We start from the raw sequence: 126,368 nt of genomic DNA on the forward strand, positions 1-126,368 counted from the left end.
CCAACTGTTGAATTATTATTATTATTATTATTATTTTAATATCTAGATTCTTTGATTTCAGCTTCTTAAATGTGAATATTTTCTAGATTATTTTTCGAAGTGCTTCCCTCCTCTCCGACAGTAAACTGAGCATCTCTTTGTGCTGTGGATAAAACAAGGCATTTGATTGAATATCTTATCAAGAAAATCGATTGATCAACTATGAAAATGGTCATTAGTTGCAGATCTGTTGCAGAACATCAGGTTGTGCACCAGGAAAAACTCACGTGTTGTTAATTTGTTCGGTAATAGTACCCGTAAAGCATGAATATGTTAAGGGAAAAGGCAGATAGTCAGGACATTAATCAATATCATCAATAAGGATACGGTCACTTTATTATGACTAGGATTTCCTGATAAACAGCACAATTCATTGTGTGGTGGAAATCTGACCTTTGACACGAGTGACCTTGTCCTTGACCTGAATGATTGGGCTTTGCCTGACCTTCCCGGAACAATTCCGGTATATAACTCATTTATATAACGGCATTTGATTGGTGCTTTGTATGTCACATGACATGGATTATTCGTCCCATTTGTGTTGCATTGTGTTTAGAGTGCAAATTTGGTTCCATACGTTTGGTACCATTGCACTCTGCAAACCCCGCCCACTACTGCAGGCAGCGTTTAGCAAAACGTGCAGTTTGTTTGGCTGTCTGACAATGATTTGGAGGAGCTAATTGACGTTGCTAATTCTCCAAACACACACACACACATGCACACATGCGTGCGCACACAAAGTCAGTGTAGTGATGCACCAAAATGTAAGTCCCTTTTCTGTTTATAAATGAATAAAATATCAAATGACAATGATCTATTTTAGCTGTTATATAAAACAAATAATGAATGTTTTTACGTTCTTTCAAGGAAACGAATATTTAATTCGGTGAAAGCTGGAACAAACCATTCAACTCGGCTTCACCTTGTTGAATGGTTTGTTCCAGCTTTCACATCATGAAATATTTGTACCATTGAACTCATAAACATTCATTATTTGTATAATGTGTGCTGTGTTTGGTCCAAATTGGATAGAAAATGAAATTCCTTGACCTTTGCCAAATTAAGCCCTTAAGGGCAACTCTGAGGACTCTCATCCATATGCCACATTTGGTGGAAATCAGCCAAAAAGAGAAGCCCAACAAGCAGACGGATATGACCTTGACTTTGATTGACCCTTCACAAAGTTGACCTCCTATGTGTTTCAACTTTGGTTTAAATTATAATGAAATTCAAAATTTTGACCTTTGACTACAAACACTTTGACCTTTAGTAATTGATAGTAATTGACCTTTTGGTAAATTTGACCTCACATGGGAAACTGAAGAACACACCTGCTCGAGGTTTGGAGGAAACCAGCCAAGGGACCTAGAGGAGTAGGTCGGGGTGCAAACAGATACACTTTACAGAAACGATCATATGATGTTTTTGGGGCAACTGTGCAGACGCGTGAAGCTCTGCTCCAAACTGAGACTATGTGGCAGTGCGGCGATCCCAAACAAGAAATGTTAAATACCACAGGCAGAACTCGATTACACCCCTCTGAACTTGGGTTTCGACGTATACAGTCTATGGTTTAGACGTGTGTAGATCCCAGTGAGTGGAGGAAGAGAGGAGACGGGGAGCGTCTGTGACCACAGCATCCTGAATACGTCTCCACTTGGGCCCAAAACAGCAGACACCTGGCAGCCGGAACTGTTTGAGTGTGGAGAGTGAGAGTGAGCGAGAAAACATATGTTCACCTGGTTCCTCCCGTCACACGACAGCAGTGGTTCAGTGGAGACAGCTGCCTGTCACAGCAAAAAAAAAAAAAAAAATACTGAAAGCATGGTGAAAAGTGAAACCACATATAAGATAAGGAGGATTTTATTTTTTATCAGCAGTATAAATGTGTTTAATTACAACCCCAAGACAGAAAAAAATGGGACAATAAACATTTCCAAGTCACTGAATATGTCTCGGACGTCATTTACATCAATCATCAGTGTTACCACAGTTACTTTGAAGAAGTAATCCGATTACTGATTAGTCCTTGAAAAAGTTCAGTTATTACTTTACTGATTACTGAGTTTTATAAGCACCTAAGTTAGATTACTAGTTATTTTATTAGTTACATTCAGCAGCTGCCAACAGCTTGTCGGCAGCTGCTGAATGTAACAAAAGTAACTAAAGTAACTGTGGCAAAACTGTCAATCATTAAATACACATAGTGTGGTACAGTGTGGTAAATCTGTGTCAAGTAGGCAATTCTCAAAAACAGAGTAACCCTGTGAAGGAGATGAGTGAGGGAAGCCACCAAAACACTCAGACAACTATTGGGGAGTTAAAAGTTATGGTCCTGGTGTTGTGTCCTGTATCCTATTTGTAGTTATTATTCCTCACACCCACCAGGAAGAAAGCAAATGAAATGAGACAACAGAATATCAAAGTAAAACAGGAAGTTAACGCAAAATGACAAAAGAGAGAAAATGCTACCTAAATAAACTGAACAGTGAAGAAAAAAAAAAATCAGTAATATGTCCAAAGGAATAATAACACCTAAAACTTGACACAGGACACAACACCAGGATTGCTGTCTGGGTGTTTTGGTGGCTAATGATTAATGTAAATGAAGTCCAAGACTTAGAAATGTTCATGTAGCCATCCCCTGACTTGTCTCAAGAAAACTAGCTGTAAAAGTGATGATTTAATCCTTATATTTAGAATAAATTGCTGCTGTACATTTTCTTTCTTTTTTTTTTTTTAAATATGTTGCAGGTGTGAAATGCAGGAATGATGTATACCACACAAAACATGACAAATCATGTGTTCATACAGTCATATGGTTTTTATTATAATTATTATTTTGCATTTTTCATACGGTATTAACCTTTTCTGATTTGGGGGTTGTAATTTGGTGCAGAGGTGGGTTTGGAGAACTTTTTAAAATTATTATAAACTCTTTCCCATTGTTTTCCATGTTATGTATGGATTGGTGAAACAGCGCCCCCACAGGCACAGGAGGTATGTGCTCGCTGAGCACACTTGCTGTTTTATTCACGAAACAAACTCTCGCTTTAACAAATTCACTTTTCATCTGTTGTATTCGTCATCATCTTGCGTTGTTGCGTGTTGATTTATTTATACACGAACCCGTCGGTGGGAATCACTGCAGCTGAAGCTATGAATGTGGAAACAAAGTGCACGGCGAGGAAAATCTCATCTGTTTTTAGCTCCAGTGAAAACGAAAATGGATGTCGCTGTGTGACCTTTCACCTTCAAACCTTGCAGGACTTAAAGTCTTACTTCTGTCTTTCTGCGCAGAGGAATCCACCCTGCTGGCTCGCTGCCGTGACTCATAACCACGTGGGTGCATGAGCGTGCGTGTGTAAGTATCAGAGCGTGTTTGTGTGTGTGAGAGTAGGGCTGTGAAATGCACCGCACTTTTTTTGTGCTGCTGAAGTGCACAAAACACGTGCCCACAGGATTAAGCTGACAAAAAGGCCAAAGACAGCCTCAGACACAGACTCACTCACATCAGAGACGTCATTTCAGACAAATGTCTTCATTTTACACAGAGAAGCAGAACAGAGCCGGGCGGTGGGGGGCAACAAAGGTCGCGGTGGCACGTGGTCAACTCTTTGACCCGATGCCCCTGGTGCACCTTGTTCCAGATGGCGTGAGTAAAGTGACCCGACGGGGGCGTTGGGGAAGTTGTTCTGCTGGAGAATTGGCAGAATCTGAACATTTTCATCGGATCCCATTTTTGTTTCAATTTCTGAAATGAACTGAACCGCTGTTCTTTTAAAGTCTTCAGTCAACAAACACCTGCCATCTGATCTTCAACATTTTTTCCTAAATTCTAAAATGTTCTCAATAAAATAAAAAAAAACTTAAGTTAAATAAAACTTTCTAACTTTATTAATATAGCCTAACAATATTGTTATCAGATGAAATATTCCTTTGCCAATCAGATAACTGATAAATCTGTAGAGCTCACGCCACATGGCTAAGCCAGTACCGCCACAAAAAAAGTCTGTGTGTGTGTGTGGGGGGGGGGGAGATCAAACTGTTTATTGCACGTGATATTTCACTCACCTCCATGACTAACACTTACCTTTAACCCTCGCGCTCATCTCCGGAATCCACAGTGTGAAGAGGACTTAAGTCTACAACTTCTCTGGATGGAATTCTGCTCCAACACAGGTTACTTCTCCAGCCAAGGCCGGGACCCATTTACAGCTGGTTGCACTGAAACGATGTAGACTAAGGGCTTGATTTAGTAACAGTCTAGATAACGAGTGCTAAATTGCGTAGACAATCTGAAATTTTGTGCATTGGGTTGGAGAAAGTTTTGTGGGTAATTTCTTAGGACTAAGAGCGCAACTGATAGCATGTGAGAACGTGACATCAACAGCAGTGTGTAAAGTAGGACTTTGTAAGTGCAAAATTAAATTAAGTCCATCACTTGCAGGTATGCACCTTGCACTTTGATACCTACGAACTCTGCCGCATAACTGAGCATGTTCACGCACTGGCAATAAAGAGCAACAACAAAAATCTCCAATTTCAGGCATTTAATTATTGTTCCATCCACAGTATTTAATTAACCAATGAATAATTATGCTGGAATGCGCAAACTTGTCTGTTGGCACTACGTCGATAGAACGCCACAATTATTCACCTTACACCTTCCCCAGATAGGCATTGTTGCCTATTAGCTGAGAGCATCTTCTTCTCCACTCATTCCGGCTCTTCTTCCGATTTGTTCAATTTATGATTCTGTATTGTGTAAGAATTTCTTGGATATTATTGATATCGTCTTTTCCTCAGTCTGCCTGGTGGACGTTTGTGGAAAACAGTTATTCACTAGTTTAAATTCCGTTGATTTAACAATAATGAAATATCTGAAATAGGAGATTCGCTTTTGCTTGTTTGTTTTAATAGCCAACACACTGTGCGTCCAGTGCACACAGACGTGATGTTCCACACAGACTCTGACATGTGCCTCTGTATGTTTCACTGACACATCAGTGACAGTAATGATCAGGTGTGTCACTAAAATGTATGCTGTGCTCAACGCAGAACTATGGTCCACCTGTTACATACGGCAAGCTTTATTCTTACAGAAACAAGTATTAAGTAAATCATTAACTCTTTAAATATGTCCAACATAATGAACTTTTTTGTAAAATTCTGTGTACGAGGAGCCAGCAGTTTCTGTGCTGCTGGAACAGCAGTGTGCCGAGCACAGTAAGTTAACACCAAGGTTTCAAAAGCACAAAATACAGATGCCAGTAGCATGCTCTAAATTCACTTGATAAGTTGGGTTGCATGTGCTCCACACTTTTATGCACTCAGGTGGACAAACCCGAATTGCCTATTCATAAAGGAAACATGAACAATGCACCCTGTTTTATATATTTGACAGCCGTAATCCTCAGCAAGGCCCAGCGACAGACTGCCGTCCTGTCCAAGGTGTGCCGTAGCTCTGGTCCTATCCGTGCTGGGATAGGCTCCAGTTCCCCCGTGAGCCTTGATTGGAGTAAGCGGGTATAGAAAATTATTGAATCCTCATCAAGCTCTCTTAGCTCTGTGCACATTTTTGTTTTTTGTTTTTTTGTATGTGCTATATTGTTTGTACATGTAAATCAAGCCCTACATATTTTGTCCGAGGACACGAACAGGCTGCATGAGCAGGATTCAAACTCAAGTCTACATCTTAGCACATCAGCTCCTTATCCACTGAGCTACCTGTCATGATGAGATGGGTCTTGACTCAGTTTTCCTTTCGAGCTGTTTGATAAAACATGAAAAGCGTTCATTATTTTTTTCCCCCTTTTCTGGGTTTAGTCGGTTCTTCACTTCCACTTTTTATTCTGTTAACAATTATAGACTTTCTTCTGTGTTTATCTGATTAGCAGGATGACAATGTCCAACTACTAAAGTTCCTCTTCAGAAAAAAAGGTTCCTCTCCAATGTCTCTGACCCCAGTGTTATGATTGGACACACCACCAACCAATATGGGCAAGGTGTATTACTTTATTTTGTATTTTTGTGATGTATTTACAGTTTGTTGACCAAGTGTTCAGTGCACGTGCCCCCAAAGCAGATAGTTCCCCATTCAGGACCACCTGTGCCCATTCTCCTTATCACAAGGAGTTGAGTCTTAAGGGACATCTGATGTATGACTTGTGCTGAATCAACGTGTGGCTCCACTGTGGTGATCCAATGTTAAAATGGAGAAACTGAAAGAGCTTCTTTATTTATCTTAATTCATTATTCCCTGGAAAATGTTAATTTACATGCAGGCATATAGGAGTAATTAACACAATTACAATCCGAATTCCAATGAAGTTGGGACGTTGTGTAAAATGTAAATAAAAACAGAATACGATTTGCAAATCCTCTTCAACCTATATTCAATTGAATACACCACAAAGACAAGATATCTAATGTTCAAACTGATAGACTTTTTTGTTTTTGTGCAAATATTTGCTCATTTTGAAATGGATGTCTGCAACACGTTTCAAAAAAGATGGGACAGTGGTATGTTTACCACTGTGTTACATCACCTTTCCTTCTAACAACACTCAAGCATTTTGGGAACTGAGGACACTAATTGTTGAAGCTTTGTAGGTGGAATTCTTTCCCATTCTTGCTTGATGTATGACTTCAGTTGTCCAACAGTCCGGGGTCTCTGTTGTTGTTTTTTTATTTTATGCTTCATAATGCACCACACATTTTCAATGGGCGACAGGTCTGGACTGCAGGCAGGCCACTCTAGTACCTGCACTCTTTTACTACGAAGCCACGCTGTTGTAACACATGCAGAATGTGGCTTGGCATTGTCTTACTGAAATAAGCAGGGACGTCCCTGAAAAAGACGTTGCTTGGATGGCAGCATGTGTTGCTCCAAAACCTGGATGTACCTTTCAGCATTGATGGTGCCATCACAGATGTGTAAGTTGCCTATGCCATGGGCACTAACACACCCCCATACCATCACAGATGCTGGCTTTTGAGCTTTGTGCTGGTAACAATCTGGATGGTCTTTTTTTTCCTCTTTTGTCCAGAGGACACAATGTCCATGATTTCCCAAAGCAATTTGAAATGTGGACTCATCAGACCACAGCACACTTTTCTACTTTGTGTCTGTCCATTTCAAATGAGCTCAGGCCCAGAGAAGGCGGCGGCGTTTCTGGATGTTGTTGATGTATGGCTTTCGCTTTGCATGATAGAGTTTTAACTTGCACTTGTAGATGTAGCGACAAACTGTGTTAACTGACAGTGGTTTTCTGAAGTATTCCTGAGCCCACGCAGTAAGATCCTTTACACAATAATGTCAGTTTTTAATGCAGTGCTGCCTGAGGGATCGAAGGTCACGGGCATCCAATGTTGGTTTTCGGCCTTGCCGCTTATGTGTCAAAAGTTCTCCAGATTCTCTGAATCTTCTGATTATATTATGGACTGTCGATGATGGAATCCCTAAATTCATTGCAATTGAACGTTGGGAAACATTGTTCTTAAACTTTTGGACTATTTTTTTCACGCAGTTGTTCACAAAGTGGTGATCCTCGCCTCATCTTTGCTTGTGAACAGCTGAGCCTTTTGGGGATGCTCCTTTTATATCCAATCATGACACACAATTAGTGTCCTCAGTTCCCAAACACTTATTGAGTGTTGTTAGAAGGAAAGGTGATGTAACACAGTGGTAAACATACCACTGTCCCAACTTTTTTGAAACATGTTGCAGGCATCCATTTCAAAATGAGCAAATATTTGCACAAAAACAATATAGTTTATCAGTTTGAACATTAAATATCTTGTCTTTGTGGTGTATTCAATTGAATATAGGTTGAAGAGGATTTGCAAATCATTATAATCTGATTCAAACGTCATTGGAATTGGGGTTGTATTTGGATGTAAGAGTGTTTGCTGGATCTCACATGATGCACTTGTGCAAGCACAGAAAAAAAAAATGTTTAAGAGAAGTTTGCAAAAATGTTCCTGAATGTGTCCCAGTGCGTAGTTTCCTTTCTGTGACACTAAAAATAATCCAGATGTAAAAATATAAGAAAGAAAAATCTGACTGAACAGCTCATTTTTTTGTTCACTTTGTAGTTGTTTTCTTTGAAAAAGAAAGTTTGATCACACATTCTTTTATTTATAAAGATGTAAAAGCTTTATTTACAATTGAAGCCCTGCACAAATAGTCATTATTACATCACTTTCAGTGTAAAATAAAGAAAAAAAGAAAATAAGAAAATTCTTCCTGCTACAATTGTACTGGGTCACTGAAGTAATTCGACAGACAAATCTGAAGTCATTCATTACACAAATTATTCTGTACAACATTTTCAGCAAAGCACACACACACTTGTGCATACACATACACACACACACACACACTCCAGAGCATCTCTGGTCCTCTCAAATTTGCAGTCATTTTTTTTTACCATTTCCAAAATATAAAAAAGTGAAAGTATAAATTTTCTTTTTCTATACACTTTTTTTGTTACACTCTAGAGTATTCGCAGTTTGTCCTGTGAGCACAAACACGCGTGTGCAGCGTGAAGTCGATAAAGCTGCTCCAACAGTGTCAAGTCAATACAACCCTGAATGTGACATAAGCGTCAAAAAGTTACTGTTTCTGTGCCGTTACGCCCACAAATCACAGAATCGACACTACACCAGGTTTCCATATCAGTTTCAAAAAGGCGCTAATTCGGCTTCCAGTTTCCTCCCCGCCGCACTCGCACCCCGGCTGTAATACAGTACTGTGAAATGAGGTCTTAGGTTTCAGATGGCACAATACCACAAATCACCTCGCAGTCAGAGACGCGCGCTGGATGCAGCGGCAGACCAGAAGCTAAACGGATAAATTTGGTATGATGCTTTATGTTTGCACTTCAAAGGAATCCAAATGAAAATGTTTATTTCATGCAGCTCCAAGAGATGGATTTCACGGTACCGTGTCAAAAACTCACGTGATCAAGGTGATATTTTCTGCAAGGAAAGTTTTATTTATTATTATTATTTAAAACAGTAACCAGGGGGGAACCATGTTGAGCTTCCTAAATGTGCCTCCATAACCTTTGTAAATGGCAGATTTGACCTGTATGCATGTACGACTGTTACCCTGTCACCAGAGGATTTCACTTTGCATTTGTTTGCTCTGTAAAGTTTAGTTTGTATACTGCTCCACCAGAATTCATCATCCCTGTGTTTATATTTTGCTGTGTGTGTGTGTGTGTTGTGGGGGTTGTGTATGTGTTGGGGTTGTGTATGTATGTGTCGGGGTTGTGTGTGTGTTGTGGGGGTTGTGTATGTGTCGGGTTGTGTGTGTGTTGTGGGGGTTGTGTATGTATGTGTCGGGGTTGTGTGTGTGTTGTGGGGGTTGTGTATGTGTTGGGGGGGTTGTGTATGTGTTGGGGTTGTGTATGTATGTGTCGGGGTTGTGTGTGTGTTGTGGGGGTTGTGTATGTGTTGGGGTTGTGTATGTATGTGTCGGGGTTGTGTGTGTGTTGTGGGGGTTGTGTATGTGTGGGGGTTGTGTATGTGTTGGGGTTGTGTATGTGTTGTGGGGGTTGTGTATGTGTTGTGGGGGTTGTGTATGTGTTGGGGTTGTGTATGTATGTGTCGGGGTTGTGTGTGTGTTGTGGGGGTTGTGTATGTGTTGGGGTTGTGTATGTATGTGTCGGGGTTGTGTGTGTGTTGTGGGGGTTGTGTATGTGTTGGGGTTGTGTATGTATGTGTCGGGGTTGTGTGTGTGTATGTGTCGGGGTTGTGTATGTGTTGGGGTTGTGTATGTATGTGTCGGGGTTGTGTGTGTGTTGTGGGGGTTGTGTATGTGTCGGGGTTGTGTATGTATGTGTCGGGGTTGCGTATGTATGTGTCGGGGTTGCGTGTGTTGTGGGGGTTGCGTGTGTTGTGGGGGTTGCGTGTATGTATGTGTCGGGGTTGCGTGTGTTGTGGGGGTTGCATGTGTTGTGGGGGTTGCATGTGTTGTGGGGGTTGCGTGTATGTATGTGTTGGGGTTGCGTGTGTGTTGTGGGGGTTGCGTGTGTGTTGTGGGGGTTGCGTGTGTGTTGTGGGGGTTGCGTGTATGTATGTGTTGGGGTTGCGTGTGTGTTGTGGGGGTTGCGTGTGTGTTGTGGGGGTTGCGTGTGTGTTGTGGGGGTTGCGTGTGTGTTGGGGTTGTGTTTGCATGCGCAAAGTGACATTTTTCAATGACCTCTGGAAAACATTGACATTAATCCATCAAACCAAATGAGGATGTGTGTGTGTTGTGGTGGTTTTGTCTGTGTGTTGTCTGTGATCAGATTCCGGTGACTCTTCATTCCCACATTGTTGATCTACTTTACATGAACTAAACCTGGGTGAAGCAGCCCCATTAGAAAGCACTCTGTACCTCTGCAGGATGGAGTGTTTTTGGTTTGTGTCCAGAAATGGTTCTCTGAGTGTTTAATGATCTGGCAGACGTGTGCAGACTTGGCAAAGACTGAATCACTCTGCTATTAAAGGGATAACGTGACCTTGTCAACAAACGGATGCCTGCCAGCAACAGTTGGCACACCGTGCAATATTTGTTACAGAGGATGAAAAATGGGCAGCTGGTATTGTTTTGTCAGGTACTGCAGCGCAAATCAAAATCTGTAAATCTGTGACATGAAATGAGACTAGAACACTGAAATGATTTACGCCTCGTGATTGAGTCTGTTGGCGGTTCAGCTCAGCACTCAATCGAACGTCATTTCATAAGAAGGAGACAATGATCCAAATAACAATAATTATACAATCAATTCTGCAGAGCTACAGACAACAGAGTCAGTTTGTTCCACTCCAAATAGTGTTAAATCAACTCCGTCACAGTATAAATGTGTGTTTTTACTCTGCACACTTTATTGTGTAGTTTCTTGTTTTTGATGGTAAAGTATAATTTGGTCCACTCGTGTAAATGCGCAGTTTTATTTGGTGAAAATGTAGGAATCCGTGCCCTGAGATAACCACAGGATGCCGATGCTACTCCATCTTTCTGGAGAATCCTTGGGTACCACTGGAATGTGCCACCCGGATGAGTGGTGCTACTTGCACTTTGAGGGAATGCCAGCTGTGACACTGTAGCTGTGAGTGCACTTCCCTGACCATGTGTCAGCTGTCTACTGGCATTGCCCCTCAGAACCGAGTGTGGTTCTTTGGGTCGGTGGATGTGGCAGCAGTGGATGCTTCCTGAACTGATGCAGTGAGCTGCAGTGGCAGATTCAAACCCGTGAACACTCTACGAGGCCTGCAGCCTGAATTACAGTACATAAGCATGAAGATTTGGAAGGCGAAGCAAGTTTACCGCTGCAGGTCTGGAACCCAGTAAAGAGATATTCGAGTGTTTTGAAAGAGTGGACAAATATGACTGAAGGTTGTGAAATAGCTGATCTTGCAGCTAAAATACCAACAGATTAATGAGAGGATAATCAACAGGAGTGACACAGTTAATGCAGCTGATATGAAGCACTGACAGTCAACAAGCTGCAAATTCAGTGGACTGCCTGATGTGATAGAAATGTAGCAGATCGACCTGATCCGATATGCACAGTGGTTCTGCCCGAGCTGGTGTGTGTGCAGCAGATCTGTGTGATCTGATGCACGTGAAGCAGATTTGTGCACACGATCGTTCTGTCTGTTATGGATCTGCATGATCTGATACTTGCGCAACAGATCTGTATGATCTGACACAAATATCTGATCCACCTCATCTGATGCATGTGCACCAGATCAGTTTGATCTAGTATATATATATATATATATAAAGAGCATCTGTCATCACTGAAACTGGCTCCAGTGGTTCCAGGAACACTCACTGGAGTTTTCAGCACTAGAGGAAGATTTAGGTTTCAGACAGCACTGGAAACAACTCACAATAGATCCAAACACTATAATCTGTCAGAGGAGATTCAGTTTCCAACTTTACACTTCAAAACTGCTTGTTGGTAACAATTACTCCTCCATATGCTGTGGAGTAAAAGTAAGTCCCTTCAGCTGCTCCCTTGTTTGCACTCGGTGTCACCACAGGAAATCCAAGGTGGATCTGCATGTTGAATTGGCACAGGTTTTACGCCGGATGCCCTTCCTGATGCAACTCCACATTACATGGAGAAATATGGCAGGGGTGGGATTTGGACCTGGAACCTTCTGCACTGAAACCAAGTGCATTAACCACTTGGCCACCACCCCAAAACATAATATTTTTTTTCTTTTTCAGGAATTTTCTTTTTTAGGGCTGGAAAAGCTGAAAAGATATGTAGAAATTAATGGAAAATTACATATATTTTTTTCACCACTGACTGCATGAGTGGAAGCTTGGTGCATTTGTTTAAAGAGTACCTTTGAAGGAAAAATAACAGCTTTCATGATTATACATTTGCATACTGATAACAGGCACTTCTGTAGCTAAAATATGACCTCAACATAAAACGGATATTTACACATTAACGTGGAAAAACAGTGTGAAGTTTCATTTGAACACAATTCTTTTCTTTTGAAACAGAATTTAAATTATTTTTTATCCTATGTAGAGTGCACACTATAGATACAGTCACAAATATTTCAGTGTGATTGATGCTTCTGTGATTGTTTAAAGGGGTCTTATTATGCATTTTTTCCCAGCAAGTCCAGATAGGTCACTAAGTGTCCTAAAAAAATAGATATTTAAAGATATTAAAGACTGTAGCAAAAATACCTCAGACGGGTATGCACTTAAAAAAAAACTCCTAGTTGTATTAAAGTATCTAGCCCTATGTTGAAAAATTAAGTTGGGAATGAATGAATATGAGTGAATGGGGCAACCTGAGGTTACAGTGCTAATAACCAATGAAGCAGTCATTGGTAGATTAATAGTTCACCTCATGAAATTTGGCTGACGAAATTTACCAGCAATTACAGCCAATTAAGAAGATTACAAATGTAATGGTATACCATAGTATGGAATTACCACGATTCTAAAAAAGTCGAAGAGTTGCCGTTTGGCAGTATGACCTCTTTTAGCAAACAGTGTCAAGCCACATAATTCAGTCAGAAAGCTTTGTGTCACTAAAACCTGTGAGTCATGTCTTAAGGGGTGTGAGTATTGCTCATTTAAAAACTGAAAGAAACAACTGCAGATTAGAAGAGGAAAGCCACTCATTCTGCAAAGTGTATTTTTGAAGAATGACTGATCATCACCCACAGGTGTTTGCTGAATTCAAGGAAATGTTATTTTGAAATTAACTACATCGAAAACTCAGTAGAGAGATTCTGTATTAGTGAAATAAATACAGTTGTATTATTAACAAGGCAGATGATATGGCTAGTTAAAGTTTTGCATTGTTACAAAGCACAGCAAGTGGATACTTGTCTGTGTCCTTGGACAAGACACTTCATATGAAATCATCCCAGTTCACCCATCTGTAAATGGGTACTGGTCTTGGCTTGGGAAATAACCCACATGTCCCATCCAAGGGTGGTCTTATTGTTGTGGAATTTTAAGTTATTTTACAGTTGTACTACAGCTGACTATATTGAAACCTATTTATTCCCTTTTCAGCAACATGTGAAAAACAAGATTACAAAAAGTTCATACAAAAAGTGAGTAGAGCACTCAGAGACATGATTGGTAACAAGATTTTCCTGAGGTTTTAAAAAGTGAACGTGTCAATTTTTTTTTAAGAAAAAACAAGCTTTCTGTGCCTGTGGCTTTAAATGGAAAGAATCTGCTGCTTCCCTTCTCTCATAATTTCTCTGCAGGAGTTTGTCACAAAACAAGTCAAATTCCAGTCTATTCCATAACATATGTCACGGAAGTGCGAAACGAGGCGTTTCATTGTTCAAGTTTGTTTACACCAGGAGAATTTCTACATCCATGGTCAAAAAAAACTGTAGGAATTTGGGAATGTTTATGATGAGCTTCCAACTGTAAGTAATCACAAAAGGCTGATAAAATGATTTTGCACAATATGACCCCTTTAAAGTGTATCCACAAACTATACTGTAAATCTGACTTAATGTAATGTGATGTTGTGAGACTTAATGCTGACATTTAAATGTGGAATATTAATCCCGAGTGGAAACCGAATTCATTGTGGAAATTTACAAAGTAGAATTGGATGAAGTCTCTAAATCTAAGTTAGCATGCAGTGAGAACTCACGGCAGGAAACCTGTTAAATGACATTTGTTGTAAAGTGGTTCTACAAATGTGGAGTCAAAATGCGAATATTTCTTCATTAGAAACCACGTTTGCTGCATGCTGATCATAAAAAATATGGAGTGTGAGACTTTTAAACTTAAACTGGAATCCTCGAGGGAAAAATAAAACTGGTTTCACGGGGCGGAAGCCAAAGCATTTAAAAATCCCGGGTCTCATAACCCAGAAATCTCATATAATATACATAAAAGAAAAACAGTGAAAAAGACAAATAAATGAAGGTGAAAATGTAAAGAAGGCACGATTGAATTTACAAAGTCGCCATCTTCCAGGGAGACACGTTCCGATGCCGTGAGTCCTCTTTGGTAGAATTAAAGGCTCAGAGTTCATGAAGGAAAAAAAACAGGTGCAAAAACAAATCTAGATATTTTAGACTTTAAAAAGGAGACTGTATTCATTATAATTATGTTATAAATCCAACAAATCCTTCTTGTTCAGGAAAATTCAGGAAGGAAGGTTGGGGGGAAATAAAGAGGTTTTCGTCCTTACATTTGAAAAGGAAGTTCAAGCTGTGATAGGTCCATCAGAGATATATTAATAAAGAGAAAATGCTACGTCTGCTGGGTTTTCTGAAGGCTACACCTGAGAGGGCTCCTGGTGGCTGTAGTACAGTCCGCGTACAATCAGAAGGAGCAGGAACCCCACGCAGAGCAGGACCACGGGCTCGTGGTGGATGGCCGGAAGTTGGTTGGGATGGATCATGGCATGTCTGTGTCTGCCCGCCAGCCTCTGTGGGAGCGAACGGAAAGAAGGGTTAAGAGTTTTCATTTTAGCCGCATGTGACATGTTTAGCCGCATGTTCTCCTTGAATTGCTGGCTGTCTGGGTGGTGTCCAAAAAGTGAGGTGGGCTTCATAGATAATTGGCAAAGCTTCTGGGGAAAACCTGGTCTTGTTAGGAGAGACGGCATCCATCCCACTTTGGATGGAGCAGCTCTCATTTCTAGAAATCTGGCCAATTTTCTTAAATCCTCCAAACCGTGACTATCCATGGTTGGGACCAGGAAGCAGAGTTGTAGTCTTACACACCTCTCTGCAGCTTCTCTCCCCCTGCCATCCCCTCATTACCCCATCCCCGTAGAGACGGTGCCTGCTCCCAGACCACCAATAACCAGCAAAAATCTATTTAAGCATAAAAATTCAAAAAGAAAAAATAATATAGCACCTTCAACTGCACCACAGACTAAAACAGTTAAATGTGGTCTATTAAACATTAGGTCTCTCTCTTCTAAGTCCCTGTTAGTAAATGATATAATAATTTATCAACATTGATTTATTCTGCCTAACAGAAACCTGGTTACAGCAGGATGAATATGTTAGTTTAAATGAGTCAACACCTCGAGTCACAGTAACTGCCAGAATGCACATAGCACGGGCCGAGGCGGAGGATTAGCAGCAATCTTCCATTCCAGCTTATTAATTAATCAAAAACCCAGACAGAGCTTTAATTCATTTGAAAGCTTGACTCTTAGTCTTGTCCATCCAAATTGGAAGTCCCAAAAAACAGTTTTATTTGTTATTATCTATCGTCCACCTGGTTGTTACTGTGAGTTTCTCTGTGAATTTTCAGACCTATTGTCTGACTTAGTGCTTAGCTCAGATAATTATAGTGGGCGATTTTAACATCCACACAGATGCTGAGAATGACAGCCTCAACACTGCACTTAATCTATTATTAGACTCAATTGGCTTTGCTCAAAATGTAAATGAGTCCACCCACCACTTTAATCATATCTTAGATATTGTTCTGACTTATGGTATGGAAATTGAAGACTTAACAGTATTCCCTGAAAACTCCCTTCTGTCTGATCATTTCTTAATAACATTTACATTTACTCTGATGGACTACCCAGCAGTGGGGAATAAGTTTCATTACACTAGAAGTCTTTCAGAAAGCACTGTAACTAGGTTTAAGGATATGATTCCTTCTTTATGTTCTCTAATGCCATATACCAACACAGTGCAGAGTAGCTAGCTAAACTCTGTAAGTGAGATAGAGTATCTCGTCAATAGTTTTACATCCTCATTGAAGACAACTTTGGATGCTGTAGCTCCTCTGAAAATGAGAGCTTTAAATCAGAAGTGCCTGACTCCGTGGTATAACTCACAAACTCGCAGCTTAAAGCAGATAACCCGTAAGTTGGAGAGGAAATGGCGTCTCACTAACTTAGAAGATCTTCACTTAGCCTGGAAAAAGAGTCTGTTGCTCTATAAAAAAGCCCTCCGTAAAGCTAGGACATCTTACTACTCATCACTAATTGAAGAAAATAAGAACAACCCCAGGTTTCTTTTCAGCACTGTAGCCAGGCTGACAAAGAGTCAGAGCTCTATTGAGCCAAGTATTCCTTTAACTAGTAATGACTTCATGACTTTCTTTGCTAATAAAATTTTAACTATTAGAGAAAAAATGACTCATAACCATCTCAAAGACGTATTGTTATCTTTGGCTGCTTTCACTGATGCCGGTATTTGGTTAGACTCTTTCTCTCTGATTGTTCTGTCTGAGTTATTTTCATTAGTTACTTCATCCAAACCATCAACATGTCTATTAGACCCCATTCCTACCAGGCTGCTCAAGGAAGCCCTACCATTATTTAATGTTTCGATCTTAAATATGATCAATCTATCTTTATTAGTTGGCTATGTACCACAGGCTTTTAAGGTGGCAGTAATTAAACCATTACTTAAAAAGCCATCACTTGACCCAGCTATCTTAGCTAATTATAGGCCAATCTCCAACCTTCCTTTTCTCTCAAAAATTCTTGAAAGGGTAGTTGTAAAACAGCTAACTGATCATTTGCCGATGAATGGTCTATTTGAAGAGTTTCAGTCAGGTTTTAGAATTCATCATAGTACAGAAACAGCATTAGTGAAGGTTACAAATGATCTTCTTATGGCCTCAGACAGTGGACTCATCTCTGTGCTTGTTCTGTTAGACCTCAGTGCTGCTTTTGATACTGTTGACCATAAAATTTTATTACAGAGATTAGAGCATGCCATAGGTATTAAAGACACTGCGCTGCAGTGGTTTGAATCGTATTTATCTAATAGATTACAATTTGTTCATGTAAATGGGGAATCTTCTTCACAGACTAAGGTTAATTATGGAGTTCCACAAGGTTCTGTGCTAGGACCAATTTTATTCACTTTATACATGCTTCCCTTAGGCAGTATTATTAGACGGCATTGCTTAAATTTTCATTGTTACGCAGATGATACCCAGCTTTATCTATCCATGAAGCCAGAGGACACACACCAATTAGCTAAACTGCAGGATTGTCTTACAGACATAAAGACATGGATGACCTCTAATTTCCTGCTTTTAAACTCAGATAAAACTGAAGTTATTGTACTTGGCCCCACAAATCTTAGAAACATGGTGTCTAACCAGATCCTTACTCTGGATGGCATTACCCTGACCTCTAGTAATACTGTGAGAAATCTTGGAGTCATTTTTGATCAGGATATGTCATTCAATGCGCATATTAAACAAATATGTAGGACTGCTTTTTGCATTTACGCAATATCTCTAAAATTAGAAAGGTCTTGTCTCAGAGTGATGCTGAAAAACTAATTCATGCATTTATTTCCTCTAGGCTGGACTATTGTAATTCATTATTATCAGGTTGTCCTAAAAGTTCCCTGAAAAGCCTTCAGTTAATTCAAAATGCTGCAGCTAGAGTACTAACGGGGACTAGAAGGAGAGAGCATATCTCACCCATATTGGCCTCTCTTCATTGGCTTCCTGTTAATTCTAGAATAGAATTTAAAATTCTTCTTCTTACTTATAAGGTTTTGAATAATCAGGTCCCATCTTATCTTAGGGACCTCATAGTACCATATCACCCATATCAATAGAGCGCTTCGCTCTCAGACTGCAGGCTTACTTGTAGTTCCTAGGGTTTGTAAGAGTAGAATGGGAGGCAGAGCCTTCAGCTTTCAGGCTCCTCTCCTCTGGAACCAGCTCCCAATTCAGATCAGGGAGACAGACACCCTCTCTACTTTTAAGATTAGGCTTAAAACTTTCCTTTTTGCTAAAGCTTATAGTTAGGGCTGGATCAGGTGACCCTGAACCATCCCTTAGTTATGCTGCTATAGACTTAGACTGCTGGGGGGTTCCCATGATGCACTGAGTGTTTCTTTCTCTTTTTGGTCTGTATGCACCACTCTGCATTTAATCATTAGTGATTGATCTCTGCTCCCCTCCACAGCATATCTTTTTCCTGGTTCTCTCCCTCAGCCCCAACCAGTCCCAGCAGAAGACTGCCCCTCCCTGAGCCTGGTTCTGCTGGAGGTTTCTTCCTGTTAAAAGGGAGTTTTTCCAAGTGCTTGCTCACAGGGGGTTGTTTTGACCGTTGGGGTTTTTACGTAATTATTGTATGGCCTTGCCTTACAATATAAAACGCCTTGGGGCAACTGTTTGTTGTGATTTGGTGCTATATAAATAAAATTGATTGATTTAAAATCGCATGCAGTGTCAAGGGGTTCGAGAGAAAAAAACGGCTGCGTGATGTAGAAAAACTCCGAAAACAGCAGGGTGTGAGTTAAAAGGAGTTGTTGTTTTGAGAGTGAAATAGGACAGAAATGAGGAAATTGGGGTTTTAAATACTTTAAATTCCTCCTTCGTTATAGGTGACAGCACATATTAATTCATCCCAGTAAAATCTCTTTCTGAGCTACCTCTGGGAATTGTACACTCTGGAAAACCTTCAGACTGACAGGTCGATGAGCAAAAACACCAACCATCCATATTCCACATACTGATGGGATGATCTGCATGAGTTTGAATTGACTGGGTTTGAATTGACAACCTTCTTGTGAGGCGACACCACCACGCTGCTCCAGTGAAACCCAGAGAGAATCATTTCAGGAGTTTCAAATTAAATATTTCAACAGGTATTTTTTTAAAGAATCAAGTCCTTTTTGATTTTCCAGAAAACTGACAAAAACTGTATTTGTGTTGAAATCCAACAGAGTTGTGTAGGATTGTTTTAAACCATAATCAGTTACTGAATACAAAATACAATACAATCTGAATAATTTTAGATTACTTACAATGCAATTGGAAAACTTCAATCAAATGGATCAAATCAAATCAAAAGGAAATTCAGACTAAAAATGGACACAACTACAAAAATTAATTTTCTAATCTGATAAATGATAAATTAAATATGTTAAATTTTGTATCCAGTAACTGATTACATTTCAAACTATTCTTACACAACTCTGAAATCTATTTAAAATGAAGTACCTTTATTTCTGTGTGTAGTTTTTTCTCTGTATTAAACTGCTTAAAACTGATACATAGATAATAATAATGATAATAATAATAACTACAGCACTGCGCTTGTAGAGCGCAAACCTCCGCCAACACTAGTTTCAAACAACTAGTTTCAACAATTGTTGTCAGTGGGACAAAACGGGTTAAGCTAAATTAGATGTGATCAAATGTCAGGAGGGTGTATTTAGTTCATGCACTTGAATCACAGTTTTTTGTGGTGTTGTCAGGTTTTTGTTTTTTTTTTACTTTTTCGGTTTCTGAATTCTTTTTCAGATCATTTTCACACACTGGTTATCTCTGCTGTGCACAATTTGTCATTTGAGGGGAAGTGATGATCTAGTGGTTAAAACGTGATCAGAGGCGCCTCAGTTCAAATCCCAGCCTGACCAAAAAATTCACTAAGGGCAAGGTCCTTAATCTCCTAGTTGCTCCCAGTGTGTAGTGGGCGCCTTGTATGGCAGTACCCTGACATCGGGGTGAATGTGAGGCATTATTTGTAAATAGTGCAGCAGATAACAGAATTTTTACAGAGGAATCCTTCAAATGGTGATACAAGCACCAAATTTGGCAAAAGTACACCTTAGATATTACTCTTTTGAAAAAACAAAAAACAAAACGACAGGCCACTTGAATTTTCAATAGGTGGCCACATAGGGGTCAATTGAAGAATTACATAGGGGTCAAAATATAAAAATGCTCCAGTCATATTGAAATTATACCACATTATTTGTCTGATTGTAAAGATTCCAAAAAGGTATAGTTTGGACTATCTATGACTGAATTCTATAGAGTTATGTGGTAAAAACAACAAGAATGGTGACAAAGGTCAGTTTCCATTTGTACAGGGGTCACAAGTTAAAGTTGCTCCAATTTTGTTCAAAGGTGATGCAAATTATTTGTTGAGTTAACTGGGTTTCAAAAAGGAATCGTTTGCACCATGTATCATGCTTAGTTATCACGTTACGGGGTAACATATGTCACATGTCATAGAATTCAATGCACGTCAACATTATTTGACCTTTACTTTAGAGACCAAGCATTCAACACAAAAATTGGAGCAACTTTAACTTTTGACCCCTGTACAAACTGAAATTGACCTTTGTCACCATTCTTAAGGTTTTTTACCCCATAACTCCATAACATTCAGTCATAGATAGTCCAAACTATACCTTTTTGGAATCTTTATGATCAGACAAATTATGTGGCATAGTTTTCAATATGATTGGTGCATTTTTATATTTTAACCCCTGTGTAATTCTTCAATTGACCCCTATGTGGCCACCCACTGAAAATTCAAGTGGCCCGTCGTTTTTTCAAAAGAGCAATGTCTAAGGAGAATTTGTGCTGGATTTGGTGCTTGTATCACCATGTGAAGTATTCCTTCAGTTATCTGCTGCACTAAAAGCGCTTTGGGCATCTGATGCAGATGGAAAAGTGCTATATAAATGCAGTCCATTTATTGCTTTTTGACACTTGGTTTCTGACTGATAACTGGAAGACAAACAGGCATAAAATTGGAACCTGCATCCAATTTTGGTGGTGTAGGTATATCCATAACAGAAAAATGAGAGTGACTGAGGCCCTTTTGGTTGAGATATAATGTCAAATGTACATCAAATGGGCTTTTCAATATAAAATTCAAAAGTCCACAAAACTCACAATCTGGATCAGATCCAGATTAAACTTTGTCAGGTAATAGTGAGTGCCAATCTGCACCTCACTTTCAAATATGAGAGTGATTGGGGGATGTTTGATTAAGATATAATGTAAAATATATGTTAAATGGGGTTTTCAATGTTAAATTTAAATGGTCACAAAATCTGGAATGTGGATCAGATCCGGATCAAACTCTGTCAGTCGATAAAGGATGCCATCCTACACAACACTCTCAAATATGAAAGAGATTTGATCTTTTTTGACAGAGGTATGAGTTTTTGAAAATTCATTCAATGTTAAAGGATGGGTATTTTTGCAAGATTTTTCCAGAGTTTGACCTTTGACCTTGAAAATTATGAAAAATTGTGGGCTCCAGGCTGCTCACAAACAAACAGACAAACATACAGGGGTGTAAATATTATTTAACTGGCAGAGGTAATAAACAATAATAATAATGATAAATAAAAAATAGACCATCTCTCAACAAACATTAACAAATAAACAAATGAACAAACAAACGTAATTAGCGACGCCACCAGAGGTGCACGCTCTTGTGCTTTCCGTGGTCACTGTGTAACTCTAGTAGAATGAATTCTAGCAGTATATCTTCAGAACACCAGCTCCAATTTGGACCAAACTTGGCAAGTTAGGACATTCTGGTTAGGATCAATCAAGGTCAGAGGTCACGGTCAAACTCACTGAACTGAAATGATGTCAGATATTTTAGTGTGAGTGATCTTAAACCTAAGTGATATTTTCTCGACATCTCTAAGGGACATTTTCTCGGCAGCATGATACTTTGAAATGTGGGTGTGGCCTCACTAACAGCTCACTTTTGATCAAGCTGCATTCAGAATATTGGCAGAAATCAATCAGCTCACATTTTGAGCACTGAGGAATCTAAAAGATGATTGACACTGCAGTTCCGCTCTCATTTCATCCGATCTCCCCGAGTGTGATATGCATCAAATGCTGGAGTCTAATATTATAGAGGCATCATAATTAAAATCAAAGACGTGCGCAGGAAGCTCTTAAGTATAGCTTCTGACATCCTGACGTACAGATCTGTTTCCTCTCTCCATCTCCAGGTGTGAATTCCATGTGTTGGTGTGTGTGTGTGCAAATGTACATTACAGCACAGTATACCTCGCAATTATGCTCGCATTAAATGCTTCATAACATTTACATCTAATGCCAATGTTCAGCATCAGGGCAGGAAGCGGCTCCAGTCTGCGGTCAGGTGGAGTTACAGTACGCCAAAGTGTTACTCCACAAGGTCACAGACCACCAACAGCAGAAAACAGAGCCTGAAGATCTGCAGACTCACATAAACACACGAGACGTGTTAGAAACAGCATCGCTGCAGGTCTGACAGCGTCAGATGGGCCACATTACGTCACCGTCTGCTGCAGACAGCGACCCTTAATAATCGTAATGATGACATATATTTGAAGATCAATAACCCAGTTATTTTGGATTTTCCGAAGTGGGTCCAAGATAAATCCATGATGAAAATAATTGTCCAGTGAAAGTGACATTTCAGTCTGAGCGACTTTGATCAGACGTGTGGGTGTTTTGTTTCCATCATATATACTTCAGCTGGTCTCTGAACGCTATTGACACCGGTAATTGATCTGGGACTACATATATTTAATAGATTGAATCCAATCCAATGAGTCAGGTTTTTTTTAGTAAACAAATGACTCATTAGATGAACTCAATTCAGTTATGAGCAGGATTTCCATCTAATAAATATATGTAGTCCCAACTCAAATTAAATGAAATTATCTTGCATGGATGTGCTTTATTTGAATTGGGGCTACATATATTTGTTAGATGGAAATCCTGCTCATAACTGAATTGAGTTCATCCAATGCATCAGTTTTTTTGTGTGCATATCTCTGAGTGTTTGTGTATTATTTATTTCTTTAATTTATTTCTTTCGTCTCTCCCCCGTAAACGTATTAGAGATAGGCATCTGCTTAAGGCAGAGAGTGACTTTTCTTTGTTGACGATCTTTGTGGAAGCTGCACGTGAGAATGTTCCGCCTTGTGCCAATAATGATGATGACCTCAAAATAAAAGTTTTGAAAATTAACCCCAAAATTTTCATAATACAGGATGCACATTATCGTGCCATGCGCAAGACATATCCGAAAGCTGAGGCCGATATGACAAACAGTCAGAGAGATATGCGAGCCACATACACACACGCGCACACACAGATGCATCTTGCTTTATAGTGCAGCAGATAACTGAAACAATTGTGCAAATGGTGATACAAGCACCAAAGCTGGCACAAATACTCCTTAGACATTACTCTTTTGAAAAAAACCAACTGGCCACTTGAATTTTTAATAGGCGGCCAGGTAGGGGTCAGTTGAAGAATTACACAGGGGTCAAAATTAAAAATGCTCAAATCATTTTGAAAACTACACCACATTATTTGTCTGATCGTAAAGATTCCAAAAAGGTATAGGTTTGACTATCTATGGCTGAATGATCAGGAGTTATGGGGTAAAAACAGCAAAAATGGTGAAAAAGGTCAGTTTCAGTTTGTACAGGGGTCAAAAGTTAAAGTTCCTTCAATTTTGGTAAAAAGTGATGCAAATTATTGGTTGAGCTAATAGGATTAATAAATGGAATAGTTTTGATTGTGTTGAATGTTTGGTCTCCAAAGTAAAGGTCAAACAAGGTCAACATCCATTGGATTCTATGACATGTGACATATGTTACCCCGTAACATGATAACTAAGCATGATACATGGTCCAAACTATTCCTTTTTAAAACCCTGTTAACTCAACCAATAATTTGCATAATTTTTTACCACAATTGGAGCAACTTTAAGTTTTGACCCCTGTACAAACTGAAACTGACCTTTGTCACCATTTTTGCTGTTTTTACCCCATAACTCCTGATCATTCAGTCATAAATAGTCCAAACTATACCTTTTTGGACTCTTTACGATCAGACAAATAATGTGGTGTAGTTTTCAAAATGACTTGAGCATTTTTAATTTTGACCCCTGTGTAATTCTTCAATTGACCCCTACCTGGCCGCCTATTGAAAATTCAAGTGGCCAATCGTTTTTTTCAAAAGAATAATGTCTAAGGAGTATTTGTGCCACCTTTGGTGCTTGTATCACCGTTTGCATGATTTTGCTCTAAATATATAGCTGCTGCACTATTATAGATAGATCAACGTTTGAGCAGCATGTATCTGTTCTCCCTCTTCACTCAGGTCCTTTGGCTCATTCCCACGAAGCTGCATATGTGGATGACTGTTAAACTGCACTCAAAGGGTTTGTTTTCAGAAAGGTCAATGTGATCAAAGGTCAAATTAGATTATTTTAATGCTCACCAAATTAAGCACAGATATGGAGGTGGGTTCTGGACACCATGGGGTCTACTATAGCAGGTGCAGGCTGTTGCACCCCCACGGCACATAGTGGCAGAGTAAAAGCTCAGCACAAACGGAGAGGAACATCCAAAAAGCTGCCATGCAGAAAACAAGGCCTATTTTTCTCAAAATCAGATGATGCTGCATTTTTAGTGCAGATGGGTCTTCATCACCAGTCCACACTGGGACGTCTTGTAACCGAGAGTGAAGCAGCTTCTCCAAATTCTAGACTTCTGGTACTCTGCAAGTAAAACCTGGCTCAGTCCCACTGGGTTTGGAGAAAGTGAAGCAGGTCAAGTACGTTGGCGTATAACTCAGCTGTAATCATCATCTTTTAAAAACGATCCATGCTTGCCAAGTAAGTCTGAATATTTCATTTTATATCCACAAAGTAAAAACTACTTGCTCCGACGTGGTCTGTATTAACTGCTTGGGGAATACAAATGAACCAAGATGTAAAATGTCATAAAGACTCGAGAAAACATCTGTGATTTAGGTGATTGCTCACATTTCACCACTGGGACGAGAGGTACAATTTAGACTCTAACCAGGAGCAGATGTACTCAGCTGACGAACAGCAAGCTGACAGTCTCCATACCCTCCCGCTTTTCTACCCAGTACCTCAGAATTGTGCAAAAGGAAATACACACTGCTCCTCTAATAGCTTCCTCATTTGAAATGTTACCTCAAATAACCCTTCCTTCCAACAGCTGGAGAAACCTGCTGCTAATTCATTTCATGCAGCTCTGCAGACTTCCAACAAGTCGTTCATCTGGCACAAACGTGCGCACACGGCAGCCTGCACGCAGCTGCAGAGTGAAGGCTTCACGCAGCATCTGCAAATCTACTGAACACCGTTATGATGATTCTGCAGGTTTGATCAAAATCACCACACACCTGGTTCACGTTACTGCATCCCAACAAGTTCACAAAGTATCCAGCATTCTAGTGCTCAAATACGTCTGATGACGTCTGTGCAGTGATTTAGTTTAACAACAAATAAATAAATACTCAAGGAATTGAAACTGCATCTTAGGGAAATAATAACTATTAACATCCTGTCTTTTTTCAGTGTTTACTGGCAGGATTTTTTTTGTTTACATAATTGCGCAAAACAACAGCATCAATAATTTTGTTTTTTTTATTACTACTGTTGTGTGTTTTCTTGTAAAACAAAAATAAATGAATAAAGAATAATGTTAGTGGTAGTAGTAGTAATCACAGTAGTAGTAATATTAGTAGAAGTAAAAGTAGAAGTGGGGTAGTAGCAGTAGTAGTAATAATAGTAGTAACAGTAGTAGTAGTAGTAGTAGTATTAGTAGTGATAGTACTAGTAAAAACAGTAGTAGTAGTAGTAGTAGTAGCATTAATAGCAGTAATAACAGTATTATTACTAGTAATATAAGTAGTAGTGGTAGTAGTAGTAGTTGTAATATTAGTAGTACTAGTACTATTGTTGTTATTATTATTATTAGTAGTAACATAGCTAGTAGTAGTTGTAGTAAGACTATTAGTAGTAGGAATAATATTAGTTGCAGTAATAGTAACACGGATTGTAGTAGTAGCAATAGTAGTAGTAATAATAGTAGTTGTACTAACTGTCGTAGTATATTAGTCATAGTAGTGGTAGTAGTAATATAAGTAGGAGTGGTAGTTGTAATAATAGTAGTAGTACTAATACTAGTAACATTATTATTATTAGTAGTAGTAGTAGCAGTAGTAACAGAGGTAGTAGTAGTTGTAGTAGTAGTAGGAGTAATAATAGTTGTAGTATTTGTAATACTGGTGGTAGTAGTAGTAGCTGCAATAGTGGTGATGGTGGTGGTGGTAGTATTCGTAGTAATATTAGTTGTAGTAATATTTCTTTTATCTTGGTGTAAAGCACTTGGAGCTCATTTATTGTTATAAATTCTTCTATAAAATCTACTTTTATCACTCATTTTAAAGTGTTTTAGCCTCTCGAGAGCATTAATGTTCAGTCTGATCTGCAGAAAACACAAAAACATGCTCAAGAAATACATAAGCAGAGGAAATACTGATGAAAAAAGCAGAACATTTCTCAAATGATGATGGTGATGATGATGATGGTGGTGATGATGGTGATGATGATGATGATGATGATGATTGTCAAGTTGGAAGGTCACCCATGATTTGCTGGCACTTTCTCGCTCTGGCTTTTCTGCATATCACACAGTTGTCAACAACTTTCTTAGCCAGTCTTCAGTCTCTTATAACCCAGGCTTTCTTCCTCATCCGTAGGAGTGTTCCTGCTACCTCCTCGTGGTTTGCTTTGTGAGCCTCCTGAGCTAGGAGTGTTGATATCCACGCTTCATATGGCAGGATCGGTACTGCGCTTCCATCTTTGTTGAAGAACTGTATTCTTCCTCCACATAGTAGCAGTCCTGATTCATTGTCTTTGTATACGGCCAGTCTGTTGAGGGTAGTGTCATGAAAGTTGACGCCTTCCAGGGATGCAAGGAAAAGGTCTCGAAGTGCATCTTCACACTCTCCAATAGCCAGAATGGCTAGCTTAGCTTTGGCCTCCTCCTTTAGAGGTATTGCCTCCCACTTTGCCTTACAGACTGCTGAACCCTTCATCTTCCACCTAGTGGCAGCCCTCCACACCCAGGCAATGACTCTGACCAGTTTAGATAAACTGCTGAAACTCCTCTCATCAACACGTAGCTTAACTACTGAGCCAGCAGGAGGCCTGCGGGCTGGAACTTCCTCAAGACAATCAGAGGTCATTGGATAGGTCACAGGTTCATTACAGTTAGGGGTTTGAAGTGCTGTACCCAGTTTTCTCTTCTGGGCTCTGGTCAGTACTGCTGAGAAAGCCTTTCTTTGACATTTCTCTATGCCCTCTTTGGCATTTGCTGCAATCTCTGTAGCTGACTTTTTTGGCCACTCCTCCACTGGCTGCCTCAGGAACTGAGGTCCATTTTGCCATTCTGAAACTTTATTGAGATCCTCAGGACTTGCTCCTCTAGTTATAATATCAGCAATATTTACATCCCCTGGGATCCACCACCAGTCCCCGAGTGGTCCAGCCTTCTGAATTTCTCTGACCCTATTTGCAAAGAAGGTCTGGTATCCATAGTTATCTCACTGAATGGCTCCCAACACAGTTTGGCTGTCCAGCAGGTGGAACCATCATTCTATTTCCATTCAGCTGTGCTTTTCGATGTATCTTTTGAGCCGGGTAGCGAACACTGCACCACAGATCTCTGCCTTGACCGGTTCTCCTTTCTGGTCCAGTGGTGTACGTTTTGCCTTAGAGTCAAACAATCTAACCTGGATACCTTGCTCAGTCTCCCACCTGAAATATACTACAGCTCCAAAGCTCTTGTCACTTCCATTGGAGAAAGTTATTCCCCAAGGTTTTCCGACCCAGTCAGCTGGTGTGAGGCTTCTATGGAAAGTGGTCTGACCAAGACGCACATACTCCTCAAACAGTTTGATGGCTTCCATCTGGAGGTTCCCAGAGAGGGGTTTGTCCCAAGTATCTCGTGTCAGACTTCTTCCTCCAGTCTCTTGGACATGCTTTCCTGACAAGTACAACCCCTGGCAATAATTATGGAATCACCGGCCTCGGAGGATGTTCATTCAGTTGTTTAATTTTGTAGAAAAAAAGCAGACCACAGGACATGACACAAAACTAAAGTAATTTCAATGTCAACTTTCTGGCTTTAAGAAACACTATAAGAAATCAAGAAAAATTATTGTGGCAGTCAGTGACGGTTACTTTTTTAGACCAAGCAGAGGGAAATAAACATGGACTCACTCAATTCTGAGGAATAAATTATTGGAATCACCCTGTAAATTTTCATCCCCAAAACTAACACCTGCATCAAATCAGATCTGCTCATTAGTCTGCATCTAAAAAGGAGTGATCACACCTTGGAGAGCTGTTGCACCAAGTGGACTGACATAAATCATGGCTCCAACACGAGAGATGTCAATTGAAACAAAGGAGAGGATTATCAAACTCTTAAAAGAGGGTAAATCATCACGCAATGTTGCAAAAGATGTTGGTTGTTCACAGTCAGCTGTGTCTAAACTCTGGACCAAATACAAACAACATGGGAAGGTTGTTAAAGGCAAACATACTGGTAGACCAAGGAAGACATCAAAGCATCAAGACAGAAAACTTAAAGCAATTATGTCTCAAAAATCAAAAATGCACAACAAAACAAATGAGGAACGAATGGGAGGAAACTGGAGTCAACGTCTGTGACCGAACTGTAAGAAACCGCCTAAAGGAAATGGGATTTACATACAGAAAAGCTAAACGAAAGCCATCATTAACACCTAAACAGAAAAAAACAAGGTTACAATGGGCTAAGGAAAAGCAATCGTGGACTGTGGATGACTGGATGAAAGTCATATTCAGTGATGAATCTCGAATCTGCATTGGGCAAGGTGATGATGCTGGAACTTTTGTTTGGTGTCGTTCCAATGAGATTTATAAAGATGACTGCCTGAAGAGAACATGTAAATTTCCACAGTCATTGATGATATGGGGCTGCATGTCAGGTAAAGGCACTGGGGAGATGGCTCTCATTACATCATCAATAAATGCACAAGTTTACGTTGATATTTTGAACACTTTTCTTATCCCATCAATTGAAAGGATGTTTGGGGATGATGAAATCATTTTTCAAGATGATAATGCATCTTGCCATAGAGCAAAAACTGTGAAAACATTCCTTGCAAAAGACACATAGGGTCAATGTCATGGCCTGCAAATAGTCCAGATCTTAATCCAATTGAAAATCTTTGGTGGAAGTTGAAGAAAATGGTCCATGACAAGGCTCCAACCTGCAAAGCTGATCTGGCAACAGCAATCAGAGAAAGTTGGAGCCAGATTGATGAAGAGTACTGTTTGTCACTCATTAAGTCCATGCCTCAGAGACTGCAAGCTGTTATAAAAGCCAGAGGTGGTGCAACAAAATACTAGTGATGTGTTGGAGCGTTCTTTTGTTTTTCATGATTCCATAATTTTTTCCTCAGAATTGAGTGAGTCCATATTTTTTTTCCCTCTGCTTGGTCTAAAAAGTAACCGTTATTGACTGCCACAATTTTTTTTCCTGATTTCTTATAGTGTTTCTTAAAGCCAGAAAGTTGCCATTTGAAATGACTTTAGTTTTGTGTCATGTCTGATCTTCTTTTTTTCTACAAAATTAAACAACTAAATGAACATCCTCCGAGGCCGGTGATTCCATAATTTTTGCCAGGGGTTGTATGACTCCTTTCTGCTTGATGGGTGAAACCAGGCTGATTGGATCATAGAGCCCAGCTACTTGGCTCAACAGCTCTCTTCTGGTCAGTGGGTCAGGAGTCTTCTCGCTTACTTCCTCTTCAAGGAGGTCTTGGCCTATCCTCATTTTCTTTCGAGGATTTCTATCGAGGCTGTTATGTAAAGCTTGTCCTCCTGGACCAGGTATCCAACCCCTAGGGCTCTATTTTCACTCTCTTTCATCTGATTGGGAAGTATTATGATTCCACTTTACCTTGTTGCCTTTCCTGATTCAGGCTTTTCTGCCTCCCACTTTGCACTGAATGGACTCATGGCTTGAGGAAAAACCCCCCAGCTCTCAGAATTTTCTCTACACCCTTTGTCATCTCATCCAGCCTCTTTGGGTCGCAGTGGGATGTCAGGACATCATCAACGTAGCTGTCCTCCTCTATGACTCTACGCTCCTCCTCCAGGTGAGTAAACATCGGTAGCCTCACTGTCTCCCGCATAGCCAGCTGTGCTATGCATCCTGCTGGTCGATCATCCATGTTTACGCTAGTGACCACATACTCTCCGATCTCCTCATCCTGAGTATCTCTCCATAGGAATCTGTGGAGGTGCATCTCTTGGTCTTCCAGCCACACAGAGTTGTACATCTTCCTGATGTCCCCCAGAGCTGCAAAAACCCCTCTCCTGAACCTGAGTAAAACTGCCCAGATTGAATTAAGAACATCAGGCCCCTTCAACAAGAGATCGCTCATACTCAGCCCTTGAATTTTGGCTGCTGTTCCATACAATGCGTATTGGCGTTGTCAGAGAGTGGGGATGTGGTGCAATTAAGTGGCTCACATACCACACCGGCCCTTTCCAATTGTTGACACACTCCTTGGTGAGTTTTCTTGCTGCTCCTCTCGCAACCATTTCATGCACTTGAGCTGTGTAGGCAGTGTGCCACTTGGGATCCCTCCTGAGCTGTCTTTCTGTTCTCAGAAAGGTGGCCTCCACTGCACTCCTGTTATTAGGAAGAGAAGTTGGGTCTGCAATCCAGGGGTATTTTGAGTCCCAGTGCGGAGCATCGCTGTGGGCATCTACTTTTATGTAGGTGAGGCCTTGCTTTATGATTTCAAGCTCCTTCTCCTCATTCAATGTCATCTCCTTTCCCCCTGGTTGACAACTACCGCAACAACATCCACCACATTTTGGGTCACTGGCTGCTCCAATGCTATCCCATCTCCACCATTCCAGAAACTCTGTGCTTGCAACTGTGGTTTCAGCCAAGCTCTCTCCTCCCCCAATGATCTCTTCATATTTCACAGCAGCCGTTCTCATGGAGCGGGCAAAGTGTGTTTCTGATCGGTGTGCTGTCATGTTCACTTCCTCAAAGAGATCCGGATGAGCTCCTCCTACAGTTTTTCCCAGTGGGCCGTCCCAAAGCTCCCCAACGATCTTCACCCTTTGCGGGGCCAATCTACCTTCACGGTGGCTAATACGCAGTTCAATGCTCTCCGGTCTTCTCAGATCCTCCAGCCCAACCTCTGGGAAGAATTTCTTCAACTGTTCAGGATTGATAACTCTGTGGACTTTGGCTATTTAATTTAGCCCACAGCAGATGAGTTCGTGGGCTTGTTCTGTCCCTCTGGGTGTCTTGACTCTCACCCTGAGTAGATATTGCATGGTAGTAACCGTCATAGCCATACCTCCTACTCCCTGGACAACTAACGTGAACTTCTCACTCCTGAACTCCTGAAGTCTTTCAGCAGCTCTGTGAGTAATGTAGTTGGTGTCCGATGCCAAGTCAATCAGGGTTCCAACTTTCTGACCAGAATTAGCAGTGACTGATAACAGCATCATGATAACTGGCAGCTCTTCCAATCCATTCTCTGCCACCAGTCCCAGCTGTTCCTTTCTTGTACAGCTTGTTTTCGCAGTCATGTTGGTAAAAGCCTGCTTGCATTTTTCTGCCATTTCTGGGGAGAGTTCGGCCATAAATTTTTCCTGTTCCTCTGTAAGCTTGGGCTTTCTCCTGCTCTCTTTTCCACCTTTATCTTCCCCGCCTCTTCTGGATTCCCCCTTGGACAAAGAAAGTAATGGTGATTTGACAAGTTCCCTTTCCTGCAATCTTTATTTCTGCACAGGTAGGTTCCGATGCACTCATCCTCTTTTCCATGACATCCCAAGCACGTTTCACATGCTCCCAGCTTCCTCACAGCACTTAACTTCTCAGCCAACTTCAATCCCTTGAACCTCTTACAGAAGAAATTTTTATCTGTATGCTTTTTCATCTCCACAGCAACCCAACACATCCTTCTTTCCATGTGGAACGTGTGAAAGCAGGTTTTTTTTTTTTAATTTCCTTTCTTGCTTCTCAGTTACACGAGCTGTTCCAATTCTCCAGAATTTCCTCTGAGTTTTCAGAAGTTTAGGAGGCTATCAAAATGATTGTCTCTTGTGACATTATTGTGGGGGTTCACCATAAATACAAGCCAGTCTTTCTTTACAGCATCTGGTAGCTTGCTTTCAATTGACTTGGTCACCAGTGGATTCTTGATGGCTCCTGTGTCCCCGAGCTCAGTGAGGTCTGCCCAGCTTTCTCGACGGTTTGGATTAGGTCAATCACCTTCCTTGGGTGATTTTATCTCAGAGGAGGAATCTTATCAAGTTCTTCAATTATCTCCAGTTATCAATTCAATTATCTCAATTATCTCCAGGCAATTGTAGATTTATTTCCAATCTGTTTTCCAATACACGGAACATGTCTTGAGCAGTGTTGTATGTTGACAGGTGGAAGTCTCTGGAGATCTTCTCATCCACACTATCTAAGAGTTGCATTTTTTTTTTCACTTCCACTGAGCTGGTGGGTTCTCCCTGCTTTTGCAGGCTCTCCCAATCCCTTTTCCATAGGTGAAAGTCCCTTTTGCACCCATAAAATCTGGGCAGACTAACCGGCTTTATTTCTCACAAGTGGTGCGGTGTGTGGAGCTGGTGCGGTTGCTATGCTGGCTGCTGCAGCTGAGGCTGCCATTTCTGCACCTTTCTCCTTTGCAATACTTTGTGCGACAGCAAACTCTGCCCCTTCTTACTTCAAGCTATTCTTGATCAATTAAGGTCCTTACTCAACCTTCCAGACCAGATTTCTCCTTGGCTGGAATCCACAACTCCCAAGCCACAACGCTTTTAGTAGCTTCTTGGACCAGCTGTGTCATGAAAGTCATCTGCACGTCATAGCCATCTTGATTTACAGCAGTGATTAGTATTGCAGCAGCATCATCACAAGCTTTCTCTGCCTCACGGATGATGTTTCTAGTTCATCCTCCCCGTAACATGACCATAATTTGGATTGTACCAGCTCTTGACTTCATCCAATTTTGATTGACATCGTAAATTGTTTTCTCCAGGTTTCCTCCTGTTGCTTGTCCAGCTCTGCCTCCTTATTAGCATCCTCAAGATCTGCCATTAAACCAGCTTTGTAATCATCATTTGTTTCACAGAGCTTTCTTGCTTCACAGGTGAGTTTCTTGAACTCCTCTTGTAGTTCACTTTTGGCCATGCCTTGTGCTGCTCGGGTGAGAAAATTAACTGCTTTGGTGAAAGCAATTTTAGTCAGGGTTCTTTCCTCCTTCAGTTGGGTCACTGTCTTCCCAAAAGCTTCCTCTGCCATTTTGTGAAGCTTATCAGTATATAAAGGAGTCCAGTTAATTTGCTTTGACAGCTTCTCGACGTTTCTCAGGCCTTTAATCCTTTGAATTCAGCCATGCACTGGGTTTCAACTGTCAAGTTCTACCGTGTTTAAATTATTTCAGCTTCTGCCCAAACTGAAAAAGGCCTGGCAAAACCACGAAGAAAGACACGGATCAACTCTTCCTCTTCTTGATTTTTAATTTGGAGGATTATCCGGTTGTTAAGTGTGACGTAACGCATCATGTGATTTTCAACTTCCGGCTCCAACAAAAAAGGCGCGCTGTCATTAACATTGGGAACTGCACTGAGACGATCTGATCAGGCTGCACTTAAACCGCTGCACACGGACAACAGCATTAACATCACAACATAAACTTTTTGTATATTGTGCCTAAAACTCTCTGGATATATTAACTGGGTTTTAGACGTTGTTACTGCGTTTGTTTTATGTGAAAATGTCAGACGCTCAGGTTGTTTCTCCGTTATTTTCAATGGGAGTTGCTGCGAGCTGCGATCGCTTCCTGATCATGTCGTTTGGGGAGAAAGTGAAGTTTGCACTTTAATGTCCTGTTTATTGTAAGAAATAATTTTTATTAACAAACAGACATGTATATTTTACCTGTGTATAATAAATATGTAAGTAAAAGAAAAAAAGTTTTATTAAGTGTTCTGACCACAGAACCAGACGAATGCGTTTAACGGAGGTGGAGGTAGAGAAGGGAGGGACGGAGGTTTGCGCACAGTGTAAACACAACTAACTTAAACTGTAAATCGTTAAAAGGATCAAACAGACGTAACTTTAATTGTAAACTTGGAGGTCTTTGGACCCGGAAACAGATTTATCACGTGATGCGTTACGTGAGCGCTTAACAACCGGATTAGGGTGAAAACCTTCACCAAAACAGAAATTTACATTCATCATGAATCATTTTTCAAACCAAAACACTTATTCATTTCATTTATACATTTCAGTCCATCAATCAATCAATCAATTTTATTTATATAGCGCCAAATCACAACAAACATGTTGCCCCAAGGCGCTTTATATTGTAAGGCAAGGCCATACAATAATTACATAAAAACCCCAACGGTCAAACGACCCCCCTGTGAGCAAACACTTGGCGACAGTGGGAAGGAAAAAACCCCCTTTTAACAGGAAGAAGAAACCTCCAGCAGAACCAGGCTCAGGAGGGGCAGTCTTCTGCTGGGACTGGTGGGGCTGAGGGAGAGAACCAGGAAAAAGACATGCTGTGGAGGGGAGCAGAGATCAATCACTAATGATTAAATGCAGAGTGGTGCATACAGAGCAAAAGAGAAAGAAACAATCAGTGCATCATGGGAACCCCCCAGCAGTCTAAGTCTATAGCAGCCTAACTAAGGGATGGTTCAGGGTCACCTGATCCAGCCCTAACTATAAGCTTTAGCAAAACGTTTTTTAAGCCTAATCTTAAAAGTAGAGAGGGTTGTCTGTCTCCCTGATCTGAATTGGGAGCTGGTTCCCCAGGAGAGGAGCCTGAAAGCTGAAGGCTCTGCCTCCCATTCTACTCTTACAAACCCTAGGAACTACAAGGTAAGCCTGCAGTCTGAGAGCGAAGTGCTCTATTGGGGTGATATGGTACTATGAGGTCCCTAAGATAAGATGGGACCTGATTATTCAAAACCTTATAAGTAAGAAGAAGAATTTTTAAATTCTATTCTAGAATTAACAGGAAGCCAATGAAGAGAGGCCAATATGGGTGAGATATGCTCTCTCCTTCTAGTCCCGTTAGTACTCTAGCTGCAGCATTTTGAATTAACTGAAGGCTTTTCAGGGAACTTTTAGGACCTGATAATAATGAATTAATTACAATAGTCCAGCCTAAGAGGAATAAATGCATGAATTAGTTTTTCAGCATCACTCTGAGACAAGACCTTTAGAGATATTGCGTAAATGCAAAAAAGCAGTCTACATATTTGTTAATATGCGCATTGAATGACATATCCTGATCAAAATGACTCCAAGATTTCTCACAGTATTACTAGAGGTCAGGGTAATGCCATCCAGAGTAAGGATCTGGTTAGACACCATGTTTCTAAGATTGTTGGGCCAAGTACAATAACTTCAGTTTTATCTGAGTTTAAAGCAGGAAATTAGAGGTCATCCATGTCTTTATGTCTGTAAGACAATCCTGCAGTTTAGCTAATTGGTGTGTGTCCTCTGGCTTCATGGATAGATAAAGCTGGGTATCATCTGCGTAACAATGAAATTTAAGCAATGCCGTCTAATAATACTGCCTAAGGGAAGCATGTATAAAGTGAATAAAATTGGTCCTAGCACAGAGCCTTGTGGAACTCCATAATTAACCTTAGTCTGTGAAGAAGATTCCCCATTTACATGAACAAATTGTAATCTATTAGATAAATATGATTCAAACCACCACAGCGCAGTGCCTTTATACCTATGGCATGCTCTAATCTCTGTAATAAAATTTTATGGTCAACAGTATCAAAGCAGCACTGAGGTCTAACAGAACAAGCACAGAGATGAGTCCACTGTCTGAGGCCATAAGAAGATCATTTGTAACCTTCACTAATGCTGTTCTGTACTATGATGAATTCTAAAACCTGACTGAAACTCTTCAAATAGACCATCCTCTGCAGATGATCAGTAGCTGTTTTACAACTACCCTTTCAAGAATTTTTTGAGAGAAAAGGAAGGTTGGAGATTGGCCTATAATTAGCAAAGAGAGCTGGGTCAAATGATGGCTTTTTAAGTAATGGTTTAATACTGCCACCTTAAAAGCCTGTGGTACATAGCCAACTAATAAAGATAGATTGATCATATTAAGATCGAAGCATTAAATAATGGTAGGGCTTCCTTGAGCAGCCTGGTAGGAATGGGGTCTAATAGACATGTTGATGGTTTGGCTGAAGTAATAATGAAATAACTCAGACAGAACAATCGGAGAGAAAGAGTCTAACCCAAATACCGGCATCACTGAAAGCAGCCAAGATAACGATACGTCTTTGGGATGGTTATGAGTAATTTTTTCTCTAATAGTTCAAATTTATTAGCAAAGAAAGTCATGAAGTCATTACTAGTTAAAGTTAAGGAATACTCGGCTCAATAGAGCTCTGACTCTTTGTCAGCCTGGCTACAGTGCTGAAAAGAAACCTGGGGTTGTTCTTATTTCTTCAATTAGTGATGAGTAGTAAGATGTCCCTAGCTTTACAGAGGCTTTTTTTATAGAGCAACAGACTCTTTTTCCAGGCTAAGTGAAGATCTTCTAAATTAGTGAGACGCCATTTCCTCTCCAACTTACGGGTTATCTGCTTTAAGCTGCGAGTTTGTGAGTATACCATGGAGTCAGGCACTTCTGATTTAAAGCTCTCTTTTTCAGAGGAGCTACAGCATCCAAGTTGTCTTCAATGAGGATGTAAAACTATTGACGAGATACTCTATCTCACTTACAGAGTTTAGGTAGCTACTCTGCACTGTGTGGTATATGGCATTAGAGAACATAAAGAAGGAATCATATCCTTAAACCTAGTTACAGCGCTTTCTGAAAGACTTCTAGTGTAATGAAACTATTCCCACTGCTGGGTAGTCCATCAGAGTAATGTAAATGTTATTAAGAAATGATCAGACAGAAGGGAGTTTTCAGGGAATACTGTTAAGTCTTCAATTTCCATACCATAAGTCAGAACAAGATCTAAGATATGATTAACGTGGTGGGTGGACTCATTTACATTTTGAGCAAAGCCAATGAGTCTAATAATAGATTAAAATGCAGTGTTGAGGCTGTCATTCTCAGCATCTGTGTGGATGTTAAAATCGCCCACTATAATTATCTTATAGCTAAGCACTAAGTCAGACAAAAGGTCTGAAAATTCACAGAGAAACTCACAGTAACGACCAGGTGGACGATAGATAATAAGTAAAACTGGTTTTTGGGACTTCCAATTTGGATGGACAAGACTAAGAGTCAAGCTTTCAAATGAATTAAAGCTCTGTCTGGGTTTTTTGATTAATTAATAAGCTGGAATGGAAGATTGCTGCTAATCCTCCACCTCGGCCCGTGCTACGAGCATTTCTGGCAGTTAGTGTGACTCGGGGGTGTTGACTCATTTAAACTAACATATTCATCCTGCTGTAACCAGGTTTCTGTAAGGCAGAATAAATCAATATGTTGATCACTTATTATATCATTTACTAACAGGGACTTAGAAGAGAGAGACCTAATGTTTAATAGACCACATTTAACTGTTTTAGTCTGTGGTGCAGTTGAAGGTGCTATATTATGTTTTCTTTTTGAATTTTTATGCTTAAATAGATTTTTGCTGGTTATTGGTGGTCTGGGAGCAGGCACCGTCTCTACGGGGATGGGGTAATGAGGGGATGGCAGGGGGAGAGAAGCTGCAGAGAGGTGTGTAAGGACTACAACTCTGCTTCCTGGTCCCAACCCTGGATAGTCCCGGTTTGGAGGATTTAAGAAATTTGGCAGATTTCTAGAAATGAGAGCTGCTCCATCCAAAGTGGGTGGATGCCGTCTCTCCTAACAAGACCAGGTTTTCCCAGAAGCTTTGCCTATTATCTATGAAGCCCACCTCATTTTTTGGACACCACTCAGACAGCCAGCAATTCAAGGAGAACATGCGGCTAAACATGTCACTCCCGGTCGATTGGGGAGGGGCCCAGAGAAAACTACAGAGTCCGACATTGTTTTTGCAAAGTTACACACCGATTCAATGTTAATTTTAGTGACCTCCGATTGGCGTAACCGGGTGTCATTACTGCCGACGTGAATTACAATCTTACCAATTTACGCTTAGCCTTAGCCAACAGTTTCAAATTTCCTTCAATGTTGCCTGCTCTGGCCCCCGGAAGACAATTGACTATGGTTGCTGGTGTCGCTAACTTCACATTTCTCAAAACAGAGTCGCCAATAACCAGAGTTTGATCCTCGGTGGGTGTGTCGCCGAGTGGGGAAAAATGGTTAGAAATGTGAACGGGTTGGCGGTGTACAGTGGGCTTCTGTTTAGGGCTACGCTTCCTCCTCACAGTCACCCAGTCTGCCTGCTTTCCCGGCTGCTCGGGATCTGCCAGAGGGAAACTAACAGCGGCTAAGCTACCTTGGTCCGCACCGACTACAGGGGCCTGGCTAGCTGTAGAATTTTCCACGGTGCGGAGCCGAGTCTCCAATTCGCCCAGCCTGGCCTCCAAAGCTACGAATAAGCTACACTTATTACAAGTACCATTACTGCTAAAGGAGGCCGAGGAATAACTAAACATTTCACACCCAGAGCAGAAAAGTGCAGGAGAGACAGGAGAAGCCGCCATGCTAAACCGGCTAAGAGCTAGTAGCTGCGCTAAGCTAGTGGATTCCTAAAAACACACAAAGTGAATAATGTGTAAATAATTTAGAGGTGATTCAGCAGAGGGAGTGCTTTAGTTAAGGCACGTGAAGATTACACTGTGAAACAAATTGTTATCTAGGTAACTAGAGCAATCTAACTGCGCAGATTAAACAGCTAACAGATACAGCAAAACACCGCTGTGCTCCGGAACAGGAAGTGATACAATACCGCAGTGAGAGCCAACCACCAGTAGAGGCAAGCAAGAGCTAAGCACTAAGTCCCATCCATACCAGTAGCCTCTTCACAGTTTGCCCAAGCTGAACAGTTGTGTCTCCTCTGATATCTGAAGCCAAGCTGAGGCAGAGTGATCCTGCTGACAACCCGCCGACAGGTGTCTTCAGTCAGCTAATCAGCTGGAGTCAGTTTGGGGAGGAAGCTCACTCCTTCACCCTTCCTGCAGGTGGCATACTATGACCGACTTTGACTGACTGATTTTTGACTTTGACTCAACAGTGATGATGATGATGATAATGGTGATGATGATGGTGATAATGATGGTGGTGATGATGATATTGGACATGGTGATGATGATGATGATAATGGACATGGTGATGATGGACATGATGGTGATAATGATGGTGGTGATGATGATGATGATAATGGACATGGTGATGATGATGATGATAATGGACATGATGGTGATAATGATGGTGATGATGGACATGATGGTGATAATGATGGTGGTGATAATGATGGTGATGATGGACATGATGGTGATAATGATGGTGGTGATGATGATGATGATAATGGACATGGTGATAATGATGGTGATGATAATGATGATAATGGACATGGTGATAATGATGGTGATGATGATAATGATGATGATGATGATAATGATGGTGATGATAATGATGGTGATGATGGTCATGATGACGATGGTGATGATGGTCATGATGACGATGGTGATGATGATGGTCATGATGACGATGGTGATGTTCCATCCTCTGTGATACTGTTTCATCTATTGGCGTGTTTAGAATCCACTGACTTCATTTTTTTTGTTTTCTGATATGAAGTTTGTGAAATAAGTTGTGTTCCTGCTCATCTTCTGTCCTTGTATTTACTGTGGAAACGTGACTTTCAACAGTTCGGCTGATTCTGTTTGGTCACCACAGCGTACTATGTCGCCGCCTCCCAAAATAACTCTCTAAAACAAGGCTGCACTTAGAGGCGGCACACGCAGTGCACGCTGGCTCACGCTTTGTTTCTTTTCTCACTCTCACAGTCTGAAGGACCTTCGTAAACTGGCCAGGAGGAGAAAAAAAAAAAAACCTCAAATAAAAAACCCAATGGGTTCATCTTACAAATTATGTTCAGGTTCATGTCCCCAAACTAAATCCACACAGTGCACAGTCTAAGTGCAGCTACATTTAGGACATGTGCAACTTTGCTATCAACACAGTGCGTAATCAGAGCTCAAAATTGCAATTGCAGCACTATTTAGATGCCAGATTCAAGGGGGGTGTTTTGGCAGCATCCAAGCCCAGCCACATTCTTGGTCAGAGCATCTGCAGGTGGTTTCTACTACTACTACTATACTACTACTACTACTAGAGGTGGGCTGATACAAGAATTTTGGTATTGATCCGATACCAAGTAAATACAGGTCCCAGTATCCGCTGATATCAATACTGATTACTGATACTTTTTCATATTTAAGCTTCATAGATCCAAAAGACCTAGGATAGAATATCGCCAAACATTGTACGTGACAACAAAATACCCTATCATCACAATCAACATTTTTGTTTAGAAAAATATCACTCAACACAACTTAAAACAAAATCTCCTGAGGTAGAGGGCTGACAAACCACAATACAAGGATGCGCTGCTCGTGTTGTGTGACACAGTGCAGCGCTGCTCTTACAGACAGAGAGTAGACTTTGATGAATCTGCGTGCGCAGCAGTCAGTGCGTGAGGGAGAGAAAAAAGCTTGAGTATCGATCTTTTTACACAAGGATCATTCAATATCAATACCAGCGTTGGTATCGATATTAGGATCGATTCGCCCACCTCTAACTACTACTACAGTCTCTGTATAAAAGGTGGGGGAGGGGCATCAGTTCCACAGGGCGTGACTAACATACAATAGATATGCATGCACGGGCAGCCCAGCTATGAAAACAAGAAATAGAAAAGCCCTGATTACAACACACACATAGGGAGTGTTGCTTCATTTTCTGCACAGGATGCCATTACTCCACTACATCTTTGCTTGGAAAACAGTTGTTGGCTGTTATATTAATGGCTAAAGTCATGTTTATAGCACATTTAACATATATACATACCCAACAGAATAAATACAAACAACAACCAGATTAGCAAAAACAATATATATATATATTGTCTAGAGATGAAAATTTCAATATTGTAGCCACCAGGCAGCAGATAAGTTCTAAATGATCTCAAAAGAATATCTCACGCCGGCTGTTCTCATGCGCATCACTCTAAGATCACTCACTGACACCTTGGTGGACAAACTGAGTTTTGAAACAAGCTGCCATTTTTGTTTTATTGTGGTTCCAACTGTGTGTTTCTTTTGTTCACATGATTTTGCGACTGTAAAGTTGGATGAGGTCACACCTGCTGTCATTCAACTCAAACTACAATTTTACACACATTAAGTTGTTTGCCAACAATATCAGAGACACATGTAAATCTCATATCAATTCCATCAGCTCACCAAATAAAGTTCAGGTTCTTTCCAGGGTGTTGCAACTAATCCTGAAGCTGAGGCTTGTTCCAGGGTACTTTTGTACTTAGGTTCTCAGTGGAAAAATCAAAACAGCAGTGAGCAGTCAGTGACAGTGGACTGCTATTCACTGCTGGTTATTTTGTGTGTGTGTGTGTGTGTGTGTGTGTGTGTGTGTGTGTGTGTGTGTGTGTGTGTGTGTGTGTGTGTGTGTGTGTGTGTGTGTGTGTGTGTGTGTGTGTGTGGGACAAAGCCTTTTACCTCTAACTGGAAGATGAGTGTGTGTGTGTGGTGTGTGTGTGTGTGGGTGTGTGTGTGTGTGTGTGTGTGTGTGTGTGTGTGTGTGTGTGTGTGTGTGTGTGTGTGTGTGGTGTGTGTGTGTGCGCCTGTGCTGGCAGGATAATTAGACCTTGTGCTGTGCTCACTGAGAGTCGTCTAACCACAGGGCTGAGCCATAATGAATCTGCAGCGTCTGTCACGGACACTGGCTGCAATAACCCTCTCAGCACATTTACAGACATTTGAAAACAAAACACAATCGCACACATGGTACAAATGTTTCTCTGGCAGAGAAACACACCAAGCTGCAGGGCTCCGCTGGGCACGTTTTCAAAGATACAGTCACACAGTAAACAAGTACTACTCAATTAACTAACTCAACTATTTAAAATAATCCAAGCAAAGTTTTTGTACAGATAAGAAACCACGATACAGACGCCCAAACCTGGTAACCAGTGCAGGAATGACAGCTAACCACATTTTTGATTGATGGCATTTCCCAGTCAGGTGTTTCCCTTATCATTGTGCCATTGACATGTCAACAGGTTAAGAAAACTATGACGGGTTAGAGTTGATTTCAAGTGTTGTATACCCAGTGAGGTTCAGACTACATATACACAAGCTATACTAAATACGAAATGGATGAAATAGAGCAAAATGGGGACTGATATTTATGAAATGGGGTAAAATGGAACAAAATGGAGTAAGCTGACCCAGACTAACTCCAAATGTGAGTAAATTAAGTACTTTTATTTACTTTTTGTTGTTTTTTGTGGCATTTTGGAAATGCGGAAATGTGCTCCGTACATGAACTCATATGGCTCTGTGACTCAGGGCGGGTGTGCCATCTGGTGTTCGAGAGATGAAACTTCAGCCACTGACCCAACAATGGCCCCGTTTATATGTACATTAAACCTGTATACGATTAATCAGATTTGTTTCATTATTTTATATTTGTGCATGTTTCAACATTCTAAAGAGCTCATTTCTTGGAGGCGGGAGGGGGAGAGCCCTGTCTTTTCTCTATTCATGGTTTTAGAGTATCCCAGAATCCTTTGCGCGCTGGGGAGGGAGGCTTGATAATGGCCCAGCTTAATGCTAACTTTAACTGTGAAAATGCCACAGACATGCTAACACGTTAGCATATGTCCCGTTTTTAAGTTATAAAATACATCTATCAACTGTTTCAGAAGACCATAACAGGTCAGTTTAACATAAAAAGGTAAATATTACTCACAGACATATGCTGTTTAGGGTTTTAGTGGGGAAAAAATTAAGATAAAGTGAAATAAAACAAAGAACCAATGAAGCAGCAGAAAGAAGATTGAAGAATTGCTTCATTGGTTCAAGGTTCAAAGCAAAGCCGCGCTGCAGAAAAGGTTGATTATACAGACCCGCTGCAGGGTCTGTAAGCAATGTAGAGAAATGATCATTTTCCTGACAAACCCCCAAAAACAACGACTGCTCTGAAGTACCGATAAGGGAATCATTAAGCAAAAAGGCTATTGATGTCGATGGATTGAATAATTTCTTACGGATACCCGAAATGAACCAATTCCCGATACGCAACCCTAACAACAACACGCTTTTTTTTTATTATAAAACTCACATTAAAGACTCACAATTATCTTAGTTAAACACCTAAATACATATTTGGTTGAACTCACCTCCATAATGACGCAATGTTGCAAACAAGTTGCCGCAAGCGCTTGTTTACACTTACAACGAAATCTCTGCCTCCCCAGCGAGAACATGATTACGCACGAGATTTGACACCATAAAGGCGTCAATAAAGTCTATGCTTGTTTTTCAAGACCTGCTCTTTACAAAATGCAATGTAATTTTAGGCTTCACTTTGCTCCATTTCATTACATTTTACCCCATTTTGTACATATCAATCACCATTTTGATCCATTTCATTACATTATACTCCCACTTCACTCCATTTCACCCATTTCGTATTTTAGTATACCCCCAAAGGTTTTCTAAAGAGCGGGCTGAGGTTCAGATAGAGCACATCTATAGTGTATGTCAATCCCTGACAACCCACTACTGGGTAAAGGAGCGTCGTCAAGACAAGTATGACCTTAGCAGGACAAATGAAGCTTGAATGTGTCTATTATGTTGAAGTTACCAAACTAGCTAAAGCTAGCAGGCTAACTCACCTGAATTTCAATGACTCATGCATATTTTTTGTGGACTGGTTTGTGATTTGTGTAGCAAGTGCATTGGGTACGGGTATTACAAACTATAACTGATATATAGCCTCAGTAATAATGATGAAGGCACAATTGTGGCAAATGTTGGCAAGCTGTTGATACTTACTAATTAGTGCTAACTGTGCTAACACACAAATTAAATTATACTAAAATTTTACTTAACAGAAACACTGGAGCACCAACTTCTTAGATGGTCCATTAGAACAATTAACCACACACTTGACACTTGATCATTTATGTTCACACAATCCTTCCATGACGTTAAATACATATTGGACTCAAATAGTTTGAGGAAAGAGTTATGATCTTACTTTTCAAAGTCATTTTAAATATCCCATTTACTGTACATATATACTCATAATTATTGCACCACATTTTGATATTAAAATATGATGTTGAAATTGAAACTGTTCTTCTCAAAATTGAAGCACTTTGTCTTTGGAAAACTCTCAATCATTCCATCAATTCTGGTCCAAATTGAATCAAAACACTTCAAGTTATTTTGTTGACACATACAGACAAGCAGACAAGGTCATTGGGGTCAACTGTCTGATTATTGTAGCCCACTATCACCTAGTATGTAAAATAAAAAACACACTAAAGCCTCAAACTGGTGAAACTAGAACCAGATATTTGATGGTGCTGCTTAATAAGTCAAATGATCATCAAACTAACTGTTTTTGTGTACTAGAATACTCAATACTGTTGTTATGAAATAACGTGAAACCAGAAATGTGCACGCTCACACACACACACATCTGGTGAGCGAGCAGAGAATGAGCCGCTACATTCCTCCTTTCTTTGCCTCCTCATTGTTGTGTGAACACACGTCAACACTTTGTGGATGATTCTGTGCCAAATTTCAGACAGAAACACAGATTAATGTCCGTGAGACACAAAGACACAAACACATCTGTTTCCTGTCTTTCTCCCAAATAACATTTGTTCCCACTGTTGATATTTAGCCTGTCTGAAGAACTGCTTAAGCAAAAAAGGGAAAAAAATGGATACTCAGAGGGTGCAACACCTGTGCTTTAAATATTTAACACAGATTCATGTAAACTCATTCTTTAGGGCTCTGAGATTTCTATCATATTGGTTCTGTGTAGCCCTGAAATTTGATCAGTTCTGCCCAAAACAGAATAATTTTACCTTTTTTCAAGTTTTCTTGTTAACTAATGAATTTTAAATGGACTGGCACCCACCTGCTTGGTTGCTCTTGCAAACCTTATGTACCGACTGACTTTCTTTTATTACGTTCGCCAAGGACATAATAAAATCATCAGCGTTTATTTATTTATTTGTCTGTCTGTCTTTTAGCCAGATTACATCAAAACTACTGCACAGATTCTCACCAAATTTTCACCACAGATAGATATTAGGGCAGATATTAGGGCATGGAAGACTCCACTGAATTTTGGAGGTGATCTGGATCCGGATTGGCAGACGTCAGAAATCTCTGATTATTCTTGTTGTGCATCTTTTTGTGACTGTCCACTGGGATTAGATGATCTGTGTCTGCTGAGTTGTATAAATTCCAGAACAAGATGCATCTCTGTTCTTAGACTTATTAGACTTACTGGACTTAGTTTATAACATATCAAGTGGATTCTGCTGTCCTGTAAGTAATTTGGCCTGTGCTATACATGCATTTTTAGTTTTATGGTGTATTATACTGGCTTTGTACTGTTTGGTTTTGTTTAATTTGTATTTTACATTAAAGCACTTTTTATTTATATCATGGTTACTAAATCATTTGCTTTGTGAGGGAGCATCTTTGCTGAGGGTTGGGTCTCTCTTAAATTTTGGCTACACTTTGTAGTCTTTTTCATCCATATACTTAAACTCTCAGGAAACAAAAAGGAGACAAAAGGCATATATTATAAGGCCTTATTACTAAGTAACTAATTCTTTTACTTGTAATTCTTTTGGCTGCTCATGTTTTGCTTTGGTTCACGGCAGGAGATCTGGTAAGGATTTGTGTTGAATTGGCACTTACTGCACCGGAACGCCCTTCCTGACACAGCTCAAGATATCCATGAAGAACACAGGTGGCCTTGAACCAAGGACCTTCTGTTTGGTTGCACCACTGTGCCGCCTGATCTCACACGAGGCTAAAAGCGTCCACAACAAAGCAGACTGCAGATCAAGCCGGAACGCACCTCATAGTGTGACAAAGCCCTGACTCACAGCTCGGACTCGGGGAGTCAATTCTCACTCAGATTTCCAGCTAAGAAATGAAAATTCACACATTCCGGCTGACTGTTCAAACACAGAATCTCTAATGTTGGAATCTTCTGTCAAAATCTGGAGTTTCATGTGTGATCATCCCGACAGCGTGCAGCCACTGATGACCGATAACTGGCAGAAAACCCAAATCTCAAAGACAGATGGGTAATTCGACTCGGTTAATCATCAGTTCAAGAGCAATGTGATGATTGTTGGAACCACAACTGCACTCAAATAACAAGCCTTTAGGGGTTTCATGGCTTTTTGATGAAAGGATGCGTGTGCAGGTTGTGTAGGGAGACACACAGTAATAAGAAGATACAAGAGGTCGACTGTCTTCCTGCTCCATGCTCATCAGCCGTCAGAGGCTTTGACTAATCAGACTTCTCAGCCGTTCTTGCATCTGAAGCAGGTTCACAGCGGGGCTGTTGATGCCGCACTTCATTCTCCTTAACGCCTTCATCCGTCTCTCTGATGTGATTTAATTGAATTTAAAGCAGCCCTGATGCTTTCCCCGTCTTCTCTCTTGTCCTCCAGGCGTCACTCAGCTCATTGATAGAACGCAGAGTAAGTGATGATGCAACATGAAGAAACGCCGTCCAGATAACCAATGAGCTCCAACTGCAGCTACGCAACGTTACAGCACAACCTGTCCAAGTGTCTGATATCGGTGTGTGAAAATGTTATTCCCAAACAAAATCAGCATGTGGCTGTTAAGTCACAGCTGGGTCATTCTGAAAGGAAAGTGTGCGTGTGTGTGTGTGGTGTGTGTGTGGTGTGTGTGTGGTGGTGGTGGGGGGGGGACAACGGGGCCTCAGTGATGGTCCACTCACCCTTCTCATCAGCACTCTGTTGTTGAGGTCATCGCCAATCCGTCGGAGCTCTTGCCCGATGCTCTCCGCCTCCATGACCCCTGCTGCGTTTGCTGGCCAAATGCTAGAGGGGCGGGACGAGATTTCTGCAACATGCACAAAAAAAATACACTTAATAATAACAACAATAAGTACATAAGTCAATAAGTGCAATAATAATGGAAGTTGATGCAAACCCTAGACACTGCACACTGGGATACATCCGTGTCATGTTACCATTCATTTTCTATACCCTTTATTCATTTAAATGTTGTGGGGAGCTGGAGCCGATCCAGCAGTCACTGGGCACCAAAAAGGGCACAGACCAAATCGGCTGTCAGTCTATCACAGGCACTGCATATAGATAAACACATTCATGCTCTGAATCCCATCTACACTCAATTCATGCTTTATCCACACATAAATCACACACACACACACACACACATATATATATATATATATATATTATATATATATATATATATATATATATATATATATATATATATATATATATATATATATATATATATATATATATATATAGATATATGTGTGTGTGTGTGTGTGTGTGTGTGTGTGTGTGTGTGGTGTGTGTGTGGTAATATATATGCCAGGCCTGTATGTGGCGCTGTAACATTCCCACAAAAATTGGAGAAGAACACAAAAATGTGCATAAGAAGTTGAACTTCTGCTCTGAGTCACACTGGATGATAAAGCGACTAAACGACAAGCGTATGTTGACTGAGAACCATGTCAATGCAACACACCCGATATAATGGACGCGTTTCAGGCGCAGGAACCAAGACGCTCCACAGAGAAAGACGTGATGTCTTGTGGCCGGGGTTTAAGGCTGAGGTTCGAGAGGTGGGGCTATAATAATTTCACAAAAGTTGGTGGTACACATGAAAAAATAAGGCAGTCCTCTCTGGGACCCGTTTTCAAAAATTAGTGTTTTCAGGCTCCGAAAATGCCAGTTCTGTGTGGACGAAACGCCGATACAATACAAAACACAGCATTCACTCCAAGAATTATTCAGATTATTTGATATGGTTTTTGCAGGATGGAATTCTGTTTTTTCTATGTTGCTCAACACATGCAAAAATGGGAAAAAAAAAAATTTGTTTGTTTGAAAATAATGAGGAAAAAACCCCAAATGCAAAACACTTTGAGCTTTAAATTATATATAGGATTTAACAGCTTAAATTGTACCAACTCAAGATGAATTAATGATTTTCAGGAAGGATATTTAGGGATTTAATTATTATTAATACATTTATTATTAATTTAATATAATTTAATTATTAATTTGTATTAATTATTATTTTACATTTATTAAATTAAAATATTGAGAGCATTAAAGATGTTTTTGTTCCAATGGCATCACAAAAAGCAGCGAAATGTCAGGTGTACGTATCAGGTGACCGGGTGTGAGCGTGTGTTCGTGGTTTAATGTGTTATATTTCATTCTGAAATACAGTATGACTATGAAAGGCTCTGACCTCTTACCGAGATCTCTGCGTATGACCTCATGACGCTTTGTGAAACCCAGACTTAATATTTGTCACATCCTCCAATATTGAAGAGACCAAACAGCAATTGCTATTCCAGTTCACCGGAGAGGCCAAACACACGCAGGGAGGCAAAAAACAAGTTAGATTGTCACGACGTGCACATTATGTGACATTACAAGCGCACGCAAATGCACCGGATGGTATTTACATTCCACCATTTTCCATACTGTTTATTCATTTAAAGGTCACAGTCCAACCAACAGACTTGGACTGATGTAAGTGCCTCAACCCTAAATGTTACAAAACTCTGCCAGATAAGACTGCAAAATAAGGCATTTCATATAGTTTTGAGACATTTTGAATCATTCCACCAGTTAATGATGTACTTTCAGGGAATTTTGAAACCCCGAAAAGCTTTTATAGAGCCCTCAAAATATCATTGCAAAATGTTTTTACGTCAAGAGAATGTGCACTCGTTTTACTACATTATATGCTAATTTTGCTAAATTGTGTGCATGTTTCATTAAATTGTGCTCTCATTTTCCTATATTGTGTGCACACTTTAATATACTGTGATCATTTTACTACATTATCCACTCATTTTGCTAAATTGTACGCACGTTTCATTAAATTGTGATGTCATTTTTACTATATTGTGCTCTCCTTTTGGTATATTGTGTGCACAGCTTAACATTACTGTGATCTCGTTTTACAACATTGTGGCATGTTCCACTAAATTGTGCTCACATTTTACAATATTGTGTGCACAATTTAATATTGTGATCTTGTTTTACTATATTGTGTGCTCATTTTACAATATTATGTGCACAATTTAAATATTGTGATCTTGTTTTGCTACATTGTGCGCTCATTTTGCTAAACTGTGCTCTCATTTTACTATGTTGTGTGCACAATTTAATATATCGTTATCTCATTTTACTATATTGTGCGCTCATTTTACAATATATGTGCACGATTTAATATATTGTGATCTTGTTTTGCTACATTGTGTGCTCATTTTGCTAAATTGTGCTCTCATTTTACTATGTTGTGTGCACAATTTAATATATCGTCGTCTCGTTTTACTATATTGTACGCTCATTTTACAATATTATGTGCACAATTTAATATATTGTGATCTTGTTTTACTACATTGTGCGCTCATTTTGCTAAATTGTGCTCTCATTTTACTATGTTGTGTGCACAATTTAATATATCGTCGTCTCGTTTTACTATATTGTGCGCTCATTTTACAATATTATGTGCACGATTTAATATATTGTGATCTGTTTTACTACATTGTGTGCTCATTTGCTAAATTGTGCTCTCATTTACTATGTTGTGTGCACAATTTAATATATCGTCGTCTCGTTTTACTATATTGTACGCTCATTTTACAATATTAGGTGCACAATTTAATATATTGTGATCTTGTTTTACTACATTGTGCGCTCATTTGCTAAATTGTGCTCTCATTTTACTATGTTGTGTGCACAATTTAATATATCGTCATCTCGTTTTACTATATTGTACGCTCATTTACAATATTATGTGCACAATTTTCATATATTATGATCTTGTTTTACTACATTGTGCGCTCATTTTACTATGTTGTGTGCACAATTTAATATATCGTCGTCTCGTTTTACTATATTGTACGCTCATTTTACAATATTATGTGCACGATTTAATATATTGTGATCTTGTTTTGCTACATTGTGTGCTCATTTTGCTAAATTGTGCTCTCATTTTACTATGTTGTGTGCACAATTAATATATCGTCGTCTCGTTTTACTATATTGTGCGCTCATTTTACAATATTATGTGCACAATTTAATATTATGATCTTGTTTTACTAAATTGTGCGCTCATTTTACTAGTTGTGTGCACATTTAATATATCGTCGTCTCGTTTTACTATATTGTACGCTCATTTTACAATATTAGGTGCACAATTTAATATATTGTGATCTTGTTTTACTACATTGTGCGCTCATTTTGCTAAATTGTGCTCTCATTTTACTATGTTGTGTGCACAATTTAATATATCGTCGTCTCGTTTTACTATATTGGGCGCTCTTTTACAATATTATGTGCACAATTTAATATATTATGATCTTGTTTTACTTACATTGTGCTCTTCATTTTACTATGTTGTGTGCACAATTTAATATATTGTCGTCTCGTTTTACTAAATATATCGTCGTCTCGTTTTACTATATTGTACGCTCATTTTACAATATTAGGTGCACAATTTAATATATTGTGATCTTGTTTTACTACATTGTGCGCTCATTTTGCTAAATTGTGCTCTCATTTTACTATGTTGTGTGCACAATTTAATATATCGTCATCTCGTTTTACTATATTGTACGCTCATTTTACAATATTATGTGCACAATTTAATATATTATGATCTTGTTTTACTACATTGTGCGCTCATTTTACTATGTTGTGGGCACAATTAATATATCGTCGTCTCGTTTTACTATATTGTACGCTCATTTTACAATATTATGTGCACGATTTAATATATTGTGATCTTGTTTTGCTACATTGTGTGCTCATTTGCTAAATTGTGCTCTCATTTTACTATGTTGTGTGCACAATTTAATATATCGTCGTCTCGTTTTACTATATTGTGCGCTCATTTTACAATATTATGTGCACAATTTAATATATTATGATCTTGTTTTACTACATTGTGCGCTCATTTTACTATGTTGTGTGCACAATTTAATATATCGTCGTCTCGTTTACTATATTGTACGCTCATTTTACAATATTATGTGCACAATTTAATATATTATGATCTTGTTTTACTACATTGTGCGCTCATTTTACTATGTTGTGTGCACAATTTAATATATCGTCGTCTCGTTTACTATATTGTACGCTCATTTTACAATATTATGTGCACAATTTAATATATTATGATCTGTTTTACTACATTGTGCGCTCATTTTACTATGTTGTGTGCACAATTAATATATTGTGATCTTGTTTTACTACATTGTGCGCTCATTTTGCTAAATTGTGCTCACATTTTACTATGTTGTGTGCACAATTTAATATATCGTCATCTTGTTTACTATATTGTGCGCTCATTTTACAATATTAGGTGCACAATTTAATATATTGTGATCTTGTTTTACTACATTGTGCGCTCATTTTGCTAAATTGTGCTCTCATTTTACTATGTTGTGTGCACAATTTAATATATCGTCATCTCGTTTTACTATATTGTGCGCTCATTTTGTTAGAGTTGAATTGAGAAATTTGTGTTAAAATTTCATTTCAACTCAAAATGTATCAACACCCAGAATTTTTTATTCTCCAACTAAAACCACATAATAAGACATTTCATGTCACTTTGAGACATTTCTGCAATCCATTCCACCATTTCCAGTGTATAACATTAACTGGTGGAATGGATGCAGAATGTCTCAAACAACACAAAAAGAATAATTTTGCAGTCTACATGAGAATGAAATAAGATCCTGGGTGCTATAACATACATTATGCCAGCGTGGTAACTGGATGACATTGGGTCCTTACTGATTTAGCTGTCTGATGGGCACTTGAACCAAGTATTCTTGGTCTCAGGCCCACTGCCCCCACAATAGAGAGCTAATGATAAGCTTCTCTGATCGTTCGTATCAAATCCCTGTACATTCCTGTCAGGTTTAGAGAAGAAAGAGTTGCACAACCTTAAAAAGATGGAAACATAAACTTGAACTGTTTAACATTTACTTGAGGATCTACAGTTTCCACAGTTTGAGCTTTCTGTTCAGTCTTGTTGCATAAACATGGCTGGGTTGTGTTTGCTTTTTTTTTTTTTTGTTTGGTGAACCAACATTCAGAATTCTGTTGTTTCTTTTCTTCTTCTTCTTCCTTCTGATGGAGTGTTTATAGGGTTAGAGTAAGAGTTTGAGTTAGATGTGTCATTGTAATAGTTAAGATCAGGTTAGGATGTAACTAGAGTCCTCACAACAGACAGACACACAAGGATTGTGCCTGCAATCTTATCTCTGTCCTATCTGATGGACTTAGCGGACAGAATAAAGGCTGAATGGCTTCTGTCTGCGCTTTACAAAAGACCCGCAGGCTTATTTTGACTGTCATGTGCATGCACAGAGACAAACAACTGACATGAACGCACACAACTGTGCACACACACAATGCACGCATACATGCCAACACTGCTGTGTTTCAACTGCTACCTTAAAAGCCTGGCTGCATAAAAAAGACAGCATACTACACAGATGACAGTTGCTGTCAATCCTGTTAGTTGGATTATGAGTACAAGCACATGTGCACACCACAGTCTGTGCTGTTTAACATAACGATTCGAAAATTCCAAAATAAGCAAGATGGACAAATGAACATGCATTATGCAACATACTGGATGTTATTTCATGCAGTTTGGACACAATAAATTGTTAGATGTAGACTGATTGCCAGCCCACAGCAATGTGAAGGAAACTGTGTGTGCACACCACAGGCTATGCTGTTTCTTAACACAAGTTTCTTAAATTACAAAAATAAGCAAGATGGAAAAATAAATCTGCACTGGATAAAATACTGGATGTTATTTGATGTGGTCTGGACAGATGAAATCATCAGATTCACATTCATTATTAATGAATGTGTGATTTTTCTGTATATAAGTTGCAGGATCTCTCAACATAGTTAAAAAAAAAAAAAAACCTCTGTGATTATATTCCAGAAAATACTGAACACAAAATGAGAATTTGCATGATCCCACAACTTTATGAAAATTGGACTCACATAGTACGAATAAGTACAAATCAGGGCGAATCATGGCGGAACAGCTCGAATGAGCAAACCAGGAAAACATTAAGCCGATGAGCAGGCGTGCACAATCCCGTTGCGATGGTGTCGTGCAAGCAGGAACACAGTGCGAGCAGCTGGGTCATGTTGCACCACATTGCGCCGCTGATGTGGAGAACAATAAAATAAAAACCAGTTATATAATTAGTGAATATCACTGGGTTGATATAAATAATAATAAAAGGGGACAGAATACAGAACCCCGTGGTTTAACAACCCTGGTTAATTAAAAAATAAATGTCACTCACAGAATTCAAACCTGCAGGCTCTGATTACCAGATGAAAACTTTACCACTGCGCTACAATCACTGTCTTATAACAGGAGCGTGAAATGGCTAAAATCATAAAGCAGATAAAACTTATTTTATTTAAAAAAGCACTGTGATAACTGACCAAACAGTGTTTGTTAAGGTGTATTTCTATTATATGTGACTGAAAGTGCATATTTGTCACACTGTTGGCTTGTCATCTAGTCCTGCGACGCTCACAGTACACGTTTCGGGCTGGGCCCACGCACGTGTCGGCCAGATACGCGTGTCCTGTCAGACAGACGTGACATTCATATCGCCTCCTGCATCTCCGCATGAACTGATGGCCCATTTCAGCTGGGACAGCTTGTCAATGTGCGCGCTCTCCAGCCCGTCGCAAAAGTGATGTATGTTTTTATGTATCTCTACATGACGACAGCAAGCACACACACACACACATGCGTGTGTCTGTCAAACATGGTACGTGTTCTGCAGCTGTGACGTCCAGGACCAGAGATGCCTCAACAGCGGCTGGCAGCCAGCCACGCCCCATCTGTTCAGCGCACAGACCAAGCTGTCACTCTGTGATCAGATGAGAGGCACCTCGCCTGCGGGGTGGCGCGCGAACCACACGCACGTGTTGTGGGGGGGGGGAGCCGACACTCTGACACACCACATTTGCCCTCTGCAACTCCACAGTCGTGGGGCACTTAGACAAATTTCACCACCAGCTCAAAAGTGATCATCTGCTGACTGTTTTCATGATGATAGCGCGAATGGACACACAGTTTCTAAGTGCTAAGCGAGCGGTGTAGATGTTCGTGTGTATCACCTGGAATTTGTCCGACACCTGCCGTGAGAGGATCTAATGGGCTCTCACAGCGCACACCTCTGTCTTCCAGCCGCTGGTGTGTGCAAATATTTTGTAGCAACAGGTGTACGAGGCAGCTATGATTTTACACGTTTTGCATATGATTCCTGCTTCATGTGCAATTTGATCACATTTGTACCATGTGTGAAGGGGCCCTAAGAGTTTGACTCATTCATGACAACAGTGAATCTTCAACAAAATACAAAAAAGGACCAAAAAAAAAAACAAAAAAAAAACAGGCAGAATGCAGATTTGGTTTTTTGGATGTTTTATACAAAAATAATGTGTTCCTGCACATCCATTGATATTGGAGCTCTCGTATCATTTTCACACGTTTCCAACAGCTGCTGGACATTTGTCTTTGTCTGAAATGTTTCTGTAACTGCAGCATGAAGGGTTTTATGTGTTTAAAGACTATAAAAATTGCCAAAACTTGCTCAGCCATTTGTAAAACAACTGCATAAAAATCAGCACTAATTTAGTTTTGGCACCAGAAAAAGGGTCATGTGACTGTTTGATGTGCAGGTTTCACTCTGGGGGCTGACCACACTGAGGCATGATTCACACGCTCGTCACTACAGATCAGGATTCAGATCTGACCACGAGGCTGACTGCACACATTTGTCAACAGCGCAAATTACAGACTTAGAATTTGCAAAAATCAGATGCGTTTCCATGTCAAACAATAAATCAAAGCACAAAACAACATCAGGAAATGGTGACAAAATGTTTGTCAGAGTGCACATCTCTGTGGGCCAACCCATTATTACCTCTGTTAGTGGTCTTTATGATGTCATAAGTAGAGTCCTACGATGGGATTTTTTACTAGGGAATAAAAAAAAATGACACTATCACTCATCTTTAACCACTTACTCCAACTGAGGGTCACAGGGGGCTGGAGCCCAGCAGTCATAGGGTGTGAGGCGGGGTTCACCCTGGACAGAATGCCAGTATGTCGCAGCGCGGTGTCGCACATATGGACAGACAAACACATTCACACCCACATGCATGGCTACGGACAATTTAAGCTTGCGATCCAACTAAACCTGCCGTTTTTGGATGTGGGAGGACGCCGGAGCACCGGAGAGAACCCACACAAACATGGGGAGAACATGCAACTCCACACAAAATATCACATTTGGGAATCGATCCCATGACCTTCTTGCTGTGAGGCGACCATGCTAACTGCAAAACCACCGTGCACAATCGTTCAGCATTTGTTTAAAATGTACTTCTCTTCTCTTTTGGCCCCGCCCAGCTGGAGTTTTACAGTGACCCTCTCTTGTTTGCTGTAAAACACATATTCTGTTTGAAAATGAATAGCAGCTGATCGCTTTGCCTCAGTCTCTTGTAAGCTAATGTGACCTAGAGATGATGGGGGTCCCAGCCATGCTTGACAGCATTGTAAACAAAACCAACAAACTTAATGACTCTGCTGAACAAACTACATAATGACGCCCAGAACCAAAAGTTTTAATGTTGCCGAAAATAACACAGATACCCAATAATTTTGTGAAAGGCTCATGTTAGCCAGTAATAACGACCAACCAATTTATTTTCTCTCTCTCACTGCATTTTATCATTTTTTGCGTGTGTGTGTGTGTGTGGGGGGGGGGGGGGGGGGGGGGTCAATCAATGCTTTTCTGACATCACAAAGGCCTATACTTCTGTCCCTCTGGGTTGTCAAGGAGGGAAGGGATTTTTAAAGGAATTTTGACAATATTGGTGACAGTAATTTAATATTTTTACATTTTATATTTACATTTACCAAACAACAAAAAGAAGTAAACACATAACCTCCTACCTCCTCTGTGAGGCTATGTGACTCCAGCGTTATCCATCAGTCTGTGTTCAGATGCTAAAAGTCAACAAGTGGTTTTGTGGTTTATGATGAACTTTTGGGGGAGGGACGTGTTTGGGTTGAGGAATTGTTACGCCACACGGGGTGTTGATCTGAACGTGCCTCACTTTTTCTCGTTTTAACCAGCTTTGTATTTGATCTCTAACTATCTCACTCTATGACATCACTAACAGCTGGTGTACGCTCTCCCCGTGCCTCTTACAGTTTATTTTCGATTTCACAAAATAAAAAAGAGCTCAGTACACACATGATGTTCGAGCGCTGTTGTGTCTTTTCAAGTTATTATTGACATTGAACAAGTGCGATCATCCGCTGCACACATTAGATCTCTAACATGGAAGCCGTCTGACGGGAGCGCGTGTGAGCCCAGATCTGGTTTTGTCTTTCACAAACCCACACAGCAGCTCTGACTGATTCATCACTGGAAGGGCGCAAACAAAAACACAACTCACTTTTAACTGGTTCAGATTGTCTTTGCGCGCGTTTATTTTGGAGCGCACGAGTAAATCTGTTGTTGCAAGACTTTCGATATGATACATTTTAGGTGCTAAAAATTAAATTAAACTGCGGTTTGTTTTGTTTTTTTTATTTATTTATTGCGAAGTTTGGTAGATTTTTATTTTTGATGGCGCGATTCTTACAAACAGCTGCGTGCGCTAAGTTTTTTACGCACGCCAGGAATAAATGATATTAACAAAAACACAGCAGCTGCACTTTGTTTGCCGAACACTGTGCCTCTGGTCACGTGAGATTTAATGGTGGTGTTGAAAAGTGCCTCTGCTCACCGTGCAGCGCCCGCCTGCGTCCCCGGTCCTCCGCCGTGCGCCTCGGCCCTGCGATGCAGTGCGTGCATCATCACCTGGCCAGAGGGGCTCGGTGTCTGCGTGCCTTATCAGCCGTTACCGGTCGCGGGGGAAGCGGAGAGCTCGGCAGAGAATCTCCGTCGTAGGAGAAGTATCCACTGGAGGAACGGCAAGTGACGCGCCGAATATCGACCTTGTCTGAAAGCCGCAAAGGCCGTGGGAGAGGACGCGACTCCACTCAGGACGGCGACTCCAGCTCTGTTTCGTCTCCGATGGACCCAGCGTGGGCCACGGCTCTGGCTGCCGGCTTCGTTTGGCGCTTCTGAACGGGAGGTTTGCGTCGAGGCTTGGCGGCGCTGACGGACGGCGCCTCTCATCCGCCCTCCTCTGCCGTCTTTAACTGCGGAGCCATCGGATCGCTCGCTGGTCTGTTGGATGGACAGAGCGGCACATCAGCCAGAGCTTTCATGCTCTGCTTAAACAGCCTACAGCTCCAACAAGTCTCTGCCGGCTCCGTTACGCACACAGCGCGGTGCAGCTGCTGCTGCCACAACACCAGCACTTAAAAAAACACCATAGAATTCTAGTTCTAACTTATGATTTATAATAGTTTATCTGTCGGACTACTCTCTTCGGCGCAATTATTAGATTACCCTTTAGAACAGGGCCAAAACATAGTTGCCTTTTACGCAACTTTTGGATGCGCTTTGACGCGTTCTTGTGGAGTCGCACAGTGGGATTTCCTGTCCAAACAGCGCGCTTTATTGTTGTTAGAAGTTGCTGATTGCAGCAATTTTTTTTATTTGACTTGTGAGTAAAAGTAATACGCGCGACAGATGCGCCCGGAGTAACTAAACTGCGCACAACGCACTGACAATCAGCTGGAAATACCACAAATTTCCCAAAATATTTTTTTGAAAACTGCATTTAAGAAATGAATGAAAAGTCAAATGTAGAATCACACGTGTTTAAGATAATATGTTAAAGGGATCACATCCCACACTCCGATTTGACATTTGGACCAAAACCTGACAGTCTAACAAAAATAGACTCGCTGAGATGATATTTTGTTGCAGCGCTTCCTGTTATCCAAACTATACTTCAGTTTCCTCAGCGCACGGATTCCCAGTGGTAATGATCTTTTTCTGTGACATACTCACCTTTAAATTAGAGCAAACATTGTTTTTCAGCGCGTTTGGTCAATTCAACATTTTACGCACGTTTAATTTAAATTATATTTTTGCTTTACGCAGAGGATCGTCGGCAACAGCGGCAAGTAAATCGGCCTAAATGATGAATATGTGTGAAAAAAACTACTTTCTAGACGTGGGTTTCGGTGCAGATCCGATACGAGACGCGGGGGAGCTGTATCATGTGATGAAAAATGTGCGTAAAAACGCACATTTTTGTGCAGATCGACTCAACTTTTTCTTATTTTTCATTGTGTGGACACTGTCTCGTCGCCAGCAGGAAAAAAAGCTACACGCGTGTGCCAAAACAAACTAACAAAATCATTTTATCGGGTTGGTCGGTAGGATCCGTTCAACGGCGCGTTACAGTAACTTTGCGCATAAAATGGAGACGTAATCGGCAGGTTATGTCTCATTTTTCCCACTAGTGATAAAACAGACTGAAAGCAGTTTTTATTTCAGGTGGGACGAAACGTGTCTAAATTATATCTGTCAGAGTGGTGATATGTAACTGTTGCACACGTGAGGATGAAACATTTCAAGTTCGTGATGCAGGTGCGCCTCCAAAGGTTAGTCCGCGCTGTAACGGGATTGGTGAGTTCTCGTAAAGTAAAAAAAGAAAAAAGAAGAAGAAAGAAAGAAAGAAAGAAAGAAAAGAAAAATAGACAGTGGTTACACTGGGATGGTCCGCCGACTGTCAAGTGTTAAAATAATACATATGAACAAACGTGATTCTTCTGAAAATCTGTTGTTTTTGTTGCTGTGCAAAGTTTGGAACGATGTCGTGCGTAACGCCACTGCGGCTTTCCACCAGCCGCATCCCAGAGATCGCGCACGGCTCGTGTTGTCCCGCAGCAGGGCCTTACATGCTTCCACAACCGTGAAAGTGTGCGTAAGTGGTTCAAAATGTAACTGAAGCCGGTGTGCCGCAAGGCCGAACGCGCGGACCGGCTCGCTGCAAGTGTTTAAACGTCGTGATATGACGGGACAAACCGGCTTAAAGTGGGAAAGTGTCGCCCTGAAGTAAACACATGTCCGCCGCCGAGACGTTTAGCGCACAGACCACAATGCGCCAGCTTTATTCATGCGCATTTTTAAAGTCCAACTCACTTTTCGTACGCATGAGCGGCGCTATTTCCTATTTTTCAAGGCTTTTGTTGTTTATTACGCATTACAATGTTTGCGTGGTGACAGCTGATCCGCCGGTTTACGCACGTCGGGAATTTCGATTTTTAAGTAGAAAACAAAAGCAAATAAACTTACATTCTCTCTGTCTCAACTCACCTGGACATGTCAGTGGTGGGACATCACCGCTGTCTCCCACCCCCACCAAAACAATCCCAAAAAGCTAAATAACAGGATTGCAGTTCTGATGTGTGAAAATAAAATAAATCCGAATTTGATCCAATCGGCTCCGATCCGATGCGAGCGCAGCGGTAAGTTCCAGAAGTCCCGGTGTGAGAAATTCCAAAGTTCAAGCAGCTTCAGTTTCTCTGGACATTTGTAGCCGCTGGAGGTAAACAAACGGACGATGAAAAAAAAAAAAAAAAAAAAAAAAGGAGAGCAGCTCTTTTGTCTCCTGTGAGGAGGTTTCCTTCCTCTCTCCCTCCCTCTGTGACACTCTGTGGGCGCTTTGCTGCGTCGAGGCTCATATGCGCTTTTCTTCAAAAGCCAACCCTCCTCCAGTGGGCGGAGTCTCTCTCTCTCCTCTTGTCTAGTCCCTTTTTGTCCTCTCTTTCTCCCTCCCCCCGGCCTGCTCTGTCTATCAATCTGTAGGGGAGGACGGGGTGGTTTGTCACAGTTTCTCTAACTCCTAGAGGGCGCTGTTTGAAACTGAAAGGATGTTGGTTTTTGGCCTTGTGATGATGCACTTCCTGTTTTTGTGCCATATTATTTGTTTGAGCATCAAAGGAATTTTTGTGGGGCTTTCACAGTTGATTGCCTTTATTTTTTGTGGTCTAGACTATGACCGGACATTTAACCACATTGTCATGTGTGTTTGGGGCTCGATGATGCTTGGATAAACAATCCAAAGGAATGGCCCGAGATTCATTCTTATGATATCCAGGCACACCTCATTGAAAGCCAGCTGTTTTTTTTTTTAACTGAAAGTTTTTTTTCTGTTTAAATGTTAGGTATTTATTTGTAATATCCTTTTGGAAAACATATTAATATTTTTACATTGGCACTTTACGTTCATACCTTAATTATTATTTATCGGCAGTAAGGTGAAGCCCACGTAACACGGCACACTTTCCTGATCAAGTTCCGTCACTTTACTGCCTGATTCCAAGCAAACATCCTTTTGGATCGTGCAGGAAAATAATGAAAAGACACAATGCATTATGGGTCCGGAAGTACACACCGCACAGGTCATGTATTTTCTGTGTTGCAATAAAGTTATCATGGTAAGTTGTTGAACTTATCTTGTGTCTATGTGCAAACTGCTAACTGCTTAATACCATCCAGCCATTTTCTATACCCGCTTACTCCAATTAAGGGGCACAGGGTGCGGGGGGTGGAGTCTATGCCAGCAGTGATAGGGCATGAGCACTGGTGGGCACAGTTCAGCTACTCCGATAGCAGATAATTATCAAAGATAGTATTTTTGCTTTCAGATTAGCTTTTCAGATAAGTTTTAAAACCATCATCGGACCAATTATCTTCCAATAAATTTAGTTCTGATAACTTTCAGTCCAATAACATTTTTTGCTGGTAAAGTGAGCAAAGTTTAGCAATCAAAAACATTTGTAAACCCTAAAATCAAACATTTTAGTTTGTCTGTTAGGTGTTTGTAGCAGACTGGCTGCCTGTCGCTTGCTGATGACATCATCATTAAGCGCAAAACGTGATTGGCCAGTTGACACAGGGAGCATTGTGGGTAGTGTAGTGCAGGTTCACTTTGGATGCTACAGTGAGTCGTCCACTCGACACAAAAACAAAACAGATGAGGTGGGGTACACCCTGGGCAGTACACCAGTTTATCACAGATCCTGCTTAACCCTCAAGTGACCGAGCAATTTTAGAGACTAATATGACTGAGTGGGGTTATTTAAAACACCATTGACTTTATATTGGAATACTTCTATACGAGGTCTATTAGAAAAGTATCCGACCTTATTATTTTTTTTCAAAAACCATATGGACATGATCTGAATCACGTGTGATTGTGTCAATCTTGAACCCTCGTGCACATGCGTGAGTTTTTCCACGCCTGTCGGTTGCGTCATTCGCCTGTGAGCAGGCTTTGAGTGAGGAGTGGTCCACCCCTCGGCGGATTTTCATTGTCAGGAAATGGCGGAATGATTTGGGCTTTTTTTCCATCAGAATTTTTTCAGAAACTGTTAGAGACTGGCAGCAGGAAACCATTCAAAAAATTTATCTGGCTTTCGGTGAAAATTTTACGGGCTTCACAGAGAATAAGTACTGTTACTATAGCTTTAAGGACGGCTTTGAGGACGCTCGGCGCGCCGCTCTCCGTGACGCCATCGAGAGCCACAAACCACCGGATCATTTCTAAACGGATGGCTCTGTGGAGCCGGGAAGAGATTTTGTCATGGAAAGCCAAACGGAGGCTTCGCGCGTCACGACCGATTTGCTGATGGAGCGAGACAAAGGAACACCTCCGTTTTGGTCTCACAGGACGGCTTTGAGATGGCGTTCAGACAGCTGTCGGTGGTTTTTCTATCGAGTGATTATCCAAGAAATTGTGGCTGTGCCTGGACATGCCAGAACGTGTCCCGTGAGGCTTTATCACGGCATTGCTGTGCGCCATGCGGCACCGCCGCAACGAGCGAAGCCTCCGCTCCTCTTTCCATGACAAAAACTCCTGTAACAGTGGATGTGCCGTTCATTTCCAAACTGGACGCTGTGTTTTATCCGGGACGTCGTCTGACTAGCACAGAAATTGTGAAAAGACGTGGACATCAGCACTTTTTCGCACATTGAGACAGACGTGTGGAGGAATCCCGCGCGTTTTTCCGATTAAAATTAGAGAAATGGTGCACAAAAATATATGCCCAGGCTCATAAATGACCTCACTCGGTCACCTGACGGTTAATACCAGCATGTGTCAAATATCATAGAGTTGCACCGATACTGATGCCGATACCAAAATTAGTGTCGATACTGGTGTCACCGTCAATGCTGGTATCAGCCAGAAATTTGTTTCACAGTTAAAGCATGTCATCCTGACATGTAGTAATCCATGCCCACAAACCTACACATGTCTGGTTCCTTGTAAGAATCAAAAGTAACTTGGAGGTGTATGCTTTTATCATCAGTTCCAATAATTGTTAATTCTACACTGTAAAAAAGTTGGCTTGTATAACTTAAATTGAAGAGTATTTTTAGCATGGGGGGAGGGGGTTTTAATATGTTCATATTATAGTAAGCTGATAACTTACACGTTGTTGTTGTTCCAAAATTGTTCACAGTTTAATAAAATAGTTTGAAATAAACAGTTTAATCATAAAACTAGAATTTCAAGGTTTAATTAATTCTGACTTAAATTATAAATAAGTAAAAAAAAAAAAAAAAAAAAAAGCTAAATAAAAAAATCACAAAATTAAAGTAACAATTTCCATTGATATTTCTGAGTAGAATGTAGGTAAAATAAAGAAGTTAGAATAATATAAATGAAATAATTTGGCTACCTAATAACACCAAAACCTTTTAATTAAGTTGCTTCAACTTAATTAACCCTGTAGAGGACAAAGCATGTTGACTAAACCACTTAAAGAAATGCTTTGTTAAACTTGAGTTTGCCTGTCTATAAAAGCCCCGTGGGGCGTGTACTGACTAACGGCTGAGTTGGGATTACTTAAAAAAGATGCATGCAAATTGATACCTTAATATTTTAGGTTGAGGAGAGCATTCTTTTTAAAAGTCTGTTTTCTGAAGGGCTGCAGTTGCAGTTGTTCAAGTGGAGGATGCTGCTCATCCACATCTTTCTCGGGGACCAGCAGGTGGACTTAAAGCTAATTCTCAGCTCGCTATCTGGAAGTAGCATAGACATGCCGTTGATATTTCATACTGATTTTTACTCAGCATGCTGGCAGAACTGTGTACAAAAGTATACTATTCCTAAAACAACCCTCACATTAGGCAAACATATTGCAAAAGAAATAAAAAAAAAACCTTCACACGTGTCCACACACAATGAAAATAAGAAAAAGTTGAGTCCATCTGCACAGACATTTTGAGTTTTCTCAACTTAAAGAATGTACATTAAAATGTTTGCTCAAAGTGTTGTGTTATGTTATTACAATTTAAATATTTGAGATCAACTCACAATTGCTTGTTCAGTTAATTTAAAGCAATGTCTGTTGAAATATAAGCGTCTAAGCTCAGACTGCACAACAATTTGAGACATTATAGGGTTTGAACCATCAACCCACCAATCACACCATTAAACTAATCATATTTAAATTTGACTGCTGTGTTTTTATTTAGTTAATAAACAGATTATAGTTATAATTGGACTGTAGGGATAAGCACCAGGAAATGGACGGCTTATGGACGGATGGACAGATAAATGTTCATGACTGTGGCTCAAGTGGTTGTACAGGTTAGCTGAAACATGGCTGAGTCGGTGATCGGTGAAAAAACACTAAAGATATTGTGTATCTGGATTCCTTCGAGTTTGGAAAAATAAGTAAAAGCATTGTTTGAAATTGTGGCATTTGTTTATAGCGCCATCATCAGGCCAGTTAATGTGATATTATTAAAGTGTACCCACCCCCCTCCAGTTTTTAGTGGATATTCTTTATATTATGAAATCAAAGCAGAATAAAGAAAATTCAGACTTTATAGTGCAAAAATAAATAATAGTTAATAAATTATCTATCTATCTATCTATCTGGTTATTTATTCTGTCAAAATCATACAAATGCTACACAATCCATGAAATTTTAACCTTTAAATGATCAATTTATGTTTTCAATTTTTTTGTTTTTAATATCAAGCTCTCAAAATAGCTGCTATAGCTACTAGCTATAGCAGATAGATAGATAGATAGATAGATAGATAGATAGATAGATAGATAGATAGATAGATAGATAGATAGATAGATAGATAGATAGATAGATAGATAGATAGATAGATAGATAGATAGATAGATAGATAGATAGATAGATAGATAGATAGATAGATAGATAGATAGATAGATAGATAGATAGATAGATAGATAGATAGATAGATAGATAGATAGATAGATAGATAGATAGATAGATAGATAGATAGATAGATAGATAGATAGATAGATAGATAGATAGATAGATAGATAGATAGATAGATATTGTGTTATGGTTATCTAACTATTCGCCAAGAAGCTCATTAGCCATCCTAGCTATAGTGAGAGTTAGATATTAAAACAAAAATTTAAAACATAAATTGAAAATTTAGAGGTTACAGTTTCATTTTGTCACATTTGTATGGTTTTAACAGAATAAATAACCAGAGAGATAGATAGAGAGGTATCATGTCAAAGTCATACAGTGACACACAAAACAGTGAAATTAAAACCATCAAATTATTGTTTTAGATTTATTTTTTAAATGTATAGCTATCATTACTAGGTTGGCTAGGTAGCTACATAGCTAGTTATTGAGCAATGGATAATACTCATAATACATAATTGTTGAAAAACTACTGTTCAATCTATCTATGTAGCTAGCTATTTTGACAAATCCATACATTACCACACAAAACATGAACTTATAGCCAATAAGTTATCAATTTATCTTTTAAGATTTGTGCTTTTAATATCTAGCTCGTGATATAGCTAGGATGGCTTGGTAAGTAGGTAGCTACCTCGGGAATAGTTAGATAATAGTACCACATAATAGTACAAAAACTACTAGTTGAACTGGCTATGTAGCTAAAATCATACAATGACACACAAAACACCAAATTAATAACCATGAAATTACATTTTTACAATTTAAAATATTGGCTCCAGCCTCCAGCAACTCTTAACTAGAATGAGTGGGTTCAGAAAATTGAAGAATGGATGTCACTTTATGTTAACACTTGTTCAATGTTTCCATCACAAACTGAGGCAGGTGAATGAATATTCATTTAGTTTCATTCTCACATCTGACTTCAGTATTTGAATGGAATTTACTCCTACGTTTGTAGTATGACTACATACATGAAAGTAAAATCTCATTCTAGTACTGTTTCAAATCATAAAAAGACATTTGCTGATGATATATTCATATTCTGGAGCATCTGTGTTTCTGAAAACACAAGCAGATGAGCTCTAGAATTGGCACGTGTGGTGATGTGAGTGCATGCCGCCCTTAGCTCCTTTATTTATTTTATTTTTTTTACTGATCTACAGCTCCAGGGGCAAAGGAGCAGGAGAAGCATCTCACATGCATGTATTGACACGAGCAGACAAAAGGCAAAAGCAATCAATAACATTTACATGTAATCAATACTCATCAGTTCCACAGTGTGGGAAAATGTGTGTGATTAACGTTTGGCTATTGTTCTACTTTTCAACTGATGTCTCTAATTTATGTTTTTTTGCTTGTTTATTTGTTTTGTGTTTTTGTTTGTTTTGTCAAAGGTTTTAAATGTGATTACAATCGCCCACCACTTGATGGCAGCATGTTATTGAGTATGGAAGAGGTAGAAAGGTTCAGCGCAGCAGTTTCTCGGACATCGGCTCCATCTAACAGTCGGTAATTTATAATATGAACGCCCACTGGTGATATTACTTTGTATGATTTGTTAATACAGCACTGCAGTCTCCTTTGAACCCTGCATGATATTGTGGGATTTGACCACCTATGGGGAATGCCGCTCGTGTTGTGCAATATGTACACAGCATAACTTCACATGGAAAAATGGTGTAATGTTTTGTTTTCGGCTGCAATCACCAAAGCAATTGCTAAAAGGTTTTTTTTTTATTTCCGGTTCCCAGTGGAGAAGAGAAGACGAGGCAGACGGGAGACATCGTGTCGGTAAGCATTAGCTGACACAGCTAATCAGAGTAGCTCCGTTCTCTCGCCTGCAAAACCACCTCGACATGTTTGAGCTCCGGGTCAAAAACAAACTGCAACAAATGTCCACTTTCCCACTGCATCGTCACTTTTTCTTTGCATTTTCACTTTGTTTGTGTGTAATTTGCCCCAAAACCGATTTTTCCCCTGGAAGTAGAGAAATGACGTCAAGTGCCTTTAGCACCCGCCCTCAAACAAGACTGCGGTGCCCTATTAGAAACCAAAATCAATAAGCGAAGTGCGCAACGCATCTGCGCATGCGTGGGCCACACACGGTCAGAAATTCCAGCTACCAAACTCAGACCCCTCCAACTGGATTTCGTATACAGTAGCATTAGCAGACTGTAAACGTTAAGGCTTACAGGGATTGTTTCAAAGGCTTTAAGCGACGCATATAATAATGACTGGTGTGCACTGTGCTATTTTCAACTGCTGGAACGGATTTTATCGGCTTGAAAGGTGGCTGAAAACACACGAATGCAAGGCCCCGCCGAGTCCACCCAAACACGGAATGAAGAAGAAATGTGGCTGTAAACCTCCGTTCATTCTCTACAGTTTCCCCACAGAAAACAAAGATCCAGACGGACGTAAAAGATGGACTAAAACTGTAAGTTTCTTGCACACATCTCCTCGCAATAACCTTGTATCATATTACAGCTCATGTCTATCAGAGCCCACAAAGAGTGAAATCAGGTGCAGGGTGAGACGGAACACAATGTGCGTGCAGACATCAACAGGATTCACGAGATGACGGTAAAAAAAGAAAAGCATAAATGTTCATAAGGCACTAACAGGTGTTGCTGTAAGTTTCTTGCACACATCTATTTTGTTAATATCATGAAACCGTGCCGAATTAATGTGGTTAATGGTGCCATTTTCATGTATCGGCTTATGACTGTAATGTCGCATCACTGACTGTAAAATGACACAGACTACGTAGCTCTACATATGTTTAAAATAGATCTAATGGAAAACATTCAAACATAAAATTTATTTAAGCTGCAGACCGGTATACGGAGCCTGCCTGGGGACATGGCAGTAATTTGTTTTGTTTTTTTTTGGCCCAAATTATTGCATTCATGTGCAATATAGCGTTCCTGCAAATCAACTGTTAAGTGTTGTGATTTGATGGCGCCCTTAATCAAATCAATTTTATTTATATAGCGCCAAATCACAACAAACAGTTGCCCCAAGGCGCTTTATATTGTAAGGCAAAGCCATACAATAATTAGGGAAAAACCCCAACGGTCAAAACGACCCCCTGTGAGTAAGCACTTGGCGACAGTGGGAAGGAAAAACTCCCTTTTAACAGGAAGAAACCTCCAGCAGAACCAGGCTCAGGGAGGGGCAGTCTTCTGCTGGGACTGGTTGGGGCTGAGGGAGAGAACCAGGAAAAAGACATGCTGTGGAGGGGAGCAGAGATCAATCACTAATGATTAAATGCAGAGTGGTGCATACAGAGCAAAAAGAGAAAGAAACACTCAGTGCATCATGGGAACCCCCCAGCAGTCTAAGTCTATAGCAGCATAACTAAGGGATGGTTCAGGGTCACCTGATCCAGCCCTAACTATAAGCTTTAGCAAAAAGGAAAGTTTTAAGCCTAATCTTAAAAGTAGAGAGGGTGTCTGTCTCCCTGATCTGAATTGGGAGCTGGTTCCACAGGAGAGGAGCCTGAAAGCTGAAGGCTCTGCCTCCCATTCTACTCTTACAAACCCTAGGAACTACAAGTAAGCCTGCAGTCTGAGAGCGAAGCGCTCTATTGGGGTGACATGGTACCTTACTCCCTGTATTACGGTAGACATACACGACACTGTTCTAATATGTTTTATGAGAGTTACGGTACGTACAGGACACTGACGTCACCACGCTCACAATGAGCGCCAGTTGTTACCTTTTTTCTGTTGGGCTCTGTAAAGAGACTGCGTGGCCATCCACACCAGTTTGTGATGCATTGTTAAAATAAATATGCCAAAAGGCTAACGATAATCCGAGTATGTTCTGCTTATCCTCCATACGCTGCAGAGGACTGCGCACTCAAATGAAAACACGCTAACAGGTTATGGGCCCAGGCAGAGTTGGACACAACGTGAAGAAGTTTAACCTGAAGTATTACACGGAGCGTCTACAGAACTTGTGAGTGAACCAGCTTGGAGATAAGTGAATGAAAAAAAAAGTTTGGAAGAAGTTTTACGCGACATATAAGGCGAAAGTCAATGAAGCTAACAAGCTAGTTTAGCAAAGACAAAGACCACGTGACACAATGGCAAACAGAGCAGCAGGAGCCCTGACGCCCCAGCTTTTCTTCGACGGATCTGAAGATAAGTATGACCTCTGGGAAACACGGTTCCTTGGCCACTTACATATTCTGAAGCTAAAAGACACTATCCTAAATGAGCCAAGTGGTGGTAATGAACAACAACCTGCTGAAGCTAGAAAGAAAAATGCAGACTGCTATGCTGAACTAATCAGACTGGTAGATGATAATACAACCCCTGGCAAAAATTATGGAATCACCGGCCTCAGAGGATGTTCATTCAGTTGTTTAATTTTGTAGAAAAAAAGCAGATCACAGACATGACACAAAACTAAAGTCATTTCAAATGTCAACTTTCTGGCTTTAAGAAACACTATAAGAAATCAAGAAAAATTATTGTGGCAGTCAGTAACGGTTATTTTTTTAGACCAAGCAGAGGGAAAAAAACATGGACTCACTCAATTCTGAGGAAAAAATTATGGAATCACCCTGTAAATTTTCATCCCCAAAACTAACACCTGCATCAAATCAGATCTGCTCGTTAGTCTGCATCTAAAAAGGAGTGATCACACCTTGGAGAGCTGTTGCACCAAGTGGACTGACATGAATCATGGCTCCAACACGAGAGATGTCAATTGAAACAAAGGAGAGGATTATCAAACTCTTAAAAGAGGGTACATCATGACACAATGTTGCAAAAGATGTTGGTTGTTCACAGTCAGCTGTGTCTAAACTCTGGACCAAATACAAATAACATGGGAAGGTTGTTAAAGGCAAACATACTGGTAGACCAAGGAAGACATCAAAGCGTCAAGACAGAAAACTTAAAGCAATTATGTCTCAAAAATCGAAAATGCATAACAAAACAAATGAGGAACGAATGGGAGGAAACTGGAGTCAACATCTGTGACCGAACTGTAAGAAACCGCCTAAAGGAAATGGGATTTACATACAGAAAAGCTAAACGAAAGCCATCATTAACACCTAAACAGAAAAAAACAAGGTTACAATGGGTTAAGGAAAAGCAATCGTGGACTGTGGATGACTGGATGAAAGTCATATTCAGTGATGAATCTCGAATCTGCATTGGGCAAGGTGATGATGCTGGAACTTTTGTTTGGTGCCGTTCCAATGAGATTTATAAAGATGACTGCCTGAAGAGAACGTAAATTTCCACAGTCATTGATATGGGGCTGCATGTCAGGTAAAGGCACTGGGGAGATGGCTGTCATTACATCATCAATAAATGCACAAGTTTACGTTGATATTTTGGACACTTTTCTTATCCCATCAATTGAAAGGATGTTTGGGGATGATGAAATCATTTTTCAAGATGATAATGCATCTTGCCATAGAGCAAAAACTGTGAAAACATTCCTTGCAAAAAGACACATAGAGTCAATGTCATGGCCTGCAAATAGTCCGGATCTTAATCCAATTGAAAATCTTTGGTGGAAGTTGAAGAAAATGGTCCATGACAAGGCTCCAACCTGCAAAGCTGATCTGGCAACAGCAATCAGAGAAAGTTGGAGCCAGATTGATGAAGACTACTGTTTGTCACTCATTAAGTCCATGCCTCAGAGACTGCAAGCTGTTATAAAAGCCAGAGGTGGTGCAACAAAATACTAGTGATGTGTTGGAGCATTCTTTTGTTTTTCATGATTCCATATTTTTTTTCCCTCTGCTTGGTTTAAAAAGTAACCGTTACTGAATGCCACAGTTTTTTTTTTCCTGATTTCTTATAGTGTTTCTTAAAGCCAGAAAGTTGCCATTTGAAATGACTTTACTTTTGTGTCATGTCTGTGATCTGCTTTTTTTCTACAAAATTAAACAATTGAATGAACATCCTCCGAGGCCGGTGATTCCATAATTTTTGCCAGGGGTTGTAAGGCATGATGCAGCTGATGACGGCAGAAAAGCCCTGAAAATGCTGAAAGAACACTATTCTGGAAAAAGTAAGCCAAGGATAATAAACCTGTACACGTCACTGACCAAGCTACACATGGCAGATAATGAGAGTGTTACTGACGACCTCATAAGGGCAGCGAACATTATTGTGGCTCTGAGAGATGCAGGTGAAGCCATGAGTGATGGACTAACTGTTGCCATGATACTGGGTGGACTCCCAGAATCTTTCAAGCCTCTAGCTGTCCATGTAACACAAAATGAAGATAATGTTATGCTGGCAGACTTTGAAAGAAGACTGAGAGTGTATGAAGAGGCAGAGAAAATGAATAAGACACAATCTACAGATAATGTGATGAAAACACGTGAGGCAAGGCAGAGGTGCCACTAAGACACCTGCTGGCAACAGAAAAGACGCAAGGCAAGAAAATGCTACAGAAAAGTGTGGTGCATCTACTGCAAAAATAATATACACCAAGAATCCCTGTGCAAGAAAAAGGGAGGACAAGACGGCGCCAGAAAGGTCATAGAGGAAGAACAGGATAACCAAGATCATCTCTTCAAGGCCGAATACATGAAGAATGAAAGTCCACCAGACAACGTAAAAATGAAAGGCATCATGGTGGATGGAGGAGCAACATCCCACATCGTGAACGACATAGAAAAATTCAAAAGCTTTGATGACACCTTCCAGCCAGAGACCCATTCAGTGGAATTAGCTGACGGCACGAAATGCAGTGGAATGGCACAGCGGAGGGGAACAGCGATAATAAATCTACTAGACAGCGCTGGACGACAGCACAGAGCACAGCTACAGGATGCACTGTACATGCCTTCATACCCACATGACATCTTTTCAGTGGCAAGAGCAACAAATGGAGGAGCGACAATCACCTTCAAGAAAAGAGACAGTCACATGGTTAGGGCCCTGTCCCACTGGTGTTTAGGAGGATTTGCGGATGGAATGCGCACAAAAGTGGCCCACATCCGCCAAACAACCGCAATAACCGTGTAACATTCCTGTATGAGTCGGCCGCCATCCGAACACGTCCGCAGCGGCTCAAAAATCCTGCTGCGGATGAGATTAGCATCACTGCCTGAACACACACTGAAGACATACGCAGGACATACACAACCAACACACTGCATATCCCCTGTCATCTGATTGTTGAGAGAGGCTGTATTGTTGGAGTTGCGTCATTCATTCGGTCTTCGGAGTGAGATTGCATCAGAATTTTGGCTCTCTGTTGGGACTGTTTACACAGAGACTGCTACCTGCTGCTTTGGACTTGAATTAACAGTCTTTTTCAAGACTTTTTTACTTTTTTACCTTTTTACTTTTTTTTTTACTTTTTTACTGTGCTCCAACGCCTAAGGAAGACCTCTAACGGTCGAAACATCGCGACGGAGCACTTTTATCAGCTAACTTTCATCAGCGTTGGCAAGCTAACTAGCTTGCTAACGCTTTCGTTTTTATTTATTTTTTTTTTTTTTTGGCACTGTTGTCGTGCGTTATCTGTGCTGCTCCACAGCGTGTTTAGTCGATTTTTATTTTATTTTAGCACCGTTGTCGTGCGTTGCCTGTGCTGCTTCATGGCCTGTTTGGTGCCTTGATTGGGGCACTCCTTCTGCTGAATCACCTCTAAATTATTTACACATTATTCACTTTGTGTGTTTTTAGGAATCCGCTAGGTTGCGTAGCTACTAGCTCTTAGCCGATTTAGCATGGCGGCTTCTCCTGTCTCTCCCGTACTTTTCTGCTCTGGGTGTGAAATGTTTAGTTATTCCTCAGCCTCCTTTAGCAGTAACGGTACTTGTAATAAGTGCAGCTTATTCGTAGCTTTGGAGGCCAGGCTGGGCGAATTGGAGACTCGGCTCCGCACCGTGGAAAATTCTACAGCTAGCCAGGCCCCTGTAGTCGGTGCGGACCAAGGTAGCTTAGCCGCCGTTAGTTACCCCCTGGCAGATCCCGGGCAGTCGGGAAAGCAGGCTGACTGGGTGACTGTGAGGAGGAAGTGTAGCCCTAAACAGAAGCCCTGTGTACACCGTCAACCCGTTCACATCTCTAACCGTTTTTCCCCACTCGACGATACACTCGCCGAGGATCAAACTCTGGTTATTGGCGACTCTGTTTTGAGAAATGTGAAGTTAGCGACACCAGCAACCATTGTCAATTGTCTTCCAGGGGCCAGAGCAGGCGACATCGAAGGACATTTGAAATTGCTGGCTAAGGCTAAGCGTAAATTTGGTAAGATTGTAATTCACGTCGGCAGTAATGACACTCGGTTACGCCAATCGGAGGTCACTAAAATTAACATTGAATCGGTGTGTAACTTTGCAAAAACAATGTCGGACTCTGTTGTTTTCTCTGGGCCCCTCCCCAATCAGACCGGGAGTGACATGTTTAGCCGCATGTTCTCCTTGAATTGCTGGCTGAGTGGTGTCCAAAAAATGAGGTGGGCTTCATTGATAATTGGCAAAGCTTCTGGGGAAAACCTGGTCTTGTTAGGAGAGACAGCATCCATCCCACTTTAGATGGAGCAGCTCTCATTTCTAGAAATCTGGCCAATTTTCTTGGATCCTCCAAACTGTGACTGTCCAGCGTTGGGACCAGGAGGCAGAGCTGTGGTCTTATACACCTCTCTGCAGCTTCTCTCCCCCTGCCATCCCCTCATTACCCCATCCCCGTAGAGACGGTGCCTGCTCCCAGACCACCAATAACCAGCAAAAATCTATTTAAGCATAAAAATTCAAAAAGAAAAAATAATATAGCACCTTCAACTGCACCACAGACTAAAACAGTTAAATGTGGTCTATTAAACATTAGGTCTCTCTCTTCTAAGTCCCTGTTGGTAAATGATATAATAATTGATCAACGTATTGATTTATTCTGCCTAACAGAAACCTGGTTACAGCAGGATGAATATGTTAGTTTAAATGAGTCAACACCCCCGAGTCACACTAACTGTCAGAATGCTCGTAGCACGGGCCGGGGCGGAGGATTAGCAGCAATCTTCCATTCCAGCTTATTAATTAATCAAAAACCTAGACAGAGCTTTAATTCATTTGAAAGCTTGTCTCTTAGTCTTGTCCATCCAAATTGGAAGTCCCAAAAACCAGTTTTATTTGTTATTATCTATCGTCCACCTGGTCGTTACTGTGAGTTTCTCTGTGAATTTTCAGACCTTTTGTCTGACTTAGTGCTTAGCTCAGATAAGATAATTATAGTGGGCGATTTTAACATCCACACAGATGCTGAGAATGACAGCCTCAACACTGCATTTAATCTATTATTAGACTCTATCGGCTTTGCTCAAAAAGTAAATGAGTCCACCCACTACTTTAATCATATCTTAGATCTTGTTCTGACTTATGATATGGAAATAGACGACTTAACAGTATTCCCTGAAAACTCCCTTCTGTCTGATCATTTTTTAATAACATTTACATTTACCCTGATGGACTACCCAGCAGTGGGGAATAAGTTTCATTACACTAGAAGTCTTTCAGAAAGCGCTGTAACTAGGTTTAAGGATATGATTCCTTCTTTATGTTCTCTAATGTCATATACCAACACAGAGCAGAGTAGCTACCTAAACTCTGTAAGGGAGTTAGAGTATCTCGTCAATAGTTTTACATCCTCTTTGAAGACAACTTTGGATGCTGTAGCTCCTCTGAAAAAGAGGAACTTGTAGTTCCTAGGGTTTGTAAGAGTAGAATGGGAGGCAGAGCCTTCAGCTTTCAGGCTCCTCTCCTGTGGAACCAGCTCCCAATTCAGATCAGGGAGACAGATACCCTCTCTACTTTTAAGATTAGGCTTAAAACTTTCCTTTTCGCTAAGGCTTATAGTTAGGGCTGGATCGGGTGACCCTGGACCATCCCTTGGTTATGCTGCTTTAGACGTAGATTGTGGGGGGGTTCCCATGATGCAATGTTTCTTTCTCTTTTTGCTCCGTATGCATCACTCTGCATTTAATCATTAGTGATCGATCTCTGCCCCTCTCCACAGCATGTCTTTTTCCTGATTTTTTGCCTCAGCCCCAACCAGTCTCAGCAGAAGACTGCCCCTCCCTGAGCCTGGTTCTGCTGGAGGTTTCTTCCTGTTAAAAGGGAGTTTTTCCTTCCCACTGTGGCCAAGTGCTTGCTCATAGGGGGTCGTTTTGACCGTTGGGGTTTTTCATAATTATTGTATGGCCTTGCCTTACAATATGGAGCGCCTTGGGGCAACTGTTTGTTGTGATTTGGCGCTATATAAAAAAAAAGTTGATTGATTGATCTTCTGATATCCCCAACCGACGGGACAGCGTGTAAAACAGATAGGATGCGTGCCCAGCACGGCCACATCACGGTCGCAAATGGTATGTCATGCATGCAGACAGAGTGGGCACGGATGAAGCGAGTGCATCATGGCCGCTGTGCCCCTCATGGGGGCGCCTCCGTGGTCGCCTTTGCTTCTGTTCCCTATTATATCCGCTTTTCTTCCTCATGTATTCGCTGATCCACCCCGGGACATTTGTCATTTCCGCCCACCTTTGTTGCGGACACTCAGCTTTTGTCTCTTCATTTCATGCACAACTCCTCCTAAAGGCCAGTGGGACAGGGCCCTTACCAAAGATGGTAGCAGGTTTGACATCCACGAGAGTGGAAATTTGTATTACTTGCCAACTGTTCAGGTGAATGTTGACCAGTGTAAACAATGTGATGACATGCAAACTTGGCACGAGATTTTGGGTCATTGCAATTATGAAGATGTGCAAAAACTGCAAGGTGTAGTAAAAGGGCATGGAGATAAAAGGGAGCACAGTCAGGCCAAATCAGTTGTGTGAAGTGTGTACACAGGGAAAATTCACACAGACAAGAAACAGGGAGCCAGGCACAAAGGCTACGAAACTGTTAGAATTGGTTCACATTGATTTAGCCGGTCCCATGCAAACAACGAGCATAGGAGGACACAAATACGCACAGTCTTTTACAGATGGCTACTCAGGTACCATGTTTGTGTATTTTCTAAAGTCAAAAAATTATGCTGTGCAAGCCACCGAAAGATACTTAGCAGACATAGCACCTTACGGAGAGGTCAAATGTATTCGCTCAGATAACGGCACTGAGTTTACAGGCCGAGACTTCCGGGCACTGTTAACCCAGAATAGGATTAGACATGAGACGTCTGCACCCTATTCACCCCACCAAAGTGGCACAGCAGAAAGAGGCCGGCGAACCCTCTACAGCATGGGCAGATGCTTATTGTTAGATAGCAAGTTACCAAATAAGCTATGGAACTATGCTGTGCAGACAGCAGCCTATATGAGAAACAGGTGCTACAGCAGGCGCACCAAGAAAACGCCATATGAATTGTTCATAGGCAAAGTACCAAACATATCCAAACTGCAGAGATTTGGATCAGTGTGTTATACCTACAAGCAAGAAAAAGGGAAGTTAGACTCTAGGTGTGAACGAGGTATTTTTGTTGGCTACGATAAAAACAGCCCAGCTTACCTAGTGTACAGTCCAGAGACAGAGTCCAGAAACACAGGTTAGTGAAGTTCACAACCAAAACAGTCAATGAAAAGGGAACACAAACATCTGAGACATGCATAGAACATGATGATGAGGGCGTACATCCCAAGGTCAATAACAGTGAAGAAAATGTTGATGACAAAATGCAAAGTGCACCAGGTCAGGATATGCAGAGTGGTGTTTCTGGCACTTTATCCGAACAGACTGAGAACACACAGCCGGATACAGTCACTGAGACTGTAAACAGAAGGAACCCACAAAGAATTTAAAGGAAACCAGCTTACCTACAGGACTTTGAGACTGAGGATACAGTGGACAAACTACAAACATGCATGGACTCTTGTTATAGAGCAGTATGTGACATTCCTCAAACTTACCAAGATGCCATAGCATCAACCAAATCAAGGTAGTGGAAAAATGCCGTGAACGAGGAGATGCAATCACTGGAGGAAAACGAGACTTTCAGCCTCACCCCGTTGCCACCAGGCAAACAGGCAGTGGGGGGCAGACGGGTTTACGCACTAAAGAGTGACATAGATGGATCAGATAAATATAAAGCAAGATTCGTAGCAAAAGGCTACAGTCAAAAACCAGGAATCGACTATGAGGAGACATTCTCACCCACGGCTGACATGACAAGTGTGAGAGTGATCATGCAAAAGGCAGCACAAGAAGATTTAATCCTACACCAGCTGGACGTTAAAACAGCCTATTTGCATGCGCCAATTGACTGTGAGCTCTATATGGAGCAACCAGAGGGCTATGAGAAAAAGTCAGAAACCAGTGAAAAGCTAGTATACAAATAGCAAAAGTCTCTCTATGGTCTAAAACAGTCAGGCAGAAATTGGAATGCTATGTTACATACATATCTGACTGAGAATGGTTTTGCACAGAATCCTGCAGATCACTGTGTGTATACAAAGGAAAAACATAACGAAAAGGTGATATTGCTTGTATGGGTTGATGATCTTATCATTGCAGCTAGCAACAAGAGTGTACTCAACAGTGTAAAGATGATGCTCACTGAAAAGTTTAAAATGAAAGATCTTGGAAAATTGAAGTATTTCCTGGGAATAGAGTTTGACCAAACAGATGGTCAAGTTAAAATGTCACAGAAGAAATATGTAACCAAAATATTGGAAAGATTTGGAATGCAGGATTGCAGGTCCAGAGAGACCCCATGTGAGCCAAAACTAGAATACACTGAAGATGCTGAAAAGATGAAAGAGCCAACAAAGTACAGAGAGGCAGTGGGAAGTTTAATTTATTTCTCCACATGCACAAGACCAGATATCACTTTTGTGGTCAGTAAACAATCCCAGCACTTTGCTGAACCTTCAGAAGAACACTGGAACACAGTTAAACATGTTGCCTTATCTACGTGTGAGGCAGAATACATATCCTTAGTGTCAGCTATACAGGAATGTATGTACTTAGAGCAACTTCTTGAGAGCATGGACAAATATCAATATGCACAAACAAAGGTGTATGAAGACAATCAGGGTACCCCAGCATTGACTAAAAACCCAGTAAACAGGCAGAGATGCAAGCATATTGACATTAAGTACCATTTCATAAGAGAAACTGTAAAACAGTGGGAGGGTAGTTTTGGAGTACTGTCCTACTGAACAAATGATTGCTGATGTTATGACAAAGCCAGCCACCAAGCTAAAACGTAAGAAATTTGCTCAGGATTTGTTTGGCACTTAAATGTGCAGAGTGTTTTTGTTCACATGAAAAACAAAAGGGGGGGGGGGGGGGGGGGGGACCATATTATTATGTTTTGTACTTTATTTTCAGGTAACCCAGAGAACTAAGAGCGAGTGTGGGTGTTAAGTGTACACATACACGACACTGTTCTAATGTGTTTTATGAGAGTTACGGTACGTACAGGACACTGACGTCACCACGCTCACAATGAGCGCCAGTTGTTACCTTTTTGCTGTTGGGCTCCGTGAAGAGACTGCGTGGCCATCCGTCGCCATCCACACCAGTTTGTGACGCATTGTTATATATATAAATAAATATGCCAAAAGGCTAAAGATAATCCGAGTATGTTCTGCTTATCCTCTGTACACTGCAGAGGACTGCGCACTCACACCCTAACATCAACTAACATTGAACCCAACAGCAGAATTAAAATTTGGCTGTTTCGTCACTCTATGTGATGTTTGCATGGATTGTGCATGGACAATTTTTTACCCGAGAGCCGAGGCCAACATACAGCCAACGGGTATTGTGACGACCTGGTATCCATCCGTCTGTCTGTGTTCAGCAAACGTCCAGTGCTATTACTGCCACAGTCTTCAAATTCACAGGGAGCATTCTTGGGACACAAACGTGGGCAAGTTCAGAGATGGCTAACCTTGACATATTTTAAGAGGTATTTTAAGAGGTTAAAAAGTCACATTCTGTTTGAATCTGTTCTGTTTTGTTTTGAGTGGCGGGGGATGACAGCCAATCAGAGCAGAGCTGCACCATGACAGTGGCTGGTCTCTTCAAAACCGCTTTATTTTGTGTTTATATGCATGTCTCTCATATATTATGTAAACGATAGCGAGAAAGAAACACTTCTAAACCTGAAAACACCATTTTTGGAACCTAATAACACCTCTGAACTTATTTTGCGGACGTTAGCATGGTGATGTCACAGACTGGTATTTAGCTGCAAACTCTGTTTCATTTGTGTATAAATATATCCTCTTTGTCACATATTATGTAAAAGATAGCAAGAACTAAACACTTCTAAAACTGAAAATGCCGTTTTTGGACCTAATAACACCTCTGAACTTATTTTGCAGATGTTAGCATGGTGGCGTCACAGACTGGTAGCTAGCTGCAAACTCTGTTTCATTTGTATGTAAATATATCCTCTTTGTCAAATATTATGTAAAAGATAGCAAAAAATAACACATCTAAAACTGAAAACGTCGTTTTTGGAGCCTATAATAACACCTCTGAACTTATTTTGCAGATGTTAGCATGGTGGCGTCACAGACTGGTAGCTAGCTGCAAACTCTGTTTTGTTTGTGTGTAAATATATCCTCTTTGTCACATATTATGTAAAAGATAGCAAGAAGTAACACTTATAAAACTGAAAACGCCATTTTTGGAACCTAATAACACCTCTGAACTTATTTTGTGGACGTTAGCATGGTGACGTCACAGACTGGTAGCTAGCTGCAAACTCTGTTTCATTTGTGTGTAAATATATCCTCTTTGTCACATATTATGTAAAAGATAGCAAGAACTAAACACTTCTAAAACTGAAAACGCTGTTTTTGGAACCTAATAACACCTCTGAACTTATTTTGCAGACGTTAGCATGGTGGCGTCACAGACTGGTAGCTAGCTGCAAACTGTTTCATTTGTATGTAAATATATCCTCTTTGTCACATATTATGTAAAAGATAGCAAAAAAGAACACATCTAAAACTCAAAACGTCGTTTTTGGAGCCTATAATAACACCTCTGAACTTATTTTGTGGATGTTAGCATAGTGATGTCACAGACTGGTAGCTAGCTGCAAACTCTGTTTCGTTTGTGTGTAAATATATACTTTTTGTTATTTATTATGCAAAAGATAGTGAGAAGTAACACTTCTAAAACTGAAAACTCTCTTTTTGTAACCTGATAACACCTCTGAACTTATTTTGTGGATGTTAGCATGGTGACATCACAGACTGGTAGCTAGCTGCAAACTCTGTTTCATTTGTGTGTAAATATATCCTCTTTGTCACATATTATGTAAAAGATAGCAAGAACTAAACACTTATAAAACTGAAAACACCGTTTTTGGAACCTAATAACACCTCTGAACTTATTTTGTGGATGTTAGCATGGTGACATCACAGACTGGTAGCTAGCTGCAAATTCTGTTTCGTTTGTGTGTAAATATATACTTTTTGTTATTTATTATGCAAAAGATAGTGAGAAGTAAACACTTCTAAAACTGAAAATGCTCTTTTTGTAACCTGATAACACATTTTGCGGCATTAGCGTGCACGCTAACTTCTTCTAACTCAAAGCTAAGTTCCTATGGAGTTAAATTTGTCTCATTAATACTAGCAAATGCACAGAGAGTGATCTACAAATATTCCTTGATGTGCATAACTTCTGCTTTTGTCAAAAGCTCATGTACATGCACACGCAAAGCCTCCTGCAGAAAAAGTAAATATTGTTTTTGATTGATTGATTAATAGAGGGGCTTTTACTGAACATGTAAAAATTGTATGTAAGATAACAGGATCTTAATAATTAAACAACTGCAAATTCTAAAGGTTCATATGGCGGAGGGTATTTTAGCATTGCGTTATATTTTTAATTGTAACTAGAAGTTAAGTAGAAATAACAGTTTGCAAAAGAAGGTACCCATATCAGGTGTCACGGTTTGCCAATCCATGTCCAGTTCATGTATTTGGTTGCACAAGTGTGTTGAAATGTAACACTTACTGGAGATCTTTTTCGATATGCTGTAACAGTGTAAAGCTCGTAAAGTACAAATGTAGATGAGTAGGTAAGTGAGTTCCACCCAGCTAGATTGTGTAAACGATAACTCAAGAACAGCAAATGCTGTCGTCTTGTAACTCACTGAATTACAAGTGCACACAATGAGGATGAAGTTACTAGAGGTGGTTAACTCTGATGCACCAGATCAAACAAAAATGCAATTTTGTCTTGCATATGTAATAAACCATAGACATGTCTGTCACCTGCTGGAAGGTTAGCAGATCCTGGATGGATCTTGGACAGTAAGAAATAACCCTGGTTGAACTGCCACCTGCTGGACACTGGGAACACTGTGTGCTCATTAGTGCTGTCCACTTACCAGTGCCCACCTTCATGTAGTGACATCTCACGAGATAAGGTAGCAACCGCAGGGAGCAACTTGATTCTCACCACATAAGCAAATATGTGATGAAATATACAACAGAATAGGAAATTCAAACTCGAAATTGCAACAGGGATAGAATGTGACGATACCAGAACTTGTTATTGGTCCTGGAAAATTGCGATGACAAAGTCAAAACACTGTTACGGAACATTTTCAAACATTTGCAATACGTATTGGAGCATTGTTCCGGAGTCCATATGTAGCAGCTGCACTCTGGGTTGTGTTGTTATGACTCCGCCCATTCGCAAACTCACCATCTCTGGCATAGGAGTCGGACTCTCTAACCAGAAGGCTAAGACCCAGGGCTCTGGCCTTGTGACCAGAGAATCCTTTTTAGCTGTTGGGAGTGAGGTTTACTAACTACATATTCACAGCGACACCTGCTGGCCTCCCTTACACATATCAAAAGGAAGACTGTTTCTGTTGATTTGAACCATCTGGTGTTCAAATATCACACAACACAGATGAATGAACTGGGATTGTAGTGGTTTAGAACAACACTGAGGGAAGTGTAAAAAATACATAAAAGTATAATTAACTTGTGGGCTCCATGTTCATGCTCCTTTGTAGTTCTGCATTAATGATAATGAAAATGAACTGATTGTACGCATTAACTTTGCTGGTCACAGCAACAAAAAAATCAAGTTTGTCTGCCACCTGCTGGATCATTCAGGAATGTGCATCTATATCAAATTATATGGCTTTCATAATTAAAGGCTACACTTCGTGCTGTGACAGTGTAGTCCCCCCCGCCACATGCCCTATGATTGCTGGGATAGGTACCAGCGTCCCCCCCCCCAACCCTTAATTGAAGCAAGCAGTAGAAGATGAGTGACTGAGTGAGTGAATTCATGCTTGTGTACGTGCACTTGCACATGCTGTTGCTTATTCACATCAAATGGAGCAAAATCCCATAAGTATCCTGAAAGTATGGTACGGGTCGGATTGGTTAAGTCTGGCTTGGTTTGTGTTTCCACCACTAGCAAAACCCTTTTGTTTGGCTGGTGGAACAAGTAAATATTGACGAGCACATCACTGAGCATGCGTATGCTGTTGTGAGACCTCTCCCCTCCGCACAGAGGACAGAGTAATTTATTTTTTCAATTTATTTTAATTTTTGTGTTAGCAGATCATGGGATTTATTTTCATCACGTGCAGAATACTGAAGAGCTGACTGATGGCTGTGATAAATGCTAATGTGAATGAATGAGGCGCTGTGACTCTTTCAACTTTTAAAATAAGTTAATCGTCTTGTGGCACAAAGCACTGGCATTCTCTGGTCCAGGCTGAGACACACACAAAACACAGAGGGACTTCTTTAAAAATGCTACATTTCTTCAGTCATTACAAGGACGAAAGTATTTTCAGATGTAATTTTCCAAAATCAGGAGGCTTTATGTGGATACGTTTTTGTCAGGCTGTGATGATGAATCCAACTGAAATGAACAGGTGAGATTAAGACTTTATATTTACGCCGCGTGTAAATGGTTTCAATATTTGAAACAGTCCGTTTGTATGAGGACTGCAGCTTTCAGCCAATCAATGGACAGCATTAATGGACATATTGTTGGGAAAGTGTAGGGACACGGACCCACAACAGGGGGCGTAAATGAACCGGACAATGGATGAGCCAAAGAATAACAATTTACTGTTGTAAATGTGCACAACAGAATACAGACGGAAACAGAATTTAAATTACAGTCAATTACACGAAGGGGGCGTGTGGGCAGGCTCGAGGATAGGAGAGCACCATTCAGAGAAGAGCCGGGCCCCACACGATTTCCACCGCCACCGGATCTGGAAACACACAGGAGACGCCAAGTCCTGATCTCCCCAGGTGGCCACCGTCTCCAGCTGTCGGATCGGTACTGCTGGCAGGAAGCAAAAACAGTTTATGGTGGGTGTGTGCACACCCAGCAAAACAGTCAGCAAACAGTTCTTTCCCACTTGGAGGAAACACCTCCACCTCCAACTCTTAATCACAGTCACGCAGGAACAATAACGTGCAGCGCCTGTATGACTACTTATCCGAGGAGCGAAGAGCGTCGTCTCCTCCCAGCTTCCAGCTGCTGACCAGTCAACAGGAACGCCTGCAAATGTTCAGAATGATTGTACGGCACAAAACTACAGCTGATTGTTTACCTTCCAGGTAGACTGATATCTCGGCAGTGAGGTGGAGATGCTGCCCGGCTTTTGTGGTGATGGCTGATGAGTGACAGCTGGCAGGGGTGATGAGTGACAGCTGTCACTCCCGGTTGGTTCTGCAATGCGGCAGTGCCCTCTCGTGCCCGAAGCCCGCACTTCGGGCAGGGCGCCCTCTGGTGGTGGTGGGCGAGCAGTACCTCCTCTTCAGCGGCCCACACAACACATATTTCGACTTATGAGTAAATTACAAGAAACGTGTGTCAGCAATCGCATTACTTACCTAAAACTTATGGTCCGCGTATGCGGGACGTATTAGACATACGCTGGCATACGGCATTAATATTGCGCATGCCCAAAGATTTTCGACGTCCGTGCCGTATTACGACGTATATCAGCGTGCTTCAACGTGCTCTCTTAACTTATAAAAACTTTCCCATAACATATTAGACATTCGCCAGCGTATGCCAGCATTTTTAATACGGTCAGCATATGCTGGCTAAATCGTGAATGTGCAACAGGGCTGTAGGTTTGATTTTGATTTACTATATTGTTGAGTAAAACCTCACAAAACCAGCTCCTAAACAATACACCAGCTTCTAAATCAACCCAAAGTGAGCGATCATCATTTTTAAATTTCATAGCTTTTTAGCATCTTCACATTCACAAAGGTTTGGTAGGTCTGCCTTCATTAGAAATGTACCAAACACTTATTTATGGAGTGAAACATGCATTTCTATGATACAACTATACATTTTTTAAGTATAAGTATTTAAGTATATCTTTTAAGTCCTACTTAGCATACAGTGTATCCAAAGAGTATTCTCAGCTTTACTTTTTTGAAATTTTTGCAAATTTATAAAAATGAAACACCTAATAAGTCACACGTACCGAAGTATTCACAACCTTTGTTCAGTGCTTTGTGATGCACATTTGGTCGTAATTACAGCCTCAAGTCTTGAATATGATGCTACAAGCTTGGTGTACCTATCTTTGGACAGTTTTGTTCATTCCTGTTTGCAGCACTTCTCAAGCTCCATCAGGTTGGATGTGGAGGGTCGGTGCACAGCCATTTTCAGATCTCTCCAGAGATGTTCAATCGGATTTAGGTCTGGGCTCTGGCTGGGCCACTCAAAGACATTCAGCTCTGACACAGTGACCATCAGGTTCTTAGTCATCTCCCTGACTAAGGCCTTCTCCCCCAATTGTTCAGTTGAGATGGGCGTCCAGCTCTAGGAAGAGTCCTGTGGATCTGAACTTCTGTAAGCTGTAGAAACATTTCAAGGATCATCAGTGGAAACAGGCGGACACACCTGAGTTCAATTTTGAGCTTCATGATAAAGGCTGTGAATACTTATGTACATGTGATTTTTTTGTTTGTTTGTTTGTTTTGTTTTTTACATAAATTTGCCAAAATTAAAAAAAAAACTTGTTTCACATTGTCATTATGGGGTACTGTGTGTAGAATGTTGAGAAAAAAATGTATTTCATCCATTTTGGAATAAGGCTGTAACATAAAATGTAGAAAAGTGAAGCGCTGTGAATACTTTCTGGAGGCACCGCATAGTGTAACTAATGTATAATCATATAATTATATCTTATATAAATACATCATGTTATATAAGTATATTAGTTTTATATAGTGTAACTAATGCTATGTAAGTACATTGTACAAGTGCACCATATTTTCCAGTGTATAAGTTGCACCTGTAAGTAAATGCCTCTTGAAGAGGAAAAGACATATATAAGTCGCTCTGGAGTATAAGTCACACCCATTTCTGTATTATGAGCTCTTTAATTTGTGATTTTTGTGCTTTGTTGTAGTGTTCTTTTTTATTGTGTGCATTATTTTATTATTTTAGTTTATTTTGTTTCTTGCTTTGATTCCTGTGAAAGTCCTAATATAAATAGTTATTATAATTACTATTATTAGGAACAAACTTATGATTTTTCAGTATATAAGTCACACCAAAGTATAAATTGCAGGGCCTCCCAAACAAGTTAAAAACAGCAACAACAACAACAAAAAAAATCACTTATAGTCAGAAAAATTAAAGCTTTGGTGTTCACTTTTTTGGTCAAACAGACATATTGATTATTGGAGCCAGAAGCTGTTGAAACACTGAATCCTGAGTTTTACGGCATCATTGAGCAGCGTGAAGAGAATTTAAGCATAGCTGCAGATGACTCACTGCCATTAAACCCAACACAGTGTGAAGAGCTGCAGACTGGAGCACTAAAGCAATATTTGTTAACGGTGAACAAACAAACTGATGGCCAGCAGTCATCTGTGTGCTGATGAGTACATGATTGAAGGAACATTCCATGTGAGACGTTATATACAATGTTGGTCCACTTACCCAACATTAATTTAAAAAGCCATCACTTGACCCAGCTATCTTAGCTAATTATAGGCCAATATCCAACCTTCCTTTTCTCTCAAAAATTCTTGAAAGGGTAGTTGTAAAACAGCTAACTGATCATCTGCAGAGGAATGGTCTATTTGAGTTTCAGTCAGGTTTCAGAATTCATCATAGTACAGAAACAGCATTAGTGAAGGTTACAAATGATCTTCTTATGGCCTCAGACAGTGGACTCATCTCTGTGCTTGTCCTGTTAGACCTCAGTGCTGCTTAATTAAAATTTTTAAATTAAAGGCACTGCGCTGCGGTGGTTTGAATCATATTTATCTAATAGATTACAATTTGTTCAAAAATGGGGAGTCTTCTTCACAGACTAAGGTTAATTATGGAGTTCCACAAGGTTCTGTGCTAGGACCAATTTTATTCACTTTATACATGCTTCCCTTAGGCAGTATTATTAGAAAGCATTGCTTAAATTTTCAATTTTCGCAGATGATACCCAGCTTTATCTATCCATGAAGCCAGAGGACACACACCAATTAGTTAAACTGCAGGAATGTCTTACAGACATAAAGACATGGATGACCTCTCTAATTTCCTGCTTTTAAATTCAGATAAAACTGAAGTTATTGTACTTGGCCGCATAAATCGTAGAAACATGGTGTCTAATCAGATCCTTACTCTGGATGGCATTACCCTGACCTCCAGTAATACTGTGAGAAATCTTGGAGTCATTTTTGATCAGGATATGTCCTTCAATGCACATATTAAGCAAATATGTAGAACTGCTTTTTTACATTTGCGCAATATCTCTAAAATTAGAAAGGTCTTGTCTCAGAGTGATGCTGAAACACTAATTCATGCATTTATTTCCTCTAGGCTGGACTATTGTAATTCATTATTATCAGGATGTCCTAAAAGTTCCCTGAAAAGCCTTCAGTTAATTCAAAATGCTGCAGCTAGAGTACTGACGGGGACTAGAAGGAGAGAGCATATCTCACCCATATTGGCCTCTCTTCATTGGCTTCCTGTTAATTCTAGAATAGAATTTAAAATTCTTCTTCTTACTTATAAGGTTTTGAATAATCAGGTCCCATATTATTTTAGGAACCTCTTAGTACCATATCACCCCAATAGAGCTCTTCGCTCTCAGACTGCAGGCTTACTTGTAGTTCCTAGGGTTTTTAAGAGTAGAATGGGAGGCAGAGCATTCAGCTTTCAGGCTCCTCTCCTGTGGAACCAGCTCCCAATTCAGATCAGGGAGACAGACACCCTCTCTACTTTTAAGATTAGGCTTAAAACTTTCCTTTTTGCTAAAGCTTATAGTTAGGGCTGGATCAGGTGACCCAGAACCATCCCTTAGTTATGCTGCTATAGACTTAGACTGCTGGGGGGTTCCCATGATGCACTAAGTGTTTCTTTCTCTTTTTGCTCTGTATGCACCACTCTGCATTTAATCATTAGTGATTGATCTCTGCTCCCCTCCACAGCATGTCTTTTTCCTGGTTCTCTCCCTCAGCCCCAACCAGTCCCAGCAGAAGACTGCCCCTCCCTGAGCCTGGTTCTGCTGGAGGTTTCTTCCTGTTAAAAGGGAGTTTTTCCTTCCCACTGTCGCCAAGTGCTTGCTCACAGGGGGTCGTTTTGAGCATTTCACCATTTCAGAAGGTTGTGGCTTTGCATTAAGCATCCTAAAATTCCTACAATTCTGACTCTTTATTTAAAAATTCTCTTGGTATACCATCAGCCTAGGCCTGAAACAGCTTGTTTTAGACTTCTGTGACTTATATCACAGAAGTCCACAGCTGAAATCCTGCCTGCCTTTGAGACATAACCATTGAGTGGGACTGTGACAGAGATTTTCACTCTCGGAAAGGAAAGGGGGCATTGTCAGAAGCTGCTGTTTTAGAACTACAGGTACAGAAACTGGTTGCTTCTTTGGCAGTATGTATGCAACAGATCTTGATGCACAGTTGCAATTTTCTGCCTAGATCTCATTTATTTGACAGGGTATTTATCATATTGGCCTGAATGAAAGAGTTTTTATCCCCTTGGACCCTGACCATAAGGCAAGAGCCCTGAGTTTTAGGCTTTTGGTTAGAGAGTCCGCCTCCCATGCTGGAGAATGTGAGTTTGCATCCAAAGGGGAGCAAGTGGGGGGAGTCAAAAAAACACAACACAGTACTAGCCGATGCACTGGCACCATGACCTGGATAGATGGTAATGAGGTTTGGGGGAGGGGGGGTAGTATGATGGAGGCCAGCAGGAGTCACTGTGCATGTGGCAGTCAATAGACCTCGCTCACCCGACAGCCAAAGGATATTGTGCTCGCTCGCGCCAGAGCCCGGGTTTTAGCGGACTGGTCAGAGCATCTGACTCCCATGCCCATCCCAAGGGAAGACAGTGGGAGGAGTCAAACACAGTGCAGAAGTAAGAGAGAATACAAGCCACTATACAACCAGCCTGACAATGTAAATGGGGCAGAAAAGCTCAGAGTACAGAGGGAGCGCTACTTCATTCGCTACACAGGATGCAATCAAGCAACTAAATCAGGGCATAGAAGATACAGTGCATCTGGAAAGTATTCACAGTGCTTCACTTTTTCTACATTTTGTTATGTTACAGCCTTATTCCAAAATGGATGAAATTCAATTTTTTTTCCTGAAGATTTTACACACGGGGGAGAAGGGCCTTAGTCGAGATGACCAAGAACCAGAACCAGATGGTCATTCTGTCAGAGCTCCAGCATTCCTCTGTGGAGGGAAGAGAACCTTCCTGAAGGACAACCATCTCTACAGCAATCCACCAATCAGGCCTATATGGCAGAGTGGCCAGACGGAAGCCACTCCTTAGTAAAAGGCACATGGCAGCCCACCTAGAGGTTGACAAAAGGCAACCTCAAACCTGACAAAGATTGAACTCTTTGGTGTGAATGCCAGGCATCATGTTTGGAGGAAACCAGGCACCATCCCTACAGTGAAGCATGGTGAAGGCAACATCATGCTGTGGGGATGTTTTTCAGCAGCAGGAACTGGGAGACTAGTCAGGATTGAGGGAAAGATGAATGCAGCAATGTACAGATGAAAACCTGCTCCAGAGCGCTCTTGACTTCAGACTTTTGACAGTTCATCTTTCAGCAGGACCATGAACCTAAGCTCACAGCCAAGATATCAAAGGAGTGGCTTCAGGACAACTCTGTGAATGTCCTTGAGTGACCCAGCCAGAGCAAAGACCTGAATCTGATTGAACATCTCTGGAGAGATCTGAAAATGGCTGTGCACCGACGCTCCCCATCCAACCTGATGGAGCTTGAGAGGTGCTGCAAAGAGGAATGGACAAAACTGCCCACAGATAGGTGCACCAAGCTTGTGGCATCATATTCAAGAAGACTTGAGGCTGTAATTGCTGCCAAAGGTGCATCAACAAGTATTGAGCAAAGGCTGTGAATACTTACGTACATGTGATCTCTTAGTTTTTATTTTTAATAAATTTGCTTTAAAAAATACCTTTTTTCATTTTATCATTATGGGGTGTTGTGAGTAGAATTTTGAGGCAAAAAGCTGTAACATACACAAAATGTGGAAAAAGTGAAGCGCTGTGAATACTTTCTGGATGCACCGTAGTTGTTTGTTGTTATATTAATGTATGAAATTCCATTCAGAGAACCTTTAATACGTCTTTTTCTTAACGCTGCATCGCCTTGGTGTTCTTGGGTGTTTGTGGCTATAAAATTTTTAATATTGAGTTTTGAAGCATGTGTGTCTAATCCGGCTGTTTAACACTGAACTCGTGCGCCTGCTTTAAATTTACAGCCAGTGTGTGTGTGTGTGTGTGTGTGTGTGTTGGCTTCATTGCAGAACACTGACATTGCTGTGGAAGTCAATGAGGCGTTCAAATTGAGTGAGTCAGACTGCACAACAAACAGTGTGAACCTGCTGGTTCACCACAGTGGGCAGACTGCATGCTGTGAATGGATAATATGATTAGTTGGCCTTTTGTTTTTGGTTATAACTCTGTTTTATTTGTTCGTCTGATTAAAAAAGTCAGTGATCAGGGATAAAAAATAAAAAAAAAAGGAATTTGACATACAGTATAAACAAATACTGTTCATATGGACACAGTGAACATTTGTTTTCATAAAGTTCACTAAATGTGTGAGTGCAAAAAGGACCGCAATCAAATTACTGTGTAAATTCTAACACCAGCTGTAAATCAGTCGCTACTTTATTTAACAAGATAAAGATATTCAAGTGAGAATGAAATGATAGAAAGAGCCACAATTATGGTTCAAGCTTTACTGACACCTACTGGTGAAATGCTGCTATTGTGTGTTGCTGTAGCTGCACCAATGGTTCTCAAACTGTGGGAGTGGGTCCCAGTGGAGGGGCAGAGGCATTGTAGAGCTGTTGTGAACAACAGGAATAAAATGCATCATTTTCTATTTTTTTTTTAAATTTATTATTCAGATTTAATTTAAAACAAACTGTACAGATGCTGCATGACTCAGATTTGGAAGATCTTGCTGTGCACTTGCAAAACAGGAGCAGTCAAATGAAAAATAAAAATAATAATAATGAGGCACTCACCTTTGGCCAAAGTCCACCAGATTTCCATGAAGACTTTGCGTGAGCAGGAGATCCATGTTTGTTCTGTTCAAACTCCAGATAAGAGCAGGTGAGATAATGTTTATATTAAAAAAGAAATAAACAAAAAGAAAGAAAGAGTAAAGCTGACCCAGCATGCACACGGTGTCTGCAAGAGTGTTGGGGGTCACTTAGAGAAAACAGAAAATCTTATTGCATGCACACGACATATATTTCATTTGTGTGCATGAAAAATACTTAAATAATTTGGCCACTGGAAAAAGTGAGGTGGATCACATCATGATGTTGATGCACAAACAAAATCTCTTCTGTGCTCTATGTATTGGTGTTTGTTATTATCCATATAGATACCCAGTAATCATGTCCCTCACACAGGGTGCTATTTTATATATCAAGACTTGGTGTGCAGTTGGCACTTTGGTGCTATGCAGACGCTTATCGTGTCTACACAAAATAATCACATGTGGGAAATAATTGTATCTTTTGTGCACACTAGATTTTTTTTTGTGCTCAAATCTGGATGCAAATCTTTGCAGATTTATTTCTCTCTCACAACGAAGCTTTGTATCAGCCACAGACAGTGGACAGTGTGTGTGTGTGTGTGTTCTGTGATTTGCGGTTATTTAGATGTATGTTTCTACTTTTACATTGAGCAGGCACAAGCACATCGTACCACCCTGTACCAAGTGGCCAGCTTTGCTGAAATGTTATTATTATAAATATTACATTTTTAGAAATATTTGTACACATTAAAATATACAGTGAAGAAACATTTTATTTTTTCAAAAAATGTTAGAAAATCTTATCAGAGATTGATCAAAATGAAATAATTAAATTGGAGGATAATGGAAAACATTTAGGAACCACATTGTAATAATATCGCAGTAATTATTTTTTTTTGCATAGTTAAATTTACACTGCAGTGAGTGCATATGGTTCCACTCAAACTAGTGTTCAGTAAACTCCCTCATAGTGTTAAATCAACTCCATTACAGTCAAAATGAGCGCTATTGGAGTTGATCAACTTTATTTCATGCAGTGATCGAGTTAATGTTGAATGGAACCATGTGCTGTGAACATTCATTAAAAAAAAAGATTTAATATTAAAAAATATGCATAAGATGATGGATCATCGTTTTATTCACACATATGTCCAGAATGGAATATTAAGAGCATTTGTGTCTTTCACCCAAAGTGTGAAAGGGGCTGTTGAGTGCTAATGGGAGCCAATCAGTTCCCAAGCAGTGAATCACGACCCCCCGGCCCCCATCAGACAATAAGGACCACCTGGACCAATAGAGTGTGTCTGTAATAATATTGACTGGTTGTAATGTGAGAGGTCAGGACACAATAGCACTGTGACTCTGAAGACCTAACACCACGCCACCAAAGGTCACAGCTATGTGTCACACACACACGAACACAGAAACACACACCGACCGACGCGCTTCAGTGTCAAAACGTCCAGTCGGCAAGACTGGACGTTTTCTTATGCCTGGGTGATATTTTATTAATGGCTGTTTTTACAATATTAGCAGGTGATTTTGAGCAAATGAACACAAATGATTTGATTCTAGTCATAATACCAAAAATGAAAGAAAAACACCACATGCATCAAAAACAAGCTTTATTCTACCAAGTTCCTCATGTTCCCTGACAGTTTCTCACCACATAACTTCCTTGGTCCTGGACAGCAACAACCCAGGCAGGAAACCGGTCCGTCTTCACCTTCAGGTGGAGTGTGGGTGCACCCCTTGGTCTTCTCCAGGGACTGTTGTTCTTAACACTCCAGGACATATGTGCTGGCTCCAGAGCTGCCCCTGGACAAATTGGGACCCTAAGCTAAGTTTGTTATGAGCCCTCCTCCACCGTATATACACACTGACAGCGTGACCCTTCAAAAAAGTCAGTGCATGATGAAATGTCGTTCCTCGTCATTTATTCGCTCATGGAGATGGTGCCACTTCCAGGTCTTCACACCTCAGAGATCACAGCTATGACAACATGGAGTCTTCCAAACTCCTTCAACAGCAGTAGATGATGGTCATCTTTGCTGAGATATAGGATGTTCTCCAAGGCACCCTACCATCTACCCCATGCTACCCTCCTCTAAAAGTACCATGACCATGTACCTCATACTACCCCACACCCGCTTCAAAGTACACTACTTTGTAAGTCATTCTACCCTACACCCTCTCTTAGTTACTGTAACATATTCCTTTTATACCCTAACCCTATCTTTTACCCTATACTACCATAGAAAGGGAGTACACTACCCACTCTACCTCCAAACCTCCTCTGGACTCAATACCCAAGCCTACTCTACCTTATACCCCCTTAAATGACACTCGACCAGCTTGTCATACCCTAACCTACCCGACATCCTCTCTTAGTTATCCTACCATATCTCTACCTCTAACCCTGCCCTTGACGCAATACCCTAACCCACTCTACCTTATAACCCCTTAAATGACACTCTGCCTGTTATGTGCCGACGCGGGTTGAGGAGCGGACCTGCGTCTGACTGAACCCAGCGCTAAATAACCAGAAAGCTGTTGTGTGGGCTGCTGAAGAGGAGGTACTGCTGGCCCACCACCACCAGAGGGCTTGGAGTGCGGGCTCCAAGCAGGAGAGGGCGCCAGACCCAGAAGAAGTGACAGCTGTCACTCATCCTCTGCACCAGCTGTCACTCGTTCATCTTCACCACCATAAAAGCCGGACTGCAACTCCACCTCCCCGCCGAGAAATCGACTACCATTACCAAGGTAATTTCTCTGCTGAATTTAGACTGTGACTTACGTCTGATCTGTTTGCAGCCGTTGTCCTGTGGTGCCCTTTCAGCTGGGTTGGCGGTCAGTGAGAGAAGCGACGTCTTCGCCTCTCACTCCATCCAGATAAGTGGTAACAGGAGCTGCTAGTGTGTTCCTAGTTTGGAGGTGGAGGTGCTCCCTCCTAACTGTGTTCGGACTGAGAATTACTGAGTGTGCGGACTCACACTCACTCACTCATATTTCTGCTTTCTGCCAGCAGTACCAGGGTCGACAGCCGAAGACAGAGGCCACCTGGGGACTCGGGACTTGGCGGCTCCGGTGTTCTTCAGACCGTTGGTGGTGGAAGCCGTGTGGGACGCGGCTTCTCTCTCGTCGGGGGTCTTCTATCTTCGAGCCTGCCCACACGTCACCTGGTGTTACACTGACTGTGCAAATTACTGTACGTTTCGTTGTGTATTATCACAACATTAAATTGTTACCTTTTTGGCTTATTCATTGTCCGTTCATTTGCGCCCCCTGTTGAGGGTCCGTGCTACGACACCTTCCCAACAAAAGCGGTTCCAAAAAACAAAACAACTTTATTTTCCCCCTCTTGTGCAATACTCAGTGTACAACGTAAAAGTGCGTTTGTCTGGCGGAGTGAAGGACGGCGCGCTCTCCAGCGCCCAAAGGGATCAAAGCCCGGCGCTTCTGGACTCACATTCACCGCCAAACACCCCCCAGGTGGACACGACAAACTGACTCTGTGAAGGATAGAAGAGGTGAGGTAAGTCAACAGCTACAACTAATATCCCTCAGAGGCACACACTATCAGCAACACATTCAGATCTGAATTTAAGCTTTATGTAAATGAGCAGCTTCTCACAACAGGTGGAGGATCATCAGTCCGCACGCCACGGCCGTGAGAAGCGAGCTGCACAATTCTCATCAATGTTCAAATATACTGCGTAACAAAATATACTGCGTAACAAAATATCAAATTACTATTAACAATCAATCACCTCTGATGTGTGCTGACAGCATGTGTCCGTCACCCGTCCTCCTTCACAGGCACGATGTGTCAAACCCAGGCGCGGTCCTCAGCGTCTCACAAACGAACGTCACAAGGTCGAGTTCCCGGCAATTCTGCTTGAATCACTCATGGCTTAAATGCAGAACGCCATCTCATTATCTGCTTCAGCTGAAAGTCTTTAAGTTTGCACGTGAGCATCATCCACAGGTGCTGCAAATCATAGTGATGAGGGTGAAGGACTCTTCTGCCAGCACCTTCTCCACAGACAAAAACCAGTTTGCATACCACCTGGAGAGCAAAGAAAAGAAAAGAACACCAAAATGTCCAGCCAACCCCCCCCAACACACAACACTGCCAGCTTGTCATAACCTAACCTACCCAATATCCTCTCTTAGTTATCCTACTGTATCTCTACCTGTAACCCTGACCTTGATGCAATACCCTAACCCACTCTACCTTATACCCCCTTAAATGACACTCTGCCAGCTTGTCATAACCTAACCTACCCAATATCCTCTCTTAGTTATCCTACTGTATCTCTACCTCTAATCCTGCCCTTGACGCAATACCCTAACCCACTCTACCTTATACCCCATTAAATGACACTCTACCAGCTTGTCATACCCTGACACCATATCTGCCATCTGCCTCCTGCGTCTGCTCTCTACACCCCCTTACTCTACCCTGTACTTCTTAACTAACCATTGTTCACCATGAAAATATGAGCACAACACCTCAAAGTTAGACCACAATTCAGAAACCATTTCCTTTAAAGTTTCTCCTACAGCTAGAGAGAAGTTGTTTCTACTGACATTGTTATCTTTATCTTGTGACTCAGGCTAACAAATAATAACAATAAAAAGTCTAGAAGCTGCACTGTAGACATTCATATCTGTCCTACGGTAGTAATGGATCTCCAAAAATGGAGAGAAGGGTGGCTTAAAAGTTGGGTTTGTATAGTGAAGCAACACATAGGACAGCCTGCTGTAGTGTTGAAGGGATTATTGTTCATGTTGTCAAAGCAGTAGAATTAAAACACACTGTGGAACATGGCTGGGACAGATTCCACCTATACCCGTGACCCTTAATTGGAATAAGTGGGTATCAAGGACGAATAAATATTAGGTGGAATCCAACAGTTTTTATTCTTGTATTCTTTTCTGGCTTTGTCTTTTTATTGTATTTTTAAATTATTCATTCAGTTTTTTTCAGTTTTTTTTTTATGTTGTGTGAAGCGCTTTGAGACGATCTCATCGTGAATTGGCGCTATATAAATTAATAAATTTGAATTTGAACAGTTGGTATAAAGTGCTTAAAACCAAACAGCTATGATGTGTGGCTGACTGATGATGCCACAAAACCGTCGGACTTGTCAAGATTGTTCACGGCACAGTTTTACCACATTTGTTTCCTGACTCGTTGTGCGGCAAGCCGTCGCTCTAAAGTGGTGAGGTGACACAAAGCTTGTTTAAACACACAACATGTTGTCTTTTGTAATAAATCTAAACCTGTTGAAAGCCATATCAATTCGTTTTTATTTGTCTCATATTTATTTTGACTATCACAGCTCCAGTTATTTATGCCCACCTGGGGCACCACTGAGTGACAGCCACTGACGTGAGCGTGCACGTGCATGTGTGTGTGTGTGTATGTGTAATTTGCTTGTTCCAGTGGTGTGACAGTACAGTTGTTCTCACTCTGCTGTGATCAAACAGCAACAGATGCTCCTCTGCTAATGAAACAGTGTCCTGTAGCACCGTTGTGTTCGGGCAGGAATCCATTTATTTGACTGTTAATCCTTCTGGCACGGCCACAATGAGCTGGCATCAACCAGAGAGTCTGATTATTCAGACCACCAGATTCAAGCTTCTCTACTATGGAAACCACCTGGACAACTGAGAGCCTACACAGAAACTTTTCTTCGTTTAGTTTGGAACTCTAGTGGCCACTTTGGAACAGTTTGAAGGTTGTATTAGTGCACAACACCCAAAGAATAAAACTCTGCAATCATGGATTCTGGATGAAATAAAACCATGAAACAATGTCTGCAACAATCACGAACAGATTGTGTTGATTATTTTTGCAAAATTTATGTACAAAAAGGAAATTGCCCATATGGGCAAGAGAAAAAACTGTAAGTTGTTTTTTTGTTTGTTTGTTTTTTGCCTGTCAGGCGATCTTATTTTCACCAAACGTTAGTTCTTTAATGAACAAACAGTTGAGACTTTGCCACACATTTGAGCAGCTTTTGCCGCCGTCTAGCAGACGATGTGAGCATTTCAGGGCTTCTGTTTGACCATTCCTACTTGAACCCCAAAATTTAGGAAAAATGCATTTCTAAATGTCAGAAATGCATGAGTTTTGGCAGGAAGAGCTTTGACCTCACAAAATTAACATACACACTGAATTTGAGAGTTTTACAATTCTTGAGTTTTTGGACGCATAGGATTTTTGCCATATGGATGGACGGAAGGACTGAGGGAAGGACAGCAGTTTCTCTAGACAAGAGCAACTTACAGCTGTGACAAATGCAACTGTAAGTCTCACGTTAAACACACTTACATCTCAGTGAGATGATGTGTTTGGTTTTCATCAGTTTTTATTAAAGACTAGCGCATTACCTGTGGGGATTCACAGGGTCGTAGATTGGGTAGTGTTTATAAATAGGAAGCTGACATTTTTCAAGGGTGGTAATAAATTATGCAAAGTTTCTATAATGATTTGGAATGGTGTGCGAGCCCAGAATATAATTATCACCATCCATTGTTCACTCTTATTAGCTAATATCTGGAGTTTCTCCAAAAATATTAGTCCTATAAATGTTACATTTTGGCGGTGTTCATCCTTGACCCAAAATACATAAGCACACCAAACGGCAAACGTCAGCTCTCTCCAGTTTCTCCATGTTTGATGGTACACACATGCACGCACACATGCATAAACGTATACAGATGCCACTTTGCTTTTAATGTATAGATGATTTACCGCCCCCTGCTGGAATGGTATGTGAGTCCAGAAAGTAATTATCAATGTCCATTGTTCACTATTGGTAGCTAATATCTGTAGTTTCTCCAAAAACATTAGTCCAATCAACTTTCCGTTTTCGTATCGTTAATCCTTGACCCAAAATACATAAACATACCAAATGTCAGCTCTCCGCACGCACACACAGAGGCCACTTGGCTTTTAATATATAGATATTGCCAAACAATTGCATCATTTATTCACTTACTCGACCAAACGGACACGTGCAAAAGTTCAAATTGAGGACGTGTGCTGTGGAAAAGAAACACGGCGAGTTGTTTCGGGTGGTGATTGGAAAAGAAAAGCGTGCGGTTGGCGAATTAGAACAACAGCTTGGTGTGAACACAGAGGAAATGGAAAAAGAGAGCAGGCTGCTCTAATAGATGTTCTTAACCATTTGTGTTTGTCTTAAAGCTACCTGAGGTCAAAGCAACGAGTGGAAAAATACAGAAGCAACATTTCTGTCATCTAACAACATGTGAAACAAGAGTCCTCAGATTATATTTTGTGGTTTAAGGTGGAAAAAAAATCCATTAAAAGTAATTCTGTAATATTGGTAGGCAGAACTTTTTTAACCTCAAAGTACTATGCGCCCAAAAAAGGGGCCCTTCTAACTGGGACAAATGTTTCAAAATATTTAATAGCACACCAGAGCAGACTGTGTTTTATTTATTGAATCAACATTTGATGGTTTCAGTTTCGTCAAACACAACCTTAAACTGTCCAGCACATCAAATATGATGTAACTAGGAAATAAGACAGTGGGCATGAAGACACTAAGGGCAAGCTGACATTTTACCCCAGGACCTTGAACTTTACCCAGTTATTGATCCCTGGCTGAACTTGTTGGGGCAATTCTGGAATCCACCTAAGTGTGTGCCACCTTTGGTACAAATCAGGTGGAAAATGAAATTCCTTGCCAAAATAAATTAAGAGCACCCCTCAGTCACATACCAAGTTCAATAGAAATCAGAAGAAGGCTCTGTGAGGAGAAGGTCAACAAACAGACCGGTGGGCATGACCTTGGCCCCAAATGAATTCATCTCCATATGCAGTGGGACAGAAAAAATATCACTAAAATCGGAAAATATCACTTTTGTTGTTGTTGTTGTTTGTAAAGGCAACAAATTTTGCACAACATTGTTTGATATACATAATGAAAAACAATGACATCATCTCAAGCTCAATTATTTAGTCATTTATTTAATTAATTAATGTAATTGTGGTTGAAATTGATTTTTTTCTACATGATCTTAAATGCTGAATTCATTCCAACCACAATTGCATTTCGTTTTTGTTATTATTATTATTATTATTATTATTTTAATTGAGCTTGACACAGTAGCCTATATACAGATACTGTGAGTGCTGTGCAGATTTTTTCCAGTGGAAACTGGTGTTCATCAGGGATCTGTTCTGGCTCCTACACTGTTCAGCAGTTGCATGGACTGCACTAAAAAAAACTGACTTATTGGATTGGATTTCCATCTAAAATTATATATGTAGTCCCAGCTAAATTAAATTACATTGTCTTGCTTGAATATGCTTTATTTGAGTTGGGGCTACATATATTTATTAGAAGGAAATCCTGCACTTAATTGAATTGAGTTCATCCAATGAGCCTTTTTTTTTTTTTTTTTTTTTTTTTTTTTGAGTGTGGGTGTTGGGTAAGGTTGTGAAAACCAGTTACTTGGGTGCTTTTGTTGACAAGGACAGGTTTATTGACCTTGACTTTGCAGACATGCTGTGATCTTTGTGGAATCAGTGGATACTCTGACTGCAGCATTTGAGAAGCTGACTGAGGAATCAGAGTGACTGGATTTGAGATTGTCCTGGATCAAGACTAAGATTCAGGCTTTTAGTGACTAACTGGACTCAGCCACCAGAAATGTACCTGTATGTGGTGAAAGAGTTGAACTTGTAGAGATATTCACTTATCTCGGCAGTGACATTTGTGTCTCTGGGTCATCAGCCTTTGAGATTGAGAGGCATTAGAGGAGAACTTATGAAGTTATGAGGTCACCAGACAGAGATGTTGGGAGATGCCGGTACCTTTGCAAGCAAATGAAGGCCCAAAACTGTTGGGTCCTGGTGCTTCCTGTCTTGCTGTATGATTGTGAGACTTGGATGCTATCCAGTGACCTAAGGCGACTGCTAGATGTCTTTGGTATGAGGTCTCTTTGGAGGATCCTTGGGTATCGCTGAGAGATTAAGATGAGGAGTATCACTTGCATTGTGAGGGAGTGTCAACTTCAACATTATGGCCATCTGGTACCTTTCTCTGTGCATGATCCAGCATGCAGGTGTTTGGGTTTTGAGGAACTCAGTAGCTGGAGAAGGCCAAGAGGATGCCCACATGTCACTTGGTGGCGGCAGATAGATGGTTATTTTAGATACGCTGGAATGGACCTGCTGTCTGCCTCGATGGTTTTCATCCAGGACCCCAAGGTGGTTCTGTGGTGTCATGGAAAAAGCAGCACCAGCATCTGTTCCCAGACTTGACTTGAACTTGACAATTATCTGAACAACCAAAGAACCAAAGGGATGACAGATGAGATTTTGCATGATGGACTTGAAAGGAAACTGTACTGTGTTCAAATGTATAACTGTGATTTTTTTAAACTTAAAAAAAAACAACAGAACACTTTGCATTTAATTAAAAAAACATAATTGACAAACTTAAAAATATATCTGGCAGGGGCATGGCAACGGGAAATGTGACACTGAAAGGAAATGTCATGAAATGTCACTATGGGCTGCAGTGGATGTTGATGAAGGAAGGAGTCGCCTAATACAAACAATATGACCTCATGACATTTTCTCACATGAAACGCTGAATTCTGCCGCACGTTTCACTGAAACCAAATGTGAAACTCTCCATCACTTTCTCCCCCTGCGCCTGGAGTCTCGTGTGGTACAAACGCCGCATGAAGACGCGTTCGTACTCAGTGAACAGATGTTTAGAAAAACCAAAACCCACCACATACCCCTGTCAAAAAAAAAAAAAAAAAACTAAACAAAACTCAGATTCAGGCAACAGCTTTTTAGATGAAAGAAACGCAGACAGTAAGATGTGCACTCGGTGTTTCCCCCCACTGCACCATGTCTGGATGGGTTTTAGTCCCACTCATCAAACTACCAGCTTTAGACTAAAACTACGTGTAAAGTCTTCTGAGGACGACTTGAATCAAAGCAGCCAAAAAAAAAAACCTCAACGATCTGCAGGGAGCATAAACGTACCTGTGCAAACCTACTTCCTCAAACGGATGAAGGTGGCAGGAATACCGCCAGGTCAGGTCAGGTGTGTTCATCCAGTCAGGACCTCATGAAAATCGACTAAATATAGCCTTAACCCGGTGTTGCAGACTGAATGGTCCCCCCCCCCCCCCCCCCAAAAAAAAAATTGTTCCGCCTGCCTTCACTGCGCATGCGTCATTTGAGACCACAGCAGCTCGTCTGAGTCTGACTCTCGTCACCCAAAGAGATCAAAGAGTAGAATGTGATTATTAACCATCAGATGACAAGGTAAAACCTCTTAAATCATTCTAAATTCAGTTTTAAGCAGAAATGAGGTGATCGGTGACACTTTGAAATAGCGGAGGCGCAGTGAACGCAACAGCCAGCTCATGCTGCTGCGGCGCTCTGATCGCTTCCTCCATCTTTTATGATGAAATAATGCTGAATTTATGTGGAAATGATTGTTGTGCTAAAGCTTTAGATCTCTAAGATAGAGATCTAAGATAACTATAACCTTAACCCGGTCAAGTTTAGTTCATTATTTTTAACACTATCATAACTATAATCGTAACCTGGTCAAATTTAGTTCACCATTTTGTAAACCTACCCATACCGGAAATCATAATCATCACCATCACCCTAACTATAACCTTAACTCGATCAAGTTTAGTTCATTATTTTTAACCCTATCCGTAACCATAACTATAATCGTAACCTGGTCAAATTTAGTTCACTATTTTTTAAACCTACCCATACCAGAAATCATAATCATCACCATCACCCTAACTATAACCTTAACCCGGTCAAGTTTAGTTCATTATTTTTAACCCTATCCGTGACCATAACTATAATCGTAACCTGGTCAAATTTAGTTCACTATTTTTTAAACCTACCCATACCAGAAATCATAATCATCACCATCACCCTAACTATAACCTTAACCCGGTCAAGTTTAGTTCATTATTTTTAACACTATCCGTAACCATAACTATAATCGTAACCTGGTCAAATTTAGTTCACTATTTTTTAAACCTACCCATACCAGAAATCATAATCATCACCATCACCCTAACTATAACCTTAACCCGGTCAAGTTTAGTTCATTATTTTTAACCCTATCCGTGACCATAACTATAATCGTAACCTGGTGAAATTTAATTCACCATTTTGTAAACCTACCCATACCGCTAATCATAATCAGAACCATCACCCTAACTATAACCTTAACTCAGTCAAGTTTAGTTCATTATTTTTAACCCTATCCGTGACCATAACTATAATCGTAACCTGGTCAAATTTAGTTCACCATTTTTTAAACCTACCCATACCGCTAATATTATCATAACCATCACCCTAACTATAACCGTAACCTGGTCAAGTTTAGTTCATTATTTTTAACCCTATCCGTAACCATAACTATAATCGTAACCTGGTCAAATTTAGTTCACCATTTTGTAAACCTACCCATACCGCTAATCATAATCAGAACCATCACCCTAACTATAACCTTAACCCGGTCAAGTTTAGTTCATTATTTTAACCCTATCCGTGACCATAACTATAATCGTAACCTGGTCAAATTTAGTTCACCATTTTTTAAACCTACCCATACCGCTAATCATAATCATAACCATCACCCTAACTATAACCTTAACCTGGTCAAGTTTAGTTCATTATTTTTAACACTATCCGTAACCATAACTATAATCGTAACCTGGTCAAATTTAGTTCACCATTTTGTAAACCTACCCATACTGCTAATCATAATCATCACCATCACCCTAACTATAACCTTAACTCGATCAAGTTTAGTTCATTATTTTTAACCCTATCCGTAACCATAACTATAATCGTAACCTGGTCAAATTTAGTTCACTATTTTTTAAACCTACCCATACCGGAAATCACAATCATCACCATCACCCTAACTATAACCTTAACCCGGTCAAGTTTAGTTAATTATTTTTAACCCTATCCATGACCATAACTATAATCGTAACCTGGTGAAATTTAATTCACCATTTTGTAAACCTACCCATACCGCTAATCATAATCAGAACCATCACCCTAACTATAACCTTAACTCAGTCAAGTTTAGTTCATTATTTTTAACCCTATCCGTGACCATAACTATAATCGTAACCTGGTCAAATTTAGTTCACCATTTTTTAAACCTACCCATACCGCTAATATAATCATAACCATCACCCTAACTATAACCGTAACCTGGTCAAGTTTAGTTCATTATTTTTAACCCTATCCGTAACCATAACTATAATCGTAACCTGGTCAAATTTAGTTCACCATTTTGTAAACCTACCCATACCGATATTCATAATCAGAACCATCACCCTAACTATAACCTTAACCCGGTCAAGTTTAGTTCATTATTTTTAACCCTATCTGTAACCATAACTATAATCGTAACCTGGTCAAATTTAGTTCACTATTTTTTAAACCTACCCATACCGCTAATCATAATCATCACCATCACCCTAACTATAACTTTAACCCGGTCAAGTTTAGTTCATTATTTTTAACCCTATCCGTGACCATAACTATAATCGTAACTTGGTCAAATTTAGTTCACCATTTTGTAAACCTAGCCATACTGCTAATCATAATCAGAACCATCACCCTAACTATAACCTTAACTCGGTCAAGTTTAGTTCATTATTTTAACCCTATCCGTGACCATAACTATAATCGTAACCTGGTCAAATTTAGTTCACCATTTTTTAAACCTACCCATACCGCTAATCATAATCATAACCATCACCCTAACTATAACCTTAACCTGGTCAAGTTTAGTTCATTATTTTTAACCCTATCCATAACCATAACTATAATTGTAACCTGGTCAAATTTAGTTCACCATTTTGTAAACCTACCCATACCGCTAATCATAATCAGAACCATCACCCTAACTATAACCTTAACCTGGTCAAGTTTAGTTCATTATTTTTAACCCTATCCACGACCATAACTATAATCGTAACCTGGTCAAATTTAGTTCACCATTTTGTAAACCTACCCATACCGCTAATCATAATCAGAACCATCACCCTAACTATAACCTTAACCTGGTCAAGTTTAGTTCATTATTTTTAACCCTATCCTTAACCATAACTATAATCATAACCTGGTCAAATTTAGTTCGCTATTTTTTAAACCTACCCACACTGCTAATCATAATCAGAACCATCACCCTAACTATAACCTTAACCTGGTCAAGTTTAGGTCACTAATTTTAATCCTACCCCTAACCATAAACATAACCATAACTTCAGCTGTAATCCCCACCCCCACCACCACCCTTGCATCACTCCAAATCTTGTGATAGCATAACAAAATAATTTCAAGATACCGTCATGATTTTGTGCACTAACTGATAAATCACTCTTCGTGATGCCATAATGAACTGACGTGAGATCGGGTTACATATGCATGATGAAAATTAGGAGCAGGTGTGGCTGACGTTATGTGACCTGTGAAATGAGTTTGACTGTCTTTTTCTTTCATTTTGTAAGTCAGTTGCCTCTGCTGCGCCTGCTGCCTGTAGGCGTGCACAAGTGGAATGTGGTGCATCACCGATATTCTGACCGTTTGTTCTCCGTCCTTCAGTTGGTCAGTCAGCCAGTTAGCCGGGTTTGCATGTATGTCGTGGAGGAATTTTGTCCATCTTCAGCCTGTCCAACATGTGAGTTTTGGGGCTGCAATGGCTTTTTTAATGCATGTCACTGGCTTCATAAAGGTTGAAACAGTTGTGAAGTTGAAACATTCGTCGGGTTAGGTGACAAAGGTTTGACACTCAGGGTCATCGGGTACATCAGCCCTATTTTTGTTTACAATCAGACAACACAAAGAGCAGCCAGACAGCGAAACGCTAAACGTACGCGTTGTGTCGTTTAACATGTAAGAGTGTCAAGTTTCCACCAAGAAGGGTGGAATGAGTCAAAATGAGAACTCAGGGTTTCCTCTGCAAGCCTGAGAGACAAACATAGAGTGGAAAACTGGTTTCACAAAAAAACACTCAAATATGTGCACATAAACACACACATGCACAGCAAAGAATGCACAGAGAAAAATGATCTATACAAAAAACAGGACTCATCAGAATGATCAGCAGCACTGATTACTACGTACAGAATTTAAAACGTGTTCAGAAATAAGTGAAAATGAAATGGAAAAATTAATGAAATATTTAATATGCAGTTACTGAGCAATAAAAATATTTTCATCTTGTGAAACAAGAAATACAGACATGAATTACACAGGACACGTGCATGTTTGATGACAATCTTGTGAGCATGTTTATTCAAAATTAAAGAAACTCAGTTAAAACATTCCCACAATTTATGTTTTTGAGTTGGAGCTTCAACAAATCAAAGCCACTGAATCTGTTTGTAAAGCGAGAAAAATCAGATTTTCTCGTAGATACGAGGTCTGTCCATAAAGTATCGTACCTTTTTATTTTTTTTTTAAACTACGAGGGCTGTCAATAAAGTATAGGTCCTTTTTATTTTTTTCAAAAACTATATGGATTTCATTCATATGTTTTTACGTCAGACATGCTTGAACCCTCGTGCGCATGCGTGAGTTTTTCCACGCCTGTCGGTGACGTCATTCGCCTGTGAGCACTCCTTCTGGGAGGAGTCGTCCAGCCCCTCGTCGGAATTCCTTTGTCTGAGAAGTTGCTGAGAGACTGGCGCTTTGTTTGATCAAAATTTTTTCTAAACCTGTGAGACACATCGAAGTGGACACGGTTCGAAAAATTAAGCTGGTTTTCAGTGAAAATTTTAACAGCTGATGAGAGATTTTGAGGTGATACTGTCGCTTTAAGGACTTCCCACGGTGCGAGATGTTGCGTGTCGGGACGCAGCCGTGACCTCCGTGTTGATAACCATTTGTAAAATCCAGGCGGCTTTTGATGGCTTTCAGGGGAGTGAGTATATGAGAAATTGTTTAACAGCTGGACATGTTCCAACTTGTCCTTAAGGCTTCCAACAGAGGTGTTTTTCCTGTGGCGGAGCATCGCGGCGGCTGCGAGCCGACGCTGCAATCCGCCGCACGTCTTTCATTAAAAAAATCTCCTTTAACAGTGGAATATCCGGATAAAATGCTGAAACCGACTTCTTCTGAAACTTCTCTGTTCTCTCACGACGTCCTGGATCAATAGAGCCTGAAATGTGGAGGTTTTCAGCTTGAAACAGGCTGACGATGGCGCCTGGGAGCGCTGAGCGACGTCTCGCACCGTGGGAAGTCCTTAAAGCGACAGTATCACCTCAAAATCTCTCATCAGCCGTTAAAATTTTCACCGAAAACCAGCTTAATTTTTCGAACCGTGTCCACTTCGATGTGTCTCACAGGTTTAGAAAAAATTTTGATCAAACAAAGCGCCAGTCTCTCAGCAACTTCTCAGACAAAGGAATTCCGACGAGGGGCTGGACGACTCCTCCCACAAGGAGAGCTCACAGGCGAATGACGTCACCGACAGGCGTGGAAAAACTCACGCATGCGCATGAGGGTTCAAGCATGTCTGACGTAAAAACATATGAATGAAATCCATATAGTTTTTGAAAAAAAATAAAAAGGACCTATACTTTATTGACAGACCTCGTATATGGATTTGATTCATGTGTTTTCACATCAGACAAGCTTGAACCCTCGTGCGCATGCGTGAGTTTTTCCACGCCTGTCGGTGACGTCATTCGCCTGTGAGCACTCCTTGTGGAAGGAGTGGTCCCGCCCCGTCGTCAGATTTTCATTGTCTGGAAATGGCGGAATGATTTGGGTTTTTTTTCCATCAGAATTTTTTCAGAAGCTGTTAGAGACTGGCACCTGGAAACCATTAGAAAAATTTATCTGACTTTCGGTGAAAATTTTACGGGCTTCACAGAGAATAAGGACTATTACTACAGCTTTAAGGATGGCCCACAATGGCGCTCGGCGCGCCGCGCTCCGAGCCGCGACGACAGGCACGAACCACCGGATTATTTCTAACTGGATGGCTGTGTGGAGCTGGGACCATCGTGTGCACTTTCTCTGGTTATCACAAGAGCTGGACATCAACCATTTTCCGGCAGATTTCACTTTTAACAAGAGATTTTGTCGTGGAAAGCCACGCAGAGGCTTTGTGCGTTACGACCGATTCGCTGTTCGAGCGAGACAAAGACCGCCTCCGTTTTGGCGTGCCAGAGGACAAATTCGGACATGCCCAGCTCTCCACAATTTCTCTTATAACTCACTCGACTGGTAAGCATTGAAAGCCGAGAAAATCTCTTGTTAAAAGTGAAATCTGCCGGAAAATGGTTGATGTCCAGCTCTTGTGATAACCAGAGAAAGTGCACACGACGGTCCGGCTCCACAGAGCCATCCGTTTAGAAATAATCCGGTGGTTCGTGCCTGTCGTCGCAGCTCGGAGCGCGGCGCGCCGAGCGCCATTGTGGGCCGTCCTTAAAGCTGTAGTAATAGTCCTTATTCTCTGTGAAGCCCGTAAAATTTTCACCGAAAGCCAGATAAATTTTTCTAATGGTTTCCAGGTGCCAGTCTCTAACAGCTTCTGAAAAAATTCTGATGGAAAAAAACCCAAATCATTCCGCCATTTCCTGACAATGAAAATCCGATGACGGGGCGGGACCACTCCTTCCACAAGGCGTGCTCACAGGCGAATGACGTCACCAACAGGCGTGGAAAAACTCATGCATGCGCACGAGGGTTCAAGCATGTCTGACGTGAAAACACATGAATCAAATCCATATAGTTTAAAATAAAAAATAAAAAGGTACGATACTTTATGAACAGACCTTGTACTTAAAGGGAACTGAGGTCTCCGAATAACAAAAACTGCTTTGTGAAATGATGGACCCTTGTGACTGAAGGACACGACTGTTTCAGACATTTACAGAGTTCAGTGAGTCACACGGAACCACGGGGGTGCAGCACCCCCCCCCCCCAAGCAAAAAAATTAAATATACAAAGAAAAATATATGAAAAGAAAAGAAAAAGAAAAGAAAAAAGAAATAAATAAAATAAAACAAGAGAGCGTTGTTAAATTTGATAACCTAATGTTTGCTACAATTTCTTAAGTTATTATCAGTGTTGCCACAGTTACTTTGAAAAAGTAATCCAGTTATTGATTACAACAGTAGTATGTGGACCAGAACTGAATGAAATGCAGCAGTGGAGGAAAACATAACAAAAAAGCACATATACAGTCGAAGACGTTTGTCCTTTTCAGAGCATCCACAGTGTTTTACAGGGCGGCTGTGTTTCCGTGAGTGTGTGTGATGTGGTAACACACACACACACACGGGGTGTAGCATGACAAAAGTTTATCAGTGAGAGGATCTGGTGCCAGCAACGCAGGTGTTTGTGATGTGAGCGAGATCATTTGGCTGGTGTGACGTCAGTCTGACTGTTCTGCAGTTTGAGCAGCACAGAAAGTTCAGAAAAACCAAATCCACTGTTTCTCTGACTTTTCCTGCTGACACACCAAACAACAAACCTTCATTTCAAACAGCTCCATATCATATCATCTAATGCACCATTTGATTCATATCTTGGATACAACTTTTAAAAATTGGACTTTGAGCATTAATATTCCATTTGCGGTCCTTGACAGTAATTTGGAATCCTTAAAGGGGTCATATGGTGTCAAGAAAAAATTTAAGTCTACATTTTACAGTCAAATATGGTTTGGGTTTGATGCTGACAAAATCAAAATCACTTTATATATATAAACACTACCTTGCTATAAACACAAATTAGGCTTGAAAATGCTCGTTTTGACTTCTGTGACATATGTTGCTCAGGTTAACATCTGAAGTTCGGTTTGTTTCTGAGAGATACGTCCCCATGCTTTTTACAACACACCCTCACATTCTGTTAAAGGTGGTTTATTTCGCCATTAAAGTTCAGTGTGGTGCACGCACACAACAGCTCCTTTTCATTTAAAGTGACAGACACACAAATAGGTTGTTTCTTATAAACAAACAAAATAACTTTTATTTGCTCTTTTCTATTTTATGTGGGCTAGTTTTACTATTTTTTAAACACCTGATAAATTATATTAGCTTGGTAGAAGGTTTGGTAGCTTGGTAAACATTTATTTCCATGAGCCTATCATGTTCTTTATGCTGTTTGTCTTAAACAAATAAAAAAGAACACTTTGAATTGTAAAGGGTCATAACTAAATAGCTAAAAGGAAAAAACATGATACATTGCATCACTAACACGCACACACACACACACACACACACACACACACACACACACACACACACACACACACACACACACACACACACACACACACACACACACACCAATGTCAGCAAAATGGACTGCATTTATATAGCGCTTTTCCATCTGCATCAGACGCTCAAAGTGCTTTACAATAACACCTCACATTCACCCCGATGTGAGGGTGCTGCCATACAAGGTACTCACTACACACCAGGAACAATAGGGGATTAAAGACCTTGCCCAAGGGCCCTTAGTAATTTTCCAGTCAGGCTGGGATTTGAACTGAGGATCCTCTGGTCTCAAGCCCAACGCCACTAGACCATCACCTCCCCTCCACCTCAGCAGCAAGGTGCTTAGCTGCCAGTGGTGGGCACAGTTCTGATAACCGATAATTATTGAAGATAATGTTTTCATTATCGGATTATCTTTTCAGATAACTTTGAAAACCATTATCAGACTAATTATCTCCCGATAATTTTTAGACCATTAATGCGGTAAACAAAGCTGAACAGCCTTAAACTCTTAGAAAATTTAAAATCAGTCGCACACCTACCTGTTAAATGTTTTATAGCTGATACATAGTTCTACCCTCTGCAAAAAGAGGAGAGCAGCTTCTAGAAGAAACTGCTTTATCCTCTGCAGGCAAAGGAGAACTGGTCACAAAAAAGAAAACTAATTTCTTTTAACCCCATACTGATACAACGGCAATATCACCCAAGTCATCCAGAGGCATAAATTCTAACCAAACTAATTTTGGACAAGTTATTTAAATTAATGTTAAGTATGAACTTTTATAAAGTGAAAATATCAGATACGAAGTCTGTCAATAAAGTATAGGTCCTTTTTATTTTTTTCAAAAACTATATGGATTTCATTCATATGTTTTTATGTCAGACATGCTTGAACCCTCGTGCGCATGCGTGAGTTTTTCCACGCCTGTCGGTGACGTCATTCGCCTGTGAGCACTCCTTGTGGGTGGAGTCATCCAGCCCCTCGTCGGAATTCCTTTGTCTGAGAAGTTGCTGAGAGACTGGCACTTTGTTTGATCCAAATTTTTTCTAAACCTGTGAGACACATCGAAGTGGACACGGTTCGAAAAATTAAGCTGGTTTTTGGTGAAAATTTTAACGGTTGATGAGAGATTTTGAGGTCGCTTTAAGGACTTCCCACGGTGCGAGACGTCGCGCAGTGCTCTCAGGCGCCATCGTCAGCCTGTTTCAAGCTGAAAACCTCCACATTTCAGGCTCTATTGATCCAGGACGTCGTGAGAGAACAGAGAAGTTTCAGAAGAAGTCGGTTTCAGCATTTTATCCGGATATTCCACTGTTAAAGGAGATTTTTTTAATGAAAGACGTGCGGACGGATTGCAGCGTCGGCTCGCAGCCGCTGCGAAGCTCCGCCACAGGAAAAACACCTCTGTTGGAAGCCTTAAGGACAAGTTGGAACATGTCCAGCTGTTAAACAATTTCTCATATACTCACTCCACTGAAAGCCATCAAAAGCCGCCTGGATTTTACAAATGGTTATCAACACGGAGGTGTTTTTCCTGTGCCGCCGCACCGCGCCGGCTGCGTCCAGACGCGCAGACCCGTCCATACGTCTTTCATTAAAAAAATCTCCTTTAACAGTGGAATATCCAGATAAAATGCTGAAACTGACTTCTTCTGAAACTTCTCTGTTCTCTCACGACGTCCTGGATCAATAGAGCCTGAAATGTGGAGGTTTTCAGCTTGAAACAGGCTGACGACGGCGCCTGAGAGCGCTGCGCGATGTCTCGCACTGTGGGAAGTCCTTAAAGCGACAGTATCACCTCAAAATCTCTCATCAGCCGTTAAAATTTTCACCGAAAACCAGCTTAATTTTTCGAACCGTGTCCACTTCGATGTGCCTTACAGGTTTAGAAAAAATTTTGATTAAACAAAGCGCCAGTCTCTCACCAACTTCTCAGACAAAGGAATTCCGACGAGGGGCTGGACGACTCCTCCCACAAGGAGTGCTCACAGGCGAATGATGTCACCGACAGGCGTGGAAAAACTCACGCATGCGCACGAGGGTTCAAGCATGTCTGACGTAAAAACATATGAATGAAATCCATATAGTTTTTAAAAAAAAATAAAAAGGACCTATACTTTATTGACAGACTTCGTATATGGATTTGATTCATGTGTTTTCACATCAGACAAGCTTGAACTTTATTGACAGCCCTTGTATATGTTTTAGTTTTAAAGTAATGCGCTAATTTTTAAGGTTTTAGTGTGGACATGCTGTGTGTCCAGGTGCATTATGGGTAGGATAGGTAATCTCAGTACGTTCACGACATGAAAAATGCATTTCAGACACGGACAGCAGCATTAAACTCTAGTGCCTAAAACTCTTGTGAATATATTCTCTGGGTTTATAGACGTTATTGTGTTTGCGTTTATTAAATTCCACGCATCTTAAACGTAGCAACACAAATTATCTGGAATTTTGTTTTGGCAAGTCTCTACTGCCATCTACTGGCCAGTAGTGTTCATGGCAGTATTCAAACTGAAGCTGGACTGATATTTTCTGTACTCGCTTCCAGCTCAGCTGTACCACAGAACCGCACGGTGTAAAAGTTCAGAGCGCACGATTTATGTTCTCACACACATTGTATGTTCATAAACCACACGTCCGACTCGTGTTTCCAGAAGCAAAACGTAAACAGAAGCTTTTTTTTCCAAACTTAATTTACAAAAACTCTCGATGGGAGACATCAAAGTTTAAACAAAAACAAAACAAAACAAAAAAACTTTACAAGACAGTTCTGCTGTGTTTGCACAGGCACAGTGCAAGAGGTGGTCGTGAGATGTTAAACGCAGCTCGTTACTCCATGTATATTAAACAATGCAGGACGCGTGATTAACCTGAAACTCGGTGAGATCCAAAAAATTCTGACATGAATGAAAAATCAACTGAAAAAGGGCAAAAACTCACACTGGCACCAGTAGATCATGGCAGTGTTCTATTTTGACACCGGTTATATCAGACGGTTATCTAATTACAATTTGGCATTTTTTTTTTTTTTTTTTTTTTTAAATGCCTGTTTTTACAAATAAACAAAATGGAATATTTTACAAAAGCACATTTATCTGTAAACACCAACACACGACACACCTCACATTAACATGTTGGTTTACATAATCAACCAACCAACCAATCAGTGTTTAGCGGAGGCACATTTTACCCAGAATCCTTTGCGATCTGTCTGTGTTTGGTACAAAACTTCAGAATTAGTGCATTATTCAAGATTAAAAGATATATATTTTAATGCATTATTCAACATTAAAAGATATATGTTATATTTTAACTTTGTACAAATGACAGAATCGACATTAATGGAGTTATTCTATCACTATTCATTTTATTTATACACCAAACCATGACTCAGCACTGCTTTATTTTCCAAGACCTCCGCCTGACGGCAGCATTGTGATTGAGTAGCGAGTTGAGCTTTATGGCTCCTTTCAGTTGCTGCTGTGCTGGAAGCTATGTAGTAAATAGGAAATTCCAGCAGGGGGCAATATGTTCAAAGATATATTGTCTCATTGTTTGGGTCTGTTGTCGCTTTTGATGCTTTCAGAAGCGATCGTGTGTTAAAACTCAAAATCAGTTGGTTAGTAGTTGCAAGTGTACCAGAGACAATACTGGAATTTATCGGTTATCTGTAACGTCCGATACATTTTTGGGTGGTTTATCATTTTATCTTTATCAAAGATAACTTTTCAGTTATCTGATTATCTGTTATCAAAGTTAATTTTTTGGTTATCTGTGCCCACCGCTGTCAGCTGCACACTGGTTGCTTTCAGATCGAAATGCGTAATTACCTCTGCCAACGAAGTGTTTGTTTGTTTGTTTGCTTTTGAACAGCCTGGAGCCCACAATTTTTTTGTTATGAATTTTTTACTGAAGATTCATATCCTGATGGGCAAGAACTGTTTCAATTTTCAAGGTCATAGGTCAAAGGTCAATGCCAAGAAAAATCATTGAAAATTGGAAAAATCCCTATCTTTAACACTGAAGAATTTTCAAACATTCATAACTCTGTCAGAAAGGCTCAGATTTATTTCATGTTTGAGAACATTATATAGGATGGTATTCTTTATCAGCCAACAAAGTTTGATCCAGATCTGATCCAGATTGTGGAGTTTGTGGACTTTTGAATTTAATATTTGAATTTGAATATTTGAAATTGAATTTAATATTTATTTTAATATTTGATGTACATTCTGCATTATATCTCATTCAAAAGTGCCTCAATCACTCTCATTTGTGACAATGAGGTGCAAACTGGCACTCAGTGAATAGACTAAGTTTGATCCACATCTGAGCCGTATTGCAGATTTAGCTGATATTTGATTTTAACATTGAAAAGCCCTTTTGATCTCTATTTTGTATTATATTTTTAGCTTATGAAAAGTCCTTTCAAACAGGACTTTGATCTTATAAATTTTTTCCAAGGTAAAAATTTGTGGAATTGGAAACTAGCATTGGTGGAGGTTTCTGCTCTATTTATCCCTTTAATTAATGAAAGTCATCTGGATGTAAAAGTGATATTTATAGTACTTATACAATCATTGATTTTGTTTTAATAAATTTATACTATTTTAGAAATGTTTGTTTTGTTTGTGCTTTCACACTGAAGAGCATAACTTTCAAAAATGTTCTTCTTCTTGTTATTATTATTATTATTAGTCATAAATAATAAAAACATATAAAAGCCCGAAAGAGTGAGTATGTTTTATAGAAATTGCACATAAAACTGTTTTGGATGGATGAAAAAAAAAGAGAGAGAGAGAATTCATTTTTTAATCATTTGCAGTTTTTGTCCTGACACTATATGCACAATGGAGAGTGTACTAACCAATAGTATCTCTCTGTGGCATGAAAGTAGCAGCCTTGCAGACAGGAAGGCACTGGGGAAGGTCATGAGGACAACAGAGACGATTATTAGGGCCAGGCTGCCAACCACTGGTGAACTGGCAGAACAGTGCTGCTTGTCCTGGGCAAAAAGGATAATCAGGGACACTTCACATCCCTTTAACAATGTGTTCCCTCCTGCCCTCAGGTAGATGGGCAGGAGGGAACAGCCTGAGACTCAGACTCAGACTCACTTTTATTGTCACTCGACCCTTACAGGCAGAACGAAATGCAGTTTCTCCAGGTCTTGGTGTAGTTAGCTGGGACAATTTTTTTATCCTAACCTGTTGTATAAACGTTTGCAATATAAACTTTTGCAATGTGCAATATGCGCACCCCTGTGGCCATAGAATATATATACAAGGCACAGGGTCGGCAGCAGCAGCATCAGATTCAGGGACAGCTTTTACCCAACCACCAGTAGACAGTTAAATACAAATCGATAGAAAGAACTGAATGTAGAATGTAGGATATAGAAAACACTGTAGCATCTAGTAGCAGCTTTATCCTTGTAGCATCTTCATATGTACAATAGCCTGTGCCGTTTATTGCATCCGCTAAGGACTTTGAAGGATTACTGTTACCAGGATTATGTAAAAATTACTACACAGATTTTGACAAAATTTTTAACACAGATACATATTAGGCCATGAAAGACTCCATTAAATTTTGGAGGTGATCTGGATCCAGATCCAGATTCTGGATCAAGTTTCACTTTATATAGGCTTTGAAGGATTACATCAAAACTACTTCACGGATTCTCACCAAATTTGCATCACAGATAGATATTAGGGCATGGAAGACTCCACTGCAACTTTGGAGGTGCTCCGAATTGGGATCAGGATTTCACTTTATATAGGTTTTGATGGATTGCAGCCTGTCTGCTCTGTGTAAGCCTGATCCCGTCAGATCTCAGAAGCTATGCAGAGCAGGATCAGGTTAGTACTTGGATGGGAGACCTCTTTGGAACACCAGCGGCTGTGTGTGTTTCTCCAGGTAAAACTGGAGTTGCGTCAGGAAGGGCATCCGGTGTAAAACCTGTGCCAATTACCAATGCGGATCTGGCTGTAACCACTGTGGCGCCCCCGAACAAAACCGGGAGCAGCCGAATGAACAACAATAGGCTTTGAAGGATTACTTCAAAACTATTTCACAGATTCTCACCAAATTTGCACAACAGATAGAAATTAGGGCATGGAAGACTTCATTAAATTGTGGAGGTGATCCGGATCCAGATCTGGATTCTGGATCAAGATTTCCCTTTATATAGGCTTTGAAGGATTTCTTCAAAACTATTTCACTGATTCTCACCAAATTTGCACCACAGATACATGTTAGGGCATGGATGACCCCACTGAATTTTGGAGGTGATCCAGATTGGCAGATGTCAGAAATCTGTTTGCTGTTGTTTATTGTATCTTGTATATACACAGAACACAGTTATTGATAGGTTTTAAAAAATATCACTATCGCACACCTTGGATTGGTATTCTGTGCTTTTACCTATTTGAGCAGTGCATATTTTGTTCTGTGACGTTTTTGACTGAATGACAATAAAAACGAGTCCAAGGGCCCCTTCACACATAGTACGAATAAGTACAAATCAGGGCAAAAGTGATATATGTTTTTATGTATTTCCACATGAAGACAGCAGGCAGAGACATGCGCCTCACGGGAAATGTTGTAAGTTCATGTCCTTGTTCTCCAGCTGGGACGTCCAGGAGCACAGATCACAAACAGTGTGAGCAGACACGCCCCCTGTCCGTTCAGCGCCCAGACCAATGTGTCACTCTATGTGGTCACTCATTTTTATTATTTGTTATGTAATTGCGCATGTGGGTATTGTCATAATTATTTGCATACCTGCCCTGGCGGTGAATTCTGTTTGTAATGCGTGCACTGAGCCGTCATCCAGCCGTCAGTGTGCTGTGATCAGCTGACAGGCCCCTCCCCATGCTGTGTGTACTCAGACCTGGCTGTCCGGCCCCTATGTGATCAGATCTGTACATACATACAGTAAAACCTGGATTAATCTTTTTAGTCACATAGCACTACTATTATTCTGAACACTACTGTATAAGCATTTTATGCAAGTGTCCCCCCGGCCCGCCATATGTGTTGGGGGGAGTGGGAGAGGGGGCACAACACACACGCACACGTGCGAGACACATCCACAGTTGTGGGGCACTTAGAATTTGTCTAAGTGATTGTCTGCTGACTATTTTCGTTCTAATAGTGCAAATGGCCACACATTTTCTAAGTGCCAAAGGAGAGGTGTTAGATGTTCGTGTGTCAGCTGGAATTTGGCTGACACCTGCTGCGAGTGGGTTCGATGGGCTCGCACAGCGCGCACTCTGTCTTTCAGCTGCTGGTGTGCGCAAATAGTTGTAGCAACAGGTGTACGAGGCGTTGGAGGCAGCCACACTCTGACGAGCACTACTAGCTAATGGCAAGCTAAAAGTGGATGCTCTCGTTATGGCTGAACAACTGCCCAGTTTCTGGGTATTCTGTGTTAGTACGTGCCCACGGCTGACGTGCTTGAATTCCTGAGCAAAACGTAGTTTCCAGATAATTGTGATATATTCCTGTGAGATAATGAGTATCTTCTTCTTTTCTTCGTCTTTCGGCTGTTCCTGTTAGGGGTCGCCACAGCAGATCAATCGTGAGACAATAAGTATATCTCATCTAAATCAATTCTAAAATTTACCAGTATTAAAATTATAAAGAGAACAGAAGTTTTAAGAGTGGCCGTAATAAATATTTAAGAAACTTAAAGTTTATGAGCAACTTCACCTGTAAACATTGACATGATGGAGTTTGACGTGGAAGAGTTCAGAAAGATACGATTCGAATGGTTTGATTACCACTTACAGTTGGCGATGAAAGACTTAGGTGTTAAATTCCGAAAAAGAAGCTGCACTAAAAGAGATCTATCTGGGAAGAGACACATTCTGTGTGTTGTCGCTCCAACGAGAGTGGCACGCTGAGCAGGGTGGTGAAAGTAGTTTGGTGAGCTCAATCTGTGGGCGTGAGGTATCCCACAGTTCCATAATAGAGATGTCGGTCCAATGAGAGCGGCACCTTGAGCAGGGTGGGAGGCAGCTTCGACTTTACACATATTGCATACGATTCCTGCTTCATGCACAATTCATTCGCAATTCGACCACATTTGTATTATGTGTGAAGGGGCCCTAAGTCTAGTCTATTTCAAACAGTTTAAGCTGACTGGTTATTAAGTGCACGGTCATGTTAAATCAAACATTTACTCCTACAGACACTCACTGTATGAAAACATGTGGTCAGATGATTCAGGCTGAACTTCAGAATGGAGAATACGATGCAAGTCAAAATGCGTTTTCATGGACAGTATATGTGAAAACATACGGGGGGGGGTTGTTACTACGACAGATCAAAGGCCAACAGACAGTTTGGTTCAGTCTGTCCACAGAAAGACAATTAACCACACAGGCCTCAACATGATGAACGTAACATGTAAAACTGTTACATTTCAGTGCACGGGGCAGATCAATGTGCCTGGTGCACTCAGTGGCACTTTATTAGGCAGTGCACGCCTTCACCTGTGGATCCACGAGTCAGATTACATTTCGAGTGGTGAGCGTCTGCAGATTTCCACCAATAAAATAAAAGTTGAACCTGCACAATAAGAAGTGGAGCAGGGGAAGTCCTTGTGTTTTGTGTTTTTTTAGTGTGTTGGGGGATGCCGACCTCAGAGGAAACCTCTCCCCTGCCTGCCTCCCACACATCCACCTACGCAGTGGAGTGGAAATTTCAGCGTGCAACACACAAGTCATGTGCACACTTTTTACTGTGAGCACAGACATGATGCAAAAGGCAGCCAACCTGCTGGAGATCATGTTGGGGGGGGGGGGGGGGGTGTTATGGATCATTACAAATAGGGGAAGCGCAGTGGATTAGCGGTTAGCACTGTTGCCCCACAGGAAGCAGGTTGCAGGATCACTTCTCACCTGGTTCTTTTTGTGTAAAGTTTGCATGTTCTCCCTGTGTTTGTGTGGGTTCCCTCCAGATGCTCCTCCCACTTCCAAAGATGTGCATGTTAGGAGAAGTGGACACTTTATATTGACCGTTGGTGTGAGTGTGCACGTTTGTCCCTTCGCCCAATGAACAATGGGATAGGCTCCGGTGCCCTGTGACCCTGAAATGGAATCATCAGGTATAGAAAATTGATGAATCACTACAAATACTTTGGTTTAGAATTTCACTTTTAATTGTAAATATATTTTGATTTTTATTTAAAATTAAAACGGGTAAAAAAAGGTTTTCCTCATGATGACTATTTTGGCATTTATATGCTGAATGGGAAAATTAGACAAGATTTTTTTCTTTTACAGTATTTCCCTTGCATTTTCTGTTTTCTAGATATAAAATAACTTATTTTTTTCAGGAAGCAAAGGACTTTTGGTGTAACGTGAGTCAAGCTGTAATTAGAAGTGATAAAAAGACTAATTAAAGATTTATCTTGCTTTTTCAACTGGCACATGCCATGCAAGAAATGGCGTCTAAAAATGTATATGTGTGGGAGGTACACAAAAAATAACTTGAAAAGTGGCCAAAAAGTATACAGTGAGTCACATGGAAATGCCCATTTAAACATTTAATTGATTTATTGATACACACCTGATCATCTTGAGTTCTTAACTCAAATGCCTCAATGTGAAAATCTCATGTGAAAGTTTTTAGTTCTTTTCATCTTTTAGTTTGATATCCTTCAAACCCAGAAACATCAAAATACAGCTATCATTCCAGTATTAACTTTATTCTTAAAAAACAAACAACAAAAAAAAAAAACTTCAGTACGTACACATTGCACAGGGCAGAGAGCCGTTTATTTATTTAATATTTTTTGTATTTTTATTTAACTCTCTCATTCACACTGGAGTTAAAAGCAGCAGGAAAACTGACACCATCAGTGGCAGACTTCCCAAAATGTCAAATGTCACGTAAGACGTGTACAACCAGCACTACATCCAGCAGAAAGAAAAGAATGGGAAAAAAAACCTAAACAGAATTAAGAACAGAAACGACACATGAAACCAAGTGTGACACATTAAATTAAAAAGACTGTTTCTTGAGTGATTTGGACAGTTCCAAACAAAAAACACTGGACAGAAGGTGACAGACAGCTGAAATTTGGAGACTTGTAAAATTTATGCAACCACAATATAACATGAAGACATCTCGGGTGCAGAGATATCGGAGTGGAATCAGTGTCTCACGCCTCACTGTGTCCTCTGAGCACTTTGGGAAGCCCAGCGCTGAACACTTACACAACCCCGTCAACAGACAGATTGCTGGTGTGGAATATATCATAATTAATATTATTTACAAAATCTCTGTACAATCAAATAGACACGTGTTTAAAGGCCTATCCCGTCTGTCCAGGAAACAGGACATTTGTTTGTCCAGATGAGGCACCAATCCAACGAACGAAATCCAACAAAAACATGGGTAAAAACAAACAAACAAAAACAAAACAGTCAAAGAAATACAAAAAATTAAATGTGATGGCTGAAAAATCCAAAATAACTGCAAAGAGGGAGTTCCTTCCATGATCACAACCTGACAGAGGAAATACAGCTGCTGCCTAATCCGGACGAAAAACATCCTGTTGCAAACTTCTGCTTTTAATCATGTTTGTGACTAAAATCAACAAGGCAGAGACTTTGTGAAGAGATTCAAAGAGAATTTCTCAAAGGGAGAAACAAGCAGGATTGCATATATTGAACAAATACACACACACACACACACACACACACACACACACACACACACACACTACAAATTACCTTCAGTACAATTGCAAATCTGCAGGTGAGTTTAATGGGACAGAACAGCAGAGAAATGAAGCCAACACTGCACAGACTATTATATTTCACTACAGATGAAATATTAATGCCACTTTTATCCAAAAGTAATATTAGTGGGGGGGGGAATGCTCTGAGTACAGATGGTCCCCCAAACAGTTTTTTAGAGGGTTAAACCCCAAATTCTTAAAATCACAATTCAAACACGTTTAAATGGACATTACAGTGATCTGAAAGTTTAAAATTCGGGCACGCACGGGCCGGTAATTGCGTTTACCGTATGCACTGGAATGAAAAGGACAGAAACCCAAACTTCCTGTTTGAGGGTATGAGCTTTGTAAATGAGCATGATGTTAAGGACCGCAGGAATATGTCCAAAAAAAAAAAAAAAAAACCACCCAAGAAATGCTGCAGGCCACCTAATGTTCAAAGTGCACTTTTGAAGAGTAGCTGAAGGAAAGGATGGGGAAGAAAAAAAAAAAAAAAAATCACAGAATTCACATACCGCAGTATTTTTTCCCCGAAGGTTACCGACCCGTGTCTCGATACAGTGCTGACAAACGTGTGTGTGAGCATCATGGATGCCTACAAATGGGATCTGGCACTAGGGATGGGAATAGATACGTTTTAAATCGACATCGATACTTTATGATTCCCGATGGCTCTCATCTGTGCCTGACAGAGGTTTGCACCATCAATGCAGCTGTTTGTGTTTGTTGCTAAAGGTCATGATGCCAACGTTTTTGCTAAGCAGAGGTTTCAGGGTAAACACCCAAGCATTGGTAAGAGTAACTCATAACGCTGGAGGTTTCCAATTCTAATGGTTGAAACTTTGGCACAACGTGGGGCTTCTGTGGCCTATATAAGAAAATAACAGGCTCCAAGGAAATGCAAAGTATTAGCAAAGTATGTCAAAGTTCATGACGAAAAAAGAAATTTCTGAACATGGTGAAAATCCTGAAAGGGTTAACGCAAGACAAGGGCACAAAAAAATATTCCAGTTCATCATGAACACCATCCCAGACCAGGTTTCAAACCTTCTGGGGTGCACATTCGCAAAAGTGAGAATGAGGATTTAGTCACTACAACTACTTCAACATAACTAAGTTTCACCAGCGCAGGCAAAGTCAATTATTTTAACCAATCAAAGTTAATTATTTTAACCATCTAAATATAATGCAATCAGGTGCAATATCATGACACAAAAACAAAAAGTCAAATGTGCAAGTTTAAAAACACCTTCAGCAGAGCCCGCTTACTGCATCTGTTCACTTCCTGCATTTGTATGTTTCCAGTTAAAGATGCGGCACCATGTCTGGACTGAACTGTGTGACCAACCACAGACACAAAACGCAGTAACCGCTTCAGGAAATAAATTCAAGATAAAATTTTCAGCAGCACAGTGATGACTTGCTCAAATGGGAGGCTCAGCCAAAATAACCATAAACAGAAAAAAAAAAAAAGTTTACACAGAGAAGTACTGGCCACAAAAGTACCAGAAAAATAACACAAGTTCCTCCAGTTATTATAAATGAGTATATCTCAAGAACATTGAGGCTTTTAGTACCGAAACCATTTCAGTGTTAATATAAGTAAACAACTAGAGCACAATGACTGAACTGCTAAAATGACAAACAACAGAAACAAACACAAAGAGCGAGAAAATGAAGACATGCTTCAACACAGTCAGGAGAGACAACAGTGTTCAGCAGGTGAATAAAAAGTAAATATAACAGGACACAGACATGGCGTAACCGGCTGGATGACACACAGTAAAGGCAACTGCTGAGTTCTGAGGCTTAAAACGTGGGATGGCACAAGGGGGGGGGAAAAAAAAAAAAAAAAAATCAGACTGATGTTAAAGCCAAGTGACAGCAGACACAGTGCAGCTGGAAAGTATTCACAGAGATTCACTTTTTTGAAATTTTGTTATGTTACAGACTTATTCTAAAATGCAATTTTTTTCCCCCTCAAAATTCTACTCACAATACTCCATAATGACAAAGTGAAAAACAGCTTTTTGAGATTTTGCAAATTTGCTAAAAACAAACAAAAAAAGGAATCACATGTACATAAGTATTCACAGCCTTTGCCATGGAGCCCAAAATTGAGCTCAGGTGCATCCTGTTTCCACTGATCATCCTCGAGATGTTTATGCAGCTTATTTGGAATCCACATGGGGTAAATTCAGGTGATTGGACATGATTTGGAAAGACACACACCTGTCTACATATAAGGTCCCACAGTTGACAGTGTAGTCAGAGTACAAACTAAACTTGAAGTCAATGGAATTGTCTGTGGACATCTGAGACAGGATTATCTCAAGGCACAAATCTGGGGAAGGGCACAGAAACAATTCTGCTGCTTTGAAGGTCCCAATGAGCACAGTGGCTTCCATCATTTGTAAATGGAAGAAGTTCAGATCCACCAGGACTCTTCCAAGAGCTGGCCGCACGTCTAAACTGAGCGATCAGGGGAGAAGGGCCTTAGTCAGGGAGGTGACCAAGAACCCGGTGGTCACTCTGTCAGCGCTTCAGCATTCCTCGGTGGAGAGAGGAGAACCTTCCAGAAGGACAACCATCTCTGCAGCAATCCACCAATCAGGCCTGTATGATGGAGTGGACAGACAGAAGCCACTCCTTAGTAAAAGGCACATGGCAGCCCACCTGGAGTTTACCAAAAGCTGAAGGACTCTCAGACCATGAGAAACAAAATGCTCTGATCTGATGAGACAAAGATTGAACTCTTTGGCATGAATGCCAGGTGTCATGTTTGGAGGATGTGATAAGCAGATTGATAGTGTGGTCAGGACCAGTTTTTATCAGTTGCGTCTCTTGGCAAAGGTTAAACCTTTTATAAACCATGCAGACCTGGAGAAAACCATTCACGCTTTTATCAGCTCGAGGATCGATTATTGCAATGCACTTTATGTTGGGATTTCCCAGTCGTCTCTCAAACGGCTTCAATTGGTTCAAAATGCAGCTGCACGTTTTTTAACAAACACTTGCCGTCGCCAGCATATCACTCCAGTTCTTTATTCTCTTCATTGGCTCCCCGTTTCTTTTAGAATTGATTTTAAAATTTTGCTCTTTGTTTTTAAAGCTCTTAACGGTCTTGCCCCTTCTTACCTTTCCAAACTGTTGTGTATTCGTAACACAACCAGGGCCTTAAGGTCTACAGACCAGCTTTTACTGGAAGTCCCAAGAACCAGGTATAAGCACTGGGATGATCAAGCTTTTTCTGTTGCTGGGCCTAGACTCTGGAACATACTTACCCCTGACATGAGAACCATGACAGAGTTAGATCTTTTTAAAGCTCGACTCAAAACTCATTTGTTCAGACTGGCTTTTGATACTTACAAGGAAGCCCTACCATTATTTAATACTTCGATCTTAAATATGATCAATCTATCTTTATTAGTTGGCTATGTACCACAGGCTTTTAAGGTGGCAGTAATTAAACCATTACTTAAAAAGCCATCACTTGACCCAGCTATCTTAGCTAATTATAGGCCAATCTCCAACCTTCCTTTTCTCTCAAAAAAATTCTTGAAAGGGTAGTTGTAAAACAGCTAACTGATCATCTGCAGAGGAATGGTCTATTTGAAGAGTTTCAGTCAGGTTTTAGAATTCATCATAGTACAGAAACAGCATTAGTGAAGGTTACAAATGATCTTCTTATGGCCTCAGACAGTGGACTCATCTCTGTGCTTGTTCTGTTAGACCTCAGTGCTGCTTTTGATACTGTTGACCATAAAATTTTATTACAGAGATTAGAGCATGCCATAGGTATTAAAGGCACTGCGCTGCGGTGGTTTGAGCCTTCAGTTAATTCAAAATGCTGCAGCTAGAGTACTGACGGGGACTAGAAGGAGAGAGCATCTCTCACCCATATTGGCCTCTCTTCATTGGCTTCCTGTTAATTCTAGAATAGAATTTAAAATTCTTCTTCTTACTTATAAGGTTTTGAATAATCAGGTCCCATCTTATCTTAGGGACCTCATAGTACCATATCACCCCAATAGAGCGCTTCGCTCTCAGACTGCAGGCTTACTTGTAGTTCCTAAGGTTTGTAAGAGTAGAATGGGAGGCAGAGCCTTCAGCTTTCAGGCTCCTCTCCTGTGGAACCAGCTCCCAATTCGGATCAGGGAGACAGACACCCTCTCTACTTTTAAGATTAGGCTTAAAACTTTCCTTCTTGCTAAAGCTTATAGTTAGGGCTGGATCAGGTGACCCTGAACCATCCCTTAGTTATGCTGCTATAGACTTAGACTGCTGGGGGGTTCCCATGATGCACTGAGTGTTTCTTTCTCTTTTTGCTCTGTATGCACCACTCTGCATTTAATCATTAGTGATTGATCTCTGCTCCCCTCCACAGCATGTCTTTTTCCTGGTTCTCTCCCTCAGCCCCAACCAGTCCCAGCAGAAGTCTGCCCCTCCCTGAGCCTGGTTCTGCTGGAGGTTTCTTCCTGTTAAAAGGGAGTTTTTCCTTCCCACTGTCGCCAAGTGCTTGCTCACAGGGGGTTGTTTTGACCGTTGGGGTTTTTACGTAATTATTGTATGGCCTTGCCTTACAATATAAAGCGCCTTGGGGCAACTGTTTGTTGTGATTTGGCACTATATAAATAAAACTGATTGATTGATTGATTGACTTATTAAGCAGCGATGGTGTATTTATTTATTTATTTATTTGCACTTTATTTTTTGAATGTTAACTGTTTATGTACCCTGTCTTTTCCTTGTTTGATTTTAATGGAAAGCACTTTGCGCACCTTATGTGTTGTAAAAGGGCTCTATAAATAAAATTTGATTGATTGATTGATTGATTGGAGGAAACCAGGCACCATTCCTACAGTGAAACGTGGTGGTGGCAGCATCATGCTGTGGAGATGTTTTTCAGCAGTAGGAACTGGGAGACTAGTCAGGATTGAGGGAAAGATGAATGCAGCAATGTACAGAGGCATCCTGGATGTAAGCCTGCTCCAGAGCGCTTTTGACCTCAGACTGGGGCCACGGTTCATCTTTCAGTAGGACAATGACCTTAAACACACCGCCAAGATATCAAAGGAGTGGCTTCAGGACAACTCTGCGAATGACCTCAAGTGGCCCAGCCAGAGCCCAGACCTGAATATGAATGAACATCTCTGGAGAGATCTGAAAATGGCTGTGCACTGACGCTCTGAGAGGTGCTGCAAAACTGCCCAAAGGTAGGGGAACCAAGCCTGTGGCATCATACGAGGGCTGTCAATAAAGTATAGGTCCTTTTTATTTTTTTCAAAAACTATATGGATTTCATTCATATGTTTTTACGTCAGACATGCTTGAACCCTCGTGCGCATGCGTGAGTTTTTCCACGCCTGTCGGTGACGTCATTCGCCTGTGAGCACTCCTTGTGGGAGGAGTCGTCCAGCCCCTCGTCAGAATTCCTTTGTCTGAGAAGTTGCTGAGAGACTGGCGCTTTGTTTGATCAAAATTTTTTCTAAACCTGTGAGACACATCGAAGTGGACACGGTTCGAAAAATTAAGCTGGTTTTCAGTGAAAATTTTAACAGCTGATGAGAGATTTTGAGGTGATACTGTCGCTTTAAGGACTTCCCACGGTGCGAGATGTTGCGCGTCGGGACGCAGCCGTGACCTCCGTGTTGATAACCATTTGTAAAATCCAGGCGGCTTTTGATGGCTTTCAGTGGAGTGAGTATATGAGAAATTGTTTAACAGCTGGACATGTTCCAACTTGTCCTTAAGGCTTCCAACAGAGGTGTTTTTCCTGTGGCGGAGCGTCGCGGCGGCTGCGAGCCGACGCTGCAATCCGTCCGCACGTCTTTCATTAAAAAAAATCTGCTTTAACAGCAGAATATCCGGATAAAATGCTGAAACCGACTTCTTCTGAAACTTCTCTGTTCTCTCACGATGTCCTGGATCAATAGAGCCTGAAATGTGGAGGTTTTCAGCTTGAAACAGGCTGACGACGGCGCCTGAGAGCGCTGCGTGACGTCTCGCACCGTGGGAAGTCCTTAAAGCGACAGTATCACCTCAAAATCTCTCATCAGCCGTTAAACTTTTCACTCAAAACCAGCTTAATTTTTCGAACCGTGTCCACATCGATGTGTCTCACAGGTTTAGAAAAAATTTTGATCAAACGAAGCGCCAGTCTCTCAGCAACTTCTCAGACAAAGGAATTCCGATGAGGTGCTGGACGACTCCTCCCACAAGGAGTGCTCACAGGCGAATGACGTCACCGACAGGCGTGGAAAAACTCACGCATGCGCACGAGGGTTCAAGCATGTCTGACGTAAAAACATATGAATGAAATCCATATAGTTTTTGAAAAAAAAATAAAAAGGACCTATACTTTATTGACAGCCCTCGTATTCAAGAAGATTTGAGACTTTAATTGCTGCCAAAGGTGCATCAACAAAGTACTGAGCAAAAGATGTGAATACTTATGTACATGTGATTTCTTAGTTTTTTGTTTTTGATAAAATTGCAAAAAACAAAAACAACAACAACAAACCCCCCCCCCCTTTTTTTTTCAAGTTGTCATTATGGGGTGTGATGAGTAGAATTTTGAGGGAAAAAAATTAATTTACTCCATTTTGGAACAAGGCTGTAACATAAAAAAAGCGAAGCACTGTGAATACTTTCCAGATACACTGTACGGCCAGACAGCACACGTGTCTGAAGAAGAAGACAAACTAAAAAACAAACAAACAAACAAAAACAGCATGAGAAATGGAGCGCCATAACAGCCAAACATGATTTCAGAGGAAAAGTTGGAATTTCGCTGCATCTTTACTGTCCGTTCTCAGGATCTTGGCTTGCTGCATGTTCCGAGGGCGAAGAATTCGGCTGGTTACCGGGCCTTTTCTTAATGGAAGAGTTTGTCATTTTTGATGAGACAGTCTGACTCTATGGACTTTTAAATCTAGGTTCAAGTCTTATCTGTCTTCTCTTTAACGGTCACTGATTTAGTGGTACTGGCTTGTACTTTTACTTCTTCACATTTTATCATTTGTTTGTACTTTCATTGCTGTTTGTTGCAACAAGTCTCTTGTATTTCTTTTTTTTTTTAGATTTTCCATTTCTGTGG

At 40.7% G+C, this 126,368-nt stretch overlaps 1 protein-coding gene across 1 annotated transcript; it reads right to left on the reverse strand.

Annotated features, from left to right (window-relative positions):
* Positions 1–12,282: 12,282 nt before the first annotated feature.
* On the reverse strand, positions 12,283–90,242 carry LOC117523840 (bcl-2-like protein 11). Its single transcript, XM_034185455.1, is given in 7 exon segments — positions 12,283–14,981; positions 47,156–47,280; positions 56,874–56,944; positions 57,309–57,411; positions 57,414–57,507; positions 57,510–57,720; positions 90,187–90,242. Coding segments are annotated over 7 exon segments (813 nt in total). The 3' UTR covers positions 12,283–14,828.
* Positions 90,243–126,368: the final 36,126 nt, after the last annotated feature.

This window comes from Thalassophryne amazonica, chromosome 13 (genome assembly GCF_902500255.1).
Source record: "Thalassophryne amazonica chromosome 13, fThaAma1.1, whole genome shotgun sequence".
Lineage (NCBI taxonomy): Eukaryota > Metazoa > Chordata > Actinopteri > Batrachoidiformes > Batrachoididae > Thalassophryne > Thalassophryne amazonica.